This window comes from Theropithecus gelada, chromosome 13, assembly GCF_003255815.1.
Source record: "Theropithecus gelada isolate Dixy chromosome 13, Tgel_1.0, whole genome shotgun sequence".
NCBI lineage: Eukaryota > Metazoa > Chordata > Mammalia > Primates > Cercopithecidae > Theropithecus > Theropithecus gelada.
The window spans coordinates 85,167,372-85,269,319 of record NC_037681.1 but is presented as its reverse complement, the minus strand read 5'-3'; the positions used below and the strand labels follow the sequence as shown (position 1 = coordinate 85,269,319).

Sequence of the window (101,948 nt, the reverse complement as noted above, 5' to 3'; positions counted from 1 at the left end):
TGATCTGCCTGCCTCGGCCTCCCAAAAAGTGCTGGGATTAAAGGCGTGAGCCACCTCACCCACCTGGCCCCTAGTTTCCTCTGCTATTAACATTTTGTATTCATGTTTTACATTTGTTACAAGTGATGAGCCAATATTGATACATTATTATTATTGTTGTAGTTATTATTTTGAGACAAGGTCTCACTCTGTTGCCCAGGCTGGAGTGCAGTGGCATGATCACAGCTCACTGCAGCCTGGGCCTCCCAGGTTCAAGCGATCCTCCACCCTCTTGAGTAGGTGGGACTACAGGCACTCTCAACCATGCCTGGCTAATTTTTCTTATTTTTTGTAAAGCTGAGATCTTGCTCTGTTGCCCAGGCTGGTCTTGAACTCCTGGGCTCAAACTAGCCTCCTGGCTCGGCCTCCCAAAGTGCTTTATATATTATTATCAGCTGAAGTTTATAGTTTATATCAGAGTTCACTTTTAGTGTTGTGCGTGCTATGGATTTTGACAAATGTATGACAGCCACGGTTATTATAGTGTCATCCAGAGGAGTTTCACTGCCCTGAATATCCTGTGTTCCCACTATTCATCCGTGGCCCTTCCCCAGGAACCCGGGCTACCTCTGATCTTTTCACTGTCTCCACAAGTTTGTCTTTTCCAGAATGTCAAATACTGGAATCCTATAGTATATAGCCTTTTCAGACTGGCTTATTTCACTTAGCATTACATATTTAAGGTTCTTTCATGACTTGATAGCTTGATCGTTTTTTAACCGTGAATAATATTTCATTGTCTGGGTGAACCACTATTTATTTAACCTTTACCTGCTGAAGGATACATTGGTTCAAGTTTTTGCAATTTTTTGAATAAAGGTGCTGTAAACATTGATGTGCAGGCCTTAGTGTGGACAGAAGTTTTCAGTTCATTTGGGTAAATTCCTAAGAGGGTGATCGCTGGATTATATGGTAAGAGTATGTTTAGCTTTGCAAGAAACTCCCAAACTGCCTTCCAATGTGTCTGTATCATTTTGCATTCCCACCAGCAATGAATGAGAATTCTATTGCTCTTCAGCCACTTCAGCATTTGCTGTTGCCAGTGTTTGGGACTTTAGCCATTATAATAGGTGTGTAGTGGTATCTCATTGTTATTCTAATTTGCAATTCCCTAATGACGTATTATGTTGAGCATCTTTTCATATGTTTATTTGCCATCTGTATGCCTTTGGTGAGATGTCTGTTCAGATCTTTGCTCATTTTTAATTGAATTGTTTTCTTATTGTCGAAGGGTTCTTTGTGTGTACTTTGGATACCAGTCCTTTATCAGATACGTGTTCTGCTAATATTTTCTCCTAGTCTGTGACTTGTCTTTTCATTCTCTCAACAATGTCTTTTGCAGAGAAGTTTTTCATTTTAATGAAACTCAACTTGTCAATTTTTTTCTTTTATGTATCATACTTTTGGTGTTATATTTAAAATGTCATCACCAAACCCAAGGTCACCTAGATTTTCTTCTATATTATCTTCTAGAATTTTTATAGTTTTGCCTTTATATTTAGATCTATAATCTATTTTGAATTTTTTCTGGGGGTGGAGTCTCACTCTGTGGCCCAGGCTAGAGTGCAGTGGTGCAATCATAACTCACTGCAACCTCGACCTTCTGGGCACAAGCAATCCTCCCACCAAGGAACTAGGACTACAGGTGATCACAATAGCTTTTATAGTACGTCTTGAAATGGGGTAGTGTCAGCCCTCTGACTTTGTTTTCTCCTTCAATATTGTGTTAACTGTTCTCATCTTTTGCCTCTCTACATAAACTTAAGAATTGCTTTGCCAATATCCACAAAATAGGCTACTGGGAGTTGATTATGATTATATTGAATCTATAGATCAAGTTGGAAAGAACCGATATCTGAACAATATTGAGTCTCACCATCCATGAACATGGAATATCTCTCTATTTATTTAGATCTTTGATTTATTTTACCAGCATTTTATTGTTTTACTCATATAGATTTTATACATGTTTTGTTAGATTTATACTAGAGTATTTCTTATTTTGAGGTGCTAATGTAAATGGTATTGTCTTTAATTTCAAATTGTAAAACATTCAACTTTTCAACATTCCAATCTGTTCACAATCTGGCCCTCGAAATTTATTTGTCCCACTGAACTCTCAACTCCTTCTCTAGCCAGGCCTGCCCTCCGAGCTCACTTTTTCCTATGTGTCCCTCACGCAGTACCCTGTCATTGCACCAGCCTTTCTGACTTGAGACTGCCACTCCAATCTCATCCTGCCTCCATTCCTTTGCATTAAATACGCTTAGCACCTCTAGCTCTGTATTATGTTGAGCTCTCTGAAATTATATTTTTTAGACCAAAAAGGGCTAAATATCTAGTCTAGATGAGATTCTACTATGTCTCACTCCTTCTCATCCTCCAGTTCTCAGCTGAAATGCTGTCTCCTCAGAGTAGCCTTCTCTGACCACTCATCCCAGCCAGACATATCAGTCTGTTCTTCTCCAGCATTTCTCACCATCTAAAGCAAGGGTGTCTAATCTTTTGGCTTCCCTGGGCCACATGGAAAGAAGGAGAATTGTCTTGGGCCACACATAAAATACACGAATACTAATGTTAACTGATGAGCTAAAAAAAAAAAAAAAAAAAATTTGCTAAAAAATCTCATAATGTTTGGCCAGGCGTGGTAGCTCATGCCTATAATCCCAGCACTTTGGGAGGACAAGGTGGGCGGATCACCTGAGGTCAGGAGTTCGAGACCAACCTGGCCAACATGGTGAAACTCCGTCTCTACTAAAAATACAAAAAATTAGCTGGGTATGGTGGCACATGCCTGTAATCCCAACTACTCAGGAGGCTGAGGCAGGACAATAGCTTGAACCTGGGAGGCGGAGGCTGCAGTGAGCTGAGATCATGCCACTCCACTCCAGCCTGGGTGACAGAGTGAGACTCCGTCTCCAGAAAAAAAAAAAAAAAAATTCTCATAATGTTTTAAGAAAGTTTATAGATTTGTGCTGGGCTGCATTCAAAGCTGTCCTGGGCTGCACGTGGCCTGCAGGCCACACAGGTTGGACAAACTTGATCTAAAGCCATCTCATGTATTCATTTGCTTCCTTGTTTCTTACTGTTTTCCCTCCTCTAGCATATAAACCTTCTGATACCAGGGGCCTTGTCTTGATCAACAAGCCCCTCAGAGACCAGCTGGGTTGGAGACCCCAGATGCTTGTCCCACCCTAGGGAAGGGGAAGCATCCCTTCACCCCGAACTTGACTGATGTTGTATTTCCAACGAGCTCTGTGTTTGGGAATGAAGCCTAATTTACCTGACATAGAACAATAGGGAAACATGATATTTCTGTCCCTAAGTATTGAGGACCAAATTCGTAACTCCATGATTGTGTGGTTGAATTGTAGCATGGATTGTTCAAATAAGGGATTCTGTTGGATGCAGAGGGACTGAGTGAGAATGAGCTCTGGCCCAGCAACACCCATTTGTTTCCTTGAATACCATCTCCTCCAGCCTGTTCTATGCCCAACAACAGAACAGGCTTCCTTACACCCATGGTGCTCCTCCAGCTCTGACTCTGATCCACAACTTCAGTGGCTCCCTATTGCCACAGAAAATGCTCATGCCCCTTCCCATACCTTCAAGGCCCTGCTCTCTCCTGCCCCACTGACCCCTCCTGGAGTCCCTGCAAAGAAGTCTCCTTCGGCCGGGCGCAGTGGCTCAAGCCTGTAATCCCAGCACTTTGGGAGGCCGAGATGGGTGGATCACGAGGTCAGGAGATCGAGACTATCCTGGCTAACATGGTGAAACCCCGTCTCTACTAAAAATACAAAAAACTAGCCGGGTGTGGTGGCGGGCGCCTGTAGTCTCAGCTACTTGGGAGGCTGAGGCGGGAGAATGGCGTGAACCCGGGAGGCGGAGCTTGCAGTGAGCTGAGATCCGGCCACTGCACTCCAGCCTGGGAGCACAGCGAGACTCCGTCTCAAAAAAAAAAAAAAAAAAAAAAAAAAAGAAGTCTCCTTCTTTCCCCTCTGTCCATCCTTTGGAGCTCCGATTAAGCCCCACCTCCTCCAGGAACATTCCCCATCCTCCTGCAATATGGACCCCTGTGTGCCTCCTATCAGTGTCCCAGTTAGTCCATTCAGCTCTCAGGGTTTCTTTGAGAATTTCTGGGGCCTGTTTTAGAGCTCAGGCTCTGGAAGAACAGGAACTGAGTCCAGAAACAGAGAACCAGCTTGTGAATGTGACTTGTTGAAGTCAAAGGAAGAGAGGCTGACAGGCCTCCCAGCCAGAGAAGAACTTGGTAGAGGAAGTCTCTCCATGGGGACCAGACCCCCTAGAACACACCAGCTCAGAGAAGTCGGGTGTGGTGCCCTCGAGGGAGAATCCATGCAGCAGTTCCTCCCTGGCTTCCTCCCCTCCCCACCCTCAAGTGTGGAGCCAGAGCCCAACTGACTCAAGTGGCAAGAAAAAAATGCCCCCCTCGCCCCGCCCCCCACCCCCACCAAGCTGCTGCACATCTGTGTCCAGACAAAGCCAGCTATTAATCCTTGCCTTTGTGTGAGTGTTTGGGTGTTGAATTCCACTTGGATCTGCTCGCTTTTGGAAGGGGAGATTGGAGGGGATTTAGTGAAGACAAAAGGAACCCACTATGGGGAATGGTTGGGGGCAGGGGAGCTAAGAAACCCAAGTGCATTCACTCTTAGCCTGGTGAGGGTCCTGGGAGTCCAACTTTAGCTAGAGCTGAGTGGGGAACCCAAAATTCCCAGGGTCTGAGTCTGGAAAAGGGACCACTCCCCAGAATAAAAATACCTGCTTCTCAGGGCCTGACAGCAGCCTGCTTTTCACTGCAGATGCTGCCCAGGGCAGTGGCCCCAGCCTAACAGGGCCTGACCCTTTCAGACTGGAGCAGCCCATTGCCCAAGTGAGTCCAAGGGGGAGAGACAGGAGGAAATAGGGACTAGGAAGGAGCCCGGAGCCTCAGAGACTGAGTCCAGTTGGAGAGAGAATCTCAAAGCCACCAGAAATCCCCAGCTGAGTCAACAACACAGCAATAAAGCCAGAGGGCCTGTGGCAATGTGGCTGCTCAAGGCCTGGGTTGGGCTCTCAGGAAGAGTTCTTGGGTACCTGGTCCCAGGCAAAAGTTAAGTATTCAGGGAAAACAGTCCACACAAATTCTATCTTTGGCTCAAGCATCAAACACATAGAGTAGCCCAGAACAGGATGACAGTGCGTGCGTGTGTGCGTGTGTGTGTGTGTGTGCGCGTGTGTGTGTACAGGGTCTTAGAATGGTGGGCAAGTCTGTGGGCAACACCCCCCCAGCAGGTGTTGTTTGATTAACTTACTTAGCAGAAGCTCTGGTCTAGTTACCAGATTGCTAGGAGAGCAGGCTTGGGTATGAATTGAAACACCCTGACCTGCCCCTCCTACTTTGTTAATTTCATTTAGAAAATGAGATTTCCCCATCTGTGGGTGCTTGATTCTAAGCTCACCGAGTTGTCAAGTTACATCAAGTACAAGTGACTTCAACTCTATGTGGGTGCGGAGACACACCCCCCAAAGCTTCCTCCCCCTTTCCCCCTTACCTGAAATGTGTGGTCATGTCATGTCATGTCATTCATTAAATAGTTGGCCAAACTACTGTGCTGCAGGGCCCAGTTCTGGCTTAGCTGCTGGGCAGAAAATGCAAAATGTGGTTGCCTATTGACACTTGTGTTCAACAAAGCTTCTGGGCTTATTTAACTGTGTTCTAAACAGTGCTTGTACATCCACAGCTATTTTATTCTTTCTCTACCTTCATTCTAAAAATAAAAGAGTAAAGTAGAGGCATTCATTCATTTACGCATCCATTCCTTCAGGAGAGGAGAAGGCAAGGCCGGCTCCAATGTTCTCCCGACTCTTTCTTGGTCTTTAGGGTAGGGAACTTGGGACTCAGAGCTGCTCCACCTGCTGTCTTAAAGGCACCCTCCTCCCATCACAGTTTCTGAGGACCTGGTCCCAGGCAACCCCCCTCTGGAAGGCAGGGGAAGAATAGGAGGGGCCAGTTCCTGCCCCAGGGACTGTGGCCTCCTCTGAGTTAGGGAATGGACCCAGCTTCTCCAACTTCCAGATGGGGCCTTTTGGAAGCTCATACAGCCACTTCCATTCCTGATGTTGTCCGAGGGCCTCTGACTGTTGCTGAGCTGCCTCTGTGTCTGGTTGGCAGGCCCACTGCTGCACTGACCATGGAACTCTGCACCTGGTGTAGACCCCGCTCTGCACTAAGGAGCCAGAGACCTTGCGGGCAGCTTCCTCTCTGGGCTGACAGAGAGGGGCTTGGAGGCATGGAGATGGTCATGGGGATTGATTGAGAGAATTGGTGAGTGTGGTGGTTTAGAATCCCCAGGTCCCACATTGTTGTAAGGCACAGAGGGCGACAAACAGTGGCAACATGAGCTTGGTGCCTTGGGCATCTCAGTTCTGCCACCACAAGTGGGCTGTGATGAATGGAATTGGGGTGGGAGGAAGGGTCAAGAGGGGGCAACAGGACACTTAAGGGATGGTGTGACAGGGCAAATGGGGGAGAAGCTGGGGTCAGAAGTCCTAATCAAGTAACAGGTCTAGGCACAGAGTCCATGACAGGCGTTCTGGAGTCCGTGGCTCTGGGGCGTGGCTTCGCTCTCCACCTGCCCTCTGAGGATGGCTGCAGGTGGGCTTGCTACCATCACAGCCCTTGGGTAGGTAAGGGTCTGGCTTCCCAAATTAAACGCAGTCAGGGTGGCATTTACTGAGTGTTACGTGTCAGGCAATGTGCTAAGTCCTTGACATTGTACCATCTCAGTAAAGCCTCATAACCACGCATGAGGTCAATACTGTTATTATTCCCATTTGATAGCTGTGCACACAGTAGCTTGGAGAAGTCAAGGGCCTGATCTAAAGTCACATGGCTACACACCACTGGGGCCAGGACTTCGGAACCCAGGCTGCTCTCTACTCAGTTGAGGCTCTCTCAGACCTCTAGATCTTCCTCTTCCTCCCCAGCTCCACCTCCTTCAGCCTTTCACAGCCCAGCAGCATGGAAAGGGCCTGGAAGAGGAGGGAGAAGAAGTCCAGTCTGAGGCTATATTTTGGCTCCTTGGTCAAAGGTGGGGTGCGGAAATAAGGGTGGAGAGTCTGGGGATTTTCTGGAGATTTCGCTGCACCAAGATGTTGACCGTCTCCTCCCAGAAGAAAACAGATGAGCAAACTGCTCTGGAAAGTAAATTTTTTAAATTAAAAGTAAGTTTTTCCTTTTGGCAAACACAAATGCAGTATATCCTTTGCAGGGGAAAGCTAGAAAATACAGAGAAGCAAAAATAAAAATGTAAAATACCTTTGTAGTACACAAAGGTGATGACTACTAAAATCTTGCTTTTTTTTTTTTTTCTTTTTTTTTTAGACAGGGTCTTACTCTGTCACTCATGCTGGAGTGCAGTGGTACAATCATGGCTCACTGTGACCTTGAACCCCTGGGCTTAAGTATCTTCCTGCCTCAGCCTCCCAAGTAGCTGAGACTACAGGTGTGTGTGTGTGCTATCATGCCTGGCTACTTTGCAAAAAAAAAAAAAAGAAAGAAAGAAAAAAGAAAAGAAAATTATAGAGACAGGGTCTGCCTATCTTGCCCAGGCTGGTCTTGAAGTCCTGGTCCCAATCAACCTTCCCTCCTTAGCCTCCTGAGTCTTTCCAGGATTATAAGTACGAGCCACCACATCTGGCCTGCATATATTTTTGCAAACTCTTTCCTAAGTACCGACACATACACACATATACTTTTCATATTCTTCTATTTTTTTTACTTCTATTTCATGGAAGGACATTATTTCTTTAAAAGCAAAAATGCTATTATTTGGAAACTGTTTCTTTTTTCACTCAATAATTTATCTGAACATCTTCCCAAATCAGGACATATTCATCGACTCTATTACATTCAGTGATTGTGTGGCATCCTGTTTTATGGCAGCACCGTAATTCATTGAACTCATTTCCTAATGGTAAATATTAGGAATTTCCAATTTTCTGTTCCTGCTAAGATTAACAGTTCTAGCTAAATCTCAGTGCATCCATATAGAATCTTAATGTGAAATTGATGGATCTAAAGGTGTATATTGCCCAACTGCCCTCAGGAGAGATTGTAGCTATTTATTCTCACAGTGTTTGAGACTCGCCACAGCCCCACCCCCAACACACACACAAACGCGTTGTTGTTATTCATGGGAATATTCTTTCGTTAGGAAAAAAAAAAGGGTTGACAACTTGATACATGAAATGCTATCTCATTATTGTTTTATTTAGCATTTCTTTAATTATTAATTGGGGTCAACAGGTTTTCATGTGCCCATTAGCCATTTTTATTTTGTCTTTGTGAATTGCCCATTCATGTCTTTTGTTCATTTCTCTGTTGGATATTCTTTCTAACACAGTTGTCTTATTTTAGGTGAGTCATTCTTAGCTCTGGCATATTAGAATCGCCTGGAAGACTTTTTAAAACACACACACCACACACACACGCACACATACACACACCCCACACACAAGGAAAGCAGGCAAGAAAGCGTCCCATCTCAAGATAAATATTTGGTGGGGCATGGGTATGAGTATTTTTTGAAGTGTTCTTGTGCTTCTAATTTGCAGCCGTGGTTGAAAACCACTGTTATAAATTAGATTTCTCCCACTGTCTGGCTCCAAATGCTTTCATGCAGAATCTTTTTTTTTTTTTTTTTTTTTGAGACGGAGTCTCGCTCTGCCGCCCAGGCTGGAGTGCAGTGGCCGGATCTCAGCTCACTGCAAGCTCCGCCTCCCGGGTTCACGCCATTCTCCTGCCTCAGCCTTCCGAGTAGCTGGGACTACAGGCGCCCGCCACCGCGCCCGGCTAGTTTTTTGTATTTTTTAGTAGAGACGGGGTTTCACCATGTTAGCCAGGATGGTCTCGATCTCCTGACCTCGTGATCCGCCCGTCTCGGCCTCCCAAAGTGCTGGGATTACAGGCTTGAGCCACCGCGCCCGGCCTCATGCAGAATCTATTCTCATTTTGTTGACACCCAGTTTTCTCTTATGAAAAATGGGCAGCAGAACTGCAAAGCAACACAGCACCCCCTCCCAAATTCTGCAAATCCCATGGGGGAGACCGAAGTTTCGGGAAGGAGGGTGAGACAGACGCTGTGGTCAGGCTGTTTGCCAGGTGGATTGGGAAAAATTAAAAGAGCTTTCTCAAGCAATGAGATTTGCCCGTAGACAGTGTGAGCTCTCAGTGGAGGAGGAGAGAGCTAGGGTCTTATGGGACATTTGCTTCTCTGTTGCACCCATCTTCAGATACATAGCAATCTTACCCTTTCGAGGACTTCGAGGCTGAAGATTAGCACTTTATCTGAGGCAGTTCATCCCCTTTCGTGAGAGACTGGAGAAGTTTGGGCCCAAGAAACTGAGTCCTTCAGGAGACAACCTGTCGTGACATCAGAGGAATCCCTTGGGGGTACAGGGACTCCTCCACCACTTCTAGCCCTCTTGAGGGATTTATGACATTCTCAAACTTACTTAAATTCATTTGTATTAAAACGCACAGGAGCCACTCCCCTTCCTTTTCACCTCTGTTCCACCTCAGGGCATGGGGTCCCACCTGGGGGACAGGATGAACGAAAGGGTCTTTCCAGTGTTCAGTCAGGAAGGTCCCTGGAAACCCCTAGGCTGGCTCAGTGCCCCTCCATGTTGGAGACTGCTGAGGCCTCGTGGAGGATGACAGCAAATTTGGGTCCTCCAGGTGCTGTTGCTCCTGAAGTTGGAAGAATATGGTCAACGGCCTGAATCCTACTAGTCCACTTGGTGTCAGTGTGTGGTCCTGGGCCTCAGTTTCTGCATCTGTAAAATGGAGATAGTAATGTTGATAGTCAAGGTTACTAACAGGACTGAAAACACAGCACATACAACACTGTAGCTGCTTGATTAATGCCAGGGGTGCTCTGTGGAGGTCCTTTCATGCCCTCACCCTCTCCAGTCAGGGCTAAGCATTTTGAGTTTAGCTCCAGACTCTCCATCCTTTCTTTTTTCTTCTGAGATGGAGTTTCACTCTCGTTGCCCAGGCTAGAGTGCAATGGCGTGATCTCAGCTCATCGCAACCTCCTCTGCCTCCCGGGTTCAAGCAATTCTCCTGCCTCAGCTTCCCAAGTAGCTGGGATTACAGGCATGCTCACCATGCCTGGCTAATTTTGTTAGAGGTGGGGTTTCACCATATTGGTCAGGCTGGTCTCAAACTCCCGACCTCAGGTGAGCCACCTGCCCTGGTTTCCCAAAGTGCTGGGATTACCCGCGTGAGCCACTGTGCCCGTTGACTCTCCATCCTTTCATCCCCAAGTCATCCTCTACTCATTCCATTGCCTCAGGGGTACAAGAGGCAACCCCCACTCAACTGGTCCCCCAGCCTCCAGCACCGTGCAGCACCTATGCTGGAAGCTATGCCCCTTGGCTGGCATCCTCTATCCTCTCTCCCACCCTCTCCCTGTGAACCCCAAGCAACCTCAACCAGTTCCTCGCTACCCTTGCACTTTGCTGCCTAGACTTGACTTTAGACATTCTATTGTAAGTTTAATTTTTATTGAGCACTTACTCTGTGCCAGGGACCATGTTTTGTATTTATTACCTTATTAATTACTCACAAAAACCTTTCATTATCCCATTTTACAGATGGGAAAGCCAGACTAGTTGGTGAAAACTGCCCAAAGCTACAGGGGCATCAGGGAGCAGAGCTGGTACTCTGACCCCATCCCGCTTTACTGACCTCCTAGGAAGCTTAGATTTCAGGGGATGTCCTCTGTCCCTTCCCTGAGCTCCCACTGCGTCCCACTCCTCTCTCTCTTCCACACTTGCCCCACCCTGCCCCACACTGCGATTTTCTGGCTACCTCTTATCTCCACTGACCGTGATGAGTTCCTCCAAGGCAGAACACATGTCTTTGTAGTTTATTCATCTTTGAGTCTGGCACAATGCTTAGAACATTGCAGGTTCTTAAATTATTTTTCTAATTCAAAAGTAACACGTGCTCATTATGGAAAACAGAAAAAATAAAGCAGAAACCAAGTATCACCTATGAACCCATCACCCAAAGAAAATCATTGTTAATATTTTGACAAACTTTCTTCCAGTCCTTTTTAAAAATATATTTTTCCTTAGGCAAATAATACGTATTTTGCATAAAGTAGGTATCATACAATACCATTTTCTACGCTGCTTTTCACCTTATATCATGAGCAATTCTCCATGTCATTAGAACTGTTTTGAAAATGGGATTTTTTGATGGCTGCAGATTGTTCTCGCATGTGACTGAGCACTCTTCTTTAAGCTCCTCCCACATTGTTGGGTTTTTCTGTTTGTTTTTTTGTTTCTGAGACAGAGTCTTGCTCCATTGCCCAGGCTGGAGTGCAGTGGCTAGATCTTGGCTCACTGCAACCTCTGCTTCCTGGGTTCAAGCGATTCTCCTGCCTCAGCTTCACAAGTAGCTGGGATAACAGGTGCCACGCCCGGCTAATTTTTTGTATTTTGGGTAGAGACGGAGTTCTGCCATGTTGGCCAGGCTGGTCTTGAACTCCACCCCCCTCCTCCCAAACTGCTGTGATTCCAATTGTGAGCCACTGTGCCTGGCCTATTGTTGGTCATTTAAGGCCTCTCTGATTATTCCCATGGAAGAAATTCCTGAAGTAGGATTGCTGGGATAAAGAAAAGGAGTATGTCCAGGCTCTTGACAGCACAACTGGCCCTGAACAAACCCCTGCTCTATCAAACCCTCTCCCATCCTCCCCAAGCAGACCAGCCAGAAAGCCCCATCTTCTGGGGTCCTCCTCTCATCCCTAATCCCCAGCCCCCAGCCCCCTACAACTCATTCAAAGGCTTAGAAGCAGGTGAGAGGGTCACCTGGAAGATGGTACTTGAGAGACCTGGCTGGCCTAGCCCAAATCTCCCCTCACTGTGATCTGTACTCCACCATCAGAATCATCCTGAGTCAAGGGCAGGGACTTCTGGTGGGAGACACTGTGCAGTAAGCCAACAGTTCTTAACAAACCATGGCCTTAACCCTCCCTGTCACTAGGTTAAGAGCAGAGACTTGGGTCTCAGGGGATGGGACACATTATAGAGTTATGAATGTGTTAAATTTTATTGTAAATATTATGTAAACATATTTTAAAATATTCTGGAAAAAAGACAAAAAGTTATGGTCACATCTTTTGAATTATTCCACATTTTTTCTAGGTGGAAAAAGAACGGAAGTAGTTCCTTCCTATGAAATGGGAATAATCTTCAGTGAAGGTTGAAAGTATCTTCAAATGTATCCCAAACCTTCTGGGATAGATTTTCACTCAGCCTATAAATGACATCCATGAAGCAAGGGTCCATGTTCCCATGTGAGCCATGCCAGGTGCTGTGAGCCGCTCAGAGACCATCGACAATAGAGGGTCAGAGTGCTTTTTCAGCTCCATTGTCAACAACTTGGGAGGTAATCTAAACAGATACTAAGTGGATCAATCCTTTGAGGAAATCTGTGTCAATTTCCAAGTCACTCCTGGTCATCACCCAGGAAAGACCATTTTTATTAAAGAACCCCAGGGCTGCCTGCAGGAACCATTTTCCCTGTCTCACCAGTCAATAATCAGCAGGACACCCTGCTATTTGAGGGAACAAAGGCAGGGTCGCTGTCCACGAGGGGCTCAGTCCACCCTCCGGCTCTGTCCACCCTCCGGCGGGGTCTAGGCTCTAGAGCCAAGGTTCTCAAGCTTCCACAGCGTAAAAACCGCCTGGAGGTCCACAACACCCAGTCTGCTGGTGCAGGGGTTCTGATCCAGAAGGTCTCGGGTGGCTACAGGAGCCGCATATTTTTCCACCGAGGTCCCTGGGGATGCGGCTCTTGGCCCCAGAACTGGGCCCAGGAGGTCAGAGGGAGTGACCGCAAGGCGCGGCGCCGCGGGGAGACAGCCCGGGCTCAGATCCCAGGGTGGAGGCGGGGACGAACGCCCGGCAGAAAGGGCGGGGGGCGCCGAGGCGCCTGGAGTGGCCGCCGGGCCTGGGGAGCGCGACGCGGAAGCCGCCAGAGGCCGGAAGCGGGGGCGCCCTCGAGCGGGCGGGCGGCGGCCCTGCGGCTCCGGGCGGTTCGGCGGGGCGCCGCGGCGCGGCCGCCCGCAAGCTCTCAGGCGCTGGTCCAGCCACCCCGGCCGGCTCGCGTGGCTCCGGGGGAGCGGCCGAGAGTGAAGCGCGGAGAGGGCGTTTCGGCTGCTGGGGCGGCAGCTCAGGTGGCCTCTGAAGAGGGAATGGAGCTTCCCCCTGCCCCCCAGAGCGCCCGCAGCCCCGGCCCCCCGCATCCTCGCGTCCTGGGCCCAGCGGCCAGAGCTGGCCGCCGCCCCCTCGGCTTTCCAGTCCTCGTGCGTCCCCCGGGGCCGAGGCGCAAGAAGGGACGGCCGGCTGAGGCCTCTCACGCCTTCGCTCCCGAGTGTCCAGGCGGATAGGGTCCCTGCCTCTCCAACCCCTCCTCTCTCCTGGCTTCCTGTCACCCGGGCACAGGGCGCTCCTCCTTGGCCACAAGAGACAGAAGTCTTCAAACGCACACCCCCACACCCCAACCCTCTCCAAACACGCTCTGGGCGCTGGCCACTGGTTCTCCTTCCTCCTTCGTTCCTTCTGTCTTTTTTTTTTTTTTTTTTTTGATAGAGTCTTGCTCTGTCGCCCAGGCTGGAGTGCAGTGGCACGATCTCGGCTCACTGCAACCTCCGCCTCCTGGGTTCAAGCGATTCTCTTGCCTCAGCCTCCCGAGTAGCTGGGATTACAGGCGCCAACCACCACGCCCGGCTAATATTTTTGTATTTTTAGTAGAGACGGAGTTTCACCATGTTGGCCAGGCTAGTCTCAAACTACTGACCTCAAGTGATGCGCCCGCCTCGGCCTCCCAAAGTGCTGAGATTACAAGCGTGAGCCACCTGGCCTGGACCTTTTCTTCCTTTTTTTTTTTTTTTTTTTTTTTTAAGAGAGGAAGATCCCGCCCCTTACCCAGGCTGGATTCGAACTCCGGGGCTTAAGCGATCCTCCCGCCTCAGCCTCTCCAGCAGCCAGGACTGCAGGCGCGCGCCACCACGCCCGGCGTAGCCACCCGCGTTCTATCCCCAGCGCAGCTCCTTAGAGCTGATAACCTTTAACAGCTCACTTCACCTCCCTGTCCTCAGTTTCTCCTTCTTGAAAGGAACTGGGTTAGATGGGGATGGTTTCTGAGGCTCCTTCCAGCTCAATTGTCCACCTTAAAGGTGTAAGTGGCAGAGGGTGGAACACCCGGGTCTGGTTCAGGGAGGAGAGCTGGGGGTAAAGGCAGGCCAGGGACTGCGAGGTGGGTGGAAGAAAGGAAAACAGGAGGCAGGAGAGCGGGGCATGGAGGATACCTTTGCCAGCCTAGCCTAAGAGCAGGCTGGCAGAGCCCCAAGAGCCTATACTACGGAAGGCCCCCATGGGAATCCCCTCACTCTCTGGGTGCCTGAGTTTGCAGAAATCTGTTTGCCAGAGAATGAGGGAAGGAACAGGAAGGAACGTGCCGGCAGGACTGGAAAATCCAGCTGGGCAGGAGATAACTGTGGCTGCACCTCACACTGGAGGCTGAAGCTTTGCTTGGCTCTGCCCCTGTGTCACGTGTCAGTAAGGCTGCTAGACCCCAGGAAGCCCCGCCAAGGGAAGTGACTACTACCGGGCTGCAGGCTCCTGTGCAGAATGTCTAGTAGCCTTTATCTTTGGGGCCATACACATGTGCTTCCAAGACTGTAGGCAGATGACGTTCAATATAAATCCACTTTCCTATACATTTACTCAATGAGTTCAAAGATGCTTTTCGTTTACAAGCTTGGTGGCAGCTTCCAACACACTAACCCAAAGGCCTTCATGTTCTCCCCAGCCTACCCCTTTGTCCCTCTGCAGAAAGGGAACCTCCTGCAAAATGTCCAGATGGTTCAGAGAAGTATATATAACAGGCTGGCTGCAAGTGGCAGGAACGCCCCTCTAAGTAGTTTAAAGACGTGTGTGTGTGTGTGTGTACATGCGTGTGCATGTATATAATTTATTTTCTGCTCAAATAATTTTGGTAAAGGTAGTTAACTAAAGGTAAATAACTAACCTTTACCAAGAGCAGGGATGTGGCTGGGCCCAGAATGCAAGACTCTCCAATAGCAGCTCCCAAACTTAACAAGTTAAAGTCACACTGCAACTTTTCTCCAAAATTCTAGTTAAAGGCTGAGGCCGTCACCAAGCAATTGTTGCCAAGAACTCAGGATGTTGTGGTTGGAGGGGCCTGCGCCAGAGGTCCACTTCTGAACCAATCAGCAGGGCCCGGGGGGTGGGCCATGTTCTGCTTACCTCACAGCTTCCACACTCGCAGGGTTTTGGGAACCGGAGGCAGGTGGACAGCCCCAGGAGTCATAATGAGAAGAAATGCTACCTCGGTGCAGTGGACGAACGTGCAAACCACACAGAAAGTTTGAAAAAGGTCTACTGTAGGCTTTGCTTTCTGGTTATGGCTCCAAGATACAAAGTGCCTCACACTCCGGCACTGATGAAGTCCATACGGTTCCTAGGCTGACACCCACCAGTCAGTCAATGGGAGAGCTGGGACCAGAGGGCTGACTTGACCTGTTCAGCAGGAGTGTCCAAGGCCTTTGTGGGTGGTGGTGCAGGTTGTGCGTGTGAATAATGAGGGCAGTTCATCATTACTCAGGACACAACACCTTGGCGATCTTCAGAAACATTAGAAACAGAGCTTCCAAAGTACCTACTCACACGCCACCTCTCTGGAGGTAATCGCTGTGCTGTGGCTCTTAATGAGCCACTCTCCACATGGCCTGAGGCCTGGCACTGTGGGGATTCCCTCTGTCCCTGAGTCACGGGCCTCTGCTACTGAACTGTGAATAGGGACTGGGTCAATGACAGCGGGACAGCTGGCCCAGGGAGCAGGGTTGGGGTGGGGGCTGCTGGGAAGCTGCCCTGTTAATCTCTCTCTGCCATAGAAGGCACTCCTTGGGTGACCCCTGTGACTTTGATGCAGAACAGGGAAAGAGAGTGGGTGTTAACCTTGAGCCTAAGGCTCCTTCTCCACCTGTGGGACTGTAAGCCACCTCTCCTGGGCTGAGGGGCTCTGGAAGGAGGCTTGGCTGCTCCTCAGCACTTGGGGAACGGTTTTTCAGGCACACACACTGGAGCTCCATAACCTCCCAGATTCCCACCGCCCCTGCTTGACTCTTCGCCTGTCTCCCCTTCCCGGCATGACCCCCTCTGAATTCCTTTGACTGTTCTCTGGTTGTCAGTCTGACAGTGAGAGGTGTGTAAAGCATGAGGTGACCTTGGGCAAGTTGTTCAACCTTAGTGTTATCACCTGTAGAATGGAGAAAACAAGACTACACACTTTGGAGGTAATTGTATGTTCCAGTGAAATAACAGAGCTTGAGAGGTCCTGTAGGCACGTGGACCTGGAGCCAGACCCTCTGGGTTCAGATCTGTCCTGCCGTGCGTTTTGGGGCAAGTTACTTTTCTGTGCCTTAGTTTTATCATCTGTAAAGTGAGATGAGAATAATGATACCTATTTCTTAGGACTCTTGGGAGATTCAATGAGCAAATACACAGAAAACACCTTGAACAGGGCCTGGCGCTAAATGCTGGGTGGAGAGCTAGCTATTATTGTCGTTGTCATAGAGCTTAATATTGTGCTGTGCATACAGGAAGCTCTCAAGAAATGATAACTCAACAAAAGAAAATAAAACAAAACCCGAACCCGCCTCCTTCAGTCGGGCCTTGTCTCCTAAATGAGCCTGAGCTCCTGGGTGAGGCGTGGGCACAGCAGGAGTTTCACACAGTTTTGATCGTGTATCCGAAAAGCTGCTGGACACTGTGTTTTTCTTACCCTTCTTTTTGGGGGTGGAGTGAAGTTGTCACAAACTCCCTTGGGAAACTGATGAAAGCTACAGACCCTCTGCCCAGAAAGGTGCTTGGAAGCAAATGTTCACAATATGTTGCACACAGTTTCAGGGGGTTCCTGGGCTCCTCGGGAGCGGGGCTGAGGAGCTCCGTTTTAGATGATGCACTGTGCCGAGTCTCATTTGTTGCTTTGATCCCAACAAAACACAAGCTAGCCCTGCTCCTTTGCTCATCAGTGAGTTGTATCCCAGCTTCCACCCTGGCTCCAGGGACTCTCCTTGATTCCTCTGCCCGGGCCCTCTGGCTCAGTACCAGCTCCAAGCTACAAAACTTGGCTGGGAGTTGAATGCAGAACCTGTTCAGCATTTGAAGGCTAAGAAAGAAAAAGGAGGAAAAAAGTAGACTTGACTTAGAAAAAAGTCAGACAAAAGAAATCATCCTCCAAGCCAAGTGCTATAATTCACAGGGCTCATATTTGCTGAGTGAGACTAAATGGTATTTATGGCCAAGCGGCCCTGGATTCACCCTGGGTTGAGTGATCCAGGAGTTGCCCGAAGTCTGGTGGAGAGGGCGGGGCGGGCCTGAGGGCTGGAAGACCAGACACCTTGCACAGGGAGACTTTGTTGCTGTTCACAGATGATGTGGTTTTTGCCCTGCTTAATGTTAAGTGTAGTTTCAGAATTTTGTATGTGTTTCTGGGAAGATAATAGCCTCAAACAATATTACTTGGGGTAGATGATGTACTTAGAATTGGATTATTTGCCATAGGGCCCATTCGTTAATACACTCATTCATTCAAGGTTGATGAAGTGCCTTCTTTGTATGAAAGGCTGTTCTAGGCACTGGGGGTACAGTAGTGATTGTGGCAATAATGGTCCCTGTCCTAATTAAGTTGACAGTGTTGGCAGGAGAGACAAAGAACACAAAATAAACAGTAAATATATCTTGGATGATATTGTGTGCTAAGAAGAAAAATACAGTAGGCTGGGATCTAGAGAAGGTTGGGGGGCACACTTTCAGTGAATGGTCAGGAAAGGCTTCTTTTCCAGCAGAGGCTGAAGTGGGAAGGGAGGGAGTTCAGCACAGGTCTGAGGAAGGCCCCTGTGAGGAAGGAGGACCAGGTACCAGGTGACCAATCCTGATGGGGCTGGGATAGCCCAGTAGGAGTGATGACCCACAGGGTCAGTTCCCACTGCTGGGGGTTTCCAGATGACGAGGTTGTTGAGCACCCCCATGCTTATGGATACCATGACAGGAAGCATAGGAGATAGAGGGACAAGCTAAATGACACTAGGAGGAGACAATCAGATAAATCCAGAATGTGGGACATTCTATAAGACAACTAGCCTGATCTCTTCAAAAAATCCATTTAATGAAAAATAAAGGTGCAGCCATAAAAAAGAATGAGATCATGTCCTTTGCAGCAACCTAGAGGCAGCTGGAAGCCATAATCCTAAGCAAATTAATGTGAGACAGAAAACCAAATACTACATGTTCTCATGTAAGTGGGAGTTGAACACTGGGTACTCATGGACATACATAAAGATGGCAACAATAGATACCAGAGACTACTAGAGAGGAGAGGGAGGGAGAAGGGAAAAGGTTGAAAAACTATTGCATACTATGTTCACTAGCTGGGTGGCAGGATCGTTCATACCCCAAACCTCACATTATACAATATACCCAGGTAGCAAGTCTGTACATATACACCCTGAATCTAAAATAAAAGTTGAAATTATAAAGAAAAAGAAAAAGATAGGAGAACTGTTCTAGATGAAAAAAAAAACATACAACCAAATGAGATGTATTTTCCTTGAGCAGCCCCTGGTTTGAACACGCAAGCTATAAAAGACATTTTAGGGACATTTGGGGGAATTCAAATATAGACTTCATTTCAAATGGGAGTCAGAAATTATGTTTAACTGTCTTAGGTGTGATAACGTGTTGAGGTTAGATATGGAAAATCATCTCTTTATTTTGGATATGGTGTTGCTATGTGTGGGTGACATGGGAGAATGTCCATAATTTATTCTAAAAATTTTCAGCAAAATAAATAAAATCTAAGATATTTGAAGTTAGGGATGGCTTGAGGGAGGAAGATGAGATACCCTAAAGGACACCACTCACCTTCCTGGGCTTGACCAGGTATCAGATGCTTGACAAACCCAAGGGTGAACACTCTGTGTGTTCGGGATGGAACACACAAACACCTGGCACATAGTAGGTGCTTAATAGAAGTTGAATGAATGGATGGATGGATAGTCTTTGTTGGGATTTACTTCCCAGGATGGGCCCTGGCTGATCACTCCCTCTGCACATGTTCACATCCCACCGACCTTGCAGGCCACCAGAAGACAATTAAAAACGTGGGCCCATCATAAGACAATTAAAAATGTGGACAGGTTGCCAAGGGTCACCTTTTATGGACATGCCTATGAGATCCCTCTGAGGTCTCTTTGGGTGATTCTGGGCCACATGGCTGTCTACCCAAACTGAGCCCCTTCCCAGCCTCCTGACGGGGCATACTTCTGTAGCCTCATCATTAAGTCAAGAGTAGGTTGCTCATAATCATTTGATCATGAACAGCTGACCTGGTGGTCGCTCATTATTTCGTTGAATCAGGTGCTGCATCTTAAATACCCTAATGCCCTAAAAAGTTCCCAACTCAGGCAGTATACATCGTAGATACTCACTAAGATCTTGGTGCCCTAAACAATAACACATAACATTTATCGAGCACTTACTATTTCCAAGTGTTATGCTAAATGGTTGTTGATGTTGCTGTTATACCCTATGGAGATTCATGTGCTAAGGGTTTAGTGCTCTGGTCTGAATGTTTGTGTCTCCCTCAAAATTTATATGTTGAAACCAAATCCCCAATGTGGTGGTGTTAAGAGTTGGGACACCTGGGAGGTGTTAGGCCACAAGGGCAGAGCCCTTGTGAGTGGGATCAGTGCTCCTATAAAAGGGGCCTGGGCGGGTGCTTGCCCCTTCCTCCAGGTGAGGACGCTGTAGGAAGACATCTATGAAGCAGAGAGTGCACCTTTACCAGACGCGGAGTCTGCTGGCACCTTGATCTCGGACTTTGCAGCTTCCAGAACCGTAAGCAACACATTTCTGTTGTTTGTAAATCGTCCAGTCTAATGTATTTTGTTATAACAGCCCAAACAGATGAAGACAATGAGTTATCTCTAACTCCCCTAAGTAGGCTGTTTTGGTATTTTTTACTTTAATTCCTAGCCACACTTTACATACTGGTCCATGGTCTCACAACAGAAGTGGCGGTGCCCTCATTCGAACTCTGGCTGCCACTTTTCTGCCTCTTTTCCCGGAGCAATGCACAGGCCACCTCTTCTGTGACTCTTGAGGGCTCAGGATTCCTCATGTCCTGGGGCTGGTGCATGTTTGAGGACAGTGGCCTAAGCGAGCCGTGAGCTGGAGGGCCCCACAGCTGCCTCATGCATAAAACACAGTTTCAGTTATGAGTTTTGTTTTCTACCAAGCGCCATGTTGAAATGATTATGTAAAATCGCGCCTGCCGTTTCTTTCATGATCCTTCAGAAGCACACCACAAGACCATGAAAACTCAGGCAGATTGACAGGTGTCTCCTTTTACGGATGTGCCCGGGAGGACCCTCTCCCCAGAGGTCAGCCCTATGGAGGTGCGGCACCCACCCCGCTTCAGCAGGGAAAACCATCATGTCTTCAAGCACCTTTGGGTTTCTTGTCAGTCAGTGGGGAAAGGGATTCCCAGCAGGTCCCCAGGAGCATTTGCAGCTCGGACCCATCACCTTTTCTTCTCTTTGCTCTTCTGTTAGTGCTAGGTTGCCCTCCATTTCCCTTTAGTGGAGGCTGATATTAGATAAATACCAGCTGTCACCGGTGGGCTCTGCCCAGATTTTCTCTCCCTGATTGCATCCTTTCAACAGGTGTCTGGTGACACAGAGCCCATGTGGTCCTGCCTGCCTCACAGATGTTAGATTCCAGCAAAAAAAAAAAAAAAAAAAAAAAAAAAAACAAAAAAACCCCACAACCCTGGGGTGGAAAAGAAGTGTCCAGATTTTACTGAAAATGCGGCTTTCTAGGGCTGCTGACGAAGGCGTTTTCTTTCCAAACATCTGAAACAGCAAAAGCAGATTGTAAATGAAGAGGGAGTTACAAGATAGTAGCTGAAGGGAAGCAACACCTGCCTGTCTTCTGGGTTGCAGCTGTTGCCGCATGGCCAGGACAGTAGTGGCCAGGAAAGCTGATTTAACAGGGTGGGGGAGAAGGGATCACCGTGGAATAGGGGTGCCAAGACAGATATTAGGTTAAGGGGAAGAGAGCTCAGGCGTCTTCTTTGAGCCAAGGGAAAACATTTTATCTGACGAGAGCTTGAACTGGCCCATGCCATTCTCTGATTCCTACCCGGATCAAAGTTCAGACTCCCAAGGCAACTCAGCAGAAATGAAGTGAAATAAATGGCAACCCCATTCCCCCAATGCTTCCCTGGACTGAAGTGTTCTATGAGGAGTTGGACAGTCCTTAGGCAACGCTTCTCTCCTCCCACTGAGTAAAAATACCAATTTTGGTAAAATGTTTCCATTGAGCTGAGGGTCTCTTTTAAGCCATGGCTTGAATTTATTTATTTTTTAAAATTCTTGACTGAGCTCAGTGGCTCATGCCTGTAATCCCAGCACTCTGGGAGGCTGAGGCGGGCAGATAACCTGAGATCAGGAGTTCAAGGCCAACCTGGCCAACATGGTGAAACTCCATCTCTACTAAAAAATATAAAAATTAGCTGGACGTGATGGTACACACCTGTAGTCCCAGCTACTTGGGAGGCTGAGGCAGGAGAGTCGCTTGAACCTGGGAGGTGGATGTTGCAGTAAGCCAAGATCACACCACTGCACTCTAGCCTGGGCAACAGAGCAAGACTCCATCTAAAAAAAAATTATTTTTGTAGAGACAGGGTCTCACTATGTTGCCCAGGCTGGTCTTGAACTCCTGGCCTTCAGCCATCTTCCTGCATCAGCCTCTCAAAGCGCTGGGATTACAGGTGTGAGCCACCGTGCCCGGGCTATGTGACTTGAATTGATAACAGAAGGAGATCCCCCAGTGTGGCTTGCTTTGGCAGTAATCCTGCTGGGTTTGGGGGTCCTTGAGCCATGTTGGGAAGCCTGGTCCCAGAGCTACAAAGTCAGGAGCAACTCCACCTACCCTGCCTGCACCACCTCCAGCCCAAACTTGGAAGTCTTGCTTTGGATAACAGAAAAAAAAGGTGGGGGGTCCGGTATGGTGAGGCTGACAGTGGATGGGGCAGGTTTCCTTAGGAGCATGCCCTCAGGTGTTCCTGTGGTGTCACACTCAGCAACTGAGAGGCATCTTGACTGATTTTCTCCAGCCATCCACTTGGGTCTCTCCTACAGTGCTGCGTACATACTTTTCAACTAGGGGCTTTCTGGTGCTGTGGGTTGTAGAGCTGTACCCTGGGAGTAGGATCACCCCATATCCAGTTCTTACCTGCTGGTTACACAAGGTAGGGATTGAGACAAAAGCCAACAGAAACAAATAGCTTTTGACAGAATGGAAACCCGAACGGTTTGGGGGATTGCTTCAGAGCTTGGAGAGCTGAGTGAGTGATTGATAGAATATGATATTTGGGGGGAAAATTTGGACAGGACTTGAGGTGAGGGTCACAATGTTTGCAGGCAGAGGCAAAGCACAGATTCAGGAAGGGTCCCCGTACATTCCCCTGAGGGGCTCATGCATAAACTGGTTTAGGAAGCAAACAAAATGAAAGTCTGCCCGTGCGCTGTGCCAGAGGACAGGGGACAAACATGAGCCAGATACAGTCCCTGCTCTCAAGGAGTTCATGGCCTGAGGGAGAGAGACAAGCAAATCAATCATCAGGAAGCAAGGTGAGAGGTGACATAACAGCCATCACCCCACTGAGGCTGATGCTCTGTGGCTAAGTGTTCAGGCTCTGATCCTTCAGATCTGGGCTCAAGACTTCTCTGCTTCCTGGCTCTATGATCTTGGGGGAAGATACATCATGTCCTGTCTTGGTTTCCTTATCAGTAGAAGAGTTCAGGTACCTTTTAGGGTTACTGTGAGGATTAAGAGAGAGAATGTGAGGCCCAGTACCTGGCACTCAGCAGAGCTTTTAATAAATGTAAAACAGTTTTATGATGAACATTACATGCTCAGAGAGATTTGCCAAGCAATTGCAGAGGCTAGAGAGCCAGCTCTGTCTGTCGCGCTGGCCCAGAAAGGCTCCCTGAGGAAATGGGGCTGGCCGGCTGGGGAGAAAGGGTTTTCCTAAGAGACAAGCACGGGCCAGCCCTCAGTGGGCATTTGGTAACTAGCAAGGAGCTGGCAGGCCAGGTGGGAGCCTCCATGCAGAGAGGACTATCCCAGTGCTGTGGAACCTGCCAAGGAGCTGACTTTGTCCAGAGGGCAAGGGGGTGCCATGAAGGATGTTCAACAGGAAGAGAGCTTTCCATCGGCATAGTGGAAGGTTAAATTGGAGGTGGGACAGGCAGAGGAAGGTCAATGTGAGGCTGTTAAAATAATCATGTAAGGATGATGAAGGCTTGAAGAGAGAGGCAGTGGCTACTTAGGAGGTGTCATTGACAGGACTCCAGGTCAATAGGATTAGGAGTGAGGAAGGGGAGCAGGCTGAGAGTGAACCTGAAGTGTGACAAATGGAGCAAGGGCCGTCTTAAGGCCAGGGGCATGGTGGGGTTGGGTGGAGGGTTGAAAGGCTGTGAGCACTTGCTTTTGTGGTGCACATGTTTAATTGCAGGAGTGTCTTGGGGACATCTAGGTGGGGATGGCCATAGGGCCGACAGAATAGTGGTGCAGGGCTGGGCACAGTGGCTCACACCTGTAATCCCAGTACTTTGGGAGGCCAAGGTGGGCACATCACTTGAGGCCAGGAGTTTGATACCAGCCTGGCCAACATGGGGAAACCCCATCTCTACGAAAAGTACAAAAATTAGCCGGGCTTGGTAGCATGCAGCTGTAGTCCCAGCTACTTGGGAGGCTGAGGCAGGAGAATCCTTGAACCTGGGAGGCGGAGGTCGCAGTGAGCCGAGATTGTGCCGCTGAACTTCAGCCTGGGCAACACAGTGAGAGGCTGTCTCAAAAAAAAAAAAAAAAAAAAAAAGGTGGCATAGCTCAGGGGGAGAGGCAAAGATGAGGATCTCCATTGAGATCATCATTAGCTGTTTTGATCAAGGATTCTGTAGAGGAAACACTGGGTAGGAGATGACAGCAGCCCCTCTTCTAAGGTAGACACAGCGCAGATCACAAAAGATCTCATTTTCCCTCCTTGACCCTTTTGTTCTTTGTGACCCTAGTCCCTGACCTTCAGGGGAGGGATGGTGAGGCGGGAGAGGAACACGAGCTCTGGTCTAAAGGAGAGCTGGGAGCGAGTATGCGAAAGGCTTTGAGGTCACAGTTTACAACAATAGTGACCAGTATTTTGTTCCCTAAATCCTGGTTTTTTGAAAACTGAAGGAAGGGAGCAGTTTTTGAAAGAGGTAAATTTGAAATAACATTATGTAAAGTGATATGCAGCATTCTCACAGATGGTCCAGGCTGAAAAGATAACTGAAATGACAGATAATTGAAACAAAGCAGATCCCTTCAGGGCAACTTTAAGACAACCATATCCTCCTCCTATCTGCATCATTAACGACAGAAGACTGATCTGGATGAATGAAAATAAACAGTTGTTTATTGAGGGCTTTCTATATGCCAGTGATGATATGGATCATCATTTAATCTCCCATCCTGATTAGATGTCATTTTATCTTCTACTTGTTTTATCATCCTTATGCTGCTTTTGGAGAACTAGTCAGTTTTGTTTGTTTGTTTGTTTGTTTGTTTTTAAAGACGAGTCTCAGCCGGTGCGATGGCTCACACCTGTAATCCCAGCACTTGGGGAGGCTGAGGCCAGTGGATCATGAGGTCAGGAGTTCGAGACCAGCCTGACCAACATGGTGAAACCCTGTCTCTACTAAAAATACAAAAATTAGCCAGGGGTGGTGGCACGCGCCTGTAATCCCAGCTACTCTGGACGCTGAGGCAGGAGAATCGCTTGAACCCAGGAGGTGGAGGTTACAGTGAGCCAAGATCTTGCCACTGCACTCCAGTCTGGGCAACAGAGGGGGAGACTCCGTCTCAAACAAAAAAAACAAAACAAAAGAAAACGGAGTCTCACTATGTTGCTCAGGCTGGTCTCGAACTCTTGGGCACAAGTGATCCTCCTGCCTCAGCCTTCTGAGTAACCAGGACTACAGGTGTGTGCCACCATGCCAGGCAGTCACAGAAATGTTTAAGCTGCATGAGGTTTTGGGGAGCATCTGTAAAAATGCTCAGGATGGCCCATGAGATGCCACAGGTGTAATGTGATTGGATTTGGCAAGGCTTCACCTGTTCTTATGACTGGTGGGCAAGATGAAGAAATGTGGGCATCACTGGGTTGAGAAGCCGCACCCAGGGTCTTCCTGGCACACTGGATGTCTTACTGGTCAACATTTTGTGTCAGTGATTTGGAATATGAAGGATGTTTATCAATCTGTGGATGACAGAACAGAGGAAGGAGGGCAAGTGTGTGTGTTGATGGTACAATGAAGATTTGATGAGATGAACAGGCTGAAACAATGGTCTAAAGCTGACAAAAAAGAGCTGGAAAAGGATCAATATAAAACCCTGCTTTTAGGCTCTAAAAACTCAATGACACCAGGAGATGAGAGATGAGAGAAAAAATCTGTTTTGATGGCAGTTAGGGGGAAAAGACTGTTCACACAGTGAGCTAAAGAGGCAATATTGTTGCCATAAACAGTAATGCAATTTTAGGCTACATTAAAAATAGTGTCTGAAATAAAACGAGCCCCATGCCAGTGATGAGATGACATCTAGCTCTGTCAGGGGAGCACATTTTAAGAGGAACTTTGGCAAACTGGACGATGTCCAGAGAAGAATAATGTGTGTAAGTAGGCCGGGCGCAGTGGCTCAAGCCTGTAATCCCAGCACTTTGGGAGGCTGAGACGGGTGGATCACGAGGTCAGGAGATCGAGACCATCCTGGCTAACACAGTGAAACCCCGTCTCTACTAAAAAATACAAAAAACTAGCTGGGCGAGGTGGCGGGCGCCTGTAGTCCCAGCTACTCGGGAGGCTGAGGCAGGAGAATGGCGTGAACCCGGGAGGCGGAGCTTGCAGTGAGCTGAGATCCGGCCACTGCACTCCAGCCTGAGCGACAGAGTGAGACTCCGTCTCAAAAAAAAAATAAAATAAAATAAATAAAGAATAATGTGTGTAAGAAAGGCCTGGAAACCATGTCATCATGGGAAGTTTGGTAGGAGGAGAAGCATCATAGTGATCTTCAGATATTCATGGAAAAGAGTCTAGGTTCATCCCTGTGGCTTGAGAGAAGGTAACTTGAACCAATGCGCAACCGGTTATGGGAAATCAGGTTTCCACTCAAGGTCCTAACAATCTGTGCTGCCAACCAAGCGTGTGTATGTGTGTGTGCATCGGAGGTGGGCAAGGAGACTTCCTGGTGAAGTCCTGAGCCCGTGCAGTGTCCCTGCAAATGTTCGGGCAAAAGCTGGCCAGCCAGCTATTCAGATGGGGGTGTGGGGATGCAGGAGGGTATAAACAAAAAAGCCAAGAGTCAGGGAAACTGGATTCAGGTCCTGCCCCTGGTTATAGATATGTAATGATGTGCCAGTCAGTTTTCTTATTTAGGCTTCCATTTCTTCAGCTATGAGTATTGAGTCATCTTTGGTTTTCAACTTTTGGTAGCAATGGAACGTTTCTATTACATGAAATCTTCTGCAATCACCTTTCCCCTCCCTAAATATAGAAGCCCCGTGTGTTATTATTGGACACACCCTGACTACAGGTGCCAAGGCCTCCTGGCACTGCTGCGGGGTTCCTGGGAGTAGTTTGGAAAGCGCTGAACCAGCTGATCTTCCAGCCCTAAAATTCTATTCTTTAAGGTTTTCTCCTACCTTAGTTTTTGATTCTGTAGACTCCAATCCCTCATTTTATGAAGTACCTGGTGCTTAAAAAAGGGATTTATCCAAGATCTTACAACTGGTTAGTGGCAGGGCTGTATTTAACACACAACTCCCACTCCAATTCAGCGCTCCTTTCATCTTGTCAGGCTGCCCCTACTTCTACCCGGGATTTGTCTTAGCACTTGTTCCCCCACGGTCCCAGGAAATCCTGTACTGTCCTCTACAGATCCTTTCCCTTTTGGAAAAGCATGAGCAAGGCAATAAATCTAGCCTGGGGCATTGCAGCCTGAGAAAATGATCTCGGAATTCATTTCTCTATGCGTTATCTCAAGGAAATAGATGAGCTGAGAAATAAAACATAGGTGTGGCTCAGACTACTGGTTGCCCTACATGATCTGTTCTCTTCTTCCTTAAAACTAGATTCCCCTTCTTTTAGATGGCCACCCAGAATAGAGGTATTTCCCAGCCTCTGTTGCAGCTAGTTAGGAACCTGCAGTGAAGTTCTGGCCAACAGATTATAACTGGAAATACTGTGTATGCCCTATGGAAAGTCTCCTTAATGGGAAGGAGAGTCCCCTCTTCACTCTTTCTATCCTGATGGCTGGAATATAGGCATGAAGGCCATAACCTTAATGGTCACCTTGGACCAGAGGGTAGAAACCATGTGTTGAGAATAGTGAAACAACAAGCTGGTAAGAACTTCAGGAGGTGATCATAGGAAGCCCCTTACCAGCCCTAGACTGGAGGGAAATAAAATTCCACTGTTTAAGCCACCATTACCATTTTCATCTACTCTGTCATTGGTTATAAGGTAGCATTACTTAATACGTCGCTAAGAAAAAGAAACCACAGCCAATTAAAGACAACCCATCCAATTGTATGATGCATTCCAATTTCAGAGAAGTTAAAATGTGACAAAAGGATGAGTCTTATTACATGAAATGCAGTATTTTGGGTTTTTGTTACTCACAGTCAGGCCTAATCCTAATTGATTCAAAAAACATGAAGGCATGAAAAGATGACAAATTCTATATAAAGAACACAATCGTGAAGAAGGAAGAACAAGCTTCTCTATTAAAAAAAAAAAAGACTCATAAAAATAGTACTGATGTGACTCAACGAAAGTTTTCTCCCGTGCTTCCCAGTCTGGCTTGGATTAACCTGGGGAATTATGTATGGCTCTCGGGACTTGGGCATCCAGTGGGATGAAGCTGCGGGATGAATGAGCTGGTTTTAAGATATAGAGGACCCAAAACTGTTTGCTGAGCCCCAGTGTAGGATTTGGCCTTTTGGGGCTCCTACTCCTTAGTTTCTTCCCCTCTCAACTCTGCAGGATCTTCCTGGTTGACTTTAAGATAGATGTGCAGCTGCTGATGACCAAGACAAGCTTGGAAGCGACAGGCTGCCCCTTAGCTGAGATCCCAGGAAGGTGCTCAAAGCTCTTCCTGACAGCCACTGCTATTGTATAGTTTAAACCTGGTCTGGCACAAAGCTGACCATTTTTTGGTCTTCAGTACTGAAGCATTAACTTTAAGCTATGATGATCCAATATTAATGTACCTGTTATGAAATCATCAAAGACTAGTACAACAACAAAAGGAAAGTCTGGCTTAAGCCACTTTCATAACGAAGGCCCACTTAACAATTTTAAAATGCCAAGTTACTCTATTATTATTTAGTGACCCTTTCTCCTGTAGCTGCTTCTTGAATCTACTGGGACTCCAGTAGCTTTCACAGAGTTCCCTGATGCTATGCTCTGGCTGCCACTCATTGACTGTTTACTCATGTGACAAACGTCTTATTAAATACATCCATTATTTATACATCAACCTCATGAGGTAGGAGATCACTCCCATTTTTATGGATAATTCGGGCTCAGAGAAGTTGATTAATTTTCTCATGGTAACACAGTTAACATGTGGGCTGTGAACTTAGGTTGGTGAAACTTGCCATTATAATTTAGTTGTAAGGTACTACAGAAGTAGCCCTTTATGTTTCAATTACTGAAACATGAAAAATTCTGCTAAGGAATTTTCTGAGTCATCTTTTTCCATCCAAAAGGTTTGTGGGATACTAAAAACTTGTGATTATTTTGAAGGAAAGCTTTCTCTGAAAAAGACCAAACTTTTTTAAAAAAAATAGTTGGGGAAATGGTAGGATATGGACTGGATAGGCATCTTGTCACTCCAGGTCGTACTTACATTACACTCACACATGCGTTCCAATGGCCAGTGTAATCCTCTGGCAACACAGGAATCTGTCAATGACAGAGGTGCAGGCGTTCCACTGGCACATTCCCAGAGTGGATGAGGCCGACTGTCAGCTGACTGCCTGTTCCTGATGCAATGTCATGTGACTTTTTGCTGAAACAATATCTAATAATATTCTTAAATTACTTTTTAGACTTTTTCTGTCTACCTTCATTTCACGCTTATATATTCTTGGAAAGAAAAAAAATCCCTGCAAATCCCAATTTAACCTTGCCAATATTCTGATGAAGATACATTATAATGAATCATGGGAATTTCTTTACCGATCTCATGTTCTATATAAAAACAAACAGCTCAGGTACTAAAAGTACTGATCCAATTCTTATAGGCCAGATTCTAATTCTTCCTGGCTTCAACAAAGTAGAAGCCCTACCAAATGATTTTCTCTGGATTGAAATATGTTAATATTCAATAAAACTTCTGATTCAAACTCATTACATTTTTCCTCACATACCAAAGGACAAAGACATCAGGCTAAATTTCTTTTAAATTATTTTATTTTTGTGTAAGCTAAAAGGAAATTTACACACTGAAATTTCAAAAGACCTTGGGCATGCACATTAACCTTGTTAGAGGTTCTTCTACATGTCTCTCTTTTTTCCATAGGAATTTCCCCAAACATTTAAAACCCATAGTTTTCACTGTATATACAGCCTAAACCATAGCAATCTATGATTATGTCATTTTACACTGTGCAAAATCCTCAAAAAATAGTGGTACAATAGAACAAAAAAATCAGTAACAAGTAAATTCCATTGTAAGACATTCATATAATTTGGTCCTTCTCCGAATCAAACTGATTTTAAACAGACACAATCTCTTTAAACCCCTCCAATCAAGTTCTGACAGTGATCCATACCCTATAACAAAAGAGCAATTGATTAAGTACCTTGCAAAAGGCCAAACAGCAATACGCCAGATTGAAAAGATTAAAAAAGCCCCAAAATGTTAACAAAAGCCAGATCTGAAACCCATCATACGCAAAATTAAAAACCAATTAAATGGGGGACTTTGGAGCTTATTTATGATAGCAAAAGTAATTCCACATGTAATATGAAAAATCAAGAGGACAGTCAATGCAATCTGAAAAGACTGAAGGGGATTTCAGACAGTGAAGATTTGAGGTTTTTTTTTTATTTCAAAAGTTTTGTAAGAAGGACACCACCAGTGTATTTCACAAAGACATAAATGTATACACCCCAGCAACACAAAAAGAATAAATCTTCAAAAATGTTTACCCCCGATTATTTACATTTTTCTAATATAAATTTAGGACTTCAGTATGTAAATAAATATACATTACTATGTATACCTTTCTAGTGCGGCTTACCAACAAATCAGCTGAACTTGAATTTTTTGTTTTTAATTAGAGCAGGTATGCTTTTGATGGTAGGGAAGGGATGGGAAAAAGGAAAAGCAATAGTAACCGTCCAATTCACATCAGTTATCAGTCTGCTTTTTCTTGAGAGCTTGTGGAAGGTGTTAACGTGGCTGGGAACATCAACACCTTGGCATGCATGAACGTTAAGTCAGGAAGGCCAGCGATCACCTTGATAGCTTCTTCACTCAGGTGCTCTTCTCTTTTCGGTTTCCTATTGACAAATGGAAAAAGACAAGTGTGTTAATGTGACTTCGCCGTAGGTCAAATGGAAGAAAATCCACTCTCAAGGTAGACAGTTAGCAATCTGAGGGGACTTGAGTATTTTTTCCTCTGCTAATTCCTGAATCTTGTAATACTTTTGTGTAGTGTGCTTTCTGTGCCAAATGCCAAATCTTCATGAAGAGTGACACGTGGCCTATTTATGTTCATTAAAGCTAGGCATGCACACACAGATACTCACATGCATACCTGGACAGCTCGTGTACTTTTTAGGCTTTACATTACACGAGAAGCATCTACCCAGGCATAACTTTAAAATGTTACTAAGCAGAAATATAATGCTGAAGTCTTAGTAACACTCCACCTAACTGGATTTCTCCCTGTCCCTCCACCCCCCTAAAACAACCTCAGCATGAAACAAAGTATGTCCAGGGCAAGACTAAGTCATTTTAACCTCAGGCTTTATTCCCAGTGGGGAATTCCAGGAGAGAAAGCTTTCAGCTCACTAAGACCCAGTCTCAGCCTGTTGGGATGCAAACAGCAGGTCCAAAAGCAGCGGCATTCAGGGTTGGTTGCTGGTGTTATGCATGTACACAGGCAGGACGGAACTCTGGGAGAGGGAAATCTCTAAATCCTATGGGTCCTGTAGATGAAGTATATTTTGCTGCACTGGGCCCCGATATGAGAAATAAGCAGTTTAGTGCCTAGCACAGACATGAAAACCCCTGGTGACCCAGGTCTACTCAGCAGGTGAGCCACAGAAAATGCCAAATGAGCCTCAAATTGAGCACATGATTGCAATTCAAACTTTATTTTTTCCGTGACATTAAATATATTGAAGGAATAGTTACACAGATTATTAACTTTAGACCAAAGATCATTTCAAATTGTTCATTATAAAAAGCCTAATTCTCTTTTATGGTAAAGGACAGCTGGTATTCTTAGATGTGACACAAGTTATTTCTTTGACCTAAATGTTTCCTTTTTCCTTGGATGGGGTGCAGGAAGCCAGGAGGTAAAGCAAGAAAGGAACGGTAGCTACAGGCTTTTTTATTCCTAGGACTTTTCTGTTACCATGTTGAACCCAGACTGAAAAAATTTTATAGAATGAATAAAAAATCTAATGACGTTTAGGACTAAAGTTCTTCAAAAGGGAAAAAGCATCAAGCATATAGCAGATGAACCAAATACTGCATTCAGTACTAGCTTCTTAGAAGAATGAAAGAGCAATCCAACATTTTTTTCTGATGAAAATCTACATTTTAAATTGCAGTTAAATAGTGGCAAAACTATTATGTGGATGTTTGATGGGGAACTGGATATCTGCATCATTCCAAACTAAAACCAGATACATGACAATTGAAAACCTGGGACTGTATAATGGAAAAGGTCAGCTTCTCACCAATCATCAATCTCAGCACCACTAACAATGGAGTCAACTAGATGTATGGACCTTCTGATGTGATACAACACCTAGGATGCATTCTAGCCAAAATATTTACCCTGAATTCAGCAAGCCTTTAGATATAATTTCCAATTTACAGGAATATAGGGAGATACATAACACAGTAAATATTACTTTAAGGAAGCAAACAGACAAATCCAGAGTTTTTAGGACATTCCGCAGGACACCCAGACTAATCTTTATACAAGCTACTGTTATTAAACAGGAAACAGAAGAAATGAGGAGATATGCTAGGTTAAAAGGGACTTAAGAGCCTTAACAGCCAGATACAATAGTCTTCAACTGAATACTGGTTTGTACAAAGCCGAGAAAGGATAGTTGGAGAAATCTGAATATAGCCTAAGTAGATGAAATGAAAACTCACTGAAATTGACAGATGGAGACCACTAAGATTAGGTTCAATTCACTATGGACATAAAATCTCATTTTTGGTAGAACCCCTTCCCACATACATATTTGCATAGAAAAAGATCTGAAAGAATATACACTAAGGAGTTTAGTGATCCTGAATGGTAAGAATGTGATACTTTCATTTTTAATTTTTTTTGGTCTGGATTTCCTAACTTTCTAAAATATACTTTACTACTTCTATAATGATAAACGGTTATTTATAACAATAGTGAATAAAAGTGCACCTAAATGGACTTCCCTATTTGTGGAGTACAGTTTGGGTGTAGGAACAGAGAGCAAAAAATAAGTTTTTACCTAAGAAACAGTTGGTAATTATTCTAGGGTTTTAAATAATTGCTTTATTTCAGAGGCAATATGAAATTATATTTTAAAATAAAAACAAGTTTACACAGTTTTAGTTTGTGCATTTATCTATAGTCATTGTGGATGGCTGTGAGCTAGTCTTCTTAGAATATGGAAAGAAGTAAACACTTAACACTTAAGGAGAATTTGAAAATAAAAAGTTACCATCATTTCTCAAAGGTAGTGACCTAATTTTGATCTATATTCTCTCTAGTGAAGATGTATCCTTTTTGTCAATAGATTATAATCAAGAGTCCAGGAAAAAACATGATCAATTGTGTTTTAATTCTTGTTTTTGACAAATGTGCCAAGACCTTTCAGTGGTGGAAATTTTTCAACAGTGTTCAGACAGCTGGATATCCACCTGCAAAAGAATGAATGTGGACTCCTACCTCATACCATATACAGAAATTAATTCAAAATGGATTAAAGACGTAAATGTAAGAGTTGAAACTATAAAACTCTTAGGAGAAAATCTAGGTATAAATCTTTGTGATCATGAATTGGGCAATGATTTCTTACATATGATACCTAAATCACAAGAAAAATCAGATCTTATCAAAATTAAAAGCTTTTGTGTGTCAAAGAATACTATCAAGATAATGAAAAGACAACCTGCAGAATTGGAGAAGATATCTTCAAATCATTTCTCTGATAAAGGCTTAGTATCCAGAATATACTTAAAAATCTTACAACCTAACAATAAAAAGACAAATTATCCAATTAAAATATAGGCAAATGGCTGGGCACAGTGGCTCATGCCTGTAATCCCAATACTTTGGGAGGCTGAGGAGGGAGATCGCTTGAGCTCAAGAGTTCAAGACCAGCCTGGGGCAACATACGGAGACCTTGTCTCTGCTAAAACAAAACAAAACAAAGGCAAAGGATCTGAATAGATATTTCTCCACAGAAGATATACAAATAGTCGATAAACACATGAAAAGATGCTCAATATCATTAGCTATCAGGGAAATGCAAACCAAAATGTCAATGAGATACCACTTCAAACCGATGGCTATAACCAAAAAGACAGTAACAAGTGTTGTAAGAATGTGGAGAAGTTGGAATGTATGTTATTAGTGGGAATGTAAAATGGTGCCATCACTTTGGAAAAGTTTGGCAGTTTCCCCAAAAAGTTAAGAGTTCCTATATGACCCAGCAATTCCATTCCTAAGAGAGTGGGAAACATCTGTCCACACAAAAACTTATACACAAATGTTCATAGCAGCATTACTCATAATCGTCAAAAAGTGAAAACAACCCAATTATCAACTGATTAACAGATAAGCAAAATGTGCTATGTCCAGTGAAATATTGTGCAGCCAAATACGGATACATGCTACAAATATGGATACATACTACAACATGAATGAACTTGAGAACAGAATGCTAAGCAAAACCCAGACACAAAAGGCTGCAGACTGTAGAATTCCATCCTTGTGAAATAACCAGAAAAGACAAATCCATAGAGACAGAAAGCAGATTAGTAGTTGCCAGGGCCTGGGGAACGAGAGGGATAAGGAGTGACTGCTAATGGGTACAGGGTTTCTTTTTGGGGTGATAAAAATGTTTTGAAATTAGATAGTGATGATGGTTGCACGACTTTGTGAATATACTAAAAACCAGTGAACTGAACACTTGAGTTAATTACAAATTTTTATCTCAATAAAAAGGCCTAAAAAGAATAAAAGATCTATCATTTTTGGCACTATTTCTTTGACCTGTATAAACTTCAGTTACAGGTCTATGGCTACTAACTAGCTGTCACTAGTTAGTAGTGATTTACAATAGGAAGTAATTTTCCTCCATATTAGGAAAGGTAGGCAAGAAGATGGAACTATTTTAAAACTAAGAACTTGCATATCTTTAAAAAACTCAAAGTGAGAAGTCACTTTCACAACTTGTGTTCCAAAAGAGAAGAGCCCATATACATTCCCTGACACATTCAAAGGCACTTAGTAAAGAATACTGGTTATTGTTTGGTCCATGTCCATTCTCCTCTACCTTGACCACTGTTTTAACTCCTTCTTACCCTACAGTCTATCACAATGCCTTTTCACTTTATCTTCTGCTTACTGTCAATAGCCAAGAAGATTTTGCTGAGCTTTTTTGCAGTTCACTTTATTCAAGAGAAAAATGAAAGAAAACCTAAAAATAAGATATTAAAAATGCTTTCTGAAATTATGGCACAAGCCTGTCTCTGCTCTATACAATTGAGAATCACTCGTTGGGACATTTTACAGTATTTTAATACTTGTGGGCATTTGTATTTACCATTTTCAAATGACATTTCTCAAAACAGAAAATACAAAGTTGGCAACTTGTTCTCTCCAATTTTTGTTTTAAATATGATGCTGGACAGGTCCTAGCGAGTAACTCAATACAGAATTAGCAGACGTTAACTCCAGGATACATGATAAGTTCATTCCCTATTAGTATAGAACAAGAGAAAAAATAGCTTCTTAAAGTGATAGGGCTTGGAAGAGTTCTCTAGATTCAGCATGTTTCAAAGATGAGTTAAAGAATCAGGAGAGCCTAACGTGGTTTAGAGCTCCTCCTAATGGCACAAAATGAATTCTCATCATTGCGATGTTCAAAACTATAGTTCTTTGGTCAGTGAGAATGCAGGGGAAACAAAGTGAGGAAAGAGTAGAACTGTCCTAGAAGGGGTTGTCCTAAAAATAGCAGGGGGAAATCCAAACAATAAAAGCATCCTTTTTTATTTTTAAGTCAAATGTGCGTTAGCTTTTAGTTAACACATACAAATTTCTCATCCATTTTTTTCTATGAGAGGAGTTTCAATTTGAAGAAGTGATTTATTTGGAAAGAGAAAAAATTAGAAAAAAAAAATCCACATAGCCACATTTACAAGTAGGTTCATTGAAGAGGAGGCTTTGGCAGTGCCAGGTGGCATACTGTAAAGAGATGGGGCAATGAGCACAATGGAGAGAACTGGCAGACAAGGATTTACATGCTACAAAGCCATTCTAGGGAAAAGTTAAAGGTAGTCTACAATTATGAAATGTATAATAATGTATTTCATCATTATATATATTGGTAACAAGAAAAATCTGGGGGAATAAAAGCACACACGGTTTTTTTTTTTTTTTTTTCTTTTGAGACGGAGTGTCGCTCTGTCGCCCAGGCTGGAGTGCAGTGGCCGGATCTCAGCTTACTGCAAGCTCCGCCTCCCGGGTTTACGCCATTCTCCGGCCTCAGCCTCCCGAGTAGCTGGGACTACAGGCGCCCGCCATCTCGCCCGGCTAGTTTTTTGTATTTTTTAGTAGAGACGGGGTTTCACTGTGTTAGCCAGGATGGTCTTGATCTCCTGACCTCGCGATCCGCCCGTCTCGGCCTCCCAAAGTGCTGGGATTACAGGCTTGAGCCACCGCGCCCGGCCTAAGCACACAAAGTTTTAAATGACAATGTGATAATTCAAGCTAAAGTTAAGAGTGATGAACATTTATTACTCACAATAAAAAAGGCTTTTTTAAATTGATGTTTTTCTATAGAAGAATCTATTTAAAATATAAACCTGAATTTAACATGTGATTGGCATGTATTTATTCAGGAGAAAGAGCTATAAGACTTCTTTCAAAGTGGGCAACCAATGGGTAAATAGTTCCACTTTAAAACGCTGATGAATCACGGATTGAGACAGCAGAGCTGGTGTGCCAATCAACCAGTATTTGCTTTTGCACTAGTGATTTCCTGGTTCAGAATGACATCTTCCTGTTAGAAACTGGCTCAGTCTCATGGTTAACAGTAATTCAAAGCAATGGATTGTAGCAGCCTAATCATATGAAACTAAAGATTTTCTGAATCCCAAACACATGGCCTGAGTGACATTCCCTGCCTTTAGTTCCAACATAGGGAGATGGTAATTACTTTTCTATAGGACATGCCTCTGAAGGGGCTTCTAGAAAGCCTGGTAAAGTAAGGCTTTACCTCCCAAATCAGAGGTGCACGTCAATGAAAATTCCAAGAACCATCTTAGCCTGCAAGTAAAAAGATCAGCCTAGGTGACTCCAGGATTATAAAACTGGGTTCTCAAAGATCATCTTCTCAGCAATTATGAAGAGAAAGGGAGAGTGTTTCTATAATGGCCTTATGATCACAATACTTAATCAGAATTAGTCTCTACAAAGAGGAGGCGGGAGGGGGGAAGAAAACCACCTCTGTCAGCCTTGGCCAATCTCTTATGAAATAATCCTGTTCTATTAAGTTCATAATTAAACATAATTTGATAATATTTTCTGGACTTGGGCATCAACTGACTTTTATAAAGCAAGTTGTAATACAATATATTGAAATGCTGCCAACTTAACGTACTTTTTCCTTTGGGCCATTTTGTCTCAGAATTCAAAATGTGGGTACAATTGACACTAACTGTTTACCTGGTAGATGTGCTTGTCTTCTCTACTGTAGACATGAGTCTCGCAAATGCATCAGTCACTTTGAGGCTTGAGGTGGAGATTTCCAGCTTAGAAGTTGTTAACTCATACAACTCCGGATCCACACCTTATAGTATAAAATGATAGTTAGTGATGGTAGGCTGCAGTGGGTTACCCAGTTAGCCACAATCCAAGATGCAAAAGGCAATATTCTGTAAACATCTGAGTCTTTTACAAACAGAACTATCTTCAGAACACTGGAATACTGCATTTATTTTTTAAATTATGAACTCTACTTTTTGGAGTTTTTATAAAACAGGAAAATACTTTTCAAATTTCATTTTGGAATGAATATATCCTTAAGCTAGCATTTATGCAGCAGATGCTAACCAAATATTTCTAAAATTTCTATCTGCTATAGAAAACTCCCTCAATTTGGATCAGGAAGGGATATAAAATTATCAATGTTTTATAAAAAGAATGCACATGATATGACATCCCATTTTTCAATTAACTAACCTCATTTAAAAAATTTTCCTGTTTCCTCACCTCCTTATTTTTTCTCTATTTTCTTTCACTGAAAAAGATTTAGAAGCTAATATAAAGTCTCAAACATGGTAAATGATCTGGTTCGTTTAAATATATTTTGACTAAGGACTAATCATAAACATATACCACATAGTTCTTTATTCAGGTTAGAGGTGGGGAGGGTAAAAGATTTTCAGAAAAGGTGAGTAAAAGTACCACTTTTGGACAAAATGAAAATTCTTGTCTATAGGGTTAATTATATTTCTGTAGTCTCATATCTGAATCTGGTAGTCATTAGTTCAAATATCTTGTTAGAGTAATTCAAAAGGAAGCTCAGAGGGTTAGATTTATTGCAAAAATTGATTTAAAAAATCTCCCCCATCTGACTTCATTAAAATATACATATAACTTTGCATATTTCTCATGTAATACAGACTTATAGCAATGATGACAACAATAACATGGAAAAGAACAGTTTAAATATTTTAAATTTAAGTTACACTTTGGATAATAAAAATATTCAGAGTAAAAAAAAAAAAGTTTTTAATCCTACACTCTCCTGGTACCAGCAAATAACTTAAGAAAAAAAGTTCATGAGTTGCAGGGTGTAACAGCAAAGCAAAATTCTAAGGAAGAATGTCTTACAGTTTCTGAAGTTTTTACTTATTATTTCTTTTAAAAAAAATGCCCTGTAAGATCAGCAGATAAAGTTATATATGTTATATATAAATGCATATATTTAGAGTAACAAGTTTTTTCCTTTTAAGATACTTAGCAAATTAAAAAATCAGAAACTGACTTCTATTAACCAACTTTACAGAAGTAAACAGATCTCAGATGTTTACAGAAATCAGACAAGCAAAAGCGACTTCCACAGTTACGAAGTCTAACGAGGGAGGAAGGCTATAGAAAATGTATGTTGACTCTCCCAAGTTCTCAATATTTCATTAAGGTACAGTTTCAAAATATACTTTAAAAGGACTTTCCTTTGTGTTCCTGTAATAATAATATGGGTTGCAATTAAAATGTAAAAAATTGTATATGTCTGTAAAGGGACCAAATGAGCCCAAAGTACTTCCCTCTCTCTAAAGGCTAGATTCCAGCAACCACAAAATTTAAGTTGCTGTCTAGTGTATAGGGCAGAATAAATAACTGCATTCTGACTGGCAATAGGAAAGCGCTAGTAAAAACTTAGTTGGGTTTATAAAATACTGGCCACTTGGCTGTCAAACAGTGAAGTGGCAGATTAATAAAAAAAGACAACAAAATCACACCCCCAAATAACTACCACCACACCAAAAAACCCCCCCAAACTATGGTTAGATTTTTCAAAAACAAGACAACTATTTACTATAATAATTGGAGAGTAATTTTTTTAATGGAAGGTTTTTTTTTTTAAGAGCCTTAATGAGGCATAGTTTAGTTACATTACTAAAGCTAGCCAACCAAGTTCTATGCCAACCTCCTAAGTCTCACACACAAAATAATTAACCGCAAGCTAAGACGAAATGACTTTCCCAGAAACAAGTCAGAAAAAATGCAAGCAAGTGGTGAAATGGAATACTAAGGAAGGTGTTGATACCTGTAGCTTGATGGTAAGTTTTAACAAAACCCAATAGCAATAAAAAGAAGCCAAAGCAAATATATAGTAATCAAATTTATATAGCAGCTAGAGCATATTAATGAAAATATTGAACAAAAATATTTAAAAGGCTCCAAAGTAATGAGAACTGCATTTGACCATGCTGATTGCACTTCCATTACAGCTCTAAGCTTCTGAAACCGCTTGCTCTTCTTGCAGCTGTGTACACTGAGCCTGATTATCAGGTCATTTCTGTACTTCTTTATATAGCCACGTTATTTGTGCTCCTATGAATGGTTTTTAAATGAGTTTGAAATGTAACCAAAAATTAAATTTAAACCAGGTTTTTAGGGACCCAAAAGAAAAACAGTGACCTCATTCAAATGATAATACAGTTTATGACAAAACAAAGCTGACAGCAAATTTAAAATGGGAGCTTAATTCTTGGGAATATAGTAACAAAAGGATATACATGTTTTTGGTTGTCCCTCCCACCCCCCAGTAAGTATTCTAAAATGTCAGACAATTAGCTTACCCAGGTCATTGCATAGATCAAATGTAAATTTAGAAGTAATTTAAGTAAATAGTACAATAGCATTTTGAAGTCAAAACCAGACAGATTGGTTTTTCATATGCTTGCAAAATCTTGAAAACGGTAAGAACAATCAGGGGCTTGGATTTGAGGAATCCAGTCACTCTATACCAAATGACCTTGGAACTTCCCTGCAGCAGAATCAGATTTCCATAAACAAATCTCAAGGGCTTCCTGGGTCCCAGGTTCACTCTGAGCTGACTATTAGTCTCCCCCATCCATATCCCATCATGGCTGCTCAATTGTTGGAAGTGGGTGGTAGCACTATCTAGTGGAATAGCACAAAACCAGTGAATTTTCAGGAACCAGGCCAGTTGTGAAACTAGCCACTGGTGGGGACAGAAAGGGACTCTCACTATGCATTCTGGGCATGGGCATCTATATGGCACCCCAACAGCTGTCTGGTGATCAATGGGCATGATTACCAGATCACATGTTGGGACGACAGTTATTAAAATAATATTGAATAAAATGTAAACATAAAAATGCCATTATAATTTTAATCTTTTATTCAGTTAGAAAATGACAAAGTACATTAGTCCTTTGGTCAATGAACTGAACTTTTGCAGGGCTGAACATTAACAGGCACTCCAGTAATTTTTAATTTCTAGCTTTTAGTATCTCATAGCAATTATTTTCTACTATTAACTTTTGTAACATTTTTTTCCCCATGGAAAACTAACAGTATACTTTCTATTTAAGAGCTACATAAAAACAGAAATAGTTCTATATGGGACTATATACTTAGTGCTAGACTCCAACATTTTGGAACCTAATTATATATTTAGCAGCACTAATAAGCAACTAATTGAATGCTGGAATTCGTAAAGGTTGTATTATTACAGGCACTACAATGTAAAGTCATCTTTGTATACTAAAATATTCTATCTCTAAACTTGTATTTTTTTCAAATGGCTTTATAGAATATGCTTTTAAAAATAAGCATATAAAATATCACATTTTCCACTTAGAGGGAAAAAAACCCAACAACCCTACCTTTAACTTTCTAAGGACATTAGGGATGTTTTATTCCTAGAAACTACTTTCAGCTTTGAATATTACACTTTGAGAAAGTTTTCCTTGAAATACATTTCACATAAGTCATTTTTTTTTTGTAATCAGATACTAGAAAATAACAGATGAAAGAAAAGTATTAAAAAGACATAGAGAATACAATCTACTTGTTTCCTTGTTTATAGGAAAGTCAAGTGATGTGGTCATGCTTTTAGTAAATAAACTGGAATTGTGGTTTTAACACTCTGCTGACCTGGGATTGTGGTGCTGCTGCTAGAGCTACTGTCATCCACGGGCCCAAAGAAATCAAGGTTCAGAAGAGTGGAACCTCCACTAGCTTGAAATTCAGTGACCGTGTTGGTAGGCAGCCACACAGAAGGTAAGCCAAGGGAGGAGGGGTTATGTGTAAAAAGGGGTAAGACACACACTTGAACATGCAGGTTATAATTAGTAATCATTACACATTTTAAAAATCAACATTAAAACAATGTGTACAGTATTAGTTTTTCATTACTAAGGACATTTCTAAAGTAACAGTTTAATTCAATGTACATTTTCTCATGTACAATGTAAAGAATGTAACACTTAGTAAGGTTTTAGGAGTTCAGTTCCTTCAATCAAAACTGGAAGCCATACCAGAAGGACCAAAAGGAAAGCGTACCCGTTAAAGGGAAACAATACTTAAATCTCAACCCAACATTAAAAATCGCTGTACATGCCCAAATCAATCTTTCATGTTAGTAATACTGGTTTCTAATTAATGCTTTTTAAAAAGTGACAAAGTTGTCAGTTTCAGGACACGCACCAATATGTTTAGTTTAAAATAACATAATAAAGAATGTCATAACTACCCTACCCTGATGTGCAACCTCAAGCTGTACTGTTCCCCTTTAACTCTGAAACAGTAATCAGAAATAGTATACATTTTTAAAGAAGTTGTTTGTTAATAAAAAGCATGATGATTTGACTGAAGACACCAGACAACAGCAAAAAGTGCATCCAGGCTTTCCTTCAGCACTATATTAATTCAATTGGATGCTTTCCAGATATCCTAGGACCCCACTATAAGGCCAAGCTGATAGTGTCTTTTTACAATGGCAAAATAATTGCCGTTTAGACAATGACAGGTGTTTTAGACAATGGCTCGAACAACTTAAGCACAAGGAGTAAGACCAATTACATCTTGGGATCCACTTAAAACTTGTGGTGTCAACACTAGAAACTAGCATTGGTGTGTTACTTATTTTAAAAAGCCCACATTACATTACTGGAATAAGTTATTCCTTTTTGAGGATTTTCTTTTAAAGCCATAAGTGAAACCAATTATTTTTAGAACTGCCTACTAACATTTGGAGACACGCTTTAGAAAAGGATCGTGAAATTTATTTTCTATTTGCATATAGGTGCTCTATAAAATATTAAATCTAAAAGCTACTTTAAGTCAATAAACATGGATCTATGCACATTGTTTTTGGTTAAATAATTGTGCTTTGTGCTTTGAAGCAGCCTCTAGCCACAAGACTTTGCATCCAAGAAAATTCCATAAATTAAAACTTACAGAAAAAAATTCAAGGTAAATTGGTCCTAGCTAAAAATTTTTTAAACTACCTAGATATTTGTAAAAAATAAAGAAGCTTACTTTTGACTTAAGATAAAGAAACTAAAATTTTACCTAACTACTATTACCTATATTTGGACATTAATACTGTTGATAATAGTAACGGCTGGTTTCTTGAGCAATTACTATTCAGAAAGAAAGCCTGAATTTCCAAAGATAAGAATAAGTTATGTTCAAACAAAAAAGGAAATCAGCAGAGAGAAGTTTGTCTGAACTTTGTAGCTTTCTTAACTCTAGCTCTGGTGCTAGAGGCTCTACGGAGAGACGTACCATCTAAAGGGTTAGTAAGGCCACTGCTACTCCAGTCAAACTGGACGGGTGGTAGAGACTCCTAGAGTTGAAAACCAAAAAATCAAAATTAATCAGTACAGGTTGTAGCAACGTAAAGAATCCTTTAAAAAAAAAATTATAGCAAGACCATTAGGCAACAAAGTACCTAAAGACAAAATTGGGATAATTTACAATTTCAGAAGGTTACCTGCAAATATTAGCACAAACTGAAATTGCAAAATTTACAAACAGTACAGGTTATTGACATTTAAAAAGCTGTATCTGGGAAATGAAATTATCTTTACATTTTTAAACAAATTTATGAACTGATTCTATGCCAAGATTTCAATCTATTCTCAAATCGTGATTTAAACTATTGGTGTGATTACAATAAAAAAACATGGTATAAAATGAGAAGATTCAATGTCTAAGGTCTGTCTGGTTCCTTACAATTTTCCAAATTTTGAAGAAAATCATGGGCTAATAAATGAGACATTTTTAAAGTGTTGATTTAAAATATTTATTTTAATCAACTTCTTTAATTTAGAAATTACGTATTAGATACCAGAATTTAATTTTGGGTGTCATCCTTGTATAGGGGCCACGCTAATCTCCTCTGTACCTTGCCAATTTTAATAATGTGCTGCTGAAGTGAGCATAGAATTTTAAAAACAATACTAAAACAAAACTAAAGGGATGCTCAGGCTGGGCGCAGTGGCTCAAGCCTGTAATCCCAGAACTTCGGGATCCAAGGAGGGCGGATCACGAGGTCAGGAGATCGAGACCATCCTGGCTAACACAGTGAAACCCTGTCTCTACTGAAAATACAAAAAATTAGCCAGGCATGGTGGCACACGCCTGTAATCCCAGCTACTTGAGAGGCTGAGGCAGGAGAATAGCTTGAACTCGGGATGCGGAGGTTGCCAAGATCGTGCCACTATTGACTACACTTCAGCCTGGGTGACAGAGTGAGACTCTGTCTCCAAAAAAAAGAAAAAAAAAAAACCACTATTCCAGGGGTTTAAATTTCTTAACTGTCAAACATATAAAATAAGCAAATGGTAAATTTAAGATGGAAGGCAGTGCAAAAACATCTTTAAAATGAGCATTCACACTTCATTTTAAGAATATTCTCACAAGAAAAAAATGTTGGTTTTTTTTCTTTTCTTTTGGGGGTGGTAAAATAGGCTGTATTTTATTAGACTTTGTTATCAGTTTTTTTGGACATCACTTAACACTACACTTTATTGTAAGGCAGGCACTGTTAAAACTTTGTATTAATTTTTTTCTGGGTAGGTAAGGTCACTTGCTGTTTTCTATAGAAAAGGAGCATGAATCAGTTATTTTTGAAAAGTCTAATCCATGATATTATAATATGACTATCAGGATAACTGGGATACCAATGACAGGCAAATTAATTTAAGTATTTAGTTTCCAAAAATCAGGTCCAGCCTGGAGCAAGGTATAAATTGAGTAAAATACTATAACATTAGTTAGTGGGTGCCAGGGCTAAGGGATGGTTGTGGGGCAGTGACTATGAAGGGTGTTCTTAATAGTGGTGGTGGTGGTTACATGAATCTATGTGATATGATATAGACCTATATACACATATTGTACCAATGTCATGTTCCTGGCTTTTACATTATAGTATATTATGTAAGATGTAACCATGGAGGAAACTGGTGAAGGGTGCAAGGGACTTCTCTGTACTATATTTGCAACTTCCTGTGAATCTATAATTATTTCAAGATAAAAGTTAAAAAACTGCTGAAAACCTAGTTTATAACCTACCTACACAGCTAATAAATATTTAGAAAATATTTTCTTTAGCTGATCTTAAAAGGAAACAAACATCTCTAAGCATTCTAGCAGATTCAACTTACTCCACTTCTAGATCAGTGACACCTTTGCTCATAATCTACACTGAATGGACAAAATCTAGGTTTATGCAATAACAATTTCTGAATAAATGGAGCAAGTTCTTTCATGAACACATTCTATCTGAATGATGTCAAGTAGCTGGGTGCTTAGAAATATTTCAATGATTTGCTGAAATCTGAGCTTCTCAAATAGGGTATGGTATTTAGAAGACAGCCAAAATCATAATGAGGTGATACACATGAATCAACATTTAATGGAAATGAAAAAAGGTGAAAAACAGGATACCAAAGCAAAAAAAGATTAAAACTAATGATGTTCACAAGTATGGAAACTCAAGAGAAAGCATGAGAATGAAGCATTTTAAAACCACTTGAAGCAATGTGGTATGAATTATTACTACAGAGAAAACAGCACTAGGCAAATAAGGTCATAATAAAAAGAACAAAAACATGGAGACAGGAGGCTTGGATTCTAGTCCTAGCAGTACCACTAATACATAGTTTTGGGTAAATCACTTAGACTTTCCAAATATGTTTTCTTGCTGTAAAAAGTGAGCATAGTGGCCAGGCGCAGTGGCTCACGCCTGTAATCCCAACATTTTGGGAGGCCGAGGTGGGTGGATCACTTGAGGTCAGGAGTTCAAGGCCAGCCTAGGCAACATGGTGAAACCCATCTCCAATAAAAATATAAAAATCAGCCGGGTGTGGTGGCAGGTGCCTGCAATCCCAGCTCCTTGGGAGGCTGAGGTAGGAGAATTGCTTGAACCCAGGAGACAGAAGTTGCAGTGAGCTGAGACTGCACCATTGCACTCTAGCCTGGGCAACAGAGCAAAACGTGGTTTCAAAAAAAAGGCATGGAACTAGATAATCATTTTTTCTTCTAGCTCTAAAATTCTGATTCACAACTAAAATATATCAGGCAGTCTAAGAGGTTGCTAGTGGTGACTAGATAGATAACTGCTAGTCAGAGTGTTGACCCTACTTAACGATGAATAAAGTGTAAAGTATTGACTTTACTAAGATGGAAATCAGTAGTGGTCACAATGGTGTGACCTTGAAATTTAGCAGATAAAAATGAAAACACACACACAATCCCAAAAAAGCTAAAATTACTGTTTTCACCTGTAAACTAAGTTAATACATTTCTAAACAAGAGATGCAATAGTTATAAGATCAATGAATACAAGCCAATTTGGAAGACAAAAACAAACTCAATGGGTACCAAAATTGGGATAGAACAGACAGACCCAAAAGCATGTAGTCATAATGGGAATTATCCAACTGTGCTTGTGCTAAGTTTGGAAGCCACTGTTGCTTCTAGCACTAAAGGCTAGAGCTGTTCCATCTAAAAGAAGTAAGACTAGTAGGAAGATGTAACTTCCTGCATGGCCAAAAAGTAAAATTATGTATACACACACACACACACACATTTGTGTATTTCATTTGTGTGTATGAAATCCACATATGTGTGTGTGTGTGTGTGTGTGTATGTAGCATGCTAAACAAGAGTAGTAAGAAGTATCATTTTCTAGGCCGGGTGCGATGTCTCATGCCTTGTAATCCCGGCACTTTGGGAGGCTGAGGCGGGCAGATCACTTGAGGTCAGGAGTTTGAGACCAGCCTGCCCAACATGGTGAAACCCCGTCTCTACTAAAAATACGAAAATTAGTCTGGTGTTGTGGCGTGTGCCTGTAGTCCCAGCTACTTGGGAGGCTAAGGCAGGAGAATCGCTTGAACCCGGGAGGTGGAGGCTGCAGTGAGCTGAGATCATGCCACTGCACTCCAGCCTGGGTGACACAGTAAGACTCTACCTAAAAAAAAAAAAAAAAATACACACATATAATATACACACACACATATATACATACACACATACATATATATATATAATATATATATAATTTTCTGTAAAGAGACTCTTTAGAAAATGTACTTCAGATGTTTGTTAAATTTTTTTTTTTTCCAAGGCAGGGTTTCACTCTGTTGCCCAGGCTGAAGTGCAGTGTGTGAACATGGCTCACTGCAGCCTCAACCTTCTGAGCTCTAAGCAATTCTCCCAATTCAGCCTTCTGAGAGGCTGGGACTACAGGCTCATGCCATCATGCCTGGCTAATTTTTGTAGAGGCAGGGTTTTGCCATGTTGGTTAGGCTGGTCTTGAACTCCTGGGCTCAAGCAATCCACCTGCCTTGGCCTCCCAAAGTGCTGAGATTACAGGCATAAGCCACCACGCCTGCTCTGTTAAATATTTTAACCTGAGTCAGAGGTATGGAGTCAAGCAAGCACCATACAATTCTGTGATGGAGGTCAGGCATCTTAGCACAAAATTCTAAACACGTTTTTTCATTAGGTCATCTGGACTACTTTTTTGTCAAGTCCACAGTGAAATTATATAGGAAACATAAGCTATGACTAAAATGAAATATACAGTAAGATCAAATCAGCTAGAGGCAAAAAAGACAGGCAACAGCTAACTGACACAATAAGCAATAGTTTATGGGGTTGTAAGGTGGAAGTGGTTAGATGGAGGAGGAAGCAAGCAAAACTAGCAACAAATGGTCTCAATAAGAACAGCTCCATTTTCAGTGAATGTACCAAGTAGTTACTCAAAATCCTTTCCTAGTACCTAACACTGTAGGAATAAGAATGCAGATCGAGGCAGAAATAAAAATGTGCCATGGGAAAGGTAATTCTGAAATATGCATAGACAGGGCAGACCTGGGAGAGCAGTTTATAGCCAGAGGGCACACTGGGGCAACAAAATTAAGGTAACTAAGAACAGAGTCTACCTATGGAGACATTCTGCCCAAGCCACCTTGTCTGCTGCCCAACCATCAAGGCCAGGTATTATAAACATGGCCCACTAATTCAGTGCTAGTAATAAGCTGGCTTCAAAGTAACATTTAAGCTATGTCCAAGTATAAAACATAGTGGTACACAGCAGTAATATTAGATGTTTCTTGAAACACACCTAAAATGGTAGGACCTATGCTTTACACATTTTCTAAAGTATGTTCTTCAAAACACTAGTTCTGCAGGTGTTACCACTCCCCTCTCCTCTGGTCTCTGCAAAAAAAGGTCCTGTGGCCAAGTAAATCTGAGAAATGAATTAAAATTAAGGCCATTCATTGCAGGACCCTTCAGTGTCCTTAATGTGTGTTGTGATCTCTAAGGGTAGTTATGGGGGTATGATATGAAGTACTTCCCAAACTTACTTTACCCTGGAATCCTTTAGTGAACCATCTCTAAATGGTTTTAATGGGGATTTAATATTCAATGAGAACACATTTTGGGAAAGGCTGTCTAAGCATACACTTTTTGTGTTAGATACAACTAAAGATGACATCTAAGGTTAAGAAATGACAAAACATGGCAAGAATATGTTTTAGAAATGGTAATGTTCACTTAAAAATACTAAGCTTCTAAAAAAAATATTTAACCAGCACTGAGTCAGTTTCTAACTTGATATGGAAAGAGTAAGCAAGCCCAAATGGCCCATTTTACCTAGACAAAAAGTGAGAGAAGACTTTATATTAACATATTAGTCTGAAAAAAAATTTGTGCTTAAGTGTGCCAAGGAGGTAAAGGATAAGAAAGGCAAGACAGTTTTCTGGCTGGGTGTGGTGGCTCACACCGTAATCCCAGCACTTTGGGAAGCTGAGGTGGGTGGATCACCTGAGGTCACAAGTTCGATACCAGCTTGGCCAACATGGTGAAACTCCATCTCTACTAAAAACACAAAAATTAGCTGGGCATGTTGGCACATGCCTGTAGTCCCAGCTACTTGGGAGGCTGAAGCAAGAGAATTGCTTGAACCTGGGAGGCAGAGATTATAGTAAGCCAAGATCGCACTACTGCACTCCAGCCTGGGAGACAGAGCAAGACTCCATCTCGAAAAAAAAAGTAAGACAGTTTTCTATTTTCCTAATCCATAGATTGTTCAGTTAAAGGTCACGTCATTTTCGAGTTAAATAACCATTTTGCTTAAACTCTAAAAACAAGTTTAAGGCAATGGACATACCTAACCTTTACTACTGCTTTATAAAATTTCACAGGATTCCAGAAAAAATACTAGTTCTGCAGGTGTTACTACTCCCCTGTACACTAGCAGACTTATAGAGTTGGTATAAATACAATGTTTCCTTTTTTCTTTTCTTTTTCTTTTTGAAAATCCAGCACTTACCAGATTTGTGTCAGTAATTATGATTATACAATATTCAAACTGTAAGGGACTTTAGAGATATTCATTTTAAACCCTTCAATTTATAGATAAAGAGACTAAGGCCTGGAAAGGTTTAAGAACTTACCCATAATCACCCATTTCTCAAATTGAGCTTTTCTGTTTTCAAAAATTAAAGACGATTTGTTCATTGTATTCCAAGGGATGTTAATCAAAATCATATCCATCATTAAATCAAGCTTTAAAAATATTTTTAAAACAGTCATAAATGAAGGAAAAAGGCAGTATGTGTGGATATATGTGTATATACATGCATAAACATATTTATACACATATAGATATTTTTACCTGGAACTGATCAGATGTACATGTGTTCATATCTGGTGACACGGTGGCTGTCTGACCGATGGAAGCTATTTTTTCTGCAGCAGAAAGTGGTTTCAATGGTTCCTTGGTGGGCTCTAACATACCCTGAAAAAGGAATATTAGCCTTTAATGGTGGTAGGGGGCACAGCCCACAAGCTTAAGTTAATCTATCAGAAAGGAGAAACTAAAAAACAGGTCACTTGGAAAGTACTGAAGACAAAAAGGAAGTAGTCTTTTTGTTTTTTTTTCTAAGAGACATTTTTAAGAGACAAGGTCTCACTATGTTGCCCAGGCTGGCCTCAAACTTCTTGGCTCAAGGGATCCTCTTGCCTCAAGCTCATGTCACCACACCTGGCTATTCTTAAATTTTATTTACTGAAAATCCTATAGCACTATAATGAGAACCATTCACAATACCTTTAGAATCAGAAGTTTTTAAAGCAAGACTTTGTATTGTAAATCAGATGTTTTAAAGTACAGGGTTATTACTGTCACATGAAAGCATAAGCACCAACTCGGGATGGGTTGGGGGAGACAACAATATGTCACATCTAACCTCTAAAAATCCAACACTTTAATGACACTAAAATGGAAAGGGCACCCTTTGTACACATTACCCCATGGTGGTGTGAGAAGTGAGAGCTGATTCTAAAACACGCCATATAATATGACATCTATATCCTTCAGTGTAAATGTAATGTTTGATCCTGATCCCTATGATGGCACTGGAAACTTAGTACTTAGTTCCTTGGACAGGCAAAGCAGATATACAGCCTTTTTAGAGAGGAAAACATCTTACAGGTTCCACAGGGTTTGTTACAAATCTAATATACTTTTTTTTTTTTTTTTTTAAATTGAGATGGAGTTTCGCTCTTGCTGCCCAGGATGGAGTGCAGTGGCGTGATCTTGGCTCACTGCAACCTCTACCTCCTGGGTTCAAGCGATTCTCCTGCCTTAGCCTCCTGGGTAGCTAAGAAACAGGTGTCCACCACCATGTGTGGCTCATTTTTTGTATTTTTTTAGTAGAGATGGGACGTTGGCCAGGCTGGTCTTGAACTCCTGACCTCAGGTGATCCACCCGTCTCGGCCTCCCAAAGTGCTAGGATTACAGGCGTGAGCCACCGCGCCCGGCCTAATATGCTTTTTGAGTAAGAAAGATAGATGTTCAGTATGGCTACAGAAATAGGAAAAAAACCAGTATTTTTCATCAACACTCTACCAAACTCAAAATGGGCCATAATCTAGGTCTGAAAAAAGTCAAACTGTTACATGTTTTAAAATAATATCTGATAAGCTTTTGAATATTTTTCAATCAAAGGTTATATCCTAGACAAAATCACCCTTAACTGGACCAAAAAGAAACAAACAAAACAAAACTCAAAGCTGCTAAGTCATTAATGTTAGAATCTGTAAATTTCTAAGATTTTCAGGAGAATCCCTGCCTCCTCCCTTCCCCAATAAAATAGGCGTAAACTAAAACAGTTTGCAGAATCAATTCTTAACAGTAGCACATCTGAAAGGCTTTAACCCAGCAGCTAGAAAAATGAAAGAAGTTCATGGTCTGACTCAGTATAGTAAGTATTATACAGGCTCTCTAGTGTGCCCGTATGCAGAGTTGATACATTTGGTAAACAATTACTAGTCTCAGCCAAGGCTTGGAATTTGAATGATCACTTTAAGCAGTGGTTCTGAAATTGTGATCCCCGATCAGCAGCTTCTGTGTCACCTTGGAACTTGTCAGATGTACAAATTCTCGAGCCTACCTCAGAAATATTGAACAAGAAACGGGGGTGGCGGGGGGGTGCTCAGCAATTTGTGTTTTAACAAGTCTTCCAAGTGATTCTGATACACATGAAAGTTTGAGAACCAGTGGCTTAAATGATCATTTCAGGTACTATTTCTCCAGGTGAGATCAAAAGATTATTGAACATCTCATACATGTAAGGCACCATGGGTAAAGTTAGCTATAAATTAAAACTTGATATTAAAAGAAAGGTTTCTAAATGAAAGATACCACAAAGATGGAGGAGGGGAGATACATTTATATTCATTAAACTTTGGTATTAAAGCTTATATAGAAATAGTAGCTATAGGTATGAGCTGATAGATGTGAAAATAAACTGGAAAAAAGGTGGCGGGGAGGAAAGAAGTGGAAAAAAAAGCCCATAGAAATAGTAAAAATATTTCTAATAAAGGTTGAAAAATAAAGCATAAGCTTTAGCTTCTAACTCCTCACAAACCTCACAGAACTGGTTAATGGGGTGAGGCTACACATTAGCATTAAGTAGGTCACTGCCCTTAATATGCTGAATGAAAGTGCCTACAAATTAAATTCCTAGTTCCATAACATCAACAACCTCTGGAGTGCTACTCCTTGAGAAAAAAAGAAATCCAAATAACCAAAAAGTTAAAGAAATGTTCAGCATTATATTTACCTACAACAGAAAACAATGGGGAATCATCAAAGTGTTTTTAAAGTACATGATAAAAACCATTTACGAAGGAGTAAACACTGATTTAAAAAAAACAAAACTCTAGAAAATTCCACAAAAATCAAAATGTTCCAATTCAAAATCAATAATTAGTGCTTATTCATGGAGAAAGTTTATAGATTTAAAGGTTAAGTTCCACAGCAAATTGTCACATGCACATAATGGGTTGTATAAATTCTATACCAAAGATTCCTTCATTATTTTTCCCTTATTTCCAATTTAACGGTTAGAGTAATGTTTTAAGTTTGATGGGACATTTTTATTCATCAATAAAAATATATTTTTTCATCAATAAAAAAGACACACCAAAAAACACAAACATCAAACTTTAAAATGTGACTGAGTCTTGAGGAGGAACAGAATGAAAATGTCTGTTTTCCGGTACTACCTGGCATATCTGAAAAAACAAAATTCAACACATTTAAAACATTAATGGAAAAACTAAGAACCCATTATAAGTCCTGGCTCATTTTAATTTCACTATAATTTGGTGTTTCTAAGCTTTTATGTACATCTATAGCCTTAATATTGCATTATTTAAAATTAATAACTGAATTAAAACAAATTACATCTCTAGGCCTTCAGATACTTCAGCTGCTTTTTCTTTTTTCTTTTTTTTTTTTTTTTTTGTTGAGATGGAGTCTCACTTTGTCACCCAGGCTGGAGTGCAGTGGCCGGATCTCAGCTCACTGCAAGCTCCGCCTCCCGGGTTTACGCCATCCTCCTGCCTCAGCCTCCCGAGTAGCTGGGACTACAGGCGCCCGCCACCTCGCCCGGCTAGTTTTTTGTATTTTTTAGTCGAGACGGGGTTTCACCGTGTTAGCCAGGATGGTCTCGATCTCCTGACCTTGTGATCCGCCCGTCTTGGCCTTCCAAAGTGCTGGGATTACAGGCTTGAGCCACCACGCCCGGCCCCAGCTGCTTTTTCTTTAAAGCAAGTTTAGAAAAGAAAAAGAATCCTCCAAAGGTGCATTTTACAAACAGTTATATATGCTAATATTAGTAAGATAAAAATTTTCAATCTAAAACAAAACAGTATCTGTAATTAATGAAATATTTTAAAAGTCCTGCGATCAGTATTTGATGGGATTTATGAGTTCAAAAAAGATCTATTTATACCCTTCAGATTCCAACACTAAACGTCTCTTATATAGCATGACACAGAAGTATATTTTAAGATGATTTTACAGAATAAATGCAGTAATGATAACTACATGCAGAGAGATTTTTGTACTTACCAATCCTGCTGCATACATGGGCACTATAACAGGCTGCTTCTTATTGCCCGTGAAGAGCTACACACACGTGTTAGACAGACAGAAAGAACATATATTTAGAGAATAATCTATCATACAATGAAACAGTTTCCAAATATGCTTGCGATGTTTTATTACATATATTGGGAATAATAAATTGATGAAACTTAAAAATTGCCCATATGGGGTTATTTTATCTCCCAGTCCAATTCCTTCATTTTATATTTAAGAAAAACTACTAAAACAATTTTTTCTAAAAATAAGTATTGAAGAAAAATTTAGGTAGATTGATGTTTAAAAGTCAGCACATTCAATATAAAGGAACATTTAAACCAAATATTTATTTTCTGAGGAACTAGCTTACCACAGCTTAAACAGAAGTATAACAGAATTTTAAAACACCCACAGGTTGATTAAAAGATTTTTCAAGGTACTAACAAACTCACAATGTTTCGGGTGTCTATTCCCAAGGAGCACAAAAGCTGCTTGTTGCTATGGGAGCCGCCCCACTGGTATCTCAAGCCATGTGCATCATGGATATCCTGTAGCTCAGTCCACACATCTAGCAATTCCCTGCAAAGGCCATGATGAAGCCATCAACAATAGGTTACTCAATAACTTTCACCATGAGTTCTACTTACAATATGGCTGTGACATGTTACACATTCCAATTATTCTTGGGTCCAACGTAAGTATGTAACTATTTGAATGAAATCAAGAGCCAACACTTACAGTCACTAGAAAAATAACTAAATGAGGCCAGGCATGGTGGCTCATGCCTGTAATTCCAGCACTTCGGGAGGCCGAGGCGGGTGGATCACCTGAGGTCAGGAGTTCTAGACCAGCCTGGCCAACATGGTGAAACCCCATCTCTACTAAAAAATACAAAAAATTAGCCAGACATGGTGGTGGGCGCCTGCAATCCCAGCTACTCAGGAGGCCAAGGCAGGAGAATCACTTGACCCAGGAGGAAGAGGTTGCAGTGAGCCAAGATCACTCCAGCCTGGGCAACAGAGTGAGACTCTGTCTCAAAGAAAAAAAGATATTTCATTGTGAAATTTCAGAACATCAGCAACAAAGAGATCTTAAACTATAAATTTAATGTGAGAGTAGAATAAAATTTTACCTCCCATCTATCTTTTTTTCTCAGAAGGCTGTTGGAGGATGTGCTCCACCAAAATGGGATCTAAGTGAAGGGAAGTCCCAAGACAACATATGTGTAAGCCCAGACTGAAACCATTCTAGATGGGAGCAGAATAAGGGGTTGGATCACAAGTGTATGAACAAGCTCTCAAAGGGTAGGGAAACACTAATGAAAAAGAGAAGCCCAGGAAGAAGTTGTACTATAAAGAAAACAGTGGCTTAAGAGTAAACAATATATACATGATTATAATAATGAAAACGCCAAATAAGGAATTAACCAAAAACTGATATATGGGGAAGATGAGGGGAGAATAGCAGAGGTAAGATCTAAATTTTTAGTTACCATTCTAAGAAGTCAAAAAATAATATATAACATCAATTGATTAGAATATTGATTTAGAAATATAAAAACAAACAGCTCAAAAGAAAAGAGGCAGGGAGTTTAGGTTTTGACACAATGTTTTTGAGCCTTAATTATTTTTTATTTTTTATTTTTTGGAGATAGAGTCTTGCTCTGTCACTCAGGCTGGAGTGCAATGATCTTGGCTCACTGCAACCTCTATCTTCTGGGTTCAAGCGATTCTTGTGCTTCAGCCTCAATCCCAAATAGCTGGGATTACAGGCATGCGCCACCACACCCTACTAATTTTTTTGTATTTTTTAGTAGGGACAGGGTTTCACCATGTTGGTTAGGCTGGTCTCAAACTCCTGACCTCAGGTGATCCACTGCGCCCGGCCTGAACCTCAATGTTTTAAGATAAACTTATAAATTAGAACTGCTGAAAGTAACAAAAACACATGCTATCTAAAAACTCTCTTCTACTTACCCACTTTCAGGTAAGGCCTCTCTTGTTTTTATTGGCAAAGTGCTTGTTTCCAGCAAGTGCTTCAGGGAAGTAACTTCCTCTTCAGCATCAGGGACAAGTATGGAAGGAAAACATGCTTCGAAAATTCGCTCCAGGCGGTTTAATAAAGCTGTCTGCATCAAAACACCCCCCAAAAGTTTATTTTCATTTAATTTTGATATCATAGTAATAGCATTAAAATGCAAACACATGCACACCCTGTCCACTACTGTAAGAACCATCACTCAGATACAGAAAACACTAAGTGAAAAGAACACAACTACTCACAAAACAATCACTCTAAATGATTAATTTAAATAATAATGATGAGCTACGTAGCTGGCAAGTAAAAGCAACGTGCCAAGCAATATACCTGCTACTTTACATGTAGTATCTTAATCTATTACAAAATTCTACAAAAAATAAATTACCCAATTCTACAGTGAGAAAGCAATCTCAATGTGTGAATAATCTGCCCAAAGCAAAACCCAAAAAACCCAGAGAGCATTTATATTCTTTCCACCACACTGGAATGTCTCTTACCACCACTCATCTACTCTAGATTTAGGAACAAAAAGATCAGATGCTTGTGAGAAGTATTATGCTATTATAGCTAAACAATCTTTTTTTTTGGACATAAACACGAATTTTGATAGCCTTTTGGAAATATTTTTGCTGCTAACAGTACAAAGCAAAGTAGGAAAGAATGTCTCAATTTTTACTGATAAAAAATTCAAAAAGCTCATTCATCATTTTGGTGATATGTATTATCTTTTAGATATTCCATTTCTACTCGTCTTTGTTGCATGTCTATTTTTGAATAGAATACTACCTTTCTCCTAAGTAAAGCCTTCATATTCCCCAGAGTAGTTTCACCAAGAACAAACAGATAAATCTCTTGGCATTTTTTTTAACGTATTTTTATTAACTAAAACTTGTTGGATTTAGATCAACTTAGTTTTGGTACCACTAGGTTTACTATACATGTGTAACCTACAATAACATTTATTCCTATTTTCCTATTTCAGATACATGTAATATATTTTCCAACTTAGCCCAGTTTACCATGTAAACATCAACTACGAATACAAATTGTTAGTAAGTTAAAGCCTGCTGTAAGATTAAGTTTACTATTGAATTGACAGACTGTATGAGCAAAATGCCACATCATGGTGGTACTTCCTGCCAAGTAACAAAAACAAGCTGATACTTGATTTGTTTTGTAGTGTAGTGAGCACCCAAGAAAATTTAAAAAAAAAAAAAAAAAAAGGAAAAGGAAAAAATTTCTGAATCCAAATCTCTTTTGGAAGCTGTATCAGAGTAAAAATTTAACACTGCATAATTAGTCTCAGGGTACTCTTTTGTAATTCTACAAAAGTTACATCATAATTATATTCATGTGTGTGATATTGGAAAAGGTTCTCACTATCAATTATGAACCCTAAGTAAAGGGTAGCCTCAAGATCCCAAGGCTTGTGAAACTTGAGTGCATCAAGGGGCCCTTGCTCTCACTTGCCTCAACAGAGGGAACGGACCGACATTATTTTCAAAGAGATCAGATAACCACCTAATTGGATACATGATTGGCTCCTCCTGGGCAGGGAAGATAAACAAAAAACTCACATATGACCAAATTTTATTTCTCTGTAAATTAAATCTTTCTTGTATCCTCTTTGTTATCTTTTTAATGGGATAGGAAAAAAATGTTTACCACAGGAAGAAAAGAAATGACCCTAAAACACATCCAACCACTTGGGCAATGTTACACATAACTGCCAGGTGTCAAGACACCAGCAAAATTCTCAAATGAGTGGAATGAAGCTGAGGCAAAGAAACATTACCTAATTGCCTCAATTTTTACTTCTTCTTCAGCCTTTTCCCATAAAGGATATAAGTTGAATGGAAATTTCTAAAGAAAGTTTCATATATGTTTAGGATCAGATATTACATTAGATTGCTTGAAATCTTATGTTGAATAAGATAAAGCAGGAGATTAGCAATCTTTTCTTTAGAGAGCCAGATAGTAAATACATTGGGCCTTGTAGGCCATTCATAAAGGAATAAGCATGGGTATGTTCCAGTGAAACTTATTTACAAAAACAGGCGGCAGGACAGATTCATTCTGTGGGTCATGGTTTGACCCTTGAGATAGAGCTGTAAATAATAAATAACCAGCATCCATTAACAGCATTGCCCAACATTTTTTTTTTTTTTTTGAGATGGTCTCTCTGTCACCCAGGCTGGAGTGCAGTGGCGCAATCTCGGCTCACTGCAAGCTCCGCCTCCCGGGTTCACACCATTCTCCTGCCTCAGCCTCCCAAGTAGCTGGGACTACAGGTGCCCACCACCACGCCCCGCTAATTTTTTATTTTTAGTAGACGGGGTTTCACCGTGTTAGCCAGGATGGTCTCAATCTCTTGACCTGGTGATCTGCCCGCCTCGGCCTCTCAAAGTGCTGGGATTACAGGCGTGAGCCACTGCGCCCAGCCCAAAGATTTTTATTAAAATTAAATTTGCTCTGACATTTTACTTTTAAAAGTGTATCAATTTCCAGCCAGGTGCAGTGTCTCACCTGTAATCCCAGCACTTTGGGAAGCCGAGGCAGGTGGATTGCTTGAGGTCAGGAGTTTGAAACCAGCCTGGCCAACGTGGTGAAACCCCATCTCTACTAAAAATACAAAAATTAGCAGGGCATGGTGATACACACCTGTAGTCCCAGCTACTCAGGAGGTTGCGGCATGAGAATCGCTTGAACCAGGCAGGTGGAGGTGGCAGCGAGCTGAGATCGTGCCACTGTAGTCCAGCCTGGGTGATAGAGCAAGACTTGGTCTCCAAAAAAAGTATATCAATTTCCATAAGACCAGTTTGGTGGTAAGGACATCCTGTAACGAGTTTCTCACCACTATCTTGTTCTTGGTAATAAATAAGGCCAAATTTAACTTACTATTAGTTAATTCCAGTAAGTAAATGACTGGTATAACACTTCAATAGAGGGCTATAGATCCAGGGGCTAAGACTCCAGTTTCTACATTTATTTTTATTTTTATTTTTTTGAGACAGAGTCTTACTCTGTCACCGAGGCTGGAGTGTAGTGGTGCGATCTCAGCTCACTGCAACCTTGGCCTCCCAGGTTCAAGCGACTCTGCTGCCTTAGTCTCCCAAGTAACTGGGATTACAGGTGCCCACCACTGTTTCTGCCCAGTTTCTGCATTTATAATCTGGAGATATCAGGGTCTATCTACCTCATGAGGTGGACGATAATTTAGAGGATTAAATACTTGGCACCCAGGGTGTCAGAGGTGGCAGTTTTTATCATTACTACTATTATTATACAGATGATACATATAGACACAGGTGGCTTGCCAGGGAATTAAATAAATGAGTCTCAAAACTAGAATCAAAGCTCACTAAGAATATTTCTCTACCATGATTTAGCATTCTAAATCACTATGAAAATACTTATCTCAATTTATCAATTTCTACACATTGTAACAAGAAATTAATCCAAGTATTGTGCATCCTTCCCAAGGTCATCCCTGTTGAGTTGGGAGGAAAAAAAAAGTACCTAGTTTTTAAGTATCTATTTTTAAGAGTCTCATATAAATGAAACCTGCTATGGTTACTCCTTGTAGAGTTTACATTTTGGATATTGGTGGTTGGCTTATTGGTATTATGACTTAAATCTTGATTGCATTATGAAACACAAAATGTGTAAACCACACATTAGGCATTAAGAATACTTTGCTTCTCAGCCAGGCACGGTGGCTCACGCCTGTAATCCCAGCACTTTGGGAGGCCGAGGCGGGCGGATCACGAGGTCAGGAGTTCGAGACCAGCCTGACGAACATTGTGAAACCCCGTCTCTACTAAAAATACAAAAAAATAGCTGGGTGTGGTGGTGGGTGCCTATAATCCCAGCTATGTGGGAGGCCGAGGCAAGGAGAATCGCTTGAACCTGGGAGGCGGAAGCGCAAGACTCCATTTCAAAAAGAGTACTTTGCTTCCTAAGAAGCAAAATAAAGTTAAACATGCAAAAATGTGATGTAACACAGTCCAAATAACTTGGTAAGTAGAACAGTTACAAGAATATAACTAATATAATACTCAGAAGAAGAGAAGTTAAAATAACCTACCACAAGAACAGTTTCTCTTATGACCAGACAGGTTTTTTTCAGGAAACAGATTTTCCCAAACAGATTGTTAATCAGACACTACTTTTTAAAAAGAAATCATTGTTATTTTGAACATAAAATTTGAGCACTTGGGATAAAAGGTGTATCAAAACTGTGAGAGTGGCAAAGGTTTCAAGTTTGTTTTTCAAAATTTTTTTTTGGGGGTACATACATTAAGTATTTTAATCTGTTTTAAATTACAATCATCCTCTCAATATCAGCCAAGGATAGTTTAACATATGCATATAAATTAGTGGTAAAATTCAGTATCACATCAAAACTCAAGTTAAAGTAAAATATTAAACTTGGATTTCTTCTTATGAGTAAAAAGGTACTTTGCTTATATTACCCTGCTTGTGTGAACTCCTATTTCAATACACAGTACATGTAGCCATAATGGGAAATCTACTGGTTTTGATTAGGTGGGGGCACAACACAAATCTTCAAACTCCTTGTAGCAGATTAATGCAGAAAAAGGTTGCATCAAACAGTGACATTTATTAACACAGTACATGTGGACTTGAATTAGATGTAAAATTCCAAAAAATAGATACTTTATTATTTAGAATTGGTGAAGTGAGACTGGCTGAGCTCTAGTTTCCTTAGGCACATAAGGCAGTATAGGTAAAGCAAACAATATTATTTTAACCCAGATCAGGAAAGTGGGAGCCTAAATTCAGCAAAAGATCAAAAGATGTACTCTGAAACCTACTCAGAAACTGCAAAAGCTTGCTATGGTGCATCATAATTTTCATTCAATGTTCGCATAGTGCCTACCACGTGGCAGACATTATTCTAAATGCTTTATAAATTTTAGCTCATTTAAGTTTCAAAAGAACCATGTGAGGGAGGTAATAATATTATCTCCATTTCCTGGATGAGAAAAGCAGAACAGAAAGAGGTTAACTTTCCTGTGGTCACACGAATATTAAGTGGAGAGGCTGAGTTCCCACCCAGGAAGTATAGCTTCAGAGTAGGTGCTCCTAACCACTATATTATGTTGTCATCAAAGCGGTTCTAAGTCCAATTTCTAAAAATTACAAGAGCTCTGAGGGCAGGGACTATGTCTTTTTCTTGAATTTCTAGTACCTAGGTTCTGGCACATACTTGGTATTAATGTGCACTAGTTTAAAAAAAACAAACAAACAAAAAACAAACACTTTGCCTTCATTTAGGACTGCAGGGGGCATAATTGTTCTACTTATAAAAGTATATCTTATTGTAAGCCATCTAAATCATTTTTATACACAGGTTGGGCATATTTAAATAATTATAAGACCTATAATAGCCAAATTTTGTCTTCTATATACCATACTATGCTTGATGCTCTACATGGATTTACTCCATGAATCTTCTAAGAGAAACTCCAGAGGTATTATTGTCTTCATATTATAGATGAAGAAACTATAGTTCAGGAAGATTCAGATAATTAACCATAGCCTTACTGGTGGTATAGTACACAGCGAGATTTGATCCAAAGTCTGACTGCAAAGCCTACATTCTTTTCACTAAACCATGTTTCCCCCACTTTTTGTGGTCTTTCAAAACATTTCCAGACATTATTAGATAAGGGATTTACCTGTTAAATGTGCAGTGATAACTGCTTAAAGCAAATGACTTCATCGAACACTAAAATTCATCATTTTCAACAAAGTTAGTTGTTAATTCTTACTAAAGAGTCAGGGCTGCATTCTGAAAATGAGGGTAACAAATAAATGCACACATACTTAGCATACTAAACATTTAGCTGATGTTACAATACTAACTAAACGTTAAATTAAAATAGTCTTTACACCAATTACTCGATTTTTTTTTTTTCTTTTTTAAGAGACAGTCTCACTCGCTCATTCAGGCTTCAGCGCAGCAGCGCCATCACAGCTCACTGCAGCTTTGAACTTCTGGGCTCAAGCGATTCTGTCACCACAACCTCTTGAGTAGCTAGGACCACAGGTGAACACCACCATGCATGGCTACTTTTTATTTTTTGTAGAGATGGGGTCTCACTATGTTGCCAAGGCTGGTCTTGAACTTCTACTTCCAAGCAATCCTCCCACCTTGGCCTTCCAAAGCACTAGGATTTCACATGTGGGCCACCACACCCAGCCCTGATTACTTTAATTTTAAATGCCATCATCTTCAAAGTATAAAGAGGAAAAATAGTCCTCAGTTTTCCTTTGAATATGGAATAAACTGGTGACTGGCTAGCTGAATGCCAGTTTATGTGACTCAGTCATGCCTTTTCATTCATATAAGTACCAGCTTCTAAGCCTGGCAAACAGTAGCACATCTGGCTATTAAGCATTTCAAAAACTGGGGCTCTGATAAATGTAGGATTAAAAATCAAATGCTATTCAAGGCAGGTACCACACCCTCCTTTTTCATTTTCTCTATTAATGTCCAATGCTACGAAGCCAAGTAGCGGAGCTATGCTACTTACACAGAAGTATACTTACGCTTAGACGAGTTCGTACCTATCAAAAATCATTCTGAATGGAAACTAGCCCAAAGCAGGAGCTTTTGCTCTCAAAATAGCTTGATAGCTGAGTATACTGACAAGAGCCAGAACTAGGGGGCACTCTCACACAAATTTGCCTCCCTACTACTTTCTTCCCCCTCGCCCCCAGCAAGATGGAGTCTTGCTCTGTTGCACAGGATGGAGTGCAGTGGCACGATCTCGGGTCACTGCAACCTCCGCCTCCCGGGTTCAAGTGATCTCCTGCCTCAGCCTCCTGAATAGCTCGAATTACAGCCGCACACCACCATGCCTGCCTGGCTAACTTTTGTGGTTTTAGTAGAGATGGGGTTTCACCATGTTGGCCAGGCTGGTCTTGAACTCCTGACCTCAAGTGATCCATCCACCTTGGCTTCCCAAAGTGCTGGGATTACAGGCATGAGTCACCATGCCCGGCCCTTCCATATTACTTTCTACTGTTAATCAAAAAACATATTTTATGGAGAAAGGGCTCACGAAAGTCGTAATGCATCCTTGGCTATACCACATCTTCAAAGGTACACTTGCTTTTATAGCTTTTTCCTCTTTCCCAATTTTCTCATTTCTTATATATTCATTTTCCTATCAGGGTCCTTCATTACCTTGAATGTCTTTATAATTACTTTTATTTTTTTAAACCAGATTTGGTTTCTGGGAAAGCAAAAAATGATTACCCAATGGTTTAATTCATCAATGGGGCAAAGCTTCAAGTATGAATGGACAACTTTTGCTCATTCCCAGTTCTGTCATGTCTTTATGTCTGGGGGTAGAGGAAGAAAGTCCCAGGGTACATAAGCAGCCATTTCACTTTATCCATTGGTGCAAGTAAGCCATTTTATCTAATGCACACCTTCTCAACTGGCATGTTTTAGTCACAAACAGGTTAGTCTTCCAAACATCCTGAAAGTTATATATGGATGTAAGGTGTTCCCTCTTGTGATGGTTACATTTATGTGTCAACTTGACTGGGCCATGGGTGCCCAGACATTTGGTCAAACATTATTCTGGGGCAGAGCACGGTGGCTCATGCCTATAATCCCAGTACTCTAGGAGGCTGAGGCAGGCAGATTGCTTGAGCCCAGGAGTTGAAAACCATCTGGGCAACATGGCAAAATCCCATTTCTATAAAAAAAATACAAAAATTAGCCAGGTGTGGTAGCACATGCCTGTAGTCTCAGCTACTAGAGAGGCTGAGGTGGAGGCTGCAGTAAGCAGAGATCATGCCAGTACACTCCAGCCTGGGCAACAGAATGGGACCCTGTCTCAAAAACAAACAAACCAAAAAATGCCAAAACACGTTATTCTGGCAGTGTTTGAATTGGTAATCTCACTAACGCAGACTGCCCTCCCTAATGTGGGTGGGCCTCATCCAATCAGCTGACGACCTGAAAAGAACAAAAAGGCTAAAGAACTTCTGCTTGATTTTGAGTTGGTACTTCAGTTGGACTTGAACTAAAAAATCAGCTCTTTTTGGATCTTAAGCTTGCTGGCTTCTGGGCTGGAACTTACACCACTGCTCTCCTGGTTCTTAGGCCTTTGGACTCAAGACTGGAACTACACCATCAGCTCTTGGGTCTCCAGCTTACACACTGTGGCTTTTGGAACTTCTCGATTTCCAATAATCAATCTCTCTCTCTCTCTACTACCTCCACTCCTACCTCCCTTCCATCCTTCCCTCCCTAACCTCCACACATACCCTATTGGTTCTGTTTATCTGGAATTGTAACTAATATACCTCTATTTTATAAAAGACTACACCTGAGCGTAAAGAGATTAAGTGTATTGCAAGTCTCATTCAGCTTTCCAGAGAGGTGTATATAGGAGCCCAGACTCTGGTTCTTATGCCACTCAAATGCCTATCTCCTTTAAAGGACAGCAGGTCCTTGAATAACGTCATTTTGTTGTAATGTTGATGAGAAAAACAACTGATTCCTGGCTGCAGCCACTATCTGTGTGGAGTTTGCACATTTTCCCCATGTCCACATGGGTTTTTTCCTGGGTATTCCAGTTTCCTCATAGATCCTAAAGACATGCACATTAGATGTCTAAATTGTTCCAGTCTGAGTGCGTGCTGGTGTATGTGTGTGAGTGTGCTCTGCAATGGAATGACATCCAGGCCAGGAATAGTTTCAGCCTTGTACCCTGAGCTGGAGGGATAGGCTTTGGTCACTGGTGACCCTGAGCTGGAATAAGTAGATTGCAAAAAGAATAAATTATAAAATAAACATTCATGAAGTCTACACTAATCATACAAATGCACAGCAATAAATGATGCAGTATGAAAGTGCCCAGTGAGTCTGCCGGATTTGTGATTGTTTTTGAATTGTATGGTGGTAGGAGACGCTCCTTAGATCATTTTTGCTTCGCAAACATTTATCCCTTGATTTTACCCAGCACCACTACAAGTGGTGTCACTCACTGATTCACCAAAAACTGGGTACGTAATTATGTTTGTTTTTAGTAATCTTTTAAAAATGTAAGTATAGCTCACATTTATTTAAATGTTTAATATTAGAAGTGCTTTGTGTCTTTATTTAGAAGTTCAGCGATGTTTCTGTGACCAGAAAGATGCCATAGAAACTTAACTCTTGTTTATATCAGTTAGCCTACAGTAAAATTGGTTTTGTTATATGTCCTTTCCCTTAAAGTTGCAGTTTCCAAGACCCTATCAAGGATATTAAGTAATGACTTAAGTATTTTATATTTAAGGTAACTCTTGATATTCCTTCAACTTATTTCCAGTTAGTTTTCCTTTTTTGCTTAGGGACAGAAGTTGATTAATATCAACAGTTTTAATATTGATAGCATTAGGTTTCACACTCAGGTAGAAGTTTAGAGGAAACATTAAAATCCACTGGGTAATTTAATCTTCCATTTAAGAGGATATCTTATGCTGCATCACCATTAAATATTAAGTAAGCTATCAAGTACAATCTACAACTGTATACTTACCAATCCCCAATTTCAAGCTCTATGAAGAGTGAGCAGCTGTAATATTCCCCATGATCTAAACATGATTTTTCCCTTCTGCACAGTTTCTGAATAAACCTAATAAAGCATTTCTATTTTGAAATTAAACACCAGATAGGCAAATTTTCTGAGGAAAAAATAGCAAAAGGAAATTCTATCCAAATAAGTAAGCAAAGATATATAAGGAAGGCTCAAGTCTTAAATCTTAATTCTCTTATTTTGTTGCTTACTTCTGTTTTCAGTTGTATGTTCCAATGTTCACAGGAGGGAAAACCTGCATAAATATTAGCTAGATGATTAAATAAGTGAAGATGAAAAGGTAGGATTGGTTATATTCAGTTTAAGAACGTTGAGTTTCTGTGCCTGTAATCATAGCTACTTGGGAGGCTGAGGCATGAGACTCGCTTGAACTCAGGAGGCGGAGGTTGCAGTGAGCCGAGATTGCACTGCTGCACTCCAGCCTGGGCGACAGAGCAAGATTCCGTCTCAAAAACAAAACAAAACAAACCAGTAACTTAATCCTGAACTAACACAAGCCAAGGTATTAGTAATTCTCTTCTTTTTGGTGGCACTCGACTTTCAAAGCTCTCCAAACAAATCTTCAGCTAATAGCATTTTCCCTGTAGCATTATCAGTTGGATGTCTAATAAAAAATAACTCATAGCCTCCTTTTCTATAGCCAATTAATATAAACAGATTACTTCCCTGTTACCTAAATTTCTAAATGATATCCAGAACAATATTTTAACATTTTACAAAAGCTCAGGGTTAAATGCAGTGCTTATGACATTTATTATCTCTTTTACCATATATCTGTGAAACAAGCATCTTGGTTATTTCAATCAAGATTTCTTTCTGAAACAAAAAAGTTTTGTTTTTTTTTTTTTAAAAAGAAAATTTCCATCGGGCACAGTGGCTTATGCCTGTAATCCCAGCACTTTGGGAGGCCGAGGCGGGTGGATCACGAGGTCAGGTGATCGAGACCATCCTGGCTAACACAGTGAAACCCTGTCTCTACTAAAAATACAGAAAATTTCCTGGCTTCCCAGGATAGAAAAAAAAAAAAAAGGTTAAAATAACATTCATAAAAAAGGACTGCTTTGAAATGTAAGGAAGGTTTTGTTGTTGTTGTTGGCATTTTGTTGTTTTAAATCTTTAGCCAAAAAGTGAAGACTTCGTTCTCATTTGTATAATGGAGATACCAGTACTTACCTTCTCTACAATTTATACGAATGTTAACAAAAGAATGAAACAGGCTGGGCACTGTGGCTCATGCCTGTAATCCCAGCACTTTGGGAGGCCGAGGTGGGCGGATCACGAGGTCAGGAGATCGAGACCATCCTGGCTAACATTGTGAAACCTTGTCTCTACTAAAAATACAAAAAATTAGCCGGGCATAGTGGCGGGCGCCTGTAGTCCCAGCTACCCGGGAGGCTCAGGCAGGAGAATGGTGTGAACCCGGGATGTGCAGCTTGCAGTGAGCGGAGATCACGCCACTGCACTCCAGCCTGGGCGACAGAGTGAGACTCCGCCTCAAAAAAAAAAAAAAAAAAGAATGAAATATATTAAACTTTAGGTTCTCAGAAAAAATTATTCACTGAAGGGAGAAGGTACCCATTTCTTAATAATGTTCATGTATGGCTTTTACATCAAAGCTTGAACCCACTGAGACTCGCTGGACCCACAGCTGAGAATTAGACTAAGAACATTTTTTTAATTTCGAAAGAATTCTTGCTTGACTTTCCCCTACCTAAGTAACAAATTATTGCACTAACCCCAAGGAAGACATATTTATTAACATTTTAAGATATCTTTTTGGTGGGCTAAAAATAGGAAAGTGCTAAGAAATGGGGACCTGGACAATGTCACATACCAAATAGTGAAAAGTGGAAGAAATCTGAAATGACCAACTATACCATTTGTCTGACTTCACAAAAGAAAGATTTGTTTTCCATGCTTGCTTAATCAAACAAATTAAATCAAATTGCCATGTTTGTTTAATTTAATTAAGCTCTGAATTCTGAAACACTCACATTCTGTCAAAGCAAAATTCAGACAAAACCACTTGATGGCATTTTGTTCGGGACACTTGTGGCATCCAGGTAAGATTGAACAGGAATAAATCATTTCAACTTTTACCACTAAAAAACTTATAATGGTTACTGTTATTAATATGTGAGGAGGCCGGGCACGGTGGCTCTCGCCTATAATCCCAGCACTCTAGGAGGCTGAGCTGGGTGGATCACCTGAGGTCTAGGAGTTTGAGACCAGCCTGGCCAATATGGTGACACCCCATCTCCAGTAAAAGTACAAAAATTAGCTGGGTGTAGTGGTGCGGGCCTGTAGTCCCAGCTACTTGGGAGGCTGAGGCAGCAGAACTGCTTGAACCCAGGAGGCGGAGGCTGCAGTGAGCTGAGATCGTGCCACTGCACTCCAGCCTGGGCGACACAGCAAGATTCTGTCTCAAAAAAAAAGGAATTCTGTGCTTGTTTGGAACACTGTCCGGAGCAACTAGGGAAAACATTTTAAGAAAAATACTAATAAATCTAATCCTCTCCAAAAGGGCTAAATTAATATACTCTTCCAGCAGAATCTGAAGCCCAAGAAAGAAAGTGCCGGCTACAACTCTCCTTCACCAACAGCAGGGTAAGAATGAAAGTCTTGGTTCAATCTTTCTCCACTTCTGACTCAGTCACTTACTCAGCAGGGGTTACCCATTTCACTACTTCAACTTTCTTCCCAAAGTTCTTCTGGCCTCCTCCAGCAGTTTCTCTTTCCCGACATCCAAATTCTGTTCATTTTCCATAACCCATTAGCAAAAATAAAAGCGTAAGGCCTGAGCCAAACAAATCTAAGTCGTGCGTATGTGTGTGTGTGTGTGTGTGTGTGTGTGTGTCAGAGTCTCTCTCATAGCCCAGGCTGAAATGCAGTGGCATGATCTCGGCTCACTGCAGCCTCCACCTGCTGGGTTCAAGTTATTCTCCTATCTCAGCCTCCTGAGTAGCTGGGATTACAGATGCATGCCACCACGCCTAGCTAATTTTCCAATTTTTAGTAGAGACAGGGTCTCACCATGTTGGCCAGGCAGGGCTAGAACTCCTGACCTCAAGTGATCCACCCACTTCGGCCTCCTAAAGTGCTGTGATTATAGGCATGAGCCACTGTGCCTGGCCTCAGAAACTCTTAATGTATCTTGCCACATCTATACAGTTTCTGTTTTATTTTTTATAAAAAAATAGAATCATACTATAAAATTCTTATTTTCTAGCAGATTGATTTCTTCACTCATTTAAAAATTTCCTTTTATCTTCACAAAAGTTCTCTGAAGTAGATATTATCTTCTTTGTATATACAGCTGAGTTCAGAAGTAACCTATCCAAAATCATAAGGCTTTTTAAGAGGCTGGGTCAAGATTCAAACTCAGATCTGTCAGATTTCATGAAGCCCACATGCTTTATTATCTCCTACATCCAGTTATCAAATTATACACAAATAACTTCAATCAACTTGTATGATGCAAGAAATTCCTACTTGAAGTGGTCACACTTTTAAAAATGCATTATCTGATGATGTTAAAAGTTCTAAGGCTATAAATTCAAGATCATCCAATACCAGTGTCACCCTATCCTCTAGTGAGATGAAACTAAATAGGGAAAGGGTTAGGTCAAAAGCAACAGTTCTCATTTAGCATCATAATTAGAACTAATTAGTTCACTTCTTGTTTAAAATGGCAAGGTTCTGCCTAAATAATGAATTACTCATTAGGAATAATACACATTAGTCAAACCATGTAATAATTGAATTAGCAAATTAAACTACCCAGACACAAAAGCCAACTAAAAAGCGATTAGCTATGCACACCAACTGGTAATACCATAGTTTCTCTAATATCTTACTGTGTCAAAGTTATCAAGGCAATGAAGTATAACTATTTCAATTACAAAGACTTTGGAAAGATTTCCAATTGAAAATGGTTTTCTTAGCAAAAGATAACTGGATAAAGTTTGTAGATTCTGAGTTTATTAATGGCATATTTAAAATAAGCTTGTGGATCAGGTGTTAGTTACATATATCAATTGTCAGTATAAGGCAGTGACATTCAAGGGAGTGCCCTCTTCCACACCCCTGGAGTTGAAAAAAGGTAAAATTTAGCACAGGGTACAACTCCGGACTGGGGAACAACTGAGATATCAAGCTACACCTCTAGGGGCTACTTTAGGTCAAAGTGAATCTTAATGAATCTTTTCTGAAAGAGTCTGAATCAAAAAAGGATGATGTATAGGAGCTAAGGGGTAAAAATATTCTCCCTGACACACCTACTCTCTAGGAAGAGCTAATAGGTACATTTGTAAGAAAGTATAGGCAAATAAATACAACTACAATAAGTGAACCTATAGTTGTTTCTTATTTTAGGACTAGACCTTAATTCATCTCATACCCTCACCCCAAGTCTTTTAGTAGCTGCTAAATTATGAGGAAAAAGAAAAATTTGCTTTTTTCTAGTTGTTTTTCTATTCTTCAATTCACTATAGCCTTTGGCACAGAATGAGGTTTCAAATTCTGCTTGTTCTCTCCTGGAATCAAAACCGTACTTGAATTTCCTAGGTCTTTGATGGACAAAATTAACATTTTTTTCTTAAGCTTAAAAAAAAATCTAAATCTCAGTTTAACCTTCTTTTAAAATCACTGTAAAGAGCAATACTGAAGGATTTACTGGAACCATTAATTAGCTAATAAGTGTGGGCTTTTTTTTTTTTTTTTTAACATAAATGGTATTTATAGTCACTAAAAAATCCAAGTTGATGAATATCTGTAAATATTAATGAAACTCATTGAGATAAAGAAAAATCTTATTGTGCTTTACTATAGGACTATTATTAGTTTCCCAAAGGGTTGTGAAAAATGTAACCAACCCACAAATCAGACAGGCATTATACAACATAACAAGACTTCTTCAACAGGTACTCAGTTGAAAAAACATTTTTTGAAAAGCTGAAATTAGAAGCCTCCACAACAATTATTACGTCATACAAACTAGAGAAAATTAGTAAATACCTGAACTGAAGTGGCTGATTCCTGTAAATGGCCACTAGCAACTGCTCCTTTGGAAGTTGCTGAAGGTACACTGTGCATTTTGGGGGTTTCTGGAGTATCAATATTTTCATCTGTCCTATGTGACTGCCAGGCTTCCTTTCGATGATGAGATTCAGTAGCCTGCTGGTCTCCAAAAGCAGCCCAAGAACAACTATCTTTTTGTTCATCCTCAAAAGCATTCCAATCTACAACTTGGCTAGGACCAGCTGAACTGAAGTCTGCAAAATCATCAGAGTCTTGAAAACCATTGCAGTCATCCTGAATATTTGGCACAGAATCAAAATGTCCAAACTCACCTTCTTGCCCATTTTTAAGTTTTGAAACAGGTTCAGTGCCTGTTCCACTAGATTTTCTTGCCAACTGACATTCTTCTGATAAATTATCAGAAGTCTGTTTTAGGTCTGACTTTGTTAATATTGTCTCCTCTTGGCAAGAAACAGCATTTATATCCCCAAATTCTCCAAAGTCATCACCTGGTTCACTAAAATGTGGAAAGTGCTCTGAAGACTCTTCAAAAGTGGCATCACTCATTGAATCTTGAGTACCAGTAACAAAAGGTGGAGTTGAGCCACTGGCAGTGCCAAAGTCACCAAAATCACCAAAATCATCTTCATTGGTATCATTGCAAGTCACAAAGTCATTACTACTATCACCATTTTTTACACTTACAGAATCATCCAAATCATTTTCTTCTGTGGGGTCAATGTTTGGGCTTTGGAAATTAGTAAACTTACTACTTTCTTCTTTGGAAGAACCGACTTCATCATCCGAAGTTTTAACAGAATCCATGCATAGGTGAGCACATTTAGAAGTAAGTAAGTCAAGTTCTTCTTCAGTTTTACGTTGTTCTCTCTTAATGGCTTCTGAATTATCAGCTGAGTCTACCAAACTCCAAGCCTTTGACTGAACACTTGACTGTAAAAATTCATCCTGTTGCAGTGTTGGAGGGCCTTGTTTTTCAACACTGAAACCTCTGTTAGTCACTATGCTTATTTCTGAAACACAAACCTGATCCTCTCCATCAGTGTCTCCTTTGTTATCCAAGCTTCTACCCAAAGACACTTCTTTTACAGAATTCAGTTCATTGACTCTATTAATTTTATTGTTTTCCCGAATGGTTAGTGCTTCTCTATTATTTAAAATTGCACATTCTATTTCTTCTAGTTGTATCCTTTCCTTTTTGGAAAATGTGGCAAAATCTGCAAATTCCTCAGCAGGACTAGGTACAGAGTCTAAATTATACTCAGTGCTATGAGTGCTAAGAGGCTTCCATCCCTTTGAATCAGCTACATTGTCCAGATCGTCTGTTCCCTGAGGATTTACAGTTTCTAACACTGCAAACCCATTTGTTAGAATCTCCAGACAAGGAGGCTTTTCACCATTGCAGCTCTCTAACTGCTTGTTTTGATGAACAACATTCATATTAGTTCTAAAATCTCCTGGAGAGAAACTTTCAAGTGTTCCAACATTCTGTCTCTGCTCCACTACTTTATTTAAATTTCCTGGACTTTCCATGCCATCAATGGAAGTATCTAATGTTTTAGATGAAATTATTTCTCTGCTGGTGGTAGAAAGTAAAACATCAGACTGTCCTTTCACAGGAGCAGAAAGTTCAGCAGTGATGTCCTTATCATTACCATTTTTAATGGACTTAAAGCTTGTAAGGCTATCTGCATTTTCTGAGAATTCATGAATTGGCATAAAATGGTTTGAAGGTACAAACTCTTCCTTGGGACGAGTATAATCTGCTGTATCGAAATCAACAAACCCTACACCAGAAGGGCTAACTTCTGAAAACCCGCCAAATTCCCCAAATTCATCATCGTCATCATCCTCTGCTCCATTGTCTAGTGGTGGGGGGGATGAAGAGTACATTCGAATGATGTCTGGCTCCATTGTTCAGTTGCTTTCAAATAATTAATTTACACCTGTAAAAAAAAAAAAATTTTTTTTTGGAGGGGACAGATTACATAGAACAAGATCTTTCAAAATTCTCTCAAAGCTACTTTAAAACAATGCAAATTTACAGTGCTCTCTTTTGTCTCCTTTTTTCCTTGACCATTTCCTGCATAATGTTTTGTATCTTTCAATCTATTTTTCTCTTAGGTGAAATTACTTTACACAGCTATAATATACTGGAAAAAAAAAAGTTATCTTAGACGACATGTTACCAAGAGCACTGGTGGCACACTGACTGATTGTGGGGATTCCAGATAATTCTGAATATACACTTACAAAAGTACACCTACAAAATTTTCTCCTGGGTACATGCTTATTCTGTTAAGTTCTCCTTCAATTCATTAAGGATTCAGTGCTTGCCTTATGGATTTGTATGAGTTCTTTATATTAATAAATAAAAGGCATAAAAATTTTCTAATAATTGTTACAAATATTTTCTTCATTTGGCTTTTCAATGTTTATTTCTGACCCAAGTTAATTTCTAATAATTAAAAAATTTGAAATAGTTTGAGACTCAAAACAAGTTGGAAATAAAAGCATTTTTGTGTATATCCCACTCAGCTTCTCCCAGTGGTAATATAGTAATAAGCATAACACGTGGTCAAACCAGGAAACTGACATCAGTACAACTATTAACTCAGGTACAGACCTTGTTTAGATTTCACCAGTTATATGTGTGTGTGTGTGTGTATACAGTTCTAAAAATTTTATGTGTGTGGATTACATTAGAGTGACCATCACTACAATCAGGATAAGAACTATTCTATCAACACAAAAAAACTCCCTCATGTTACCCCTTAATAGTCACACTCTTCCCTAAACCCTAATCCTTGATCTATTCTACATCATTATAATTTGTTACATCAAGAATGTTACATGAATAGAATCACAAAACACATAACCCTTTGAAGCTGGCTTTTTCCCTCAGCCTAATGCCCTTGAGAGCTATCCATGTTGCTGCATGTGTCAACAGTTCATTCCTTTTCTTTTTCTTTATTGTAGAGACAGGGTTTCACTATGTTGCCCAGGCTGGTTTCCTGGGCTGAGCAATCCTCCTGTCTCAGCATCCTGGGTAGCTGAGACTACAGGTGCACACCACCACTCCTGGGTCTGACTCCTTTTCATTGCTAACTAGTGTTCTATTGTACAGATGTACCACAGGTTGTCTACCCATTCACTCCATATAGGTTATGTGGGTTGTTTCCAGTATTTTTCTATTACAAATAAAACTGCTATGAACATTCATGTACAGATTACTATGTGAACCCAAGTTTTCATTTCTCTAAAATATATAAACCCAGGAGTGTGAATACTGGGTCATGTAGCACGCTCAACTTTATAAGAAACTGCCAAGCTGTTTTCCCAAGTGAATTTTAGGAAGTCAAACCAATTGATCTTTTCAGGAAGATGAAGAAAGTTTTATGCAACTTTCTTCATTATTTCACTATCATATAAAATTTAATAAATATTCACTTTTATTTTCTTCTACTTTTAGGGTTTAAAAAAACATTTAATTTTAACACATTTAGAATTTATTTCGGTGTATGATGTAAAGCAAAAATGTAAGGTGAATTTTTTTTTTCTAAACAGCCAAGCAATGGTCTTAATCCCTTTTGTTGAATAATCCTTCCCATACTAATTAATTTATAATAGCTTCTTTTCAATATATATATATATATATATTTTTTTTTTTTTTGAGACGGAGTCTCACTCTGTTGCCCAGGCTGGAGTGCAGTGGCATGATCTCGGCTCACTGCAAGCTCTGCCTCCCAGGTTCATGCCATTCTCCTGCCTCAGCCTCCCAGGTAGCTGGGACTACAGGCACCCGCCACCGCACCTGCCTAATTTTTTTTTCCTGTATTTTTAGTAGAAATGGGGTTTCACCGTGTTAGCCAGGATGGTCTTGATCTTCTGACCTCATGATCTGCCCACCTCGACCTCCCAAAGTGCTGGGATTACAGGCGTGAGCCACCGCGCCCAGCCTAATGTATTTAATTCTTAAATGAAACCTGAGTTATTCTATTCCTCTGTGCTAAGGAGTCAAAAGTTCCACAAGTCAGATTTAACATTAGACGTAAAGGGACTACCTATAATCCCAGCACTTTGGGAGGCTGAGGTGGGTGGATCGCTTGAGGTCAGGGGTTCGAGACCAGTCTGGCCAACATGGTGAAACCCCATCTCCACTAAAAAAAAACTTAGCTGGGCGTGGTGATGCACATCTGTAATACCAGCTACTCAGGAGGCTGAGGCAGGAGAATCACTTGAACCCGGGAAGTGGGAGGTGGAGGTTGCAATGAGGCGAGATCATGCCACAGCACTCCAGCCCGAGTGACAGAGTGAGACTCAGTTTCAAAAAAAAAAAAAAAAAACAGAAAGCAAACAGAGGACTAACAGCCAAAGTCCTAGAATAAACCCAGCCCATAAATAATAAACAGATAATTCTTACAACTCACAGTTGCCCAGTTAGATACATGAAGAAGATGTTTACTAGAAAATTCAACCAGTTTTGCAAGCTAGCCTTCTCTCAGAATAAAATTTCCTAAGATCTTCCAGTTTTAGAGTGAAGGTACTGTAGAAACCACACAGTTTAATTTAGAGGTAAGGAAAATGAAGCCAACTAGTGAGCAACTTTCCCAAAGTTCATTCAGACAGCTGCTTAGTGGAGAATGGCTTCAGAATTTTGAAAAGGATCTTTGAGGTTAATGATTGGTCAGTCACTGAGAGTTACCAGGAAGAAATGAGCAAGCCACAAGAAAACGAAAAGGCTCCATTGTAATATATCTACTTCAAATTATCTTTCTTACGAAATTAGCACCATAAAGAAGAGAATAACTGCTTTGCTCTGCCATACTCTTCTTTCCTGCTGCTGATTTAAATAGAAAAAAAAAAAGTACAAGATACACATAAATCCTATTTTCTTCCCTTGCCTAGTGTCCTGATAACCCCTTCTAATGCTTAGTGACCTCTAACTATGTCCCTCTAATTATGAAATTCCTATTATTTAAAATCACTTTGCGATTGTTAATGAGAATGTGGGGATAGCAACCCTTGCACACATGCACATTGCTTGTGAGTGTAAACTGTTACAAGCCTTCCAGAAGGCAATACGGTTGTACTATGCAAACTCTTTTTAAAGAAATCTAAAACAAAATGCTGCAAAGAGATTATTTAAGCAAGTTATGCTATATCCCTACAACAGCATATTATACAGCCATTAACTACAGGATTCCTTTTTCTAAAGTTTAAAAGCAGCCAGGTGCAGTGGCTCACACCTGTAATCCCAGCATTTTGGGAGGCTGAGGCGGGTGAATTACTTGAGCCCAGGAGTTCGATCAAGACTAGCCTTAGGCAACATGATGTAACCATGTCTCTACAAAAAGTACAAAATATTAGCCAGGCATGGTGGCATGCACCTGTAGTCCAGCTACTTGGGAGGCTAAGGCGGGAGGATTGCTTGGGTCCAGGAAGTCAAGGCTGCAGTGAGCTCTGATCACACCACTGTACTGCTCCAGCCTGGGTGACAGTGAGACCCTATCTCAAAAAAAAGTAAGTAAAAATAAAATTTAAAAGCATTAGTAAAGATAGTGACATGTCAAAAGGATATGATACAAAAGCTAGCTTTAAGGGGCTGTTACTAACTAAATCAGGAACATTTTGAGCACCTGAATAAAGATGATAATGGATTATAACCCAATCAATACAATAATAAACTGAGTCCTCACAGATATAAACATGTAAGTGAATAAACTGAAAGTTAGACGAGGAACTGGGTATTTCCATAGTTTCAAAGTACTTCCCCACAATATACTTAACTACAAAGGGAAAAAGTATAAGCTTACAGTGTGAAGCCTGACACTACCTTGATCAGGTGATCAACATTAACACTATCAGTAATGGGAACATTGAAATCATGCACCATCTGATGAGATGCAATGAGAATACACGGTCACTTCTAGGATATCCTGTCAAAAATACAACAACTGACTTCAGGAGGAAATTTCAGGGAAATTCAAACTGAGAGAGAGCCTACAAAATTACTGGCCTGTAATCTTCAAAAGTATTAAGCTCATGAAAGCCAAGGAAAGACTGAAAACTTGTTTCAGATTGAAGAATAAAGAGACATGAGAAGTAAATGCAGCACTTGATCTCTTTTCTAAAAAGGTTGTTACTGGGATGATTGTGAATCATCTACTTTAACAGGGTCCAAAAGATTCACTATAGCAGCAATGTATCAATGTTAATTTCTTGATTGTGATGGTAGTATGTATGTATATATGTATGTATTTGAGATGGAGTCTAGCTCTGTTACCCAGGCTGGAGTGCAGTGGCGTAATCTCGGCTCACTGCAAGCTCCGCCTCCTGGGTTCACACCATTCTCCTGCCTCGGCCTCCCAAGTAGCGGGGACTACAGGCACCTGCCACCACACCCGGCTAATTTTTTTTTTTTTTTTTTTTTTAGTAGAGATAGGGTTTCACTGTGTTAGCCAGGATGGTCTCGATCTCCTGACCTTGTGATCTGCCTGCCTCGGCCTCCCAAAGTGCTGGGATTACAGGCATGAGCCACCTCGCCCAGCCTTGTGATGCTAGTATTGTAGTCATGCATGAGAATGTTCTTGGTTGTAGGAGATACACACTAAACTATTTGGTAGTGATGGGACATCAGGCTGGCAGTCTTAAATTGTTCCGGAAAAAAAGTTATTTGTATTCACGTTGCAACTTTTTATGTTTGTGATTGTTTCAAAATGGAAAAAAAGAAAGCAATCAAAGAGATTTATATGCCTGCATTTAAATATGTGTATTTTAGAATAAATGTGTTACTTATACAATAACACCTTTTAAAAAACTGTGGTAAAATATACATAATATAAAATTTACCATGACAATGTTGGTACATTACTGTTAACATTATTGTTCACAGACTTTGTTCAATTTTTACCATTAAAAAAAAAAAAGGCTGGGTGTGGTGACACATGCCTGTAATCTCAGCACTTTGGGAGGCCGAGGTAGGAGGATCACTTGAGGTCACGAGTTTGAGACCAGCCTGGCCAACATGGTGAAACCCATCTCTACTAAAAATACAAAAATTAGCCGGGCGTGGTGGCGGGTGCCTGTAATCCCAGCTACTTGGGAGGCTGAGGCAGGAGAATTGCTTGAACCCGGGAGGCAGAGGTTGCAGTGAGCCGAAATCATGCCACTGCACTCCAGCCTGGGCAACAGAGCAAGACTCCATCTCATTTAAAAAAAAAAAAAAAGAACTTGCATTTGTGTTTGTGTATAGTTCTGTTCAATTTTATCCTCTATTCAGATTTGTGTAACTACCACCACTATCAAGACGCAGAACTGCCCCCACTGCACCTCCATTCCTGTTCCTTGCAACCACTAATCTGTTCTCCATGGCCACAGTTTTGTCATTTCAAGAGTATTATGTAAATAGAGTAATAAGGTATGCAACCCTTTGAGGTTGAATTTTTTTCACTCAGTGTAATGCCCTTGAGGTCCATTCTGGTTGCTGCATGTAACAATAGGTTAGGCCTTTTTTTTAAGATGGAGTCTTGCTCTGTCGCCCAGGCTGGAGTGCAGTGGCCGGATCTCAGCTCACTGCAAGCTCCGCCTCCCGGGTTCGCGCCATTCTCCTGCCTCAGCCTCCCGAATATCTGGGACTATAGGCGCCCGCCACCACGCCCGGCTAGTTTTTTTTTTTTTTTTGTATTTTTTAGTAGAGACGGGGTTTCACCGTGTTAGCCAGGATGGTCTCGATCTCCTGACCTCGTGATCCACCCATCTAGTCTTTTTTTTTATTGCTGGTGGCATTCCATTGTACAGATATACCAGTTTGTTTGTTCAACTGTTCACCTGCTGAAGGACATTTTGGTTGTTTCCATATTTTACTATTATAAATTGCATATGTATAGTGTGTGTGTACATACATATACACTAATAGTATAAATAGTATATATAAATAGTATGTATAATAAGGATGCTAGGAACATCTATGTACAGGTTTTTCTGGACATGTAAGTTTTCATTTATCTGGGATAAATGCTCAAGAGTGTGACTGCTGGGTATCATGGTAAGTATATGTCTAGTTATGTAAAAAACTGCCAAACTCTTTTCCAGAGTGGCTGTACCATTTTACATGCCCATAATACCTTACTTTCAAAGAACTATGTGTGATGGCTTTTTTTTTCTAGCCTAATCTGTGATTAACCTATTGCTTTTTTCCAAAACTTTTACTGTTTAAAAATGAAATAATGTATTGGTTCACAACCTATTCCAAACTCAGACGTTAATGCAAATACAAAGATATGAATCAGAAACTTTGTAACCAAAGCAACAACTCTGAAAGTTTTTCTTCCTGTCATACCTTTGCAAGGTACTCTATTTTCCATTATAGGTGAGACAGGCTTTATTGGCCTTCTAGAGTAAAAACATTTTCATATTTCTCAAAAGGGGGGTCACCTATTGATGGTGAGAACTTGGGCTGCTCCATGTTCCCCTGTAGCAGGTCTTGGCTCTGACTCAACTTACCCTTTAGAAACTTAAGAGAGTGCCATTGCTTCTAAGTGTCCTCAAACCAGTCAATGTAGGGGAGGCTCAAAACTTTCCAGAAAATTCCTCTGTGTCTAGGCCAACGCTACTTAAAAGAAGCTTCATGTTAATTGAAGTATTACTTGTATAATGAATTTACAAATAAAGTTTCATTTATATAATCCACTTTAACACATAAAATATGGGCTTTAAATAGCTGTTCCTACTTAATAGGAGAAAAAAAGGATAGATGAGCTACTTTAGTACTGTGTCTGGCACACAACAAACTGAATAAATGTTTCTTCATCCTTCTTAATGGACTACTTTCTCCATCCACACCACAAGGAGTCCCAATTAGTCATCTAATTTCTTTATAACCTGTACAAACAAGCGTGAGTGCTTGTGTGTAACTTGCCATTTTTATGTCTACTTATTCTAAGACCTGTTAGAGGGGAGCAAATAAATAATGCAGCTATTGTCTTGCAAGCCACCGTATACAAAAACAGTTGACAGGAGGGTCTCATAATTGGGTAGCAAACAAGATATCCTAGTAGTTAGAGCATAGAGAATTTGGGGTGGGCTTCCCGTACTTTGGAGATTTGTCTATGAGAAACCACATCCTTATAAGGAGATTAGGGGACAATATAGGTGAATAAAAATAATAAAAGTGCAAACTGAAGCCGACTTTCAGGGCTACAAACCAGGAAAATCAGAGGGTTTTGGGTTTGGGAATTCTGGCATAGAAGGTCCAATATAAAGGGGTCAGGGAAATTAGTCCAGAAGCCCAATAGCAATCAGCAGTGGAACCTAAGCCCCGAGTCAAATTAGTAGCCAGGATGGCAGGGCATACAACAGGTGAAGGTGATTCTGTATTAATCTTCCACCAAAGGAGAAGCTGCACTTGCTTATGGAATTCTAGCCTCTAGTCTGAAATGGTCATGGAAGAGAAGAGATGATGAGTCTGTAAGTTGTAAGCTCTGGGGTCAAAAGGCAAATGGGCTTGAGAAGGCAGAAGGAAGGAAGGAATGGGGCCAACAACTGTCTGAGACTATTTGGCCATTTAAAAATAGTTTCTCAAGAAAAACAAAGTTGGAAGACTTAAACTACCTGATATCAAGACTTGGTTTAAAGTCCCATTGTCTTGTGATACAGACGCCACTACAGTGTGGAGGGGAAAGGATAGACTTTTCAACAAATGATGCTAGATTAACTGGATATCTACACAGGCAGGAAAAAAATCTTTGATTCTAACATCTTACACAGAAATAAGGTCCAGATAGACAGATCATGGGCCTAAATGTGAAAGGTAAAGCAATCAGCCTTCTAGAAGATAGCAGAAGAGATTATTTGTATGACCTTAGGAAAGGTATAAATGTTTTAAACAAGAAACAGAAACACTGACTATAGAAAAGATTGATATATTGGACTGCATTCAAATTTAAAACTTCTGTTCATCAAAAGAATACCATAGAGTGAAAAACCAAGAAAGCCATTGCCTGGGAGAAGATATGTGCAACACATGTAACTGTCAAAGAACTCATATCCAGAATATGTAAAGAATTCCTACAAATCCATGTGAAACAATCCAACAGAAAAATGGCCAAAATATCTGAACAGGTATTTCACAAGAGAGGATATCCAAATAGCCAACAGCATATAAAAAATCATCAGGGAAAAATGCACATTAAAACAACAATAAGATACCACTATACATCTACCAGAATGACTAAAATAAAATTTTTCTCTCCATAGCCACTTTTGGTAAGGACATGGAGAAACTGTGATTCCCACACTTTACTGGTGGAAGTATAAACTGGTACAGATACTTAGAAAACTGTTTGATAATACGTACTAAAACTATACCAGACCTTCAGGACCTGGCACATTCTGTGCACTAAGTAAATGATCAACTACCATTATATTTTAACTTTGACCAACTCTGTGGCTAAAATAATAATCTATCTGTAACAAAATCTAAGTCAATGTTTGCTTAATTGGCACAAACATTCATATGACTCTATATTTTAAAAGGTCACTCAAAGAATAAGTCACTTAAGAAAAATATTCATAACCACACTAAAGATACATTGACTTTATTGAAGTTAACTTGATTGCCAATTTTTATAACTAATCCCTAGAAAATATAAAACTTGACTTATATAACTACATAATTTCATAGGCTTGGGGGCATGGGGGATGGGGGGTGCTGATAACAAACTAAATCTGAAGCCCAAGGTTGAAGGACTGAGATCATAACCTCTAAACAAACTCGAGGGTCCAGTTACTAGTCTGTTAAAAGATGGAAGTTTTGAAGTGAAATAGAAAAATGTAACTCAGAAGGTCTCACTGGTATCTTGAAGTAAACTGCCTGTAGCTCCTATTTGGTTAGATGAACAACCACAAGAATTTAGAAGGTGCTTGGTTGGGATGGAAAGGATTCATCGTATGTGGGAAATACATAGGGTATTCCCTACATATTCCTCTAAGGCGTAGTTAATCCCTGGTACCCTCCTACCCCCTATCATCCACACACAGTATCATGCACCCTAAAGGTCCATGGGCTCACATTTGAGGCGGGCAGAGTGTCTCTAAGTAAGAGGTCCTCTAGCAATCTTTCCAGAATCAAACATCGAGAGTTCCTTCCAGACAAGCTAAAAATGTACAGCACACACTGCTTAACTGGGAGAAACTCCCATTCTTTACAGGGTATCAGCTCAGCTGTATCAATGTGCACATCATCTTTCAAGCACAGATAAACTGACCTAGATTATACAATCCAGCTTCACCCAGGGCCCTTCACTCTCAACTTATTTTTATAGGGACTAGGATGGAGGGTGAAGGAGAAGATATTGTAGAAAGAAGGATGATGATAAGAAAAGGGAGAAGAAAAACAACTGTATCTGAAATATGCTAATGACTTCAATAGTATCAACGACATTAGCAAAGTATATTTAATGGATGGCAAAAAATAATCACCAGCTTTTTACCACAGTATGTCCAAGGTTTATAATGAGTCATTTGGGTGAATAAAGGAAAAAACAAAAAAGAAAAACTGTGTTTTCTTTAGAAAAATGAATGAAAATATTATATAAGCATTAACAACATCAATTTACATTACAAGTATTGTCTGGTGTAGAGTAGTTCAAATTATTAAAAACCTTTATTATAATATCCTTATGGAAACTTTAAGGTAATATCAAAATATACTTCAATGAATTTGCCCAGCCTACATTTCTGCTTGAGAGTCATAAAGAAGTAGAAAAGAGCCCTTCTTCTGAACCACATGAAGATTTGGGTTTTAGTTAACTTTTTGGTTTTCAATATATTTAGAATGCTATGATATCACAGTTGTTTTCATGGCTCTAAATTTTAAAATCTAGAGAAATAATTGTTTTTACTTTTTGGGTGTTTTTTCTTTTGTTCTTAGCATATTAGCGCAACAGAAACTAACAAATACAAGGAGAGCCTCTAATTAACTTGCCAACCTAAAAACAAAAACCCAAGATATCAGACACCAACTGTATGTCACTAAGTCACCAAGTGCATAATGTACATTATTTAAGATGACATTTGTTAAATAAATAGTATCTTCCATGTGTTTTCACTCCGTGTTTACACCAATGTCATTATTAATACTTACTGAGTGCTTACTATGGGCCAATATTATATGAAGAGAACTCGTGAATTATCTCAATTATCTCCTCATACTATCATATGAGGTAGAAATGCTTCATTTTAAAGATGAAGAAATAAAAGCTCAAAGAGGTTAAGTAATCCTGCAAGGTAGCATAACTAGTAAGTGATGAATTAATCACAAGCTAATCAAATATTTTATACATGTCTTAAAATATTAGACGTGATTGACAGCAAATATTACAATTATAAAAATTCTCACAAAAAGGTTTCTGAGTGGTTCAGAAAAACGTTTCTGAAACCGCTGAGTAATTTGGAAGGAGAAAGATTTTTACAAGACGAGAAAGTACAGTATAACCAACAAAAATGCCAAGCAGCAAATATCTTGTTTCAGTATTAGTGTACATAGTACCAAACATGAGCAAACAATGAAAATGAGCAGCAAAATATCTTTATACTGAAGTTGATCACCCTAAAAAAAGCCACACTGTCAATAGTGATAACAAAATATTTTGTCTTTCTAGTTTTGATGTCAATACAATTGACCCATAAAAGTAAAAATATATATAAGTCAGTTACATGAGCAGCAACACACTTTCACTTTTCAAGTGATAATCACCTTGCTAAACAGCAATGAGTTATTTGAGAGAAGTCGGTTTTCAAAAATTTCCATGAAAAAGTTTTTCTTCTGCTGAACATTTTAACCTTCTACACAAATTCATAACAACACATTTTATTTGCATTTGGATAGTTTCATGTAAAAATTAAACAAGATAAAAATATTAGAGATTGTTGTACCTTTAACTCGTCATATCAGCTGACCATATTTGAGAGTTTACTAGCTATTTTTCCCAAAAGGTACTTTAACATAAAATTGAATACATAACATTGGATAACTATTGATAACAAGGGCAACAAAATAGAAGCAGCCATGAGGATAGATGGATTAGCCCTTGGAAAACATTTTTTTGCCCTAGGACTCTCAGCTCCTATCATATAGATGCAGAATAAATTAGTCACTCTAATTCTCTACTCTCATATCCCTTAAAGTCTGCAATGCAAATAGAATCTGAAAGGCAGAAACTGCTTGATTTCACGTCCCTTCACTAAAATCTTGCTTACATCCATAATCTTGCGTACAGATAATCCCTGGACCTTCTGTTTTTCTTCTCAATTGCTTGCTCAGGGGCTTTAAAATTTTTTCCATCACTATTGATCCTTTCCTATAAACGTTCAGCCTCTTCCAAATTCAAAACAAATCAGAACAAAACAAAACAAAACAAAACAAAATCCTCCTCTCTTCTGTGCGGCCTAGCTCTTCTCCTTCTCACCACCAAGCTTCTTGAAAGAGACGTGCCTATTCACTCGCTCGACTTCCTAACTTCCCACTCACTTCTCAACTCAACACAATCTGGCTTCCATGCTACCACTCTACTGAAATTGCTCTTTCAAGAGTTACTTTATTTGAGCTCAAACGACTGTAAATGTTGTGTAGGCATAGACCTCTGTTGTTTACCACTGCATCCTCAGAGCCTGGCTCACAGCAGGAACTAAATATATTATCACCATTCTTGCTGGGGCATTTATTCTCCTAACCACTCTTGAATTGCGCTCCAACTCACCCACACTCCAATTAGATTTATATAACCACACCTCTGGTCTCCTGGTGCTTTACCAAATAAGTTATGAAATATCCAAATTTAATCAAGGTAAATAAGTGGGATTTGAGGGAGGCTGGCCTGAAATGTGATGAATGTGGGAAAAACAACCCAGTCATTTGTGCTGCAACATGCCTAAAGAGAAAGTATGTTAAGAGGGGCAGTACATTATATGCAAGCTGCAAAACACCCTAGCTAAATGACAAAAATTTGTAGTGAAGTTTTTTTTTTTTTTTTTTTTGAGACGGAGTCTCGCTCTGTCGCCCAGGCTGGAGTGCAGTGGTTGGATCTCAGCTCACTGCAAGCTCCGCCTCCCGGGTTCACGCCATTCTCCGGCCTCAGCCTCCCGAGTAGCTGGGACTACAGGCGCCCGCCACCTCGCCCGGCTAGTTTTTTGTATTTCTTAGTAGAGACGGGGTTTCACCGTGTTAGCCAGGATGGTCTCGATCTCCTGACCTCGTGATCCACCCGTCTCGGCCTCCCAAAGTGTAGTGAAGTTTTTAACAGACCTGCTATCATGAATATGTGCTTTGATTTGAGACAATTCCTCAGCATAAGCAGAGGTGTCAGCGAGTGTCGCCAGAGCATAATGCTACACTCTGGATAGTCCAACTAATTTTTCTTGTTCTCCGCTCCCCAGGACTTGCTTTAACACTACATGAAAAATTTCCCACAGAAGATTTTGCAATCAGCTGACATGAACAGCTGACATGCTTCAAAATAAGTTTCTTGCTGTAAAGTTTTAAATTAGCATTCTGGTCAAGACTAAGTTAAACCTCAAGTGACTAGTGTAGTCTGAGAAAAAAATTCCCAGAAAAACAAAATAACAAACTACTGCGTGGACTTTCAAAATGAAAAAAATACTTTAGTCTGTAACCTAAAAATGTACGCTGTGGCAGCTGCCATTCCTCTGACAGTGCTGCTTTCTTTTTTTTTTTTTTTTGAGACAGAGTCTCCCTCTGTCACCCAGGCTGGAGTGCAGTGGCAAGATCTCAGCTCACTGCAAGCTCCACCTCCCAGGTTCATGTCATTCTTCTGCCTCAGCCTCCTGAGTAGCTGGGACTACAGGCGCCCATCACCACGCCTGGCTAATTTTTTCTATTTTTAGTAGAGATGGGGTTTCACCGTGTTAGCCAGGATGGTCTTGATCTCCTGACCTCATGATCTGCCCGCCTCGGCCTCCCAAAGTGCTGGGATTACAGGCGTGAGCCACTGCGCCTGGCCAACAGTGCTGCTTTCTACATCACAAACACCCACCATGAGAGCAACTCACCTCTTAGAGAAGGAAGCATCTACTAAAGGTTATAAAACTTCAACCAAATGCAATTAGAATTCAATTATCTGAGCCAATAAGAAAGTAAGCAACAATGTCCAATATAATCTACAACTCACAAATTTGGCCTTAAAATATGATCTACGTAACAGCAGATTTACCGCACAAATTAAGTCTCTGCCAGGTGCTATTAATTTTACTTTAATTTGTTTTCTTACCACCCATCAATTAAGAGAAAAAGATGACCTGGAGGCAATGAAGTGACAGAAGGAAACAAAACAATTAACCAAACTTAAAGACAGTCATAAATGATCCACAGATAATAGCACACATGATATTCTTCAGGGAATTATTATAAAACAAACTTTGTATACCTGAAAAATCAAATACAAACACATTCCAAAATAGTGCTCAAGAGTGTATGCGTGTGGAGTGTATACAGGTAATGCCACAAATGGGTCTGCCGATACTAGTAACCCCACAAAAACTATGGAAGGAATTCCATGGTGAACAAATTCCTAGCTGGTTGACCTTTTTAAATGGTGTTTTTACTCAGTTTAAAGTTTTACTTTTTCCTGAGAGGTAGAAAGGCAAAAGGATAAAAGAAAAAAATATATAACATTTATTATTTGCAATGTACCAAATACATCTGGTTAGAAACAACTTGAGAATTGGCCTGTCATATAAAGCAGAATTTTTCACACATTTTTCCCGTGACTCACAGAAGAAATACATTTTACGTGATGACCCAACATACATTTAAAAAAAAAAAATTTCGCCAAACAGCATTTACCCTTACTCTCTCTTTTTTTTTTTTTTTTGAGACGGAGTCTCGCTCTGTCACCCAGGCTGGAGTGCAGTGGCCGGATCTCAGCTCACTGCAAGCTCCACCTCCCGGGTTCACGCCATTCTCCTGCCTCAGCCTCCCGAGTAGCTGGGACTACAGGCGCCTGCCACCTCGCCCGGCTAAGTTTTTGTATTTTTAGTAGAGACGGGGTTTCACTGTGTTAGCCAGGATGGTCTCGATCTCCTGACCTCGTGATCCGCCCGTCTCGGCCTCCCAAAGTGCTGGGATTACAGGCTTGAGCCACCGCGCCCGGCTACCCTTACTCTCTACGTACTCTGATTTTTAGTTCTATTTCATTTTTTCTTAAAAGCTGGTCATGACCCTCTAAACTGATTTTACAAACCAGAAATAGGTTTTAATACAAAGTATAAAAAAGTATTCTTTCCTTTTGATCCAATTCCTCTAAATCTAATTATTACTTCCAGCATATGAGAGGAGGGAACAGGGCTTCTTTTAAAACAAAGAATTCCTCCCTGATTCTGATGCTTACAAAAACAAAATGCATTCTTAAATTACATTATTTCAACGAACCAAGTATTTGATAAAATAAAAGTGTTCGTTTTCTCTTTACAGAATTTTGCATAAAAGTAATAAATGAAAATTACTATTTTTCAAATTCATACTACCTTCAATCTAGGAAGCATGCTACTTTAAGGATAATATTTAAAAAAAATACAAACATAACATAAAACTTGAACACTTTGGCAAATTTTAACGATTTTCACTTTCAGAAAGCATTTAGCAATTGTTTAAGTTTGCAAACATTAACTTTTCTGGGGCAGCATCTACAATGTAAAAGTTCTCTAAAAGATACTATTGGTAGGAGTATATATTGGCTCACGCACCCTATTGCAGTTTAGTAGCATATCAAACATTTTAGTGAGTTTTTTAAATTTTTAATTTTTTAAACTTTTATTTTACGTTCAGGGGTACATATGCAGGTTTGTTACACAGGTAAATTGTGTGTCATGGGGGTTTGGTGTATAAATTATTTCATCACCTAAGTAATAAGTCTAGTACCCGACAGGTAGTTTTTCCATCCTCACCCTCTTCCCTCCTTCCACCTTCAAGTAGGCTCTGGTGTCTGTTGTTTCCATTCTTTTGACTAAGCAATTTCATCTGCAAAGATGTATTCTACAGATGCATTCATGCAAATATACAAAGATATTTCCACAAAGTATTAATTTCAGTATTGTTTGTTCAATTTTTTTTAAAAGCAGCTGAAAACTTAATCTATTAATAAAGAAGTGGGTAAATAAAAAGTGCAGCCATTAAAAAAAAGAAAGCTATATTACTAATAGGCGAAAGTGTCTAAAATACATTTTTAAGTGAAAAAGCATTTCTGAAAAGCATTCTTCTTTTTTTTTGAGACAGAGTCTCCTTCTTTTGCCCTGGCTGCAGTGCAGTGGTGCAATCATGGCTCACTGCAGCCTCTGCCTCCTGGGCTAAAGCAATCCTCCCACTTCAGCCACCCAAATAACTGGGACTATAGGTGTATACCACCATGCCCAGCTAATTTTTAAATTTTTTGTAAAGACAGTGTTTTGCCATGTTGCCCAGGCTGGTCTCAACGTCCTGAGCTCAAGCAATTCACTTACCTTGGACTCCCAAAGTGCTGGGATTACAGGTTTGAGCCACCACACCCTGCTGGCAATTCTCTTTTGATTCTCCTTTTATCCTATCCTTTCTCCGTCAATGAATCTGATTGCCCTGGCTTCTATTTTTTTTTTTTTAAGCTGGAGTCTTGCTCTGCTCTATCGCCCAGGCTGGAGTGCAGTGGCACGATCACTGCAACCTCCGCCTCCTGGGTTCAGGCGATTCTCCCACCTCAACCTCCCAAGCAGTAGCTGGGATTACAGGCATGTGCTACCACTCCCATCTAATTTTTGTATTTTTAGTAGAGATGGGTTTTCACCATGTTGGCCAGGCTGGTCTCAAACTCCTTGACCTCAGGTGATCCACCGACTTTGGCCTCCATAAGTGCTGGGATTACAGGCATAAGCCACCATGCCCAGCCACTTCCCCATATCTTATCACTGAGAAATCTCATCCCCCTTTTGTTTTTATCTGTTCATAATGCTCAAACCTTATCTATATGTCTGACCTCCTGATCTACCTACCCAAATGCCTTTTTAAAATCTCTCTACCTAGAGGTCTCAGAGACATCCCATATTCCCCAGTTCCAAGACTGAATTCAACCTCTACTCAAAAGGTAAACAGAAACCACTTGTTCCTACACTATATTCTGAATTCTAAGTCTAGAAATCTGAGTGTTACCCCTGACTGCTCCCCCTCTACCACAAATTAAATCAATCAAGTTTCTACCTCTTTAACATCTCTTACTGTATTTGTTTTAATCCACAACCTACACCTTGTCAGGGCCTCATTATTTTTGGCCAGGATTACTGCAGTCTGCTTAAAACTCTGTATCTTAGCCAACGTGGCTAAGAGACTCCCTCTTTGTTCCAGCCAGACAAAATTACCTCTGGATCCTCCACTGGCACTGTTACCTCTAAGTTGTCACACATGTCATTTCTTCTAATGTATTGTTCTTTTTTTTTTTTTGACACGGAGTCTCGCTCTGTCGCCCAGGCTGGAGTGCAGTGGCCGGATCTCAGCTCACTGCAAGCTCTGCCTCCCGGGTTTACGCCATTCTCCTGCCTCAGCCTCCCGAGTAGCTGGGACTACAGGCGCCCGCCACCTCGCCCGGCTAGTTTTTTGTATTTTTAGTAGAGATGAGGTTTCACCATGTTAGCCAGGATGGTCTCGATCTCCTGACCTCGTGATCCGCCCGTCTCGGCCTCCCAAAGTGCTGGGATTACAGGCTTGAGCCACCGCGCCCGGCCTAATGTATTGTTCTTATATGTCCAGAGAACCCACTGACTAAGCCTTCAAAATTCTATTCAAGCATGAAGTTTTCTATGAAGTCTGGAGAAGCGAGATCACCTATACTTACTAAGTTACTATGTGACAGGTACTGTGCAAGGTACTTATTTGTACACCAGTTTATTCATACATTCAGTTTAATCACAAAAACCCATTTTACAGAGGAAGAAACAAGTGACATAATCTGTTCACGGTCCCACAAAGAATAAGTAGGGAAAGTGGGACTCTAACATCAAAACCAGTGTTCTTTTCATTGTATCAAGTTTCCTGTCTGAATTAATCCTCCTTTATATCTACTTCCTATTACATTTAACAAAGCAAATCACATTTGTTTCCATGGTTTTTTCCCCTAATAGGTTTTCAACCTTAGCTTTGTATTAACTTTTTTCTCTAATAGAATGGGTAGACCCAAACATCTATATATTTTTCAAAGTTTCGAAGTTGATACTAAATGGGATAGCTAAGGTTGAGAATCTTTGTGTTAAGTTCCCAGAGTATAGGAATGCCATTGGACTTTATACCTCCAGGGATGACCTAAATGTTTCTAAACTGAACTGCTAAACTCATTGATATAGGTAAATCACTGCAACAGTACTTTTTCCTACAAAAATGTTTTCTCTTATGATTTGGTTGTATAAATATTTTAAAGTTGTGTTGTACACATTTATCTGAGACTACCACTAAGAAACTTAACATCTTTAAGATTTCAAAAACGAGTTCACAATATTAAATCTTCAATACTCTTCTTAAAAATGAAACTTGAAAAATTTACTTAAAAGGATCAAAGTTTAAGCACTGTGACAATTTTTGAAACAATACATAAGTATTCGATACAGCTGTAGATATGGGAAATTCCACTTTGGAAATATTACTACTTTCTACTTAGCTAGAAAGCTTATGAAATCATTTGTTTATTCCTTTTTGAAGCTTCACTTATAATTAGTATATAATTTAAATGTTAAGGAATTCTCAGAAAAAAAAAAACAAGCTTAAAGAATTAATCACAGTTTCACTTGCAGATGAACACAAAGAAATGCTTATGTGAACAGCAGCACCATCCAAAAACTTCCCTACTTCCAGAAACCAGGGTCACTGCTAATCTGATTAAAATCTGAACTTTTTATTTACATGTAACACTTGCCCTGTGCTTTGTGTAAACTTATGAAACCTAATGAGACAGAAAACTACCATCTGCTGGCCCAGAATCTGAAATATGGAAAAGAAGAAAGAAGTGATGAAGTGATGAATACTCAAATATTCTGTTTGGGCTTTAGGTGAGAGAAAATACAAATTTTTGATACCTGAATCTCTTAGTAATTTTTTTTTGGAATGAAGATATTATCAAAAATAGTGAAAAGTATAAAAAGCATTCAGTATAAAAATAGTTAAATTATCTCTTAATAAGTTCATTGCTTTTTATAAATAGCCACTAAAAACAAAAGCCTTAAGAAAATAAATCGATGCTTCAGATTTTGAGTGTCATTGTAGCAGAAGTATTTTAGCTGCAAATACTCCAGGTCAACATTTTTGCATCCACACAATAAACAAGATGAGAGATGAAAAACCACAGCGAAACTGAAAATACTACAAACCTTAAGCAATCACCAAGAAGAAAACACCAAAAAACTCACTTGGGAGGGTGGCTAAGGCAGAAACACTATTTATTTCGACCATTTAAAAAACTGTGGCCTCACTAAAATGTATGCAAATATTAAAAATCCTACTCCTAGGAGTTTTGCTTTGAAAAGTATCACATGTCACTTAAAATGATTTAAAGAATAACAAGTGGCAATTCATTCATCAGGAAGGATCACTTTTATTACCTAAATATAGAATTGTTCATTTTATATAACATAAAAATTGAATCTGTTAGCAATACAGAATTTTTACATTTATCAAGTTTATTGTTAGGTATTTTACCTTTTTCTGTTCATGTAAATGGTAGTCTTCACTTCCACCCTGTCTAACTGGCAAGCATTATTTACATAAACAAAAGTTCTTGGTGTTTACATAGTATACTATCACATCACTAGCAAATTGGGGTAGACTGACTTTTCCTTTCCAAGTCTCATAACAATGGTGATAGGTAGGAATCTAATATTCACCCTTAATTAAGATACTGATTTCTGAGTTGAGGTGTATGTTTTTATTGTATTGTAGAATTATTCAGTAATTCTTATTTTAAGTTGCTTTGTTAAAAAATCACAAATGGGTTTTTAAATGCCTTTTCAATATTTTTGAAGATAATTATATAAGTTTTCCTTAGTTTTTTTTTTTTTTTTTTGAAACAGGATCTCACTCACTCTGTTGCCCAGGCTGGAGTGTAGTGGTGTGATCTCAGTTCATTGCAACCTCGACCTCCTGAGCTCAAGTGATCCTTTCGTTTCAGATTCCCCAGTAGCTGGGACTACAGGTGCATGCCAACATACCCGGCTAATTTTTTATATTTTTTGTAGAGATGGGGTTTTGTCATGTTGCCCAGGCTGGTCTCAAACTCCGGAGCTCAAGGAATCCACCCACCTTGGCCTCTCAAAGTGCTGGGATTACAGACATGAGCCACCACACCTGGCCTAGATCTATTAATACAGCAAAAACAGCAATACCTATTAATAATTGTCTTCAGCTTGTTTGATAGTTAGGAAGCCCAGTTTATTTTCTGCTGCAGGATAAAGGTAAATGTTTCCAAAGAATCAAATAAGCATTATGTAAGATTATCTACTTAATTACACATATGTCAAATAGTACGTATTTAAACTTATTTGATCTTACTCCTTGCTTTCATTTTTACACAAAATAGGCTGCAAAATAAACCAATTTTCCCATAGGTATTAAACACACTCAAATTAGTAATATAAGTTTATCTAGGTTTCATCCTTACTCAATTTTCCCAAAACAATTTCATCTACCTAAGGCTTTTATTAATAATTACCATATTCTTGGATTCTCAGATTCATCTTTACAGCCTAGCCAAGCCAGCTCTCTGCTTAGACCTCTCCACTTGATTCCACAAAGATCTCAAACTGAGCTTAACAAGAACAGAGCTCAAGCTTTTTCCTGAAAGCTGGTTATGTTCCAGGGCTCTCTAACCCAGTTACCATACCAGAAACTTAAGATCCCCTTTGACAAAGCTCCTTATCCTTTAATATCTGTAACAAATGATTTCACCTCACAAATCCCTCAATTCTGGAATATCTACCTCTTTTCACCTCTGACTCCACTCTGGTCCAAAATGCCATTATCATCTAAACTAATCTCCCTAAGTAGTATTCGATCACACCCAACCCAAGTAATCTTTTTGAAAGTCAAATCTGATCATGCCAATCCTCTTCTTGTGATAAAGATTTAAAAAAAAAAAAAAAAGTTAACAAAGACTTTAAACCATTCCTATCTCTCCAGCCTTACTCCTCCTTTCCCCCATTTTCAATGCTCTAGGCTAGGACTTCTTTCAGTTTTTGAAAGGTAGATAATTAACATTTCCTTGTGTCACAGGGTCTTTGCACTTACAGTCCCAGTGCCTAAGACATTCCCATACATCCTTCAATTTTTAGGTGAGAGATCAATTCCTCAGGTAAGTTTCCTAACACCATTCCTCAAGTCCTCCTACACATATTTCTTTCAGAGCATAAGAACCATAGTAAGTTACAGTTTGTGATCAAACACTTGTAACTTGAAAAATTACTGTGCAACCCATGTATACTATGCAAAATATATTGAGAGGTTTAAATGTAATATGTAATTAAGAAAAATCTATGTATTCCTTTCTATAAGAGTGAAGTTAATCTTATATTTTTTATCTAAATAAAAAGTGTCATTTCTAGAGCAGCGTGGCCAAATGACAATAAAGCCATATATGCAATTAAAAATCTTCTAGTAGCCACATTTAAAAAGAAACAGATGAAATTTTATTTAACCCAAAGTATCTACAATATTATTATTTTAACATGAGCAATGTAAAAGAGTACTGATATATTTCACATTAGTTTTTAAAATCTGCTATTTTACACTGAAATCACATCTTAATTTGGACTAGTTTCACTTCAAGTGACACATTTGGCTCGTGGCTACCATATTAGACAAGACAGTTCTAGAAGACAGTACTGTATTTTTTAATACTGAAATCACTTGCTAACAGAATAGGTTACCTTAAAAAGAGCATGGCATTAAGCAAGATTAACCTTATATTAAATAAAGGCATATCACAGGTTTAAATCATTCAAAAAATTTAAATTATGCAAACATTCCACACTGCTGAAAAGTTTAAATTCAAAATAAAAATTCCTGTAATTTAAAAACTGCATATTACTGATCATCTGAGGAAATGAGAGGGAGATGGGGACTCAACCACTGCTGGTAGGAGTGATTTTATTATAACCTCTTAAAAAGCAACAGGCTCTCCCTCTGACTTAATAACTCTACTTTTAAGACTTGATCCTATGGAAATAATCAACAATAAGGTCAAAGATTTATGTACAAACCTTTTCACCAAGATGCTCTTCTATGACGGTAAAATCTGGAAAAGCTACATTAGTGGGAAACAGCAGAGATAACTTGAAAATGGCATTCTACACAGTCATTAAAAAGCACGGTCTTCTCATTTTTTGTGTTTTTGTTTTGTTTTGTTTTGTTTTGAGACAAAGTCTCGCTCTGTCACCCAGACTGGAGTGCAGTGGTATGATCTAGGCTTACCGCAATCTTTACCTCCCAGGTTCAAGCAATTCTCCTGCCTCAGCCTCCCGAGTAGCTGGGAAGACAGGTGTCTGCCACCATGCCTGGCTAATTTTTGTATTTTTAGTAGAGACAGGGTTTCACCATGTTGGCCAGGCTGGTCTCAAACTCCTGACCTCAGGTGATCCTCCCACCTTGGCCTCCCAAAGTGCTGGGATTACAGGCGTTAGCCACCGTGCCCGGCCAAAAAGCATGTTTTAAGGAAAATTTAGTAACAAGGAGAAATGCTCACAATTTAATAAGTAAAAAATCAATGTAATATGATTCATATGCATGTGTATGACACACTCACATATCCACAGTAAAAATAAAACAGGAAGAAAACCAAAATATTAACAGTTTTCTTTTTGTAGCATGATGACCAGTGATATTTTTCTTCTATTATCCCTCTTAACATGTATTTATTGAGTGTTACTTTGTGCCAGGCATTAAAACAGATGGGTTCCTGCCATCATGGACACACCCATTTTCTTTCTACTTTTTTTCCCACATTTTCCCAAATTTTCTATAATAAGCACATTATTTTTTCATAATTTTAATAACTGGAAAAACATAATATGAAGTAGATAAAGATCTGGGTAAATCAGTTGCAAGGGGACTTTTTTGGGTGAACTGGGGAATAATCTGAATATGGCCTTGACTATTAGTTTAGATGACTAAACCAACTGACTTAAAACAAAAAGGTCTACAAAACACTATGTACAACAAGTCTTCATTTTGGTAAAAAGTACACATATATAAATACATTAAAATGTGTAGGAAACTATGCATTATTATATACACTGCAACAGTGAGGGATTTTTTGGTTTTTGTTTTTGTTTGTTTTGAGATGGAGTCTCACTCTGTTGCCCAGGCTGGGGTCCAATGGCATGATCTTGGCTCACCGCAACCTCCACCTCTCAGGTTCAAGTGATTCTCCTGTCTCAGCCTCCTGAGTAGCTGGGATTACAGGTGCCCGCCACCATGCCCAGCTAATTTTTCTCTATTTTTAGTAGAGACCAGGTTTCATCATGTTGGCCAGGATGGTCTCCAACTCCAAACCTCAAGTGATATGCCCACCTTGGCCTCCCAATGTGCTGGGATTACAGGCATGAGCCACCGGACGTGCTTGAGGGATTTTTTTAAAAGTATCTTTTTCCAGCCTGGGCAACATAGCAAGGCCCTGTCTCTACAAATAATAAAAATGATTAGCCAGGCATGGTGGTGTGTGCCCATGGTCCCAGCTACTTAGGAGGCTGAGGCAGGAGGACAGCCTGAGCCCAGGAAGTCTGGTCTGCAGTGAGCCATGATCACTTCACTGTACTTCAGCCTAGGTGACACAGTGAGACTCTGTCTCAAAAAAAAAAAAAAAAAAAAAAAGTGATTTTTTTGCTTGTCTATTTTCTATGATGCTCCTGTATGCTTCTGCAATAAGACTACTTAAAAAAATTTAAATATGTATATGCCCACTATTTACTGAGCATCTATTACATACAAAACAGTGGTAGAACTGAGTAAAAGGAGTCTCAACCTTAAAGAAACTTACAACTAATTAAGGAGAATAACACAAGAGAACAGCAAAAATAATGCATATGTTTTTTGCAGAATATAAACATCACTGCAGTAAAATGTGGCTACCAAGATTCTAAGAAAAATATCACACTTGATTGGGAAGAGAAGGAAGGGTAAAAGAAAACAAAAAAACAAAAAAACAAAAAAACCCACAAAAAACAAACTTCATAAGGAGAAAATTTGAAATAGGAAGGATTTAATTGACAGAGGAAATGGTAGTCACTAAAGATAAAGCATGGGGCCCCTGTCAAGGAACAGTAAGACACATAATAAAATATGGTTAGAACACAGGATCTATGAAGGGCACAAGGATTAAGCTAGAAACATAGGTGGCGAGGGCCTTGAATTTTCAGAAGGGAGTGCCTCTGTAAGCTGAGTTTAAAAATGAGGGAATTATTGCAGGTTCCAATTCAAGAAACTGTCCTACCACTTCCCATCTCTACTGCTACCATCTTGGTTCATGCCACTACCATCTCTTCTTAACTATATCAACACAATTATCTCCTGACTCTGCTTCTATTCTTACATTCCACTCCTATAGTCTATTTTCTATATAGCAGCTAGACAGATCCTTTTACAACATAAATTATCTTACACCTTTACTCAAAAATCCTGCAATGACTTACTATCCCCCATAGTAAAAAGCCTAAGTCATTAGAATTTCTGTAAGGACCCTAAAACACTGCCCCTCTTACCCTCTAACTCTGATCATAATTCGTACTACTCTTCTACTTATTCACCCTATTCTATTCACCCTGGACTTCTCTGCCACAATTCCTTGACTATTCCAGGCATACTTCCGTCTCTACCACTCTTCTTATTTGTTTCCCCTTCTTCGGGTTTAAGCCTTCTCTGACTCCACCCTATATAAAACAGCAAGCCCCACCAACCTCCCTTACTACTGGTTCAAAGCAAAAAACTCACCACTCCCTATCCCCCAAAACTGATTCCATTTTTCTGATGATACTTAACATCATCTGTCATTTTATTGCTATTTGCTTATTTGTCCCAAATACGTACACAAACGTGTGAGTACATACATATATACACAAAGAAACTGAAGCTGTAGGCAGGCAGATTTTTTTTCTTGTTTGTCCATTTCAGTTTCCCCAGCAGCTACAACAGGGCCTGACAAATAGCAGGTGCTCAATAGACACTTGTTTTATGAATGAAAGGAAGAAAATAACATGCATGGTGTCAGCAGATATTTAATCGAAATGGTTTATGGCATACTGTAAATATTTACATAAATAGAACCTACAGTAAATTACCATGTACTGTGTAATTTTCCTACGGGAATTATTCACTAATACAGTGCCTGTAAATTAACCTTTAATTAATTAGCAATCTATCTTTGCAAGGCTTATCTTGAAGTTAGCTATTTGGAACAAGGGTGACAGTGACTGACAACCACAGGATGGAGTCTTATCATTATTTCCCTCCTCTTTTCAATTCTCCCAAATCAATAAGCAGTGATTTCCCCACCTTCTTTCTTCCTCCTCACTTAGTTCTGACCTTTCTCTTTTTCTTGGGAATAGTTCTAATCCACAGACCTATGAGCCCCTATGCTAGGAGGGTAAGGCCAGAAATAGAAACTAGGAGTGTGATAAAGGACTGTTAAATGGTTGCCAGCAATAGAGAAGAGCCCAGGCAAGGTAAGTTAACGCAGAGGAATCTGGAGAGGCCAATTAATTTAAAAAAATTTTTTTTTTTTTTAAACTTAGAAGCTCCTTGTATTTTAAAAGAAAGTCAACAAAAAATAATACTAACTCCTTCCGGGTCCTCTTTCAGCATATACAATGCAGAAAGAAGAGTGATAACTTGATACATGTTTTAAAGTTAAATACCTAAACTTTTAATGTCCCTTTTTTTTTTTTTTTTTTTGAGATGGTGTTTTGGTCTTGTTGTTGCCCAGGCTGGAGTGCACTGGCGTGATCTCAGCTCACCGCAACCTCTGCCTCCCGGGTTCAAGCGTTTCTCCTGCCTCGGTCTCCCGAATAGTTGGGATTACAGGCATGTGCCACCACACCCAGCTAATTTTGTATTTTTAGTAGAGAAGGGTTTTCTCCATGCTGGTCAGGCTGGTCTTGAACTCCTGACCTCAGGTGATCTGCCCACCTCAGCCTCCCAAAGTGCTGGGATTACAGGTGTGAGCCACCGCGCCCAGCCTTTAAACTTTTAATTTCATTGTGAAGAATTTCATGCATATACAAACCTTAGGGGCAAAAAGGCCGTAAGGAATGATCAAGTAACCATCACCCAGGTGTGTTAAATCTTAATCTCTTACGAAGCCAACTTCAGATTTTTTTAAGGATGTAAAGATATGTTTGTAAACTCATGGGCCCCTCCTAGATCCTTCATGCCTCTCAAGTTCTCCAGAGGTCACCTTTATTCTGCTTGGTGTTTATCATTCCCATGCACGTTGTTATACTTTTGCTACACACTGCACAAATCACAGACAATATAGTTTTGCATGAGACTATATAAATGGTCTATCAAATGGCTGTGTCACTTACCAGCTGTTTGACCTAAGGCAAGTTACTTAACAGCTCTGTGCCTCAGTTTCCTCTCTGAAAAATGAGGGATACTACTACTTACTACCTTACAGGTTGTGTGGATTAAGTGAGTTAGTACACTGTATATAAAGCATTTAGAAAAGTATCTTGCTCACAGGAAGCAATATGTATGAGCAACATATATATTGCTCATATATGTTAGTAATTATCATATAAAGCTGCAAAAGGACTTGACTATATCTGATATATACACAAACTGATAGAGAAAATGATTACCAAAATGAGATACGTAAAATCCATATAATGCCAGATTTTCAAAATAGTGTGAAAACTAAAAATACTTACAAAGTTCCGGCCAGAAAGGTTCACTATTCTACTTAAAGAGGAATTGAAAGTGCTAAGAATAAGGGAAAAACCTTTATTTTTTAACCTACAAAGTGTAGGTAACATTAAATTAGAATATAAACATTTTATTTAAATAATTTATGATGATTTAAAAATACCTAAATACTTAGCGGCCTCCTTTTATGAGATTTGGGGGAAGGATTGGGAGAGAAGGGGCAATCCCTTAATGAGATGCTATTCAAAGACTTTGCCTGCTAAGGAAAGCACTTTAGATTTCACACAAAATAAAACATTATTTGGTACTCAAATTTCATTACATTTCTGAATTAGTTTTTCAAAAACTGTAAGCAGAACAAATGAAAATGTAAAATGATGTTTTATAATGGGATTCACCCAGATTATACAATTTTCATAAAGAAAACTGGATTCTGCAAGACGTATCAATGCTATTATCCTCGTTGTGATATAGGATTATTTTTTTAGTTTCTAGGTCAAAAGATCAGCAAACATTAAAACTTAAGTGCCCTACATATTATGTGAAATGTAGTGGTTTTTTTCCAGAGGTTTTTGAAGATTTAGAAATATGTATGTACTTTGAAGATCAACTAATATATCTAATTTGATATACGGAGGAACAACTAGATCTAATGAATATCTGCTAGGTGCCATTTGCTGGGCTACATATTTTACACAAGATCTGTCTTTTAATCCATCTGAAATATCTTTATGAACAAAATTTAAGACTACTACAGATACTTTGTTTAAACAAATATACCTCTGCAAAGTGTTAAAAATGACTACTAAAAAAGCCAACATTTAAACTGGCAAAGCATATAAAATGTACGTGACTGTGCTAATTATATTAACATAATAATGTTGAAACATTTGTTGTCCCTAGAGTTTAGCATACATTTTAATGTCTAAGAGGTTAACTGAAAGCAACAATTAAGTGTAACATCAAAGATAAACTCTGTGTCTCCCCTCCACCAAAGAAAATCCTCGGAATACGAGGTGGAAGGAAGACTTACACCGTAGGAAAAGTTGAAAACCAAAGTTCTACTTTACTTATCCTAAAGTGAGAACTTTGAAACGGAACCATTACTTCTGTTTCATCCCCCCGCCCAATAAAAAAATTTACATGTATGAGTCAGTTCTTCCCTCGGCCCCAACAGAAAAGACTCAGTATAACCAAGCTATAACTTGCACAAAGCAACAAGGAAAAAAAACCTTGCTATCCCCACTACTTTCTTAATAGAGCAAGGACCCTACCACCGCTCACCCCATACGCTGCCTCTGCCCCAAGCAAGACGCAGCACCTGCCAAACCAGGCGCTTAAAGAATAATGGCTCAACTTTTCAAACGCAATCTGGGGAGAAGACGCAGATAATTTCTTGAAGAGTGCAAGAAGACAGCAGAAAAGGTACTCTCAGGAAGGGATGAGTGAGCTTTGGGGCTGTTCCCTCTGCCTGTTGGAGGATTCCAAATTCGCTTGCTTCAGAGACCCTTGGAAGCAGCACTCAGGTCGCGGCCAGCCTCGGGCCTCGGTGAAGGAGGCAGTGTTTACACCTGTCACGAGGGAGGGGGAGGGAGAGCAAGGAAGCCCGAGCAAAGCCCCAAACTTCTGAACAGCTCCCGGGAGAACGCAGCCAGAGCGGAGCTTTGGGCAGGTGGAAGCAAAGGGGCAGGGAGAGCCGGCGGTGGCCGGGGAGGGAAGGACTCCCACTTCCCCGGCCGGTGCTCGGGATGGCGAGGAGGGGGCCGTGCGCTTCGGGCGCCACCAGCGGCGTTCCCGCACTCGCCGCAGAAGAGAGCAGAGCCCAAGCCGGGAGCCCGCAGGCCCGCAGAGCCGGCTCCGTCCTCGCAGCCCCCGGTTCCGCGGCGGGCAGATGCTCCCGGCCCGGGTGAGGGTCCGGCTGCTGGGCCGGGCCCGGTCCCCACACCCTCTTTCCCCGGCGCAGCTAGGGGAGCGGAGCGGCGGCGCTTACCTGGCTCCTTCGGGGCGGCCGCGATGGGCATGGCTCAGGGGCCCGGGGAGGAACTGGCTCCCCGGGGAAGGACCGTCTATTCCGACGCGGAACTGGTGAAAGCGGAAGGCCGGCTGCTCACAGCCCTGTCAGCGCAGCAGCCCCATGGACGCCCACCCGGAGTTTCACCGCTGCCGCGGGACCCCCATCCCACTACCCTCCGCCCTCTTCCGCCGCCGCCGCCTCCACCTCCTCCGCGGAGACCCCCCGCCCACTCCACACACTCTCCCATCATGCAGCGGGGGAACCGCTGCCGCCGACACGTCACTTCCGGGCGCAGGTGGCTAGGTCGGGACCGGGCGCTGGTGGGTGCTGTGGGGTGGGGGAGGACACTCCAGGGGAATTGGTGTCACAGAACGCTTACCCCTGCGCAGGCGCTGTCGTACAGAACGCCGGCCGCCATTTTGGGTGCGGGCAAGCTGCCCTTTCCTTTTACTTCTTTGCGAGTCATAGAGCTGTAGGGGGATAGACGTCTTCCCGCACTCAGGCGCCCGTTGAGGCTGCGCTCCTGGCGAGGGACAGGTGCTCCTCTCAGCTGGTTAACGTTCATCTCAGGACCGGGTTAAGTCTCTTGCTCTCCAAATAAAATTGTAAAGGTTTGGAAATATAGAACCCGTTTTACGAAAAACCTGCTAGAGAGCATTCGTCAGCTTGCCCTTTTCGCCCCGAAAAACGACTTTTTCAGTCACAGCCTGTCTCTTCCTCTTTTTAAATTCATGCCCACAGAGGAAGAAGCTGGGTATTTAACAAATAACAAGAGATTGCGATAAATAGAATTTAAGGTGGGAACGCAGCCGCCAAACTGACAAATCGTCTTCGAGACCAAGAAAAAAATAGTAGTCCGGAATTTGGCTAACGGATGGAGACGGTGGTCGTTTTTCATAGATCCTTCCGGAGAATATCCAGTGAAGCTAAAGAGATCACCATAAACTTCTGCATTCAAACGCATTTCTGGAACAGAGGTCGTAACAGATTTTGTTTCCATCATCAGTCCTGAGCAGTTGATTATTTGCGTTTTTATTACCTTTCCTCCTTTACCATGAATATCTGCTAGAACACCGGCCAGTGTAACCATCAGACTACAGGCTACAGGATTATTATTACTGTCTCGGATGATGAGCCCGGGGTCCTACAAATCATGAGCCCCGCCGGTTCCTCATTCTGCCCATGTTTGCCAAACGTCTGCATCGTAATTTGAATAATTTAAAATAGTTCCGAAACATCAAAGCTCAGCAGTTACGCAAAGAAACAAGAATGGAAAACACCCCCTCAGGCACAGAGAAGTGTCCACCCCTTTGGGTGGAGGAATTATACAAATCAGGAGAAAGATAAGGACAATAGCAGTTCATCACGATTTATCCCGCCTCTGCAACCTTCTAGACAAATTAACTCGGAGCGCTCCAATAGACCCGCATTTGTCTCTTTACTACTCAATCGCTGTAAGATGTACGGAGACTGCATCCCTTTAAATGGGAGTATCAATTGCTTTGTGGTGATGCTGGATTTTGTGTTATTGCTCAGTCACTAAAGTAAGAAAAATCTATATGGCTTGTCAAATTTATGCCTATTGTATTTCGCCCCCTGCTGGTTTAGCTCGTGTGCAAGCTTGAATTTGTGGGTAGAAACTAGAAATTGATTTTAAACGAACACATGCTTTTCATTTTATAGCTCTACTAAACAGAAATATCAAAATAAGAACATATGACTAGACCTTAAAGCAGACCCTACACTAAGAACATGTTTAAATGAATTTAAACTGCACTCCAGCCTGGGCGACAGAGTGAAACCCTGTCTCAAAAAATAATTAAATTGCACACCCCCCATCAGCTTACAATTTTGTAATAGGGAAACTGAGTACCTATTTGGCCAACTAACTTGTAATTGGTAATCTTACATGCAATTTTGAAGACAGTGCTGTAATACGAAATTTTATTACAAAAGGAAAGTATTTGAGTATTTTTAAGATGATAAATCTGGGAAATATAAAGTCCATTTCATTTGGAGTCAATGATAGTATTGTTTTTACTTACCTTTTAAAAATTATGGCCATAACTGCATTATCTAAGATTTGGCATCA

General features: G+C 40.6%; 1 protein-coding gene, 1 long non-coding RNA gene and 1 other non-coding gene across 4 annotated transcripts; all 3 read right to left on the bottom strand.

Moving 5' to 3' along the window:
• Positions 1-5,835: 5,835 nt before the first annotated feature.
• LOC112605088 lies at positions 5,836-15,257 on the bottom strand. The gene is made up of 4 exons (XR_003115346.1): positions 15,149-15,257; positions 9,556-9,876; positions 9,351-9,463; positions 5,836-7,071 (listed from the first exon to the last, which is right to left on the bottom strand). It is a non-coding gene; the product is annotated as an uncharacterized LOC112605088 (long non-coding RNA).
• A 14,445-nt stretch (positions 15,258-29,702) lies between these two features.
• Positions 29,703-100,091, bottom strand: AFTPH (aftiphilin). Of its 2 annotated transcripts, XM_025354560.1 has the most exons (10): positions 99,833-100,091; positions 69,888-71,854; positions 55,182-55,333; positions 53,658-53,784; positions 53,194-53,250; positions 49,446-49,568; positions 43,040-43,100; positions 41,405-41,488; positions 37,439-37,562; positions 29,703-30,815 (listed from the first exon to the last, which is right to left on the bottom strand). In XM_025354560.1, the coding sequence occupies exons 2-10, from the start codon at positions 71,820-71,822 to the stop codon at positions 30,671-30,673; spliced, it is 2,808 nt and encodes a 935-aa protein (XP_025210345.1). In that variant the 5' UTR covers positions 71,823-71,854; positions 99,833-100,091; the 3' UTR covers positions 29,703-30,670. The 2 variants fall into 2 exon arrangements, with proteins under 2 accessions (XP_025210345.1, XP_025210346.1); XM_025354561.1 differs by lacking the exon at positions 41,405-41,488.
• Positions 43,592-43,697, bottom strand: LOC112605442. Its single transcript, XR_003115433.1, has one exon. It is a non-coding gene; the product is annotated as a U6 spliceosomal RNA (small nuclear RNA).
• Positions 100,092-101,948: the final 1,857 nt, after the last annotated feature.

Bases quoted from the DNA above. Each gene is read 5' to 3' on its own strand.
- AFTPH (XM_025354560.1), bottom strand. From the start codon at position 71,822: ATGGAGCCAGACATCATTCGAATGTACTCTTCATCCCCCCCACCACTA. The intron at 53,785-55,181 runs GTAAGTAGAAGA...TGGCCTTTGCAG, and splicing joins GAGGCCTTACCTGAAAGTGG to GGAATTGCTAGATGTGTGGA. The intron at 43,101-49,445 runs GTAAAAATATCT...TTTCAACTCTAG, and splicing joins GTACATCTGATCAGTTCCAG to GAGTCTCTACCACCCGTCCA.